The sequence below is a fragment of the Condylostylus longicornis genome, unplaced genomic scaffold (assembly GCF_029603195.1).
Source record: "Condylostylus longicornis isolate FDR11 unplaced genomic scaffold, ASM2960319v2 ptg000077l, whole genome shotgun sequence".
Classification (NCBI taxonomy): Eukaryota; Metazoa; Arthropoda; class Insecta; order Diptera; family Dolichopodidae; genus Condylostylus; species Condylostylus longicornis.
In genome coordinates, this window is record NW_026578045.1 from 5,246,950 (window position 1) to 5,391,128 (window position 144,179).

A 144,179-nucleotide genomic window follows, 5' to 3' on the forward strand; every position below is an offset into this window, starting at 1 on the left:
AAACAGAATATCGAATAATACGTTTGAGTGTATATGTAATTTTAAAGGTATGTAAATTCCAATGTACACATATATAAACACATAAATTAAGAATAAATTTTAAGATTTAAAACGATTAAAGAAAATATTTATTTAACTTCTCTTTTATACTTTAATTTAACAGCGAACACGACTTATTCAAGCAGTTTCTCATTTGATACTGACCTGAAAATTAATTTTGCCTGCAAGAAATCTTTAGTTTTTTTTTATTATTCATTGTTTTCATAGATATAGAAATACGCAAACCAACATTAAAAATAACATATAGATATAGACACGCTGGAGTATTTTGTTTGCTTGTTGTGTTTTGTTTGTTAAAAAAAAGAAGAAGAATCACTCACTCAAAGAGATTTCTTAAGAAATAACCGACCTTAACATTTTGCAGAAATATATTACAGATATGTATATTTTTTTTTATTTTTTTATTTTTTTTTTCTTGTAATTTTTACCATTTGTTCTGCATGCTATTCTTTTGTAATTTCTCTATTTCTTTCAATATTATATTTAGCATTAACACCATTACAGATAGAAACATGGTATATAATACTTAAAATTTCTCTCAAAAATATGAGTAAAATTAAGTAGATATTGGACTCTTTTTGAGTTTTTAAATTATCAACAAAATATTTTAGTACATTATTGGAAATTCATTAATGTACTAAAATTGTAAACTAATCTGCAAAATTTCCAGTGTTGGTATATAATAAAATTCAATAGTGATATTTAAATAAAAGTACTTTTTTAATTTTAATTTTTACTAAATTCAAAATATTTAATGCATAAAAAATTGTATAAAAAACAAAGAAGGAATTAATTAAAAATATGAATGTAATCAATTCGGTGTCGAAATATTATTGCTAGAAATTTATTTATTTTTGTTTATTTTTTATTTTTAATAAATGAAAATTTATTAATAAAATAAATGCACTTGTATTGAATTATATAGAATTGCACATATAAAAAAGTTTAAAAAAAAAAATATAATTAATAAAAAAAAAAATTATATCATTTTATAATATTATAAACAAATATGTTTTGTTCAAGATATTGATATATTTATTATATAGATTTACTTCAACAATATTTAATAAAAGGTAATTTATTTAATATAATACATATTATATTTAATTAATTCATAGAATATTATTTCATATGCTTTCAAATTTAATTTCATTCACCTTTTTTTTTTTTTTGACAAATTTTTTCTTTTCGAACAAAAATTTTTTACTGGTAAAGCAACAACATAAAAAGCTCTGTATTCTAATATTTATTCCTATAGTATTATTATTATTATATAATAGTTTTATATTAATAATTTAACAAAATAAATTTATTTCTATAAAATTGTTAATAAAACAGTCATACAATAAAATTTATAATAGAAAACTTATTTATAAAAAAAAAATCCAATATGTAATTAAAATAAACAAAATTTATTGGAAAACATTCTTTTGAAACAGAAAACGAAAAAGATAATAATAAAACAAAGTTTCCTGTGCTTAAATTCCTTAAAAGCACCAATTAATTATGATTAATTTTATATAAAATAATTATATACCAAATTATACAAATATATACCTAATTTTCAATTGGAATATCTTAGTAGATAAAAAAGAAATAACATATTAAAACTATTTTATAGTTTATAATATAGCATTTTACTTAAATTTAAATCTTAAAGTTTTTATGTTTATCAATTCAAAACTTTAATAATTTTTTCATGTTGATCTAATCATGATTATTGCAGAATATAGTTATACAATATATGATTACATATATTTAAGAAAGAAGTTTTACTTTAATATAATTTACTTTTTTTTTTTCAAATATCTCTTAAAAATTATTATTACATTTAAAGAACATAATATATTTTAGCTATTTATTAATTTTATAATAAACTTAATTGTATTTATTTATCTTATTGTTTTCTATGAAAATCTTATTTTTTTAAAAGTAAAATTTATGTTGAAAAATTTTTTCAACTGGATTTAAAATTTGAATCTTTTGAATCAAATAAACGCTGTGTATTAAAATTTGAAGAATCCTTTGAAGTATTGCAGGTTGGAGTCAATGATTTTGTGCTTGTTTTTAAAACAATTCTATCACTATTTCCATCACTTTTTTGAGTTGTATTGCATAATGTTTTTGTGGATTGACTTTTATGTGCAACCGTTGTAGAATCTGCATTACCTATTTCTAATTCAGTATCTTGTTCTAAAAGACTACGCATTGCATGTTCTATTATTAAATCATCTTCATTCGATTCCGATGGAATATCCGTTAACCTCATACATTTGGTTGTGGATGGATGACATGAACCAATTTTCACCACATCTTTTCGAGATATAATTGGTGAAGATGTTGACGTTGCCAATGATGGCAATATACCAAGTTTGTTTTCGTTAGAATTTAAAGAATGTTGCTTTTGTGATAGCAAATGTGATGTAGTAGTCGATGTTATTTGAATTATTTGTTCTGGTGGTTTCTGGACAGGTTGTATTGTTATACTTTGTTTATCACTGTGTTGTCCACTTTCTAAAATAGTTTTAATAGGAGGACAAACTGATTTTTGTGTTATATATGTTGGTTTACGAATTTTTATGTTTTGATGTTGTTCAAGTTGAGTAATACATTTTTCTTTTTTGTTTGTTTCACTACTAATGTTAATAATATCCGTAACACTTTTTTCGGACAAATTTCCCGTAAATTTATTTGGCAGTTGTTGTATTTCTTTTATTTTGTCATTTTCTTTTGGATTTTGATTCATTCCTAAAATATCACCTGAAAATGAAGATTTCTCTATGAATGGCAAAAATGATTTTTGTGCAATTTCGGTAGGTTTAAGTATTTGTGATATAATCGGGTTACGTGTTTCTACTTTAATTTGGCTGTAATCTGGTACTGTAACATTTTTTATTATTACTGGACATTTATTTAGTTCTGATATTTTTGAAATCACGCTAGCTATAGAATTTGAGTCAACAGAAGAAGGTATCGGTTTTATCTCAGGACACTGGACAACCGTAGTGGAAGGTTTTTGTGTTAAGTACGTTGGTTTTCTTATTTCAATAGTGCTTTTTACTAATCTATGATCTTTTTGTAAATTTTCAACTGGTTTTGTTAATAATCCACCTACAATGATTTTATCATTCGTACTATCAACTGCTGTATTTTGGACAGACGACATTTTTTGAGTTATGTAAATTGGTTTTCTTATCAGATCTTTAATATTTTCCATTTCATTTTTAGTGCAACTAATAGAATTCTCTTTTAAAACATTTTGTTCAACTTCAGTTTTATTTCCTCCTGTCAAATCTATAGCAACATTTTTCTGAAGTGAAACATTGATATTCAATTGACTTCCAATATTAGGTGTTGGGAAACAATGTTCTAAATGTTTCACATTGTTGTTTTGATTTAAACAATCTTTTTCAACAACTGGATGAATTTCCGGGAATTTTAGAATATTAGCTAAATTGCCGCTTCCAGTATTTTTAATTTCTTCTTTAGATGTATTTTCATTCAAAGTATTTCCAGCTATGGGTGGATTTGTATTGATTATGGGATTTGTACACTGTATTTGAACTTCAGTTTTCTCAATACTTTTGGGTTCTGAATCTATAGTTGATGCCAAATTATTGTTATCCCGCACAAATTCCAATTCGTTTGCTCTTTGACCAGTAAACTTGGGAATAATGCCTTGCTTTTCAAATAGATTTATGTATTTGTTTACAGTTTGTATAGAAATTTGGAACTTTTTGGCAACATAACCAATACTTTCTCCTTTTGTCCTTATCTCATTGATAGCTGCCATTAAAACTGTATTTTCCTTTGTTCCTGGTTTAGAATAAACAGTTTGCCGGATTTTTCCTTTTCCACCTCTTCCTTCATATTTTTTCTTGACAATGTATTGTCCTGTAGTTGGATCAAAGACAATTCTTTGCTGTTGTTTTAAACTACTTGATATATTTGGAATTATATTTTTCCCTGTAGGATCATTAGTTTTCTTTACATTTATATTTTCGTTATTTTCACTCGTGGTATCAGTATCAGAATCAGAATCAGTCGAATCACTGCTATAACTTTCTGTTGATGAATGTGATGAAGTTGACGAAGAAGACGATGAAGAAGAGGAAGATGAAATGGTGTCTTCTTTTTTCATTGGATTTTCGTTGATGTTTTCAGTAGGATTTTCAGTTTTATTTTCATTATTGTTATCTGTCGTACAAGAAAGCCTATTTTCGTTTTCGACGGAAGTATTTTTTCCAGGATCTGACCCTTCCTGAAATGTAACAGTTTTTTTTTTGTTTTTGATTCTTTCATTATATTTGTCCAAATATCTTTGCAAAGTGTAAAATGATATTTTATAATGTTTCACGGCATTTGAAAAGGATCTAATACCATGTACAACGTCACCTATTGCATCCATTAAAATAACATTTTCTTTAGTTCCGGGTATATTATATTTAGATTTTCGGTTAACCATTAAATCTCCACAAACGTCCATAACCGCCTGTCGTCTCCTTTTAAGATCTTCTGTATTCATCATTTTAACTTTACGTTTAGGTTTATGAATTTTGAACTCCTCATAAAGTTGAGATTTAAGTGAAGGTTCATCCGCTGAGTGACTGATATTTTCTGATATGTTAACATCTAAAGTTTTACTTGCGGAAGATGTAGAGTCAACAATGGGCGTTGGTTCCACTTTTGCATCATCATTTATTTGCGTTTCTTGTACTTCTTCTTTCTTTTCTAGTTGAGACTCCAAATTGGGAAGTTCATTTAGCAATATTTTTTTCATTCGATGAAATGCGCATATGCCCACATTATATTTTTCACATAATTGCAATTGCGTGCCTTTCCCCATTCTATATTCCATTACAGCTTTTCTAACTGTTTCTTCTGAACATTTAGGTAACCTACCTCTTTTTCCTTTATGAGGTTGTTCACTTATGTTCACAATACTAGTTGTTTGAGAAGAAATTGCAATTGGAGGAGTTCCTTGTTCTTGCAGTATTTGCTTTTCTACTTCAATTTTTGGGATGTTAAAACTACGTTGAGTTTCCTGAATTGCCGAAATGTTATCCGAATCTCGCTTTTGTGGCCCTTTTTTTCTTACTAAACCTAATTTAAACAATTTTCTGTAAAAATGGATTTTCCGAATTTGATATCTGTCACAATAAAATCTTTGCGGAAGTTTACGACCTTTTTTTCTATCTCTGACATAATTTCGAATTGCTCTTACCATGTTTTTATCTTTTTCATTACGAAGAACGGTCAAATCAATTTTTGGTAATACCTTATTGGTATCGGTGGCAATTGCACCAATGTCAGGCTCTACATTGGCTTTTTCAGCTTCTTTATCATTTCCTCCGTTCTCCTGCTTTTCTAAATTTGCTAAATCTGTGTTAAAATTTTCTACTTTCATCAGGTTAGTTTTATTGGAATCAACAGGAACTACATTCAATTCTTTGAGGGCATTGATTCGTTTGTATATTACGGTTTTAGATATATGATATTTATTCGCCATATCGGCAACGCTTTTGTTCTTTTTATAAACTTGAATTGCTGCCTTATAAACTTTCTTTTGCAAAATTTTTCGCTCTGTACTAATCTTGCGAAAACTGACAATACCATCAATTAGCTTTTTTCTAATCTTGGATGCGTGTTGATTTACGCTAAGTCCGGTTTTTAATTTGTATTTTTTTCGTTTATAAAAACATTCTCTTCTCCTAGTGTGCCAAGCTAATTCAACCTTGGTAGAAAAAATTTTATTGCACCTTTTACAAGTAAAACGTTTTTTACTTTCTATTTTAGATTCTGGAACACTTAAACTTTCTGGAATTTGATTTGCTTTCAGTTCCGTAATTGTGTGAAGTACAGGCTCTTTATTTAAATGCGCATCTAATTGGTAATCTGATTTATTCAATAAATTCTCTTCATTTAAATTTTGTAAATCAGGCTGGATTTTTATGTAATCTTTCTTAAGAATACATATTTGATTTCGCACATGAAAGGTTAGAAAACCTTCATTAGCAAATACTTTATTGCAAAGATTACATTTATTAACAGCATTTGCGCCATCCTTTATTGGATGCTTTTGAGCCCTCAATGTAGACATGCAACTGCTAGATTTAAAACAAGCTTTCGTTCTAGTATGACCAGCTAGAAGGCCTTTTGTTTCAAATTTCTTTAAACATATTTGACACTGAAATTTAGTGGTCTCACTTTCTACTTTTTTGCGAGTAGATCTTCTATTCGAATTTTCTTCACTTTCAACCCCATTTTCATTCTCGTTCTCATTAATTTCAGTTTCATTATTAATTTCTACAACATCTTTTTCTACCAAAGGTGGATGATAATATTTCATATGTCTTAGCAAAAATCCTTTAACAACGAAAACTTTGAAACAGACTTCACATTGGTACTGCTCCTTTTTGATCTCCTCTGCTGTTTCACAATGTAGCTCTTCATTTTGGGTTTCCTTTTCTAATTTTGTTTCTTGAATTCCTTCTAATTTTTCGGTCTTGTGAACTACTACACTTTTATTTTCGGTTTCTTTCGACTCATCTACCCTATATTCACACAAAAAGTCACTTGGTACTTCACAAACTCTTCTACGCTTATGCCATGATAACGCGATTTTAGTATCAAAAGCCTTAAAACAAAGTTCGCATTTACATTTTGGAGGAATCTTCTGCACAACATCACAAGTTTCAGTTGGCAGATTCATTGTTGCAGGTTTTTTGTCTTCTTTCAAATCTGATAACGCAGTAGTTATAGCTTTAGGAACACAATTTGCTTTTTTACAGTGTATAGATAAATCACATGAATTCAAAAAAACTTCACCACAACTCTCGCATTTTAGTTTTGTTTCAACAATCGTTACATTTTCTTCTTTTACTGAGATTTGTACTTCGCTTGGCACTGTCGCAATTTTAGCTTCGTTTTTCGTGAATTCGCACGTGTTTTCTAATATGTGTTGCCTAAGCGTAGATTTTGTTATAAAAGACTTCATACAGCGCTCACAATCGTATGAAACTTTAGATTCCTCAGCCAAGGGGTTTTCACAATTATTTCTACGTTTGTGCCAAATTAGTGCGTGCTTAACTGGGAATGCTTTGGAGCATATTTTACACTTATATGGCAATTTTTCGGTGTGAAAATTTATATGCTTTTGAAGAACTTTTCTTGTCTGAAAGCAGCGATTACAAAATTTGCATTTAAAAGTGTCCAAATGTAATAAGTAATGTTTATTGAACCCCAGTCGCCTTCCAAAAAATTTCCGACAACCCTCATGGGGACATTTAAAGGGTGGTCCATTTACAACTGGTATTTTTTTGTCCTTAATTAATGTACGTATTGTAATTTTTTTAGATTTTTTTACAGGAGCTGAACTTATTGCTGATGAGGAAAGGGACTCCTTTCCAGATAGTGTGCTAACATCCATATTATTTTTCTTTTCTTTTTTCTTTTTGGTGTGAACAGTTATTGAATGTCGTATCAAACTACTTTTAAATCTAAAAGTACGAGGACAAACATCACATTTAAATGGCTTATTGTCAACAGTATGAGTTCTCATATGTGTAGCTAAGTAATGATAATCAAAAATTTCGGCGCATATTTTGCATTTTTCCTTTTTGGTCCAATTTCCCTCTACTTCTTCTGAGTTTGTAATTTGTTCCGACAAAGGTGTAACCGATTCCTCCGACTTTACAGACAGTAACAATGGCACTTTGCTGCAAGGATTTTCGCTTGTACTTTCCGATTCTTTATGGTCAATATTGACGTGTATCTTAAGTAAGTCAGCGGAATCGAGTTTCTTTTTGCAAATATTACATTCAAATACTAGTATATTTTCTGTTTTTGTCTCTTCTTTTTCTTTTCCATCAATGTCTTTCAATAACTTGGGGGGATGTGATAGCTTTATTCTGGAATCATGATGAATCTTTTTGTGGTAATGAATGTAATATTTATTGAAACTCTTTGCGCATAAGTTGCATTCAACTAACTTCTGTTTGCGATGTTTCTTCTCATGTAATAAAGCCTGATATTTTACTTTATAACGTAAATTACAATATTTACATTTGTATAAATCAAAAATACTGATTTGTTTACTTTTGAGATGTACTCTTAAATGTTCTTCGAGATTATGTTTTTTAGTGTACACTTCATTACAGAATTTACATTTAAATAGTTTTAGACGTTTGAAGCTTTCTGTCTTTTCTTCAGACGTAATAGAGTCAAATTTAGCTAGAGTTTGTAAAAGCAATTTCGATTTAAACAATGATGTTTTCGTTGCTGCTTCAATTGCAGTGTTAAGGTTTGCCTCGCTTGTTGGATCTTTCCTCAGATCCTGCACAGTATTTTTGGTGGCTTTACTATAATCATGTATTTTCATGATATGTGATTTCAAGTAAAATGGACTGGTTGTCTTATAATCACAAATATTGCATTCAAATTTTTCTCCAGTATGTTTTCGTACATGGTGTAACCAGTTAGCTTTCCCTAAAAAATTAGTTAAGTAAAAAATCAATAAATTAGTTAAGTTAATAAATATCTTAATTCAATACTTACTTCTAAAAAGTCTTTTACAATATGTGCATTTAAAACACGATTTTAATTCCTTATTTTCAAAATTTACTTTTGAAATTTCAGCACAAGGTTGAACGAGTTCCGTTTCGTTACTTTTTTTTGTTATTTCGTTTTCTACTTGTGCTGTACGCAACCGATTTTCATAATTTTGCCAAAATTCAGAAGCTTGATTGCTTTCCTCAAATTTTTTTGGACAATTTCTCTGATGTGACCACATAGTACCAATAGAATTGAACTTCTGTTCACAATATTTACAAGTGAAATTTCCAGTTCCAGTATGTGCTTTTTCATGCAATATTCGATATTCAACAGTTTTGAAAATTTTAGGGCAAAACCTACAATTTTTTTTATTTATCACTGAAGTTTCCATTTCTTCCTCCGGTAAAATAAAATCGTCACATTTTGTGGAATTCAAATCTGACACTGAGAGTTTTGGCCATGTTAAAATTTTAATTTCGTTATCATTTAGCTGATATTCTGTATCTGGATGAATTTGTTTCATATGATTATCATAAGCGGCTCTAAAACAGTATCTTTCTTCACAAACACGACATTTAACCGAACAGTTTGGCTTATGCTTTCGCTCGTGTAATAGTAGGTGATTTAGTTTCAAAAAACTTTTACCACAATATTGGCATTTCAGTCTTTTTCGTGTTCTACACTTGATTTCTGTGTGCTCTACTGTTTCAGTTGGTTTTTCAGTTATTTTGCCAGACTCAGAATTTGAATTGCTTGGAATAACTTCATTGATTTCTGAAAAATTAACTTCATTTTTTTCCTTTACAATTTCAGCAGACATTTTAATGATTTTTTCATTTTGATCCTTTTCATTTTCATTTAAAAGTGGTTCGGAAACTTTACTGGTACGGAATTTTTGTCTATTTCTTGGATGTTTCCTCATATGTTTTTTATAAAAATCTAGCCTTCTAAAAAGTTTATTGCACATTTCACATTGATAACAGTTTTCTGACTGTTTTATATTGTTTTCGTTTTCTTGTATTTTTTCAGGATGATACTTTTGTAAGTGAAAATTAATATACTTCATCTTTTGAAATTTTACTGGGCAATAAGGACAATGTCCAGGTAATTGATCAGACCCACCGCTAGAGTTTGCATCTTCATTACTTTCATTATTAGCTATCTCAGCAATAGTTGCTGATGCTTTTATAATTGAAACTTTCTGCGTATCATGAGTAATTGCAGATCCTGTATATTTATTGGAAGATGAATAAGTGCCCTTAGTTTTGGATATTATAAGTGGCGTTGTTGCTTTCGAAGCAAATCTAGGTGTTGTTTTGTCTTGATTTGTAGCTGACAACAATGATGGAGTAAGTGATAAAGGATCTGTGTCCTGCTTTAAACTTGAAAATGATTTAACACGAATATTTTCAGGAGCATTTTTTATTCTACCGAACTCTCTATTTTCACGAGAAAAATTTTCAGATCTGCCAAGATTAGAATTCTGATTATTACTTGGTGTCGAACAGACAGCTAGTGAAAATGTTGCAACCGAAACTACGTTGTTTAAAGGATTTGAATTCGATTTTTTTTCACATTGTGTTTGTTTGTATAAATTTGGTTGCCTATCGCTCGTATGACATATTTGAAAATGGGCTCTTAAGTCACGGTTTGACTGAAAGGCTTTAAAACATATGCGACATTTTGCTGGCTCCAAATCATTTTTGATATTTTCTGTAAAATAAATAAAAAATATTTATTTAATTCACACTAAATTATTTTCTATATGAAAAATAATTATCTAATAGTATTTTGTGTAAAAAAACTTATCTTTATATTTATATACAAAGTATATCTTTGCAAAAATATATTGATAAAAAGTTTAAATGAATACAGTTTTTGCCATAATGCACCTACGTACATGATACAAAAGCTAGTAGATGAATTATGTACCTACCTAGTTAAACTTTAAGATATTATTATTATTGGACCAAAGGAACAATACGCAATGTATTTCATATACAAGATAAAAATTTAAGTAAAATTAGATATTAGAATATTATACAAAATTTTTATCTGCAAAACGCAAACCGCATATTCTCGCATGTGAGGCAGCTATGCTTAATTTCGATATATACATATGTATATAGGTAGATGTTTATCTATAGAAATAGAAATAATAAATAATTATAGCAACTTACACGTATAGAATACACTACTACTAACTTGAAATTTAATTGTGTTCAATTTAATATTTGTAAAAAAGCCTTTTTATATTTTGCCAAATTTTATAATCTAAAATCAAAGATAAATTTTTAAATATTAGCAGGGTCTATAAATTTTCATCATCTTTATTAAATTTTGTTAAAGTATTATGTATTTATCAGTTCTATCATAAATTTATTATAACGCATATTATGTATAATTTTATTTAGGGAGAAAAAATTATTAAATTATTTATTTTTAACAAATACATAATTATTTAGTTTAGGTTTTTGAACAAATTAGTAAATAAAATTATATATAGTAGGTATACATAATATGTACATATTAGAAAGTATATTATGTTCCCTAGCTTCAGATTTTTGTATTTGCGAGTATTATGTAGTTATGTCAGAAAAACTGGAGCAATAATTTCATTCAAATCTATATATTAAAATTCTTTGTATTAAATGATATTGATGAAAGTTAAAAAATTTAATAATGTTAAGATAAAAATTGAAAAATATAGGATAAATTATTAATTTAAAAATAAATAAGTTTTTAGGTACATTATATCTTACTATTATACATATTAAATTTAATTTTCAATGTAGTATATTAATATACATTTAATACAAACTGCATTTGTATTAGTGCACATTTATACAATATTCTATTCAAATCGAAAAATAAATTGGTTCGTTAATATATAGATAGATAGATATGTAAGCACCTATCCAATTCCAGATACATTGTTCAAATTTTCATTTATTAAATTTATTTTCTTTAGGATTTAATAGCGACTAGATTATGGCATAATTAGAAAATGGTAGATTGGACTCACCTACATTATTTGCAGATATGTATGTATACAAAATACAATATAAAATTTAATTCTTGCTTGTAAATTGAAATAAGAAGAAAAAATAAACAATAAATACTATTATAAATGTATTATTTTTTTTTCACATGCATAAATGCATGTATCAAATTTATAAATTATGTTTAGAAATTTAATAAATGCATGTTTAGAAATCCTAACTACATATTTAAAATAAAATTAGGTAATAATATCCATTATAGTTATATTAATTATGTAGTTTAGTTAACCAAGTTTGAGAGGAATTTACGAATTTGGGTGGGTATTATTGCCGAATATGCCGAACTGGATTTAAAAAATAATAAATAAATCAATGATTTTTATATATAAATTGGTTAAAATTGTTTAAACTACTTAATTGAGGAAAATTTAAACACTATACATATTAAGTATTAAATCTTATTCAAACATTAATATTTTAAATATAATTTTCTTGTATAGGGCGAGTAAGTTACCTACATATTAGTAATATAGTAAGTTACCTACGTATAGATGTAAATAAATAAACTTAAATCACTTAAAATAAATATTCATATTTAATTTATAGGTAGATACCTACTTATTTTTTCATAAAAATAATTGCTTTTTTTTTTTTTATAATTATTCAAAATAAAAACTTACCAATATTATCTGGTTTAAAGTCTATTGATTCATGAAAAATACGATTTGATCTTGTATTATCAATATCTAGAAAATTTCTTGAATTAAATGATACCGTAGGTGATGATATATTTGGGATATCATTTATATTAGATTGTTGAAAAGTATTTCTATTAATTGATTTAATATCTTTTCCTCTATTAAATTGCAGTAGTTGATTATTATTATTATTGTTATTGTTAATATTATTAATATTATTATTATTATTCAAAAAGGATAATTGAGTTCCATGATTTCCATATAAAATATGACGTGAAAATAAATTAAAATTTATAAAATTTGCATTGCACAAACTACAATAAAAGGAGAATTCCTTATTTATATTACTTATATATATTTCACCGCATTTTGAGTGATAACCATCATCGTATGTGGTGGTATCTTCAATTTTTTCTTCCTCAAAATCGATATCAGGAATTTCTTGTTTTATTTCAATATTTAAATTAAAATCACTATTATTAAAATTATTTTGATTATTTTGATTTGTTGTTGTTGGTGGTATAAAACACATTGCTTTATTCTGAAATCGATCCATTTTTAATAAAAAATTGTTTTTCTTCTTGCTGTTCAATTTGCTTTCTTTTTACAAAAAAAAAAAAAAAAAAACAGAAAAAACAAAAAAGGGCAAACAAACACAGAAAATCTATTTTATTCTCATTATGATAGTTTTTTTTTTTTAATAAATTACATTTAATCACATAACATTTTCAACACAATTTGTGGATTAATTGTATAATAACATGAAAAATATTAATTTTTTATGCATTTTTTCAAAAAAATAAACGTGTAATTTTTTAAAAGAAAAAAAATATTTGATTATATTATTTTTTTGATGTGATGCACTCTCTTCGTTCAAAATGTATATTGAAAAATTTGAGAGATGTATTTGTTGACTTTTAATTATGTGTCAAACAAAAAGACAGATAAAATAATTCATAAATAGTACAGTAGTGGTGAAAAAAATTTTTGTAAAAAATATTATAGGAAATAAATATCTACGAATTTTATAAAATAATATTATTAATTTTGAAATACATGATTTATTTTAACAAATTTTAAATAAATACTTAAATTTTTTTAAAAAAATTCTTTATTTTTACGAAAATTTTTAATGTTTAACTATTTTGAATTAAATTTACATTTCAAAATCAAATTAAATAAACTTTTTCTATTTCAACTATAGATGGCTAATTGACAGATTTTATGAAAACAAAAATATATTATAACCTTTAAAGTGTAGTAACGTGAAATGAATATTTAGATACTATTTCACTTAATGTTTACAATTTGAAATTAGAATTTATTTTTTTATTTTTTAATGGCTTTTCTCAAAAAAAAATTTGAAGAGCTTCCAGAAGATGCTGTCATAATATCTCAAGAGCAAGCATATAATTATCAACTTAAACTTATACATAATTGGGACAAACTATCAGAAGTGTATGATATTTAAAATTTTTAATACAAATATATATTTTACAAGAATTCTGAAATAATAGATATATAATTTATTAGATGGGCTTTAAGATTCGGACCAGGTGTTCTAGGAGCTATTGGAGGCTTATCAGGTTGTTACACAATTAATATAATTTCATTACTTATAAATTTTAAAATATATTTTGCAGGAATCTACATTAATAAGCACTTTAGAACTAAACTAAAACTAGGAAATTATGGAAAATTTTCAACTTACTTGCCTATTGTTATTTTACCTGCATTATTTTCAACAATCAATCATAAAGTTTCTATACAAAAATCTATTATTTTACAAAGTGAAATGTGTCCCGTTTGTATTCAAATGCGTGCGGCTGGTTTTCAAGTCGGGTTAGGTACTATTTATCCAGCAGTTATAGCACCATTTGCAACATTAATGTTTGCGACAAGACATTACACATACAGATTACCTTCAATAACAGAACAACCAAAAGAAGTTTTTAAATTAATTGCAAAATTTTCTAAACCATTGAGTGGTTTTATAGCTGGTTCTGCTATAGTTAGCATGCTAGTTGCAATGTATATAACTTATTTGGAAATGAAGCAATATTATTCACTTCAAGAAAAATTAGAAAAATTATCAGAAAAATATGATCAAGATACTTTAATTACACAACAACGTGTGCAAAATATATAGAGCAAAATCCGATTTCTTTTTCAAATAGGACAAGAAAATCGTACCAGTTGTTAACAAAACGAGAACTGAAATAAAAGAGTAATACAAAGGCTCGTAACTTGAAAAGCGATTAATTATGTAGCAATCATAGAAAATAAAAAATATAGGTACCTACCTAACTAAAAAGTGTTGTTTTTTAAATATCTTCAAAAATATTAAAGTCATTCATTATATTGATATATTTTATCAAGTATGATCTCAAAGTTCTTTATTTTAGGTTTTAAAAATGTTCATAGATACAAAGTATGTATTATAACAATTTTCTTAATTTACTTCTATTACAAAATAAAATATCATAAGTAATAAGAAATTATTCCAATACTATAATTTAATGTAATCATATAACAATAATGTTATAAATTGTTTTTGAGACAATTTCATTGAGCTAGACTGAAGAAAAAATAAAAGTATGAATCTAAAATAGCTATTGTGGACTTCGAAATATTGATTCTCAAATTTATTAATTCTTTTTTTGATTTTAAAGATTTCAAACAAAAGAAAAAATTAAAAGATTCAAGCCGTTTTCGCACGAATGGCGGCACGCTTGCTTGTAACAGCTTGAAAACCAGATTTTATACTTGCTACTGAACATCTAGATCCGCAAGATTCACACTGTAAGAAGAATAAACGTGTATCTTTTTGAAGAATAGTTTCGGGAGAACGACATGTGTGGCAGGTAACATATTCTTTGATATATCTTCGTAAAACATTTTCAATTTGCTTCGGTTGAAAACGACCTTTAATTATTAACTGTTGGTTACCATCCATTGAACCGCTAGTACCCAATTCAGCCAGTAAAAAATCTAATAAATGCTTAGGCTGACGATGCAAGGTTTTGCAAATATCTGTAAAATTTGCAAATGAGGTCTTTTTTGTACCAACACGCAATACCTGTGGAGGCCGCATAACAAATTTTGGTTTTCGACCACCTGCCATGTCCGGATTTTTATCCAATATAATTTCAAAAACACGATTTAATAATTCCTCATATGTATAATCCCGATCAGATCCCGCCCATGTTGAACTATTTTCGTCAACTAAAAAGACAATATTGAATATTTTAGGACATTGAAATAATTTGCTTTTATGCTTTAATTATATTTAATTTGAAAAATGTTTACCAAATTCGCAAACATTTAAATCCGTATCGGTTAGGCATGTAATGACAAATTTAATTTATTCACACATATGCTTATTTTTAATTATTTTTTAAGGTGCATTAATTTAAAACAAGAAATAAGATTTTATTTAGTATTACTTACCATTTTCTTTTTCATCGGATTTCTCATCTTCTTGCTTCTCTGAGACCAGCTCATCTAGATCCTTCTTTTTCTTTTTCTTCTTTTTTGTTTTTGAAAAGTCCATATCTAGATCAACATCCTCCTCAAGATTAACATCATCGACAGCACCTTCGTTTACACCATCATTTGCATTCGTATCATTTGTCGGTAAAGCATTATCCAAATCGTCTAAATTAAAAGTCTTCTTTTTTTTCTTTTTCTTTTTACCAAAGTTTTCTAAATCTAAATTATCGTCAAGCTCATTTCCACCAAAACCACCCGTTTCCAATGATTCTTCGTTTGTGTTAGCATTTTCGGCAACATTTGTGTTAGAGCTGTCTTCTAAACCTAAAGCAGCATCTAAATCGAAGGCGGTCTTCTTTTTTTTCTTTTTTTTCACCAAAGTTGGATCAAATATCTAAAAATATTTTTTTAAATAATAATAGAGACAAGTTTTTTTATTAAGAGCACATTTTAACCTAAAAATTTTTTGATATTTATGTGGCAAAATTATATATAAAAATATCAAATTAGATAGTAAAATGTTGAAAATTACTTACTGCATCTTCTTCAGCCATATTATAAATTTATTTTTTATTAATTTTTTTTACCGAATTTCACCAAATAATCGAATTTTAGATATTGCATCAGATTTTCTAGAAATTGAAACTTGTAGTCTTGTACTCGTTTTCATAGAGAGGACATTGACGTTGGCTAAGTTTGACATATAGGATTTGACGTTTGGGTTGAGCGGGGTTATTAAAAAATTGACAAATTATATATATATATATATATATTAGATCTGTCAGATATAAGAAAGTTTTTAAAAACTTTATAAAACTTAAAAAATCTTTATAAAGTTTTTTATTGCAAAGGGTCTGACATGATACTTTTTAACAAATAATGATTACGTTTTTCTTTTCTCAATGTTTAATTTTTTTCAAGTTTTGTAAAGTAAAATTTAGTTTCAAAAAAAACCTTTGAAATCTTGCAGTTGATGTTCTTGGTTATGTCAAAAGAATTTATTTTTCAAAGAAAAATTTTTCATCAACAATAATTTCTTTTTCAAAACTTTCAAAGTTTCACACTTGTAATCCAAAAGTGAGTGTAAGGGTTTTATACCAAACCGACCCATTACACACATTTGCACAAATTTTGCTAATAATTAATAATACTCAGTGAACAATTCCTTCGTACTTTAAACTTTTGTTATACACTCTCATTGTGAATTTCACTCTGAATCTGCAATGACAACATTATTTTTCGGAGTGTCAAAATCGATATTTTATTACAGCTGTCAAGTGTTAATATTTAAATTTTTCAAATTTCATAGCAGATATTCAAAAAAATAATACACATTTCAAAACAGACATTTCAATAAACGTATAATATCAAAAAAAAGTTTAATTAAAATGAATTCGTTTTCGTTCAAGAAAATTTTAATATAATATATGTAAATAAAATTAATTCTACTAAATACTTGTATTTCCCTCTTTTGCATTAAAAAATATTGCAAATAAATAACCGAATTAACCGGCTGCAATTTAAATAAACTGATTTGTCGCCGCAAGGAAAACTGCATTTGTGTTCAGCCTTGATAAATTTACTTCAAAATACATTTTCCTTTAATTTTTCGTGGATACAAAAAATCCTTAATTTTTTTAATTTATAATTTTTTCACAAATTATATCAATTCAAAAAGTACCAACCAAAAACTTTATAAGAAATTTTAAAAATACAATTTGCAAAAGATATCCCTATTTTTTCAGTTTGTAATTTTTTGACAATTGGTTTAATTATTAATAATAAAATAAAGTTTTATTTCATAAATAAAAATTCTGAAAATATGCAAAATATGGTCTCATTTTGTTCATCTAGTTTTTTGAGATAAAAAAAATATAAAATTTGGTGTGCAGGCGGAAGTGAAAACACATATGTTCAGAAATGAGTACAGTTCTGTTAATAGTTTTTGTTTTATTAAAAAAAAACTTACATAGATACATCAAAATCGATAGTGGAAATCGGCACATTGTTCGGATGTAATAGTATTTTTTGACAATGAGTGGAAATCCACTTAAATAGTCCAAATTCGACTCATGGGAATGCAATGACAGTAATTTGACGTTTAAATTTTAAGAAACTCAGTGTTAGCATAAGAATGTCATAAATCAGGGATCAGTTGATAATATTTTATGTGATGGCTGAGAAAAAAAATTTGTAAAGAGGTTTAGTTTAATAATAGACAATACAAATTTTTATTAAGTAAATGTTAAAAATAAATATAAAATAATAAAAATTAGTAATTGATATGAAGTTTTTGAGTCTAGTTAATAGAAAGTATTTTAAAAGAAACTTTAGTTGGATTCTTTTATAGTAAATGCTGCACGAATAAATACATCGAAAAAATGTATAATCATCAGCTGGATTTTTAAGAAGGAAAATATAAATAAAATTCTAATTTTCTTATTATTTTCTTTAAAAATAATTTTCTAACGGCATAAATTATTGCATCCATTCCGTTTAAAGCAGAATAATTTGTCAAATACTAAGAATAGAAGATTTTTAGAAGAAGGAAATTTTTTCAATGTAAAAAAATGTATCTATAGCATATATTACACATTCAAGGTATGATAACTGCTGTTGCCTTCCTTCCGTAAATAAAAAGAGAAAGTTAAAGACTTCATATTTCATATCAAATCAAATTTAATTGCCTGCATTTTTAAAATATAAATTACCTGAACTCAATTAAAAATAATTTTGAAATAGCTTGGCTAATTACATAAATAGAAATAAATTGATTTTTACCAAACTAAAATTAACAACAAACGGTCGATAGAGGAACAAACAAGAAAAAAGCAAAATGTCCGGTTATCAACATCATAATGGATATCACCACCGTAATAATCATGATGAAGGTCAACAATCAGTTACTAATTATTCGCATATGAATGGACATAGTTCAAGAATGTTAAATGGATATCATAAATTAAATGATCAAATAGCTATACCTGAAATGTGCTTCTTTTGTTTTGAAGTATTGTATTGTGAACTAAATAATATTGATGGTCCAGCTGATCCTCAATTTACTAACGATCCACAGTAAGTTAGAAAAAATTTTAATTTTTTAAATTAAAATTTTATTTTTTAGTTTTAAATACCTATTTATATATTTTGGAAAAATGATGTATTTGTTTTTTATAGCCCACTATTTGTTACATGGAAAATAGGCCGTGATAAAAGGTTACGTGGTTGTATAGGAACTTTTAGTGCAATGCAACTTCACGCAGGTATATTTCAAATACTGCTAAATTTTCCAACAAATTTTATTTTGAATAAATAATTTTATTTTACAGGCTTGAGAGAATATGCTTTATCAAGCGCTTTAAAGGATTCTCGTTTTTCTCCAATAACACGTAATGAATTTCCAAGACTGACAGTATCTGTTTCCATCCTACAGGTTCAAATTATAAATATTTATATTTAAAAAAAAAAAACAAAAATAAAATAATTAAAAAAAACCTTTTTTTTATAAAATTTAAAACAATTTTTTGTTTTTAAATTAGGGTTTCGAAGAAGCACGTGGTTACTTAGATTGGACATTAGGTGTTCATGGAATACGAATAGAATTTATTAATGAGCGAGGATGTAAACGGACTGCTACTTATTTGCCACAGGTTGCAACCGAACAAGGTATATCATAATACATAATATATTTGAAATAAATACATAATTGTATGAAAATTTGTTAACATATATTATTTATTCTGTATTGTCTACGCTTTACAGGTTGGGACCAAATTCAAACAATTGATTCTTTACTTAGAAAAGGTGGCTATCGTTCAACAATTACACCTGAATTACGTAAATCAATTAAGTTGACTCGTTATACTTCCCAAGAAATTCATGTAAGTGTTTCTTTATTTTTTACAAATTTTTATGTTAAAAACCATAAATTTTCAAAGAGTGAATTTATGAAAATTTTTTTTAAATAATATTCACTATTATATATTATTTAAACTTTTTTTTTTTGGTAAAAATTTTTAACTTCGAATTAACTTTTTAGATGAATTTTAATGAATACCGTGAAATATTGGAACGTAGAGCTCAGTATAACAATAGTTAGAATGCAATGCTAACAGCTTCGAAAATTTTTATTGGGTTGAATTTTCCTTTCCCTTTTAAATAACTCTATTTAAGTAATTTTACAATAACATCCATTTGAAAAATTAATTTGTTAAAAAATTTCTTTTTGCAGAAAACAAAAAAAAAAAATTAGGCTAACGTGTAACAAGTTATGAATTAAAAAATTAATAAATAATTAAAAAAAATTTATCTTAATTTAGAATAAATTTAAACAAATATTAAATTCTAATTTTTACGTTTTCATTTCATTAATTTTTAATAATATTTAATAAATGAGTAAATCAAAACATTTTTTTTTTTTAAATGAATAGTTTTAGTATTATATTTTTTTTTTGTTGGTTTTGTGTTTTTTGCAATAAAATTTATTAGATATTTGGAGAAACTTTAATTAAAAGGTTATCATAGGTATAATATATAAAAAAAAGGATTTCTTGTCATTTTTTATTTGGTGCAAAAAATTATATTATTATTATATAAGAATCACTATTTCTGACCGTTTTGATTTAATGCTATAAATATAGAGTATAAAACATTAAAGAAATCTAAAATTCATCTAATTGAATAATTTGTAAACAATAATTATAATTGCTTAATTCACAATAAATTTTGTATAAAGTTGTTATGTACATATTGCAGTATGCTACTACATAAAGAAAATTACATAGTCTAAGATAATCTATTTTTGAAAATAAAAACAAGTTTTCTTTCTAAATCTAAAAAAAAGGAAAAATACAAAAAATACAAATACTTATTTTAATTAAATTAAGGGATTAATGAAAAATTAATACATATTATCAAGAAAAAAAAAATAAAAAATTTGTATCGGTATATGATAAATTCATATTACATCATTGTTTTTTGGGGTGCGAATTTAGATATATTTTAATGTTTAAATTTTATCAAATGTAAAAAAATTGAATTAAATATTGATTTAGGAATTCATGCTCAAAAGAATAATAAACAAAAACTTTTTTATCTATCAAAAATCTATTTTCAAATACATACATACATATTATTTTATTGTTATTTTATGAGCTTAGAATTATGCAGGAACAATAGCAAAATAAAACAAAACTGTAGGAAATTAATTAAGATTTTAATATAGAAAAACAATAATTATTGTAAAATAATATTTTAAACTACAAAATCATAATATAATAGAACATTCTAATTTTTAACATAATTTTCATTCAATAAAGATTTTCCGCTCATAAAATAACTATGTATTGTATAGTTATTCATGTTTGAAATATAAACACGATTTTGTAAAATAAAATCTAATTTATATTTTGTACATATAAAATAACATATTACAACATGAAATATTATTTTATATATTAAAAATTTGATTTGTTCATATTTAAAAAAAAAAAAACAAAGTAATGTGTGTATATTTATATAATAATAGAAAGAACCCATATACATATAAAATAAAGACAAAAATAATTTCTGTAGTTGGTATTCAATCTCATTAAATTAATTTAAATACGTTTTTAGATGAAAATATGAATATCTTGGGTAAATTATATATTATTAGAAATAAATTTAAACTAAAACAAAAATAAATACTTTAAATATGTATTATATTTTCCATTATTATAAAAAAATTATAATAAAAATTATTAAAAAATGTAAACTACTAAATAGAAATTTAAAAAAGGAAAAAAAAATCCCTATTGTGTGTTCATCTTGTTGCATTATTATAATTATTTTAAACTTAAAGAAAAAAATTATATTAAAAAAAAATATTTAAAGTTCATTAAAAAGTTTTATTTTTCATTTTGGTTTTATGATTATATTAACTTTAAATTAAAATAAAACGTTTTCAAATTAAATGTTATTTAAGTAAATATTATAGTTAGAATTATCTCGAAACAACTAATAATTTTAAAATTTTTAATTCAAATATATTTTGTTTTTCATGCAATAGGTAAAATCGTTTTTTTTTTTTTTGTTGTAATGTAAACTTCCGAAACATTGTTCAATTATAAATTGGTTAAATTCATTTAAAACGAAATACATAAATGTATATTTTTCTTAATTTGATTACAAAAATAAGAAACTAAAGTCGTTAAAGGTAACAAGTAATAAATGAATTTGAATTATTTTAGTTCTTTGCATAGTTTTTAAGATGAAAAAATTATGAATTGTAGTTATAACAAAAAAAAAAAAAATAACATAAAAGGGTTTGCCAAATTTAAAAAAAGAATTAACAAAAACTAAAAAAAAGAACAAATATACATAAATATTGTACTCGTATTATACAAAATGAATTATTATACTTCAAAAATTTTCGATATTACTTTGACAAACTCTGAAAATTGTTTTATTTGAATAAATAAATTGAATGAAGTGAAACTTTTTTCTTGTATGATTATTTCCTTTTATTAAATAATAATTAAAATTCTAAATATAATTTTAAATAAAAATATTTAATTAATGATTGAATCGATAGAGCTACCGTCTAATTTAAAATTTCTACTATATCGATTATAAAATCTTATCAAGTGTTCCTTATAAAGAATTTCTTTATCCCTACATTGATGGTGATCTAAATCAATTTGTTTGGCATGTATCCAAACTTCATTATAGATTTTATATGGGATTCCAACTACACAAATTCTAGAACCAGCCTTATAGTGTGTCTCCGGAATATTAATGTTTTCTTCAGTCTTTTTTAATAAATTATTTAAACTTTGATTAATTTCATCGCTATATTTATGATTTTTTCGTGTTTTCCTCATATTTATTTCGAACTCTTCCCTCAGACATGAAACTTTTTCTTTAATTTTTTTATTGGCAGCAATAGCATGCTTAATATTGATTTCTCCGGTACCATCATCCAATGTATATTTCAGCTTTGTTGATTTAAAATCACAACCCTTAAATAAAACACATTTTTATTCCAAAGAATCGAATTAAAAAAAAAAAAAACCTTGGGTGTGCAAATCCCATATAACATAACAGCTCCAAATTGTATACCGTAAGCGTAAAGATTTTTCCCAAAATTATTTTCATCAAGTTTCAAATTCACAACATCTTTTACAAGCAGTGGAATAACATTTTGATAATTTTTATCAAATTTTAATCTAGGCTTTAGTAATGCATTTCCTGCCACATTAGAGGAAGCAGATATTTTAGGTAATATGTCGCGGTATATGGTGTGAGTAACTATATTTTCTTCAATATCCTCATCATCTCGAATTATATTACCATCCGCTTCCATTTGTTTCGGCTATATTTAATTCGATGGATTTTGTGATGCTGAAAATTTGTTTTGTTTTTACATGTGACATGACATTACATTGCAAAAAAAAAAAATCGAGAGGAAAAAGTAAAAACAATTTTTTTTAACTTCATAATCATTACCTCTTCCCGCCAAACAAATGTGACAAGCTGATTAGTGTTGGGTTTTCATTTTTTTTTTCAGTAGTAGTTTGAATTATGCATAGTAAAATGTGTTTACCATAAACTATAAAAAAAAATGGATTTGTGTTTTATTTTTAGTAAGCAAGTATATCAAAATTTATTAAACATGATGTTAATCTATATTAAAGTTGTTAATTAATTTGTACTAGTATAAAAAAAAAATTTATTAAAACTTAAAATTCATTTCGTTTCGTTGTCGACTCTTCTTTTTAGTTTTTTAGGTTTGAAATTTCTTTACTCTTTTTATAGCCCTTTTTTATTTTCTGTTATCTTGGTATAACCCAGCATTTACACGTACAAGTTACTTGCAAGAAAGTTGCAATACATACAAAAATTTTACTAACACATTGAAATATTTCTACTTGCTTGTTTACTTGCAGTTCAACTTGCAAGAAAATTTTGCTGCCAGTAATTTGAGCAAGTAATTCGACATATTGAGAAATTCACAAAAAAAAATTTGTTGCTTTGATTTTTTTTTTTTTTTTTAATTTAAAATTTTTGAATTTTGTTTTGAAAAAATTAAACTTAGCAAACTTAGCTAGTTGTTTTCTTCTCAAAGACATTTTCAAAAATTAACTTGCTAAACGCCTACGTCATAATAGCAAGTAATTTGACATTTCGAAAAACTAATTGACAATTAATATTATACAAACTTGCATGCAAGTAACTTGTATGTGTAAATGCTGGGTAACCAATAAAAGCTGTCAAAGTTTAAAAGAATTGCTGTCAGCCGTGGCTGCTATTCTATTGACTTTTGACGTCAGTTTTTGATGAGCGTCGTATTTTCCTTCGAAGTCAAATCAAAATGACATTTGGCATCTACAATTTTCATTCTTTGTGTCACACTGTCACAGTCACTTGATCATTTTCACTTTTGCGTTTTACAAGTATAAGATATAATGGCCGCGAATTGAAAAAGTAAAATAATTTTTTTTTCAAGTTATATATTATTTAAATTATTATATTAAAAAAAATTAATGAATATACTAATATATAAAACAATAAATTGGAATATTTTCTTAATCTAGAAAATAGTGGATAAATTTTTGAATTGTTTTAAGCTTTGAAAGGTAAGTTGCTGAGAAGTTCGTACTACATACATAGTAGGCATTTTTAATTTTTGTAATGGCGACTGAATGCAAAAGATTTTTCGGTGGGAAAATTTTTGTTTTCATCATTTTTCGTTTTGAAGTGAAATTAGCTACATTATTTGTCTTAAGAATATTTTTATAAATAATTAAGAATATTTTGGTTCATGAAATTTTAAAGGAAAGTTATGTAATTTGAAAGTTTTTTTTTTCCACAACGCAATTGGTTCCCACCTTAAAATTTTATAAGTATGTACAAATGTAGGTACATATAGAGTTAGTGTACCAACATGCATTATTTCATACATCTCTATATATAAATGTATATACATATATCTATAACATAAAAATATATTCTATTATAATACATACATACATATATGATATAAATACTATTCCATTAGCAATTACAAAATATTGATTTATTATTATGAGCATAAATTACAATTATTTCAATTTTGTGTAAAAATGTATTTTATGCATTAAGATTACATTAAATTGCAGTTGATAAATCAAATGTAAGGACAATATGGATGTATGCAAACAATCATTTAAGAAAACTATAGTATATGTACCTAAATGTGTATGCTACTTTAAATGTATGTGTTATACATACCAGTGATGGGGATTCCTCCATATAAGTGCGAATACGTTCCGTCGTCCCAAAAGGTATTGAATTTATTGAACAGAATTTTTGCTAAGATATTTGTATGCACAATTTCTTGTAATTTTATGCCCACAACAATCCTTTGTTAAAAGGGAATGTAGTTGCACTGGAAATTTTATTCAACTTAGAACAATGAAATACTTACCTGGTGAAGTTTGTTAAACAAGTTTATTGATACAAAAAAAAAAAGATAAAAATTGCGTTGATGTTATTAATATAACATAAAATATTATTTTTGTGTCTGTTCCGAAAAAGAATCGGCACTATATCATTATAAAAGAATTTGGGGTTTTCATATGAAAAAGTCATATTCAGTCTAAGAAAACTTGTTTTATTTAAGAATATCCAATTTGTGTCCTGTAAAAATACGAAATCCAACAATAGTTTTACTTTGAAATACTTGGTTATTCTAGATTAAATAATATGTAATTCACTTTTATGCCAAATTTTAAAAATTGGAATTCAAATGTAACTCAAGAATTTTTCTTAATTTACTTAACATATAACATATACGTATGTAAATAAATTAAAACATGTTCTTTAAGTAATGTCTTAAGTATCTGTTTAAAGGATAAACATAAATATTAAAGATTTCTTAAAAAAAGTGTTACTTTCTACTGGATCCTCCTGAGTATATTGTACAGATATGAATGTTCGCGAAATCTGCTTTCAGCTACTCTGTTAAGCCTAGTTTATTTGGGAGTGTTTTACTCTAGCATTTTATTAAAAGTTAAAATTGTTTTATTTCTGTTCCTGTCTGAGGTTTATTAAACAAAATTGCCTCAGAACGCTTGTTCCGTTTTTGATTTTCAATATTTTATCATGTTAAAGGTTTTTTTCTCAAATGTAAATTTTTAGGATTTTTTCAAAGGCTTTTTAATGCTTTTTCGAACGCTAATATGCCAAAAATGCACTTGACATGACTTTAAGAATTCAATACAAAATTGAAATCCTGAAAAATACCAATATCCTACTGATTCCTACTTGTATAATGAGTTTGTGAGTAAACATTTTAAAATTGATTAAGAAATTAAAGTAATTTTTTTAAGTTACAAAATGTTTATATGAGTTTGGGGAAAATAATGATTTTCTTTTGATGACATTTTGTCAAAATTTTCATATTTAGGCAGAACTCATATGAAACAATATGAGTTTTCCTTCATATTTAAATTATGGATATGAAGTTTTTTTCAAAGTAAATATCTATTTACTAATATTGTATAATTAAATTATCATTTAATTGTAAGTTTTATTTTCATATGTTGGGTATATATTTTAAATTTATAAATTTAACGTTCCATCACGTTTTTAAATATACCTGTGTTTATTCTATTCAATAACAAGTTCATAAATAATTTCATATATCTAAATTGAGTGATATTATATAGTTCAGCTTGTAAAAATTGGTTGCTGGATTGCGAAGTCATATGTATTACTTTTTTTTTTGGGTGTCATCTATATAAGTATTATAGATTAAAAATGTGTAGTGCTTTTAAAATGAGTTGGTAATATAATTTCCTGAAAATGCAAAATGATATTTAATATGAAATCTTTTGAAAAAATAAACGACATAGGATTGGATTAACTTGATATTTGAAAGGTAGTTCATGAAAAAAGAAGGCAACTAATTAAAAAATATAGAGGGACAACGGCATAATTGAAATAACGTAAAATACATATATAATTCGTGTTACAAAAAGTATATTATACTGAGAACCCTACAAGAAATTCAATAATGCCTTCGAAAATTCTAACTGATGATCCCGTAAAAACATATTAGAACTAAACTACTTAATACTTTCAACAATTTTCTAGTAACCTATGTATCCTTTTTTATGGAAATATTAAAAAATAATTGTCATATTTTGGAAAAAGAAAAAGAAAATTTATAATATCCGAAAATAAATGAGCACCCATGCATTTACATAATATAATATCTACCGAATTCTTATAATTGCTTATTATGATGTTTGTGTTTAAAAAGATGTTACAGTTCATTAATTAGGAAAAATAATGAACCATAGTTTTTCGACAGCCTCAACTCATCGGAACAAAATGTACTAGAAATTATTTGTTTTTGATAATATTGAAAAATTTTTGGACAATTTTAAATAAAAATTTTAAAGTTAAAATTAAGTTTAATTTAATTAAACTATAAAACAAAAACAAATTAACTGAAAATCCAATGAAGCTTAAATTCCTCAGCCGACTTTAGAACAGCTTTTTTTTTAGTAGTATGACGTGCTTTGCCTTGATTTGGGTGAACGTATAAGCGTTTATAAAATTATATAGAAAAAACTATTCGTTCATAAATTTTCCAAATACCACTTAAATGTAAATTGAGAATTTATTATTAGGTATTAATAGTTTTTAATATTTATTACTAAAATTGTGTATGCAATTCTATTAATATTTAAATTAATATTTGTTATTTATTTTTATGTCAAAAATTTTTTCAAAGAAAGAGGATAATTTTCTAAAAAATATAACAGTGATATTTCTTTTATTTACTAAAGATAAAAAGAAATTCATTTTTGAATTTATGGATTTTAATAAATTAAATAATTATAAATAATATTAATGAAGGATAGTCAGAGAATGCGGAATCTGAATATAGGTAAGTATTAATTCAAAAGGTTTCTTTTTCTTTTTATTATTATTTTCTATATTTCGAATTTTATTTTGTACAATTAAAAAAAAACTTTATTTTTAAGTTAATTTTATTTTCAATTTAAGATTAATAATAAAAACAATAGTGAACAAATTCAAAAATAATTATATAATAAAAGTTATTCTAGTACAACTTATACTACTAAAAGTGCAATCACCAAAGGTCTAATATTTAACTTACATTTAAAAAAAAAACTGAATACTAATTTTAAATAAAAGCACAGCTGAATCGTAAATAAGATTTTTTTATTCAAAATTATTTTTCTGTGTAAGAAAATTATGTAAATGTAATATTAACTTTCATTATAACATAAATTTAAATTTTTATTATTTTATATTAATTATTATATTTTTTTTATTTAATTTTTTAGTTCTATGATATGTAGTAATGCAAGTTTTTGACAATTTGATTATAAGGAGGAAAAATTAATGAGTGAAATCAAAAATTCAACGTAACTTAAATATTGCGATAGCAAAAATATAATAAGAATTCATAATCACTATTAAAAATTTATGTGGAAGTTTTTGATGTTACTGTTACTGTCTATTGAAATTTTATTTGCAGTTCAAATGAATTAAAAACAGTTGCTATCGAATAGTGTTCTTTATTTTAACAAATATGTTTGATAATAATGATGCAAGTCCACAAGTTCATTTCCGAATTGCAAGTCCACAAGTTTACGAACATCTAGATTTTTTGTTGAATCCTCATGTGTAAATGAGACTTTTAAGAAAATTGAATTTAAAAATTTTTTGGACAGACAAAATTAGTATTAAAGATGGAATCTAGAACATTCAGCATGAAAACTTTTCAATTATTCTTGAGCTTAATATTTTTGTAATATATGGATTGTATATGCATAGAAAACTCATAATTGGAATTTTTATTTGAAAGTTGATTAAAAATGCAACCTAATTTTATGTTCACTATTTCGTTTCAGTTTATTACGCAATAATAATTTAGTTTAATTAAAGTTTTGAATGAAGAAGCATTTTAAGTAACACAATAAATTAATAGAAATTGCAGTTTATTTTGTTGCTCAATGAAATTTTGATTTCACTCATTACTACTATTAGATGTATCACTTTCGAAGTTCAGTTTAAATTAAGAATCTTGTCAAAGCTTACGCAAGTAAATAAATTTTAAGATTTTGAATAAATTTAGCAAAAGTTATACATTTATTACAAAAAAAACTTGTGAAATTTTTAATCTACTGTTGTTTAAGTGTTTAGTTCTTAAAATCAAATTTAAACGTAGCATTTTGGAAAATCTGAAAATAGTTTCGAGTTTATTACGAAAAAAAATACTCTTAAAATTCTTTTATTTTTTTTTTTTTGGTGGTGGTTGAATGGAATTAACAATATTTTGGAAATAAATCAGAACAATGATAAAATTTATTTGATTTGTTGGAAAATTGTACCATATAGAAAGCGACTGTTTACAATAATTCAGAAAAATTTTATAGAAAATGATAAAAGCCAATTAATTTTGAAATTTTGAATGCTATCATAAAGCATATTTTAGTTTTTTTATTTTATTTGTATCTCAACAATACAAATTTGTATAAATACTTTAATAATTTGTATATATTTGTAAAATACTTATCTAATGATCATTTATATTCTAAGTAACAGATACACAATATAGTTCATATTTTGCTATTGAGCTAAATGGTTTTAATTTGCAATGGAGTTTAATGTATGAAGATCATTCGGTGTTTGGACGTTGAGATTAGTGCGTTAATTTTTTTTAAGAAACCTGCAATTTAAAATTAAACTGAAAGTTAAATATTGATTTCCATTTAACTTTTTTAATGTTAACATTTTAATAATTTACTGTAACTCATTAAATTTACTAAATTTCAATTAAACATTATAAAATAAATTGAAAGATTTTTATAATTTTATACAAAATTCCCTCTACATATTTACTTACCTCTAATATCTTAAACCTCTAGATCTACCTTTTTGCTTAGGTACAAAATTTTCATTATTTGATCTTTTTGGTAAATTCGTATATGGTATAGCATATTTAATTTTATTTGATGTGGGAACAAATGAAGTATAACCTCCTGATCCAGGATTATTGTAGTTATTAGTATTTGTAATTGAAAAACCATTATTTGGATCTGTTGTATTACTTGGTGGTATAAATTGTTTATTATTGTAATTCTGCTGCACTATTAAATTATTATTATTTAGAATACTATCTGCTAAATTTGGAAAAGTAACTGCTGAAGTATCTTGGTTAATTGGCTGTTGATTAACTGGTTGTTGGTTGATTGGCTGTTGATTTGCTGGTTGTTGATATAAAGGATTATTTCCTTGTATACCGAACTGATTATTTCCTGGTTGTTGATTATTATTTACGAAGCCGTAATTGGGCACATTACCGTGAGGGTTATAACCTTTATATAATGGATTATATCCTTGATTATAACCATGATTATACCCAGGATTGTATCCTTGGTTATAATTTGGATTATAGCCTTGATTGACGCCAGGAATTCCTGGTATTAAATTTATTGGTTGTTGTTGATTTGGTAGGACACCAAATGGTATGTTTGCTGGGAATAAAGTAGTTGCATTTGTTGGTGGAGGAGCGGCTGTAGTTGGATCTGGATTATTAATTGGTATTTCAACAGGTTGATTAACAGGTATATTAACTGGTTGAGTTCCCAAAAAGTTATTAAAATTAAATGCTGGCCTTCCTATATTTATATTGTTATTTATGTTATTACTATTATTATTACTATCACTACTACTATTAAAGTTATTAGTTTTTTTTAAACTTGGAGCAATGTACGGAGGTTTGCTTGTTGTTGTTGGCAATGGTACATCATAAGTTCGTCCAGATGGGGTTGTAACCTTAACCACACTTCCAGAATTGTCACCATTGTTAATTGTAATACCTGAAAATATTACTATTGATATTATATTATCTTGTATTATAAAATTTTCCTGTTAATTTATTATTAAAGTCTTAAAACTGATCATTAAAACATTTGTTAATGTTAAAAATTGCTATGATGAAAAATGAATAAACTACTTAGATAATATAATAGAACTTAAATGATATTCTCATTTTTAAATAAAAAAAAAATGAATTTCTAACCTGTTAAAATTGGATAACCATCTTTTGAATATGCTGGATAAGCTCTATCACATGGTTGAACAATAATTTTTGCCGATTTTTTTAAACCATCCTTTAAATTTAATTTTTTATCACCTTGAAAGAAATACTGCCTTACACTATGCTGTGGTGTTGAGTACTGCGTTAAATATTTTGTAATTTCGGGTAATCCTTGTATTTCAACTTTTCGTTTTAAGACTGTTATATTATTTTGTCCAGAAAATTGTGGTAAAGATTGAGATCTTAGTTGTAAGTTAGCAGTTTCAGTATTTATTAGTTCAACATCTCCCGGAATTTTTTCAATTACTTCTTTTTTATCAGATTCAGCTACAGCTTCACCATTAGACTCCGCGTTGTCGGTTTTTTCATCAGATTTCATTTTCATTTCAGGACTTTTCTCTTTAATTACTTTCTTCTCCTCCATTGGTTTTTCTTTATCTGATGCTTCGTTTGTTTTTTTATGTTTTTTGTAACCAATAAGTTCATCAATATCTGGTATTTCTGGGATTTTACCATATTCGTCAAAATTATCTCGTATAATGGAACCCCAATTTTCATCTTTATGTTGTTTTGGATCAACTTTAATTTGCTTGTCTTTTTTACCAACGATATTCTTTATTACTGTTATTGTCTTTATATGAGTACCTTCTTTAGAGCCAATATCAGCCGCGGAATAACTGATACTAAGATCACGTTTTGCTTGTTTCGGATCTGATGTATCTGATATATTAGCATTTTGTACTGAACTTAAACTATGCGTTACTTCTACCAAACAGAAGAAGGTGAATGTTAACTAAAAGATAAAAATTCAAATGGTTAATAAAATTTTTTAAGGTAAGTTTTTAATTAAATAAAAAAAAAGTTATTTTTTTAATGAAATTGACCAAAATATCATCAATATTCTGTTCATGTAAATCTCGTCTGAATCGAGTTGAAAGATATGTAATCCTTTTATGAAACAATTTATGAAGTGTTAAATTAAGCAGACGATTTTAATAAAAATAAATTCAAATTTTGATCCAACTATCCAATAAGTCTTACTACATCGGGAGCACAAAAGCATATCGAATTTGATTTTTGTAATCGAAATTGATATTTAACAGTAATATATGACCTGGTCCAAGCGCATTTAAAACAGACTTAAGTGACCGCATTTGGTTTAGATTTATCAGTTTAGTCATGCCGATCTAGTAAACGGTCTTAAATAATTTTAAAACAAATTAGCGCGTCCTTGAGTTGTGCACTACGTCATACCAAAAACCATATAAGCTATAAGGTTATAATGTAAAATTAGAAATACATTATAAATAGAGGATTTTTGTATTCAAATTCTGATCAAATCATAAAAAAATACATTCAATAATCTATTTATACCCTATATGCAATACAATATAAATGAATATAAAAATATTGGCTTCAGAATATCTGATTTAAAAACATACGCCATGAGAATTTCAATGCAGAAAATTTAGTATAAATGACGCAGCTTTTATTTGCATCTTGCTAGAACAAAAATGTTCCCTATGTTCAATTTGCAATTAGTAATTCTATATTTAGTAGCAACTTTGTACACTTCTAGTATTCTTGTATGAATTCTGGCAACTTTGAACACTTTAAATTGTAACTAAAAACTACATAAAAACCTTATACATACATCATTGAAATTCCTTAGATCTTGCTTGCGACTAAAAATTTGGTTCTGTCCTAAAATCACAAGAAATAAATATGGTGTCACAAACGTAAAATACTCTTGACTTGGAAATTACAGTAATTCCGGTATTAATACATAATTCAGCAAATGAATTATAATAGTTGAGTTTTGTGACAAGACGGTTTTATTGTATGTAATTTTAAAGTTAGGAATTTTCGTCAATCAATAATAATGCAAATTAAATTACTGTATGTCCTATGTCCTATTTACAAAAATTTTACAATATATGACCGTACTGCAGGAAAATGTGTAGATGGTATAAATGCTTACTGTGTGGATTAAATTTTGTCAAAGTACAGGTATACAAAAGGACTCGTAAAATTCATTTTCAAGCTTGCCTATAACATATAGAAAACTTTCTGTCATTCAGATTGCAGTATAATTTTACTTCATTACATTTTAAACTATGATTTAGCTATAAAAAATTGAAGGTTGAATTTAATAACAACATAAAATAAAATATTCTCTGACTTGTGGCAGTACGGCACAAAAACACAATACAGTTTGTGAGTTGTAATTTTTGAATTAAATATTAACACCCTATAACCATGATTTTTAAATCACGGAGGGAGGTGTAGATTGAAGGATCTTTGACTTAATAAATTGTTTATTATTTTTAAGTTTTTAGCTATGAATACGAAAATTTAAGTATAAATACTTAAACTAATGATGTTAAACAAAAATGCAAATTTTCATTGAACTGGAGCCTTTCTCACGTTTCGAGCATATAATGTATCCCACTTTTTTCAGAAATATAAGTTAGTACATATAGGCTAAATTTAATTATTTTGCTTTGGAAATTGACATGATTCTTTTTTTAAACGAAGTGAATTTTTTCCCTTCTGTAAAATCTTTTGATCATAAATATTTGGGGTATTTCTTATGAAAGTTCCTACTAGTTTTAGTTGCTGCTGTATTGTGTACTGATACCGTATTGCTGTGCAAAATTAATTTTGAATATCTGCTAATATTAAAAGGATTATAAATTATAATGATAGTATTGGACTCGTTTTATAAAGGCTGAATTGAAAAATATTGTCGTAACTCTTAACTTTTTCATAACACGCGAAATTATAAGAAGTTATAAGAAGTTCTGATAATAGATAATTTGGGTGTGTACAAAAAATTCAGATCTAACGTTAACTTATTAAGCAATAATGTTTTAATTACTGAATAAGTCAATTTTATGTTAGCTTTTTGGTAGTGGCCCCTTTGTAAATAAAATTTTAGTTTTAATGTAACAAAAAAAATTGGTTATTTTTGTAAAAAATTTAAATGTCAGTCTTGAATGCATATTAGTTGCTTAAAAGCTAGTATAGTACCACAGAAACAAGAATTATTGCTATGATTTCGTTTATTCCATTGTCAACGTAATTATATTTGTACAATATTAAATTACGTATATAAATACTGTACTGAAATCAATTTGAAACCAATGTATGTATGTATTACATATTTCCTAAATGGTATTTTTGTTAATCATTTCAACGAGCGGGTGTTTGTGTTACTCTTAATGTTAGCAGAAAAGGGTTAAATATTAAAATTTAATACGCATTAAAATTATTATAAATCATATTATAATAACTGTTTTCATGTTAATATTTTTAATAATCACAATTTTAATAATAATATTAAAGTAAAAATATTCAACAAAATTTATATGGTAGTGTGATACAAAAAGAGGCACTTTTCATGTTTTAACTTTAATGTTTTTTGATTTTAATTTTTAATGTCCTTTGAATATAAATTTCACAAGAATTTTTTTTGAGGATTTTCGATAATTCAGATATGCACTGAAAGTTATATTGTAAATTAAATCTTAAACGTTTTTTCATACACTTAAGAATCTGCAGGAACTGAACTGAAATATTTACTATTTGTAAAATTTGGAACACAATTCGAGTAATTCTTCAATTTCCAACATTTTTCTATTATGCTCCTGTTTTAATTTATAATATGTTTGCAGTAGCTATAAAAGAACTCTTTTAGAATCATAAGAACAAGTGTCGTTTTCGAACATTGCAGTATATTTGCAGATATCGCATAACGTATTTTCTATTAAAATCTGTAAATTATCGAAAATTCCCTTTTCTATTCTTAAAAATTAAAATTTCACTGTACAATCGAAAAAATATTTTTAAATAAACTTTTCTTCCTTAAAAAAGGCTTTTTTAATTTTTATCAAATTTTTCATGTTTCAATGGTAGGAGAGAATCTTTTGGATCATATTTTAATGTACATATATTTCATATTAAAATTGTTAAATTTAAATTTACAGAAAATTTATAATGTAAGTATATAAAAAACTAAGTAGTTGTTTTAAAAAACTAAATTGTTTTTTAATTAATTAAAATTATGTTTGCCACTAAAAAAATTTTTTTTTATTTTTATTTTTTTATTCAAAATATTTAATTTTTTTTTTCCATAATTTTATTAGAAATATTGTTGTTCCTTGTTTTCATTCTGACTTAGAATTAAAAAACAAAATATTTTTTTATTTCAAATATTATAAATTTTTGATTTAAGTTTTATTTTTTTATTTTTATAGTTAAAAAAAATACAAAACTTACACCGATTTTAACGATTTTCATTGTAATGCGAACATTAAGCGTGTAACGACGATATTTATCCAAGTATTATTTTACCGCGGAAACTGTAATAATTGTTAAAGCATCTTTATTTTATACTTTTTCTTTCATTTGGAATTTTTTCAAAGAAACACAAAAAAAAAGGCAAGATTCCCACTAATATTATTATAATTTTATAATAGTTAAAGAAAATTTATTTTATTTTTTTTTTTGCTTTTTCCAATTGAGATATTATTATAAATATTTAATGGATAGAGATGTCGGACATAAGAAAAATAGACATTATTACAAGTAGTAGTGTACTACTAAAAAAGGAAACAAATGATAAATTTCCTAATGATTTTTAGTTTTTTTTTTTTTTAATTTTTTTTTTCTGTTTTTGTCCCCTTACACAAATAATGGGTACTTTTATGCTTTCCCATGGATAGTTTATAACTCTTGTAAATTGTATAAATAATATTAATATTAACACTGACTTACAATCTTTATTTTTATTGCAACAAATTCACCAATTGACTTTTCAACGAAAATACATTTACTACTGGAGTAAGTACGGCGTTTCAGAAATAAAATGTTATACATTTTAAGCAATATAATTTGTCTTTCTTTCTGTTTCTTAGGCTGTTGATCTGTTTGGCTGTTTGTCTATCACCGGCTCATTTGAAAATTTGCATAAACATGTTATTGATACAACTCGTATACATTATTCAATATACGAGTTCTAATTGCTGAATTATGTAGAATAGATTCTTAGAACAATACCTTAACTGGGGATATTTCACATATTTTACTTTTATTATTTTTAGTGCATGATTCTGATGACCTTAAATAGCAGTAATACGATATTAATGCACAATTCAGTAATTATGTGAAATTAATATTGATTCTACTTGAACTTCTTAAAGCAGACTTAATAGAAAATTCTTCTATAAAATCTTGAAAGCTCTCAAAAAAATAAAGTAAATTGTATTGACAAAATTACAATTTTCATTTCAAATATGAAATTATATGAAAACATGAAAAAATTTCTCTTAGGAACCATGCAGTAACTATCGCTTCTGCATAGCTTGCAAGGACTAACGTAATTGCAGACGAAATTTAAAAATTTTGTTATACTTAGCGTGCACACATCTTTAATAATATTTTCGAATCGACTTACTTGCTATTTAAAATAACAAGATTTTTTTTTTGTTAATTTAAAAATAAATTTTGTGAAATATGTGAATTATTAAAAATGTTGATATATGCACGTATGTTTACGCTTGTAAGTATTAAAGCATGTAAAAAAAAAAAGAAAACAAAAAAAAGTACGTTTTTAATAAGGAAATTTTAGCACATGCTTCAAGATAAGATTGTGAATTATAAAAAATTATTTATGTTTTTTTTTAACTGCTTCAGCCAGAACGCATATTAAATAATTCAGATAATTAATAAATTGTTCAGGAGAAATTAAAATAAATTTTTTGCAAATAGGATTATTATGCGCGAGTAATTTTTAACAAACGTATATGGTATAGCTCCAGTACTACTACTTTTTACTACAATTAAGATTAACACTGAAAAGACATGGATTCCATTTATTGACATTGCGTTTAATTGACAATTGCATAGAATGTTTGTGAATTGCTAACACAATATTAAAATGACACTTTTTACATTTACTGCTTATCTTGTATTAATTTTATTTTTAATTTTTATAAATTTAGGCTACTGGCGCATTTGCTGTGACATAGTGAAAATTAAGCAGCATACATTTTTTTACACATGATAACAATGTACATATATTTTATTTGAATTGTGAACTTTGCAGATTTTTGTGCTTCTAAAATGTTGAGCTCTAGACTTTTAACTACATATTTCGGTATATCTGAACAGTTTAATAGAGAAACCTTCTTAATTGCTGTCAAACAAATAATTAATAAAAAATTGGACGGAATTAATTGCAAATAGTTAATAATTGCATAAAAAATAATTACAACTAAACGAATATTTTCATAGAAAAATGTCTCTGAAAGGGTTAAAATTAAAAATTTTTTTACCCGTTTATATAAATTTTGTTTAAAATTTATATTGTTAAAGAAAACTTACTACAGGTTTAATGAAATTAAAAAAATTAAAAAAAGAAAATAGCAATTTTGCTTTAAAAAGAACAGCTTTGACTTTTATCTGCATATAAAATTGTTAGTAATTGTACAATGACATTATGATGGTATGACATTCTCAAAGTTCATATGGTGAATCGAATTTTTGAGATGCTTGTTTGCAATGGAATTTTAAAATGTAAAATATGTAAATTTGAAGCGCATAGTTTGCAGATCATAACAATAAATTGCAATTAAAAAACAATTTTTTTTTTCAAAGAAAAAGTTTAGTGGAATTAATGCAGCGTTTATGATATACAGAACTTTTTAAAACTACAGTTTAAAACTTTGAATAAAATTTGTTTTTGGGACTGTAAGTGAAATGACTCAGAGCGATGTTCATACCTAATTTTTATACAATAAAATTAACTCTTGAATTTTAGCTTATTTATAAAAATTAAAATGACTTTAGTGAGTTTTAAATGACTTAAAGTGAGGCAATGCTATTAAAAATCTTAGCGACTAGATAATTTTATATGAGAAATTACTAAAAATACTATTATGACATCAAACTATGACAAAAAAAATTAATTGTTTCATCTTATTTTCAAAAAAAGGTTGTTTTTGTGGAACACAACAAACTTGCTGGCACAAAAAACAATGAGCAACTCCTTAAATAACTTATTTATCATATGTTTTAGATTTACTGGCTTCTGTTTGTTCGGTTACTAATTGTGTATGTAATGATATTGCACGCTAAACAAGAATTACTTTTCAATTCTCAGGGACAACTGATAAGATGGTGGGAAATATGAGATGGTGAATCCCTGGTAATCTAACAATACGTAATTTTCATTTCGATCAAAATCAATCCGAACAACAATGTACTAATCTTTAAATCTGCCTTTGAGCACAGGTTGCTAAAAGTTTTTAAAATTTTGCAGTGTGGAACTTTAAGTATGTTTGGTAACTTTCAATCATTTTTTCTATTAGAATTTTTAAAGCCCTATTATCTGAATTTGGTTGCATGCTCTAGAATTATGTACTTTATTTTTTCATATGGCATTCATAATTAGCAAAAAAAAGAGAAAAATAGGCAATATGGTCCTGTCTAAATTATGGAAATAGGAAAATATAAACTGTTATTTAATGCTACTAATAATCAATAGGTTGAAGCCATAATATGAGTGTTGTTGTTTTTACCTTACGATTCTTCGGGAACATCTTGCTTGTAAAACAAGTAATTTTTTCCTGAACTAAAAAAAAAATTTAAATTGATTTGAGAGGAAATAGCTTTGTTATTTTCAGCATTATTTTCAAAACAGTTGGAAATTACACTTTTTGGAAGAAAATATTAAAGTTGCATGATTAAACTTTTTCCTTATTTTAATACAATTCAATTTTTTTTTTTATTTTATTTTTGTAAATTCTAAAGAAACTATTATTGATTTTTTCATTTTATTTTTTTTTTTTTAATGAATAAATCTTTTATAGGAAGTAAATGATGCTTTTAATTCAAAACAAAAACAAAAAAGACAAACATTTTTGTAAAAGAGTTAATGACTTCGGATTAAATAATTTTCCAACTGTTTTCAAGTTTTTATATGTATGTGTATACGTATACGCTTAATTAATGGTTAAAGATGGTTAAATTGATCAACATAGAATCAATTATTTTAAATCTCAATGTTTATTATATTCGAGTATAATATAAAATTAAAATTAATATTGCAATGGCCTTAAAGTAAAATTTAAACTTGCTCGTATTGTGTGTTTATTATACAGCTGATTTATCTCCTACACAACAACAGCATCATAAATTCGTCTATAAGAAAAATATAACCAATTATTTTCTGCAAGTATTTTAAATTAAATTTAAGTCAATAGTACACCTGTATTTTATTTAAATAAAAAATGATATGAAATTTTTTTTTATAAAAGTTAGAAATTAAATGTATAACAGTATAGTAGATCATAAGATATTTTTTCATGTTAGAAATTTTATTTATCATATAAATAAAAGTTATGTTAAATCATTTAAATTTTTAATGAACAACGTTGCATGCAATCTAATATAATTTGCATATTGAAATTTGAAACAAAATTAATGGCTTATAAAAAATGCAAGTTAAAGCAGACAAAATTTATTCCTTAAATATAAAAAAAAACTATTGCGTAAAATCTGTAAATTGTTCAAAATTTCTGTGTAATTTAATGTTATGGAATGTAATTAATAAAAAATTTGATTAGACCAGCTCATACCCGATCGCAAATAGTTATATTCCGAGTAAAAAATATTGGCGAAAATGTTGCATAAAAATTATGGAAATGTCTTTTAAACAGTTCTTTAAAATTCAAAGATGCTAGTTAGATTTTAGTTAACGTATTTAGAATAGTGGAAATTTGGTTCTTCGAACTTTGTGCCGTTCGAATTCCCTGGAATGTTCTGTAGTTAGTTCCGATAGTAAATAAAACCCAGACATAAATATAACAACCCACAAAGAAAGTACGTCAATTGTTTTCTAAGATATAAGATAAAAATGGTCTTCTTCTTGTCCATTTCCCAGCAGCTGCAATACGTTGTGTTGAAGGGCGACCCCATTCTAGCCGCATGCTGCTCCAAGGGCCATTGCCCTGTGTAGATTAACGTAAGGCAAGCAATGTCCCTCCGAGACTGTCCGAGAAGCTCATCCGACTTTCTTAAGTCGAATTTTGGCCACATTTTTCTTGTTGTCCCGCATGCGCAGGCGTTCCACCTACTATCAGAACACGAGAAATAATGGTTATATATATTCTTTTTCAATGTGTTGATGGGAACAAAAATTCATTCCGCACGATCTTGGTCTTGGTCACTCTTGCGGCATTACTAGTCAAAATAGGGAGACCTCACAAGATTTCGCATGCTTTCAATATGGTACGAACTTCTGCCTGAAAGGCACTCGATTCGCCAGGAAGCCAATACGATTCAGACACCCTGTGTTTTATGGAGAAAACTCCAGCATCGACCCCATTCTAAATTTGGAGCCGTCTAAAAATAAAGCTACCTTTAAAACCCCTCAAAAGACTGCTTCCTTACACTAATCACGAGAGGGAAGTTCGACACAAAAATTCTTGTTGAAGCTCAATATTGGGATACAATGGTCCGTGATCACATTAGCCGTTCCAACAAGAAGCGTACTCAAGACATTTACGCTTCAGTATCATGGAGAAATGCATTTCCGCCAAGAAGTTGATGTGTGAAATTTTTTGCCATTACATCGCCTGCCTTATTGTATGAAAAACACGGTTGGCAAAAAATTAACAAATAGTTTGAATTAACAATGCATGTCTCCACAATTGTAGTACTGTATATTATAATATGCAATTCCGCAATTACATTTTTTATGCTGAACTGAGTATTTTTAATCTTAATTTTTATATATATTTACACGAATATCTTAATTTTAATCACTTCTTTGGCGTCACCTTACTTTGAGCGGTTGTGTCGTCTCTTTAACGTGAATTCCTGGTATAATTCATCAACTAGTATTTTCTTTAGCTGAATTGCATAATAAATTGATATTACGGTAACTCTGAGGTCAAGGAATTTATTTTACTCTGCAGGTAAATATTAATTATAGTTTGCTTAACATGCTAATTGTTAGTAATAAATTGGATATGTTTACTAACTGAGAAAGGTTAAAAATTTATTTAATTGTGACGCCACTTCAAATAACCAAGACTTTTTATTAATTAATTACAACGTTTGTCTTAGTAAATATTTATTTTAATAAACATCTGCTCAAAATCAAAAAACTGTATTTTTAACTACATATTTTGCATTTACATTTAAAAAAAAATTGAACTTATCCACTTGGTCCGTAAAAATAAAATTTATATTACACTAATCTTCCTTATGACATACCTACATACTTATGTTTTGGAACGGAAAACTTACTCAACAATTAAAAATTGCGTATAACAGAAAAATATTGACAAAACAGAAAATTATTAGCGAAATATTACAGAAAATGCGAATGAAAAGGTAACATGTATAACATCCGTTATGCATAGATAAGATCATCGCAGTATATCGTCATTAGAAATGCTAAGTTGCATGAAATTTAGAATTCAAAAAAAAGACTGCATTATGCATTTGAATATTTTCAGTTGAATATTTAATTATGTCTATATAAATTTTAAGTTTCCGATAAGAGTTTTAGACGCACTTTTATTTTCACTTTAATATACATATTTATTACTTAAAAGCATTTTGGAGACGTTAATATGGGATGTAAGATGTCATTATCTGTCAATAAGGAAATCTTTGATTGTATTTTCCATCTGATTTAATATTTGCATTGATTATTGTATGAATTTTTGTTTTCCTTTTGTATTCGAATGAAAAAGAAAAAAGAAAGAGGTTAAAATATGAAAACAAGTTTAATTTTACTCTCCCGAGTTGTAAGAAAATCATTTCGGACTTTTTTTTTTTTAGAAAATATGCTTTCAAATTTTATTAAAAGCGAAAAAAATAATTCAAATACAATTAAAAAGAGGGGGGCGGCAGGAACAGGTTTTTACGTGTAAATCAAACATCAACTTTATTAATTCAGCATTACTTACAATTTTCATATTTAATTCAGATATTTATTTTAATTCAGATTAGGACTGCATAATTTAAGTTGGCAAATTAGTATATAAATAATCGAATACCTTAGTGATAAATGCAATTTCTTCCTTGTAAGACTACAAGCTACCATGCACCTATAAGAATTATTTGTCACTTTTCAATATAGCAGCTGTATCCCGTATTTTACATCCAATTCAGCACGAATTATTGAGTTCAGCTAACAAGTTGTAATTGCTGAATTGCGAAAAATATTATGCAATATTTAATGACATAGTAAATTTATTAGCCACTAATCGAGAATATTACACAATTTCGTTATTTACTTTTTATTTTTTGCAATTTCCTTTGTATAAGGACTTAATATATGCTTATATTATGGCATTTATTTGTTTTTATTTTAAAATTATAGTATTAAATTAAATTATATATTCATACAAACGTATAACATTAACATACATGTATGTATATAATACAGATAATTTTATTAATTGGTAAAATTCACATGCCTACGTTATGTTACAATGTTTGTACATGTGTAGGTTAAAATTAAGTGAAATGTGAAACAAAAAAGTGTTTACTTACTTTGATCTTAAAAAAAATTTAAAATTTTTCGTCTTCAACGAAAAGAATAATACTAATTTGTTTTGACAATTCTATTTAACTTATAACCTGAATGTATAATTATTTTATCAAAGTTGAATAAAATAAATGATATGCTTATGTTAATTAAATTTCGAAAATTGATTTGACGCGATAATTTTAATCTTTAGGTTTCAGGTTTTAAATTCGCATAATATCTACATACATGTACATATGTACAATATAAATAAAATCACAGTTTAGAATGAAATTCTTAGATTTAAATAGCGTAGAACGAGGCGAAAATTTGTTATATTAAAATTTTTATTATTATTAATTTGGAATGTTTGTACTGCATAAGCGACTGTATGAAAAGAGATCAAAACAAACAAAATTTTTTTTTCTGACTTTCTTTTATGAATAAAGATTCTTATAATATGTACATAATATATATAAGAAAGTAAATAAATATAGTATAAATTCTTAAATAACATGTATAAACTTTCATTTATAATACAAGTTACATTCAATAAAATACAAGAGAATAGTTGTGGTTAGGAAAAATATTTAAAAGTGCATCACAAAACAGAAATATGTTAAACAGTTCGAGTCGTAGAGAGGAGAAAAATTCGTCTTATAAGAGAGTATATAAGATAAAGAAACTTGACTGTATACATTTAAAAATCATAATTATCAAATAAAATGTCAATGAAAATTCCGTTATAATATTAGAGATATTCGTAAACGCAATATGTATTGCCGAACAATAATTACCAAATGCAATACTGCAAAAACATAACGTAATATGTCATATATTTAATTTTTTAATTATTATTTTATATAATCTAAACAGTTCATATGATTTTACAGCGCTAATCGCTATATTGCGGCGAAAATTTAGCAATGTTTATGAACACACATACATACATAGTGTAAGTATGAAAAATTTTATTTCCCCGTAATATTAATAAGTTCTCCTAATTGTTATATTACTGTAGCTAATTCAATTAGTTAAAAACTTCAAAATTTATAATGAACTTTTTTCCTTCCTATATAGATTTTAACAATTTTCCATTTTAAATTTAACAATTTTTCCTTATTGAATTCAAATTTATATTATAAATTATAATTTTATTGTATTATATCTTTTCTTTACAATAATAATTAATTCTTGTACATATGTATATAAAATTTTAAAATTGGCCCAAATGCTCAAACTGGTTTTTGTTTTAGTCAAAATGAAGTATGTATAATGATTTCAAGACATTAAAAATCATTTTGATTTGAAAAGCGGAATTTTAAATATTAAAAATCTTCCACAAATATCTATAAAAGATGAATAGATGCGTAAGCAACGAATATCATCGTATACATATAAAATTTTAATTATTTTAACTACAAACAATTACATAATTTTAAAATTAAAAAAAGACCGATGACATTTTTATATTAGGAAATAAAAAATTAAACTTGTTTCAATTTAATTAAACAATTTAAAAAATGCGATAAGTGTTATACTAGATTTAGAGTTAACAAAATGTTTCTCGTGTTTTTCTTTTTAATTTATATATTTATACAGTCTCATTTATATATGAAAGAGTTTATTGTTTTACACATCATTTATGTAAATGCACAATTCAGCAATTATAACACATTAGCTGAATTGAGTGTTAATATATTTTTGAATTAGTTGAATTGAGTTTAATGTAGTTACTTCAGTTTCGAAATCAGTAATAATTACATTTTAATTTTTATATTTCATTAAAAGAGAATGTTGTTCTAACAGTTCAGATTTCATTTGAAATGAATACGAAATTCGAATACAATATATTGTCAAAAAAAATTTTAAATTTCTATTTACACGTGTTAATTTTATGGTGATGAAAATTATTTCTCTCTATAATCAATATTTACGTATGTGTTGTCATTTATGCTCTTTTAAAGAAAAAAAGCTATTAAAAATTAAGAATGGATTCTGGTTTTTTCTTATTTATTCTTTACAAGATGCAAAGAAATGTTTATCAATTCAAAATTTTTACAAGCAGTCAAAGAAAATTATCAAATTTTTTTACAAAATAATTAACTAATTAAACAATTTAGTTTTTGATTTTTTTATATTATTGTACATTTACAATGGTATTTATTTAACAAATGTTATTTAATCATTTACAACGTGTAAACAAGATTTTAAGTATAATAATTAAAATTATATAGGAATAAACGGTAATAATTATTATATTATATGTGAATAAATTACTATTATCTATTTTGAATTTTGAAATAAAATATTTTGAAATAAAAATATTATTTCCTCCTCTTTTTTTTTATTTTTTTCTGTTTTTAATAATAAAAATAAGTAATTAAAATTGGAGAGTGTTTCACTATACAATGGGTATTTAAAAGACAACACTATAATGTACTCGTTGTGATTTTCAAATAGGTTTTTGAGTAACTAAAAAAAGTAATAAGAAGTAAGGCAGCAAAATATTTAAGACTTTTTAAATTTATGTGGGTTATAAAGTGTTGAAAAAAGTAAGAGACATTGCTTTTAAAATAACTTGATATTAAAAGTTTTGAGATTTGTACTAAAAATGAACTCTTGTACTAAAAATTAATTCAGAAATTTTGAATCGTTTTAGAGAAAACTAGAGTATAAATAATTGCAAATGTACGATATTCAAAGAATATGCATGCATACGATATCTGATGTTGAACATATTTTGTATATTTTAATCACTACATATATACTCAATTATGACAATGTAACAGCAACAATGTTCTGTAGTATATTAAAGAAAAATGTTGTTGAGCACTCTCGCGATAGTCTTTCATCCGAATTAAATTATTAAAATTATTTCTGGAAAGAAGATGGTAAGTATGAGAAAGCAAAATTGAGTAAATATACAGTCTATTTTATTACAACCCTTGCGATAAATCAAAATAATAAATTTCGAATTTATTCGAGTTGCTCTGATATTTTTCGTAATTATCTATAATAGCTAAGCTAAGTACATACATATATATGATATATCAAACATTAAAAAATTTCTTCAAAAATAAATTCGAAGGATTTCGGAAGGATTTGTATGCTCTCAATCACTATACCGAAAATCAAATATATAAAATAAATTTACTTTGAATCATTTTGAATTAAAAAGCAAAAATTATTTTAAAATTTTAGATTTTGTGACAATACTCAATTAGACAGTTTTATATATGAAAAAAAATATTTCATTTTTTTTTAATTTTCTTTACAGGAAATTTTTAATCTTTTCATTGTACATACATACATATTTCGTATTAAACGATATATGTACAAATATGTCTTAAACTGTACTTCTTTGGACCTAAGAATTAGAAAAAAGGAACAGGTTATTCAAAAAATAAATATTTGTCTACAAGATCAACAAATTTTTCCAATAAAATTAAAGTAATAAAAAAAGGTAAAAATTTTTGTAGGAAACAAAAGAAAATTTAAAAATCACAAAATATATGAAGAAAAAGAACCCACAAAAATCAATAAAGAATTTAAAAGAAAAAATAAAACCAATCTTCAAATACATACATACATACATACATATGTATTATGTAATTAGTGTAAAAAAACTCTATTTTAAAAAGAATTTGAAAACAAAAACTTAAGAGTGAAAATATATATACATACTACATACATAAATAATTTTAATTGAAATTTAAATTGAATTGAAATTTAAAATAAAAGAAAGAAATCAAAATGAGTGTTATTATTCGATTACAAAATCTACCATGGTCTGCAAATGCTTTGGATATTCGAGCTTTCTTTCGTGGACTATCAATACCCGATGGTGGAGTTCATATTGTTGGCGGTGAAATGGGAGATGCATTTATTGCCTTCAGGTAGTTTTTAAATCTATTTCTTATTACTTGTTTTTTTTTTCTACACAAAAAAAAAATTAAACAACAAAATGATGTGTGTGTTGGTAATCACATCCATTAACATACATATATGTATTTATTGAAAATGACAAATTTTATATTTAAATCAACCAATATATTAATTAGTAATTACGAAATTTTTATAATATATAAGAGCCTAAGCCAATAAATTTTTATAATGTTCCTCAAATTAATAATCGTACAAATTTCATAGGTAAGTTCTAAATTATCATAAGATTCTTCTTGTCTTCGGGGTTTGATAAATGAAAATTTGGATGTAGAAAAATCAATTCTTTATAAAATAATCTATATAAAACCAATTCTAATCCAGACAATTCCTGACAATCGAATACAGGCCTTTATAAAGCTTTTAATAAATGAATAAAAAAGATCTGCTTTGTTTTATAGAAATTTGACAACTATTCTTAAAAGTTTTCAATTAGATCGAACCGCAATTGAAAAGCAGATTAAAGATCTCACTCTTGCCTCTAAATTTTTGTACAAATGCCCTGAATTTTGTTTTGACAATGTATTTTTAAAAAAGATCAAAAATCTCACCCTTGTGTCTAAATTTTTTGTACAAATGTCCTGAATTTTGTTTTGACAATGTAATTTAGGTTAAGTTACGATAAGACGGTCAGATAGGGCCGCTGTGATATTGCTCAGCCTCCATAATCACGTGAGGCGAGTTAAGTTTTTCAAAAACTTTTTTAAAATTCCTAGAAATACGAATCAAAAAATCTTAGTTCCTTTTTCTGTAATTTTCTGTGTTTTTGAAAATTCAGTTCTTAAAGTTAGAACCGAAAAGCTTTAAAAGTTTCATGTACTATTTTAATGAATAGTTTTTAAAGGTGATCAGTTCAAACTATACAAACTTAATTTTCAAAAACAGAGTTTGATAACATTTTATCTATTATATAAAAATCCAAAAGTAATGGACATATATAAAAAGAACCTTGTTTAAATGTACAATGACATTAATGATTTTTGAACAAACTGAGAAATTTGAGAGCTGCACTTTCTCTGAAGAGATATTAAGAGATGAACAATAACCTCACAATATTTGATGTGAATAATATTAATATGTGAATATTAAAATGTGAATAATATCACAATATTATTCACATTTTAATATTTTATGTATACAAAATTATACGAATTATACAATATTGAGTACGAATTTTGCCGACTAACTATATATGTATGTACATACATTTGAGAAAAGAGAATGACTATAATTTCTCATCTAGTCATCTCATACTTTTCAATTGTTAAAAAGAAGAAAGCAAATTTTTTTTTGAAAAAAACACATGTCTTAAATTATCTTTTTATTGTATAAGTGGACTTCATTTATAAAATTAATTAATTTTTTAATTCATATGTTATATTATAACATTGTTATCTAAAATTATTGTAAAATGAAAGAAAAAAATATCTAGGAAAAGTTGCCGGAAATTCAAATAATATTTGCTTTTTTTTTTGCTCATTTTACACAACAAACAAAAAATTAAATTCAAAAGACAACACGTTATATAAAATAACAAGGAAATAAAGAACTAGTTTATTTCAAAATACCGGTGAAACAATTATTACCTAAAATGTGCTATGGTGTTCCCAAAAAAAAAAAAGTAAATAAATAATTTAATTAGCTCGCTATTAGATTTTTGTGTATATACAATAAATTTATTCAACTTCAAATTTGACTTACATACTTATTTATATCAAAGCCTTACAATGGTTAAGTCTTACTTTTATTTCGTTTTCACAATATTATAAAAAGAGTAAATATATTTGAACAATACCAAAGAATTCATAATTTATTTGCGCTTGAATAAAATTTTACCCGTTGCTATTAACTATTTGAAAACCGTGCATTTGACTTTTTTTTTTTAAATTCTGAATTTAAAATAAATTTAGATCAAACCCATTGGTTTATAAAATAGCACATTTCCCTTAAACGATTGAAAATTCTTTATTTTTATAAGCTACTCCTGTCGTTGATTAATAATATACCGTTGGGGGTTATATCATTAATCAATGCCTTCCATTTAGATGATTTACATTAATATACAAAAATCATAATTATTGCATACTTTTCGGATGACAATTAAAAGATACATTATAATGGTCGTATTCAACGTTATAAATTAGATGAGTTAATATTAAAATTTTAAATATGTTATTAAACTTTTTGATGGGAAAACAAAAAAAACCGAAAAAAATTAACAATTTATTAATATCAACAAACTGTTAAAATTACCAACTGACTTAAAAGAAAGCGATGGGTTAAAAAAAAAAAAACAATCAGATATAGGATGATAGTAAATTAGAACTAAAATCCATTTATTGTAACGTCGACGTATGTTATTTACAGTAGAAGAAGTAAGTCATCTTCTTATTGAGCTTGCAAAATTTGAAAAATATTTCTGGTGCCGATATACAATATGTTGTCAAAAATTCGCATTTTCAGGATTTTGAGGGATATATAACATATATAGGAGTGGAGGAGGTAGGTAAAAATTTTTTTCTAGAAATATTCGAACAAACCCAAAGTGTATAAGATTTCCACCTTTTATATTAAAAACGAAAAGAGGTTTTGTAAGCAAATGCACTCCCGGAGAAACAAACTCAAACTAATTAACACATATTTTTCCATATTTACAAAAAAGAGAGTACTTAAATAACCAAATAAAATGACACATAAAATGACAGATCTTCTCGAACATAAAATTAAATCTACCAATAAATCACAAATTTTCTAAAAATTATCAAAAATCCACAAAAAATTAAACAAAATTAAATTTGATTCTAAGAGCCTGATCGTCTAAGGCTCTGATCAATCCTAAAGTTAGTAGCTATCACTTACTTGTATAATTAATGCATAAAAAATTTATTAACTTTGTTTTTTAAAGTGAGACGTTTAGTCGATAATTTATAAAAAAATGCAAAAATTCAATTGAAAAAATCTTATTGGAAAAGTGAAACGTCCATTAGAAAATACTGAGAATTCTGATTTTAAAGTGAATAAAAAGGGAGTAAAAAAGCGAGATACACGATCAGGCTGTAAAAGTTTGCTATGTAGGCTTACATGTTAAAGCTGCTTGTATTTGTATGAAATAGTCCTGCCATAATATTAAATAATTTCAAACCAAAATAAAATTTTTTAACTTTTGGAAAATGATGAACAAAAAATTTAAATGTTTTACAAACATTACATATAGTATACTAAAGAGCAAAACCACTATCTTAACTGCAAATCAAAATTGACCTTATCTTTAACCAGAAAATTCTTTTTTTTTATTTTTAACACTATTAAACATATGCCTGTGTAACTTTTACAACACAACTTGTCGGACTAAACTGCATGGGGGTTTTCGTTTATTCAGCTCTAGAATAGTTCTAACTTGTAGTAGGTTCGAAAATTCACGCTAGATACACTGAAAATATAGATCGTTCGGAAATTACTGGCTGCAATAAAGTGCATTCGGAAATTCAAACTGCAATAAAGAAAAAATGCTAGAAATGTATAGCGCAGACCTCTAGTATAAATTTTGTCGCTGACTCATGATTTTTTTTTTTAAATTTAAAATTCAAAAAAAATTTTAAATTTCAAAATATCATATTCAGATATTGAAAGGTTATTGAAGTAAGTTTTCTTTAAATTCTCAAATCTTGTTAAAATTTCCTTATTTTAGGGGTGAATTCGAAGGCGAAAAGTATTGGGATACACTTTCATAAATAATGTCATTTCTGATATTTTCGAACGACAGATTATTTCAGAAGTTTCAGAATTTGTAGATTTTATAAACAAAAAAAACTTAGCTCAAGTTTCTGCATACTGTTTAACGCTGCAATTTAGAAATTTTAGTACTAATGTAGAACTTTCAGCGCAGCGTGCATAAAAAAGAAAACCCCTCTGTTTTACAAAGAGCTGAAACGTTGATGAACTATACTAATTAAAAAAACAAGTAAAAACGTTTCAGTTGGTATAAACCGAATGAATTATACCCTGCACCTTTCGTTGTTGTATAGCAGTTACTCGAACCATTCTATAGAAACTTCACGGATATATCTGACCTATAATTGGACACACAACTGCCAAGTTTCATGAATCTGACTTTATTATTTCTCCAAATATTCAAAATAAGCTTTTGGACTTGTATGGAAGCAACTCGAACCTGTCAAGCAATTCAACCAGAACTTCAGAAATATATCTGACCTATAACTGGACACACAACTGTCAAGTTTCATGAATCTGACTTTATTATTTCTCCAAATATTTAAAATAAGCTTTTGGACTTGTATGGGAGCGATTCGAACCTGTCAAGCAATTCAACCAGAACTTCAGAAATATGTCTGACCTATAACTGGACACTCAACTGCCAAGTTTCATGAATTTGACTTTATTATTTTGCCGAATATAAAAAATTTGCTTTTGGAGTTGTATGGCAGCCACCCGAACCGGTGCAGCTATCCCATTAAAATTTTTTAAGTATATGTAGAATATAATTGGACACATGTATACAAAATTTTATATTGATCCCTTTATTAGTTTTTGAAATATTTAAAATAAACTCTTTGAGTTGTATGGGAGCTACCTGAACCCGATGTCCGAATTAGTCCAATTACAATAGGGTTCGTCCTTGGCACAAAAGAAACAACTTGTGAAAGTTTGGTTTCAATTGCATTTTGAGTTATCGTGCGATCGGACGGACGGACGGACGTCTAAATCGACGCAGAATTTGACGCTGAGCAAGAATATATATATATGTCCATACCGGAGACGACTCCTTCAAGTAGTTACAAACTCCATACCAAAGTTAATATACCCTTCACGAAGTGCAGGGTATAACAAGGATCTACTTTAAATAAAAGCATACTTAAGTAAAAAAGGTTGGTGCGATATAGAGCCCAGAAAATTTTATCGCATGCTTTATAATACACAGAATACCTAATTCAACAAATATTGTCACTAAATCTAATATTTTAGAGAAACGGACAAACCAATTTTTTAAAAATTCATACAAATATAAAAAAAATTATATTTATCATAAAACGCTCTATTTTACATGTGCATATGTACGCTCCATATTTGTACAGGCAAAAGTAAAACAAAAGCATAAAATAACAAAACAAATTGCAATTTTTAATGCACTTTCACAACACTTTTACAATAATAAAGACGTCACGAATTTGGTTGTAAAATTTGCATAAATTTATTTGAAATTTGAGTGTTTGAAAATCATTTGAAAAATATTAAATGTACACATACATACATATTTATGTAAGACTATAAAGATAAGAATGAAATTATTTATGGTACTTCCATATGAAATTTAAGGAAACTTAAAATAGGATTTGAATTGAATAAATTTATATTACCCGTGAGACATTGTAATTGAACATATTAATTGTGATGAAAGTTGAGTATGCAGGTGCATTCATATCTACATACATAGATGCTATATATAGTCTAGATGAATAGTTGTTAATAATATTGTAAAAACAACTTGTATTGCATTCTTCTCAGGAAATGAAATCAAAAATGGTAATCATATTAATTGAATGAAACGTTGAAATCTTTCATAAAAAAAAAGTTATAGTTAAATACTGTCAGTCATCACGTCTCACTCAAAAAGTAGTTCAATAGTTTGTCCATCGTTTTTTTTTTCTTCTTTTTCTTTTCATTTTCTTTTGTCATCAATATTTAATATTATAAGAGTTCCAGTTTTTAATCTTTTTTTTTATTATTTCAATTAAATTATAAATAACTATATATTTTTCTTTGATTAAATCAAAATTCGTACATAGTGAACACCATAGTTAGATGTACAGTTACATATATCTATGGTGAATATCAAATTAACTGTGATAAGTACCATTGCTCTAGGAATTACTTACAAAATATTACATAATGAAAAGCAAGTGTTAACAAACGAAATAATGAAGAACAAATAGAAAATTTTAACGATAGCCACAAGAATGCGTCACTCATTATGTATTTGCTCACTGTTGACAGAAATACAGGCCTGGACTCTAAAAAAGCTGATAAATTTACATGTATTCTTATGGAAACTATGAAGTGTCCTTTTAAACATCATAAATTTCCCACAATATCATTTTTTTTTTCAAATTTTTAATTAGAAAAATTAAAATTTAATCTTTATCTACTTTATTAGTGATTTTTTTGTAATGTCAAGGATTTGCTGCATAGATATTTAAGTTCTTGTAGAATTGAATTTGCTCTTACTTTAACACTTCAAATCTACTACCACTAAATATGTCTATTTCTACCACGGTTCAGTTTAAATGACCTGTCTTTAAAATGTTCAATGGATATCATGCACTGTGTTTAGCAAAAAAAAAAACAGGTGTCAGCACATAACCGACCGCAATGTATATTGTCTAGACTAGAAAAAGTATTGTAGAAGATTATGAAAATGCGTTTTAAAAACTTCTTTACAAATTTAAGAACACTAATAAGCTTTTAGTTAACATACCTAGAAAAATGTGTATTTGGCTCTTAGTGGAGTTTCATTTTGTGCCGTTCGAATTATACGAAAAGTATAGTATGGTAATATAGAAAAGTATAGTCGTCAGTAATTACTGGTTCTCAAATATAAAATTTCAAGAAATTCCATTAATTCGCTCCGTAGATATTGTAAAAAATGTAAAATCGGACCCAGATCAGTTTCCAAATCCTGACCTTTCAAAAAAAAATTATAGATCCATTGTTTTAACAATCAATCAATGAAATCAGTTGAATATTTTCTTCAAAAATGTAAATCCAAAATGTAAAACAGGCCCGTTAAAAGGTCTAATTCCCGATACCTGATGAATCCCAAAAGTTGACCAGTCCGTGCTATTGTCAATATAAAATTGCATATAAAATTTTGTCAAAATCGGTTTAGACGAACTTGAGATACACGCCTGAACAGCACAGACCGACAATTCGCTACATAGTTTATTTACGCTTCCCTACCATGGAGAAAAGCGTTCAAATAAAAAAGGAAAACATAAATCGAAATAGACTCAAAAAGTTGCTTTTGGGGTTGCTAAGAGTTTTCGATCTCATTTGTATTTATTTGTGGGCAGGGATGAGAGAGGTTTTTTCTTAGGATTTGTGTTCTTTGGAGAAGTCCAGGAAAAATTATTTTTTGAATAATCGGGTAGAATAATGTTTTTTTTGAGTAGGTATGTATTTACTTGTAAAAATACACAGTATGAGAATATTAATGAATTAAAGAAGGTATAATGACTTAATTTTTACAAAGAATTTTGCCCTTCTCTTCTTGGTAAGTTAAAAATTCATATTAAATGTCCATGGTTCTTATAATCTTTCCTAATTCAATTTTATCACTTGAATCAGTTCAAAGCAAGATGTATGTATCTGTTTAAGGCTCTAGTCGTACTATACCATGTACAACACATTTTCAAAAATTTCCGTTTGTACTTCCCAAGCGAACCGTATAATAAGTAGGATGCAAAAATATGCATTGATTATATTGATTTGCTTTCCTATTCTATTGATATACGTACAATGTATTGATTGCAACACAGAAAAGTAAGTAAAATATTTTCTGGTGTATTTAATACCTGAAAAAAAGATCAGAGCTTCTTTCACGAATAACACCGATTATAATAAAAATAGAAGAAAACAAATTGGTAAGTGTATAATAATTTTTGAGAATGACGCAGTCAACTGGCTGCGATAACTTTTATTTTCTCTCTTTCTTTCAATATTTCATATATGGTACGCAGCATCAGTTGCTGCAAAAAATTTTAGGCGGCGATAAGTGAATTTTTATTGACAGTCGCACTTATTCAACACTTTGAATATTTACATAACATAATGAATAGTTATATGAATAGTTATACCGCATGTTCTGTGTACCAGATGTGAATCAAGTATATAATGAGTACTCTATAAAATATATACGTATGTATATAAGATGCACCTGATTTGAATAATTGATTACTAAAGTTAGGTTTAAGCAGATTATAATAAAAAAGGAAAAATACTGTAACTGCATTATGTATGAAATATTTATTTAGGTGCATATACATATGCATGCTTTTGTGCCGCAGACCCCCTTAATTGGTTACACAACATATTCTATAAAATTAAAACTCAGAACCCTTCCATCTTCAAACAAGCAATACCATATCTGTATCTTAATCACCTTTCTATTAATGTCTTAACAGAAATCACTGTAAATGCATGTATCTCAGTAATTACATGTGTGGGTCGTGTTATAAACCTTTTTCCAACCTTTCGTTTTTGCTCTATGCTTGACCTTAACTGCATGTACATATCCCATATATTCATATGTTTGTTGGTATGCAAATGGTAAGTAAATAACAATTTCAAATCACATGCGCACGAACCAAATGCGATCTCGTTTCAATTTGGAAAAGGAAAATCTTTATAGTTTTTTAATTAAATTTTTCATCTTTCTACTTAATATTTCAATTCCTATTTGGTATTTTCTTCATTTCAATTTTGGTGGTTATAAAGTTATAAATAATCTCTGAAATAAAAATTTCGTAGTTACATTGGTTGAAAAGTTAACAAATAATTAAAAATTTGAAAAATTATTTTGTCTTTTTTTTTTAATTCAAATATATAGCACTGATGAAGATGCCCGTCAAGCGATGTCCTTAGATAAAGGGAAAATAAATGAGGTTCAAGTTCGTTTATTGTTATCATCAAGAGCTGAAATGCAAAAAGTTATTGAACAAGCTAGACAAAATTCTTTAGCTATGCAAATGCAACGTTCTTCAAATACCGCCGTTTTAAATAAAGCAAAATTATTAACAGAAACTGTACAAAATAAATCACAAGAAGCAAAAATTCCTCAACCACCAATAATAACTTCGAACACTTTGACAAACATTTTATCAAATCAATCTAAACAACAATATCCTGGTATTTTGAATAATGAAAATTCATCTGAATCTTATAAGTCTGTGAATGATAAAGTGATTGAATCTCGAGATCCTAGAAATATACCAGAATCTCAAAGTATAGAACGGAGTGATCCTAGATTAAGAAATCGTAACCGTGACCGTTATACGTCTCACTCACGTTCTTCATCTCGTGATAGAGATCGTCGTCGATCTAGTTCTAGAGAACGTTCAAGTCGAAAACGGGGATATGACAGATCACGGAACAGATCAAGGGAAAGATCTCGCGAAAGATCTAGAGATAGAAGTCGTGATCGTGATAGAAGGTCTAATAGAGAAAAATATAGACGTAGCAGATCAAGAAGTCGAGATGGGAGCACAGATCGGTTTGGACGTCGTAAGCAGAATTCACGTGAAAAAGATTTAGTGGCAAAAATTAAAGAAACCAAAGAAATAGATTCAAAGGAAGTAAATAAAAGAGATAAAGATAATATCAGTTCAAAAAATAAAAATGATGCAAAAAATGCCAAAAGTATTGAAGAGGAAGTAGCAATGATATTAGACGAAGATGAAGATGAGGAAAATGAGGTAGAACAACCACCCATTCCTCCGCCAAATAGTCATAAACTGAGTACTCCGTTTGGATTAACTAATCAATTTTTTCCAAACTTGTTGCAAGGTTATACTACAATCAGTCAAAATATGGATCAATTACAACAGCAACAAAAACAAAATAGTTCTATTACTTCTTTACCTCAAACACCATTTCTTAACAACAATAACGTCGATAATGCTAAACAACAAACAAATTTTCAAAATACTTTTGGGTATCAAACTCAATTACAAACCCCTATAAATACCATGGCGCAAAAACCATTAGGATCAATCCTAAGTAATTCGAATGCAGATTCAAATAATATAAAAAGTTCAAACGAAGCATTTGATGAAAATAAATTCAAAGAAATGATGATGGCTAATGAAAATAAACTTTTGCAAATGGGTCCCTATGGAAATTTACTTAATATGCCAAATATGCCAGGAGTTACAACATTTCCTTATCAGAACTTGATGAATCCGGTAGTAACCACTCCAAATAATTTAAATTACAGGCAGCCTGCAATGCCGTTTCAAAATCCTTACACTATGATGGCAAATTTATCTAACCAAATAGGGGGTATAGATAACTTTGCGACAAACCCTTTGTTACAACCATCTTTGCAAATGGATAATCAAGATAAAGCCTTAACAAAAACGCCTACAAATGTGCAAAATACACCCAGTTTTCCTGGTGTTTTAACAAGTAATATTAGTAAAAATTTGGAAAATCTTAATAAATTTAATGCTGTAGCCAATCAAGTGAAAGCAAAAATTGATGCGCAGGGTAATTTAAACGCTTCAAGACAGAATGAGTCTTTTCGTGATCCTAGACAGGAAAAAAGGAGTAGATGGGATCCTACCACATCAGACTCTAATAAAAATAATCAGAATAAAAATTCTAATTACATGGATTTAAAAAATAATCAAGAAGGAAATATTAATAATAATGTTAACCCATTTAGCAACGTGAACTTTGATAACAAGTCAAATTCTGATCGCAGAAACGATAATCAACTTGATAGAACTTACAAACAACCAGAAATTATGTCTCCCAAAAATGATGAACCAATATTTGGAATGCATTACGGAACAAATACATTTAAATCCAATAATAATGAAAGAAATGCACGAGGTAGATTTGAAGACAAAAATAAAGATAAAAAAGTTGAAAATGAGGTTCGTGGTAAATGTGTAAAAATTAGTAACCTTGATGCTGGTTCAGCTCAATACAGTCAGATAAGACGGTTTTTTAATGGATTATATGTTGCAAATAATGGTATTAAGATGATTAATAATGAAGATGGTAACAGAACTGGTGTTGCTTACGTTCGCTTTGTAAGAACTGAAAGTAAACCAAAAGCTTTAATGAGAAATCAGTGCTATTTAAAAGATAGAAAATTAAAAGTAGAAAGTGTAACTGATGAGGAATTCGATAATCAGGTTGATTCATATAAGCCATCCAAAAGATCAGATGATTACAGAAATAGAGATGATCGACATCAAAATTATAAAGATAAAGATGAAGATGATTTTGATAAAAGGGGTGGAAAATATAAAGAATATGATTCCGGTAATGAAGAATCAGATGAAGATGATGATGTCAAAATTTCTAAGGATAAAACAGATAAAGATAGTGAAGCAATTCTTAAAATTCTTGACTTGCCGTTGTTAACAACTGAGTTAGATATAATGAAAATGTTTTCATCTTATACAATACTTGATATATTGTTAGATAAAGATCCCAAAAATCGTCGTCAAATGTATTGCTTGGTAAAATTTCATCGAAGTTCAGAAGCTAAGTCTGCTTACGAAAATAAATCACTACATTTATTAGGTCACAGAAATGTTATAGTAAAATGGTCATCAGAGGCACAATTTTCAAAATTAAAAGCAAGTTTGGATGGTTCTGATGATAATCAAAATACAAATTCAGAAAATGTAAATACAAATGACAACGATAGTAAAAATGAGAAAACTGAAAATACTGACCAAAATCTAGAAACAAATTCAATACATTCCGAAAATGTAGAAGATGAAAGTACAGATAAAAGTGAGAATGCTCCTAAATTTGGATCATTTTTAGAAAAATATGATACAAACAGTAATCATTCTAACACAGCGAACATACCAAGTCTTTTAAGCTTAAATCCAATAGAAATTCCAGTGGTTGATGAAACGCCGATAGAATCGAGACGTCGTCAAAATCCAATGCAATATAATAATGAACAAAATATTCGATCACTTGATTTTAAACGTTTCGTTTACCTGCGTAATTGTGTTTATAAATTGAAACAATTAGATTACGCAAACTTTTTCCGTACAATAAATTTAGAACCAGTTAGAATTGAAATAATATATTCAAACGGCCGACCAAATGGTGATTGTGTCATTGAATTCGATAGCCAATTAGATGCTGAAAGAGCCTTAACAAAAAATAATCAGCAGTTTTGTGGTAGAAGCTGCAGAATCGAAATAATTAATGCAAATCAAGCTGCTGATAAAATAGGAGATGATAGTATAAGAATGAATCCCAACGCATTATTACCACCAAGTACGAATTTATTTGGTAGTTCCAATTTGTTTAGCGAAAATAATAATAATCCGTTTAATCGAAACTCTAATGATTTTGGTTTTAACAACAGAATGAATTCTGATATGAGAAATAACCGAAGTAGTGGAATGGGATCATTTGAGCGTAATGGTCGATATGATAGAGATCGTCAAGATGGAAATCGCGACGATAATAATAGAAATAGGCATTTTGGCGATCAAGATCGAAGATCAAAATTTGATAATAACGGTAGACGCTCCAGATATGATAACAATAATCGAAAAGGTGGAGGAAACGACCGAACAAATCAAGATAATTTTAGCGAAAATTCAAAAGACAAAGATTTCGATGACAACCATTTTGGAAATAAAAATGACGAAGACGAACGTAATAATTCAGTGGAAAACAGACCTGTGAATAATATGAACATTATTTCAAATTCATCAGTTGATCAATTTGGAAAACCAGACTGTGTTTTAGCTTTATCAAACGTTCCATATAAGGCGGATACCAACCAGATATTAGAGCTTTTTTCTGATTTTGATGTTTCTCCACAAAGTGTTATCCGGCGTTACAATGATAGTGGACAACCGACAGGAGATGCAAGAATCGCATTTGTTTCACCTGAAGAAGCTAAGCGTGCATTGAATGAAGTAAGAAATCAAAAGATATTCAATAGAGTTATTCATTTAAATTTATTAAGTAAGAGCTTTTAAAGAATTATTATATGAATTATGAATTTTAATAAGTTAGTTATAAATTATTATATTACTGCATTAGTTTAGGTTACTAAATAAAAATAGTAATTAGCGATAGTTCTTGTAAAATATTATGGGATTTCTTGCAAGAATCTTATATGTTGTATAAATTGATTGAAAATGTATTTATAGTTAATATCATATTATAGCTTTTAGATATTACTTTTTTTCTTAAAATAAATAATTCAAAGAAATTTCTATCACAGATTTTTTTTATTTGGAAAGTAAGTAAGTCATAACATTTTTTATAAAAAATTTTGTAAAGGAACAATACTTGATTTACTAATTTTATCACGACACAAGGGACATTCGTCTTTTTCATCTAACCATTCCAATATACAATCCCAACAGAAAATATGGCCACACGGTGTTAAGCTTGTATTTTTCCTTGTTTCCAAACAAAGAGTGCATTTTGGTATTTGTGAAGTATGACTATCAAAAGACTTTTGTAATAAATGCGATGTACTTTTGGTAAAGTGGTCTTGTAGATTTTTGTCATTCTTTTCTTTGAAAACAGAATACAATTTTAAAAGAATTGATACGGCCAATTGTAAAAGTGTTAACGTTCCAAGAAATTTATATCCGTATAATGAATATTCTGGTTTTAACCAATTTCTAATGTGCACATATCTTATTCCAGTAATACGTTTGGAAATGTGATATTTTGTGCTAGATGTAAAGTAGTAAAATATCCCCTTGTGAAAAGCTTTTATGTATGGAATTGAACCTATCATAAATTGAATAGTGGTCCTTATTTTTATCTTTGCTTCTGGTAAAATTTCTTTATTTTCTATAACACTTTTCTCTAAATCATTTAGCAGTTTTATGTAGAGTTGTTCTCCACCAAATTCTAAGATTGTAGCAGTTAATCTAAGCTAAAATATTAACAAAAAGTTATTAAAGTATTTTCGTCATTTTGATATGTATGCAATTGAACTTTACCAATTTTGAAGGAATCGATATTTGTTTATTATCTATTTGGAATATCCCAGTGTATTCTTCTCCTAAAGTTTGCAGATTTTGCAAAGATGCAAATCCATGGTAGACAATTTGAGACAGCAGATTGATCATGTGATTATATCGAATCCAATTTCTCGGTCCCGTCAGCTGTAGAAGTTCAGACATATCTGCACTAAGTTCATTTGTGTACGTTAAATCCTTTTGAACACATCTTATTATTTCTGCTTTTAGGGTTCGGTTGTATTGCATTTTTGGATGATTATTTTTATATGGATGTAACTAGTATATAGTTTTAAAAAAGAACACTTATATTATTGATTACTGTGGTTTTATAAAAAGAACAAGATTATATCATATGAATAGAAATAAAACAAAACAAATATTTGAAAGGCAAATGTTTCCCGATGAAAAATCAACATTACCGTTTCATGACTAAAAAATGCAGTGTGTAGTTTTTATTAATACTTAATTGTGTTCTAATGGTGAATGTTGCATCAATGGTTAACATCGGATTATTTAAACATCGCAATACACAGCGTCATAAAATGTAATAAGTTTAATAAAATGTAAATGCTGTATGTTTAATTACAATAAGGTAAAAAATTTATATGTACATGAAGTTTTGACATTCCTTTTCAATAATAAACTGTCAAAACATGTTTTGCAATTGAAGTAAAATCAGTTTTAGCTACGGTACAATGTAAGAATAGTTGTCCTTGTATTTGACGCAAAAGCGCTGTAATCGTTTTTTTTTTTGATGGATAAAATGTATTGGGAGAAACAAGCACGCTGTCTAATTTTAAAATTCTCAAACCCACTCCACGTGCTACATAGGTTCACGTTTAAAGTTTGTTAATTACCATATTGAAGTCAAAATATTTTAATTTGCCTTTTTCCAAAGGAATTCATTAAATAAAAAAGAATAATTTGTACTCGAATCAATAAAGGTAGGTATTAATATTAATAATTTTTAGCCAGTACACTAAATTATATATTAAAGCTTATTGATTTTGATCTTAAATATTTTGCTTTAGATGTCCGAATCAGATTCAGCATGTGAAGAGCAGGAAGTTCAATTGAACTCTGAAGCAGAAGGAAATGATTCAGATAGCGGAGATTCGGATATTGATTTAGGAATATCGGATTCGGATGAGGAAGACAATGAAGCTGATTCTGATGATGAAAACAACAATGAAGCTGATTCTGATGATGAAAACAACAATGAAGCTGATTCTGATGATGAAAACAATAATGAAGCTGATTCTGATGATGAAAACAACAATGAAGCTGATTCTGATGATGAAAACAACAATGAAGCTGATTCTGATGATGAAAACAACAATGAAGCTGATTCTGATGATGAAAACAAGAATGACGATGACGTGCAAATGAAAAACACAGAAAAGAAAAATGAAATAAACGATAGCGGAAAAAAATCTGTTCAACCCAACAAAAAAGAGAATGGAGTACAAAATAATTACAATTTAGCAGCAGAAGGCAAGGCTAATTTTTATGAAGGGAAAAGACTAATTATGGAAAAATTTGCAAAGTTGCATGGAAAGCAATTATTTTTACGTTTTGGTAAAAACTTGCCCAAAACCCCAAAGGAAACAGAAGAGTATGTTAAAAAGTTCAATGAAAGAATTATTAGGGTAACAAGACCCAGACAAAAAAGTGTTAGATATTGTTTAGCGATATTTCATAATGAAAAGGAGAGAGCTAAGGCAATGGAAGAATTAAAAAATGTGGAAATTGATGGTGTTAAATTAATAGTAAAATTCCCAAAAACAGATGATAAAGAATATTTAGAAAAAATATCAAATTACCAAGCAAGAAAACGAGCAAAATTTATGGAAATAAGAAAGGCTAAATTATTAGCTAAGCAAAGTCAGAAAAAATTAACATCAACGATAATTGTTTCAAATATACCATCAACAGCCACTGCAACTGACGTTAAAGCTTTGTTCCCTGACGCAGTTGAATTAAGGTTTACGGTTGCAAAGGTAAGAAATACTATATCTATATTAGTTGGTCAAAATTAATATAAAAAAATTTTCAAATTCTTTTCGAGAAATTTAATTCCTTAAGGTTTTAAGAGCTCTTTTTTTTTGTTAATTTTAGGGAATTGAAAATACATCTCAGGCTATTGTAACGTTACCGTCTAGTGAAGATGCAACCCAAGCTAAGCGAAAAAAACATACAATAGGGGATAATAAGCTGAAAATAATGTTTGCAAATGATTCAAAGAACAATGATTCAAAAAATAATGATTTAAAGAGTAATAAAAAATCAAATAAAAATTTAAATAAAAAGAAGCCAGAACAGAAACAAAAAAAAGTGGGGCCTGTTATTACTAATAAAAATCAAAAAAATTTACAGAAAAATGAAATTAAAGAAAAGAAAAATAAAAATGAAGAAAAAACTAAAAATGAAGAAAAAACTAAAAATGCAAAAAAAACTAAAAATGAAGAAAAAACTAAAAATGCAAAAAAAACTAAAAATGAAGGAAAAACTAAAAATGAAGAAAAACCTAAAAATGAAAAAGTAAATAAAAATTTAGGGAATTTAAAAAAAAAACAAGACAAGGATAACAAAAATCAAATAAAAAACCAAAATAATGCTGTTGAAAACAAAAATAAAGCATCTAAAAACAAAAATAAAGTGGTTGAAAACAAAAAGAAAACTTTGGGCAATAAAAATAAAGGAGTGGATAACAAAAGTAAAACAATACAAAAGAAGGGTAAAGTAATGAAAAACAAAAAAGGTCCAGCAGCGGGACTAAAACAAAATAAAAAGGCGAAATCGAATTAAAAACTAATATCAAATTTTCAAATATTTTTTTTAAATAGTATTTGAAATTTTAAACTATTGTAAGTAGGTAGGTACCTACTTACCTATTCACCCACTTATATTTCAATTTCTAAAAAAAAAGGACAATTATTAGATTGTATTTTAAAAATTTTTATCTTTTTAGTATAATAAGAAAAGTATTTAAATGTATGTACTTTAAATACAATAATAAAATGCAAATCTATTATCTAGGTACATAAACATAAAAAACATAAAAAATATGTTGCCAATATCTTAATAAATTGATTTAATATACAAAAAATATATATACATAGGTATATAGTTTTTACTTACGAAGAACTTTATTTTAAAACTCGAAACTATAGCTTTTTTCGTAACCACTAAAGCAGAAATTAGCATTGGACTTATGAAATATGTACATCAGCAAAAATTTAAATTTAAAATTTCTTAGTTATATTTAATGTACATATTTTGTTTAATACATTATAATATTAATAATCACATTTGAAATAATTGGGTATTATTCATAAATTTTTATTGTTTCCAGAATTCAAATCAATTTCGAAATTTTATATTAAAAATCTTAATACTTGTGGTAAGTATCCCATTACCCCAATTAGCATTTCTAAGAGATATTAAATATTATTCAAATATTTTTTGATATGTATTTGATAAATTAAATTATACAAATCTTATTTAAATATATATTAATAAAGATAATAATCGATAAATTAGATACATAGGTAATTCTAAATATGTAAAACGTTTTAAAACTGTATAAATTTAGGGCAACTAATACATTTAATCATGTGTTCCTGATACAAGAATTTCCGAAACTAATAAAATAAAAATTTAAATTTTTTTTTTTTAATTTTTTTTTTTATTTCATACTTAAAAATATATATATTCAATTCAAAATTGATTTCTTTACACAATTTAATATAAAATTTTTTATATTATATACATATATATATTTTGTTTTTTTATTAAATTGAATTTTTAGTAAGAATCAATTTTAAAATATTGTAATTACACCATACATTTATATAAAAAAAAAAAAAAAATTACAATAATAATTAGTTCTTGGAAGCTAGATATTTTTTTCATTTCATTTCTGTAAAATATAAATTACATATATATATATATATATAGTTAAGATATATTAATATAAATAGCGAATATTTCTCTTTTAAAGATTGCTACAAAGTTTCGGTGGAATAGTTTTTTTTTTCTCTATTTCTAAATACAATAGTTTTGTGTCGTCTTCAACTCATATTTCAAATCTAAATTTAAAGCAATAATAGTAAAAAATTGAATGAAAATGTTTCAAACAACATCATGTACTACATATTACAATCATATAACAATTTAATAAAAAAAGTTAAAAAAAAATATGATTTTAATATTTTGGCACTAAAAAATTAAATGTTGAAAAATTTGTGCAAAAAGACTTTAATAGGCTTTAATAATTCAAGCTGCATACTTTCTCATTAGTCAACTTACTATTATTTCCAAATTTATGAGTTATTAGTTATTTTATTTAAATTTTATTTTTAAAATCTAAATGCAAATTATCTCGTATATTTTTTAATATTTATGAATAATATATAAAAAATGATTTTTCATTAATTACATTTACTTTCAAAAAATATTCTATTGTATAAAATGATAAACTATTTCTTGTAGCTTAATGAATTTACTAATGAATATCTTATCGAAATTCTTAAATATTTAATTATTTATATAAAATATAAATATATGTTTAAAAATGAAAACTTGTTTCGATAATTATTATCATTTAATTTTAATCTCTATGATCAAATTAAATCGAAAATTAAATGAAAAGACTAAAATTCTTTAGTCATTTTTTATTATTTAATTTCGATTTATGGTTTGAGATAAGATTTGATAATAATTTTTTATTTTAGATATGCTTATTATATATGATGGTTACATTTAGAAAAATTGATTTCATTAAATGCATTAAAGAGAAGATACAATAATGTAATTTTTAATTATTAATTTGAAAATTTGAATTCCTATGAAATGAATAAGAATATTTATAGCGGCGAAATCAAATAATTGTAGAATCAATATTATTATTACGTCTGTAAATTGGTATCACCTTCAAATTATAATTATGTTGGGTCTTACGAATACCACAGCACCATTAGAAATGATTTATTACTTATTTTCTATAGCTATATGATATTTTGTTCTCTGAATCATTAAAATAGGAATTTCATCTTATAGTTTTTGTTTTTGATTTCGATGTTAACAATATGTTGTTTGAGAAAAATAGTATTTGCTAAAAAAATTCTTTGTAAAAATTTATTTGTTTTTTTTTTTCCAAATTATTTAATTAGTTTATTGTATACTACTTGTTGTATTTATTATTTATGTAAAACAAAATTGCATATTTCAAATTTTACATAGAAATTAGAAAATAATTGTGCATTTTTTTTTGTGGCAGAAATTTCGACAATCTTATATACTTTAGTTTTTTTTCAAATTTCTTATACATATTCAACAATAATAGTAATTTTAATATTAATTACGAACTTTAAATGGAAATTAATTAAATGTAATAGTTATTTCTATTTGAATCTCGAAAAGTATTAATAAAAATGTTCAGTATTGCATTGCAATTCAGTAAACTTTTAAAAATATTAAATACAAGAACAAAATATTTTAATAATATTAGGTATTTGCATACTTTTATAATCACATAGTTTTAAAAAAAAAGTTTTGAGTATTTGTAAAAATATTTAAAATCTTTCAAAAAAACAAAAAAAACAAAATATGTTACAATAATTATAATGTGAATAATAGTAAAAAGAAAACTTAAGCTGTTTAACAAGAATGCTAAATTAAATCTATTGGAAAAGCAATATTATGTGTTTATTGTCGTAATTAATAAAAATTTTTGATTTCATTAGCGTATTAGAAAACAATAATATGATTTAAAATAAGAAATATATCTATATTTTAAATAATATTATTGTTTTCAATAAAACATTTAATTATTAATGAAATATGTATAAAAAAAAAAATTAATTTATAATTATTAACACATATATGCTTAAACAACTAAGAGAAAAACTACAAAATTTCTATATGCGTATTTTTAATACAAACTAAATTCTAAATAAAATTTCGTTTTATTTTTATGTATGCAGCTTGAATTTAAATTTTTAAAAAATATTTTTATAATTCAAATAATAAAGAGTTGTATACAATGAATTCGTACAATAAACTAATTTATATAATATAGTCCAAACAAAAAGAAAAAAAAAGCAAAATTATTATTCAATAAATATTTAAAAAGTCAAAATTAAAATAAAATTCAATTTACTAAAAAAAAAAAGTTCATTAAAATTAAGAAACTTAAATTTTAAATAATATACGCGTGTATCTATAATCAATATATTCAATATTGTGTCGCTGTTGAACGGTATGATGTGAATATTTATCAAAAATATATAATTTTAATATCGAATCAGTTTTTTTTTTTTTTTTGTTCATTTCTTGATTTTGTGTCTAGTCAGTTTTTATTTGATTTAATCTTTCTTATGGTTATTCATTCCATATTTTGATGCTTTACGTATTTCCGACATACCTATTGATTTCCTCATTATAACATAAACTAAAATTACAAAAAAAAAAAAAAAAATTAATTAAAATAATTTTATAAAAATAAGAGTTGTAGGAAAAGTTCTTTGCACACTTGCATTCTTTTAACATCTTTATTTCCATTTCTACTACTTTTACAAAATCCCTCTGATTCTTTAAGTTTATGTTAAAAGAAAATTTATGATTTATAAATAAAAGTGTATATTAACTGAATAGAATAGGAAATAATGATTTCTATTGGAATGTAAGCGCACAGAAAAACTTAAATCTTAACAAAAAAAAAAATATTTAAAATACTTACGTATTAATATTAATATAGATACTATTGTTAAACTAAACCAATTTCCATATATTAACGATGTAAACATAAATTTAATTAATGGTAATACAGTAACTAATAACCATCCAACAACATTTAATAATGGATAAATACGACGTTTCTGAACAAATGATTTTGTTTCTTTGAAACCAGAAGTTTTAAAATAATCACCAGTTGTATGAAAACTATCTTGAATTTTATCTTTTTCAACAAATAAATTTTGTAACCAAGCAGCTGCTTCATTTTCATCACTTGGTACATCTTTCATTGGTATACGTCTAACAAACATATATGCATCAACACTATTACCAAATAATAAACTTCTTATTGTTGGTGGAACCTAATTCAATAAATAAAAAAAATTAAATATAAATTAAATATAAATTTTTAATTTTTAATTACTAACCGGATCATCTTTTTTTACAGATAAATTAATATCATAAATTGCATGACAATATTTTTTTAATGTTGGTAAACTAGCTGTAAATCCTTTTGTTCTTGGTATTAAATGATGTTTTAAAACTGTCATACCTCTTTCTTTAGCAAATTGTACAGATGCTTCATGTTTTGATTCTGTAAAACGTGTACCTTCTGCATTCAATAATAACCAAACTGGATCTGGATAACTAAATGCTTCTTTTAATTGTGTTGCAATAATTTCTTTATCTTTTTCAAAGGAACGTTCTAAAAATACAAATTCAGCAAAATACCAACACCATCCAATTATTGGTATATATCTAATAACTTTTTTTGCAAATCTATTTAAAAACAAAAAAAAAAAAAATTAAAATGAAAATATGTCTAGTATTTTATAAAAAAAAAAAAAATAATAAACATACGCTTTACAATTTCCTAATACAAAACGTTTTTCACAAAATATCCATCCTAAAAGCCAATCAATTTCATATGTATGATTCATCATTAATAAAACATTTTCATCTTTTGTAAATATATCTCCATCACAATAAACTGTTAGCTTTGTATTGGACCACCAGTCTGCTAAAAACACAAGTTCTAAAAATTTAAAAATAAAATAAAAATTTAATTAATTTTTATTTCTTATTTATAAAAATATAACATGTACATATGTACATATGTATATAATATTTACACACAACATATAGTATAATAATTTACATTTAAAATTAAAATTACAATTGATTATTTTTGTATGAAAAACAAAAAAAATTATTAAATATAAAATAAGGATGACATTTTTTAAATTTAAAATTTATTATTGTATATGAGTTTTTTTAACTTTTAATATGTCAATTGCCATTAATATTTTAATTTAAATATTTAAAAAAATATATTCAACAGGTTGATGCTCTCTTGTAACACTGTTCTGCCACTGACAATTATTTATAATGCTAGTAACAATTATTGCTTATTTATAATGCTACTAGTTTAATACCAGGGTTGTACTTAAACAACTAAATCAAAGCTACTTGGAAAAGAAATAATAATATTTTTTTAGAATTTATAATGGCAATTAACACATTAAGAGTAAAAAGTTGTAATACCTCTTTTTTTTGTTATATAAGAAATGTTAAGGTATAAATGATAAAAAAAAATTTACAATAAAAAATTCATACTTCAGCTGTTTTTTTTTTTTTTCTTTACAGTGGTATAATTCCATTTTTACACATTTTGAAACATTTTGAAATTAAAACTGAACTTACACCACTTCCAAAAAAAAAACAGCAGTCCATTTTGTTAATACGAGCAATTTGATTATACCGCCCGATTACTACAAAATTTAACAACACAAAAAATTTATTCTTTTTGTTGCATAATTACAATATCCAACCGCAGAATTAGAATTAGTCATAAATAGAAGTGATCATTTAAATTTGATTATGTTGTCAAACCTTTTGGTTTTTCATGTTTTCTGAACTTGTTTATAACCGCCTGATCGTGTATCTCGCTTTTTTTACTCACTTTTTACTTACTTTCAAATCAAAATTCTCAGTATTTTCTAATACTGAGAATTAATTAATTAATTAGAGAGAGAATTAATTAATTAATTAGAGAGAGAATTTAATAATTAATTACTGAGAATTATTTAATTAGAATTAATTAATTATAGATTTAATTAACATTTAATTTTCAATTAGATTTTTTGAATTTTTTCACAAATTATCCATTGAATGTTTCACTTTTAAAAACAAAGTGAATAAATTTTGTATGCATTTTAGAAAAAAAAAAAAAAAAACGAGATACGCAATACCAAATAATTCTTCTCACCCGAATATTACATTATACAACTAATTGTATATGATAGTCACTTATTTTTTTTTTCTCACTTTCCGAATAAAATAGCGAGATAGGCGATCAGGCCATAAATCAAAATTTAAATTTTATTAATTTTAAAGTGTTATTTTAAAAATGACCAAAATTTTGAGTTGTTACAATTTTGAATCGATCGAGCAATATTTACAAATTTCTATATATGCATAAAATGATTGTATTTAGTTTATTATAATTTATGTAATATTTTATTAATATTATTTTGTAATATAGTTAAATTTTATGTTAAAATGTTATATAAATTATTTTGGATTGCAAATTTTTTTATTATCTAATAAAAATATTGTATATTAATTGTCTTTCTATGATTTTTAATAAAAAAATAAATTATAAATTTGTAATTTTGAAAATTTTAAAATTACTTAATTTTAATTTGCGCACATTTAATAATATTTTTAAATAATTTTATATAAAAATATTTTTATACTCAAAATATGTATATGACACTTTAATATTAATTGTAAATGAATTGATTAAAATAATGGCGCTGATGGCGCTTACTTCTTACTGAAAAAAAATTGTAATTCGATTGAAATTGAAGAATCGATATTGAAAAATTATTAAGAATCGATATTGATTTTTTTTTTAGATTTAATTAAACTTTTAATATTGTTAGATAATAAGAATAATTTAATTAAATTAAAGTTATTAATTAAATTAGAATATTAGTCTTAGAATTAAAATTAAAAAATGGTAATTTTATTATTTTATATTTAATAAATCTTATGTATGAATTTTTTTTTTTTTTTTAAATTAAATTGATGTTGACAATAGAAATATTGTCTACAATTGTTATAACCATAGAGTAATTAAATAAATTAGATTATAATTGTTTAATAATAATTTTAAGAAAATAATAATCAACATTTAAAATACGTACAACAAAGAAAGCTTTTGTTTTTCTTTTTTTTTACAACACTCATTTTATATATTTAAATACATATTTAAATTATAATTAAAAAAAAAAAAAATTTAAGAATATAATGTAAGAATATTTTTTTGTTTTTTTTTTTATACTTACGGCAATATAATGAATAACATAGATAATAATTCAATTTTCTATATAATTTTACATTGAATGGTCTAAGGCAAACAAATAAGCAAAATTGTAGTAAGTTAATTAATAATCCTGACACAAAAAATGAAATTCCTATTGATAAATGTATCAGTCTTGATTTTTTGAGCGTTGACATTAGATTATTACATGTTGTGCAGCTCATTTTTAATTATAATTTTTCTTCTTTTTAATTTTCAATATATTTTTTTTTTTATATATTAAAAAATTTTACATATAAATATATGTAAAATAAATAAAAAAAAAAAAAATCGTGTATTTTTGTTCTATGGCTGAAATATTAAATATACATTAGGTATATAAAATATATATGTTGGTTGGTATATATAAAGTATTATATAAATCTGTAAAAAAACAAAAAAAAAAAAATTAAAAAATTAAAAAAATAAATTAAAAATATAATAATATTATGTAAGCATATAAAAATTTTATATTCAAAATTGCAGTAATATAGAGGGCGAAAATTCAGCAATTTCTTAATTTATGAGCTGAATTATTTATTAATATTAATAATCGAATTACTGTAATTTTGAAGTCAGTGTTATTTAAATATAGAAAAAATTTTAGGTTATATAAATATTTTTATTGTTTTTAAAAATTTAATTTACTTCTTTTTTAAAATAATAAAAAATATTTAATTTTAATTTTCCGCAATAATTAAATTAAAATTAAATTCAATGCGATGGTCAATGCGATTTCTATAAAATTTATTTGTTCATTAAAAATTTCACTTCAATTACTTATTTAAAATTATTATTTTGTTATGAAAGACTTTAATAAATAAAATAATAGAATTTTATTTAATCAATTTAATTCTATCTAATAAAATTTAAAGATAAGATAATTATTAAATTATAAAAATATTATATATGTATTTAAGATTGTAAAATGACTATCAAAGAGATTATCAAAATACAAACGAAGATTATTGATAAAAATGCAATTCGAACTTTGAAAACTGAATTTATAATGATCAAAATAATAATTTAAAATGTTAATTAATATCCAGTTAGTGATTAATTACGTCAAAATGAATTTAAAATAATTGTTCATTTCTATTAACAATTCAAATAAAAAAAAAACAAATAAAGTTCTTAAATGAAGACTTATAAAGGAAGTAAAATAATAAATAAAAAAATTTTTGGACTTTGGTATTTTTTTTTTTTTTAGATTAAAAGACTTTCATTTCATAATCTATAAAAGTAATAAAATAAAAAAACAAATTTCAATTAAGAGCTCATATCAATTATTTGCAAATATTGTGTTTAGATTGTTGATTATATTATTTACATATGTATACTTATGTACATACTTTTAAATTTATTTTTTAAAAAATAAAGCTTCTTTCATTTGAAAAACTCGCAAAAATATATTAGGGGGCTTGAGCTTAAACTTAAAAATCTTGTATTATTTAGTACTCATGTACTTAGATAATTCTTTTTATAATTATTGTACTTGTATTTAATATTTTATTTGCAAAAACTTTATTTATTAAACATAAGTTAATCCCAAATTATCTTTAATTTGAAATTATCTAAAAATATTATTAAAAATTTTTTCATATTTGAATGTAATAGTTTAATATTATCAATTTTGTTTGTGACAATTGGAATTTATTAATATTACATTACTTAACATCGATTAATAGTAAAATAAAAATTTACAAGAAATTCAAATTAAAAATGAAATATTATATAAATATTCTGTATTAAATTAAATCAGTTAAAAATATTATTATTACCTAATTCTAATTTTATAATTAATACCCCTTATACCATTGATAATATTGGGAATCGTTTAGCAAATATATACATATAAACATATTAAATTCAATAGATCTGATTTCAGAATTAAAATTAAAATCTTAATAGAATTGAATTCTAGATTTTTGAAAATTCAATATTCTCGACTGTTATAGTGATAAGATTAAGATAGAATTGCTCTGTGCTGTAATTCAAAAAGTTTGATAATTTCTTTTTCCTTAATTATTATGGTCTACATAATCTTGTTAGCATCTTGTATATCAATAACAATAAAATTTGTAGACTATGATCCTCTATTTCTTGCAATTAGTTTTTTTAATTTTACTCTTTTATTTTTTGATTTACAAAATTTTGACGAATAATTATTAAAACTCATCCGATTGAATAGTTATTTTATAACAAATCAATATTTATTAAAAAAATTAAGACCGGAAAATTTGACTAAAATGAAAAATTTTAATTTTTAACAATTGTTTTAAATATTGAACAATTTGGTAACCCTAATAATAATTTAATAATTCGTGAACGATAAAAAATAATCTTAAATACCAATAAATTTTTATTATTTTAAAATTAATACTAGCTTATTAGCTTGTTTAATAAGGAATAAACAGACATGTTTTTATTACTCAAGTATGTACAAATATGCATTCGCGTTAATAATTGGTTTTAAAAATAAAAAACATAAGTACATTTAATAATCAAAATAAAAAAATTTAGTTAAATACGAAAAAAGGGTTTTAATAAAAGTTTAATTAGAATTTTTCGACTGTATGATTATATTTTTATAATCTGGTAGTATTAAATGTTAAGTGGCAGTAGATTAATAGACATACTAAGAAAACTTTAACCATGAATGTTATTATACAATAAAAAAGCTTATTTAGTAATAATTTAGAAATACATGAGAGTTAATTTAGTTTTTTAAATATATAATTTTTAATTACCATAAAATTTTAAAGTGATTTAAAACAAAAAAGACAATGTTTTTTAAGATTTTTAACTATATTTCACTTTATTAAAACTTAAAATATCTGTGTTGTTTTTTTTTTTTTTAGTTTTTATTTAGTTAATTTATTTATATTTATTTTATTATTTTACTTACATTTGTAATTACATTTTAAATATTTTAATGAAACACAGAATTTCAGTTTGTATAGTTTTTTTTTTTTTATGGATTTTCTTTACATATTCTTCTTTTATTTAATTAAAGAATTTTATTTTAATAAAAACGAAAATAAAATCGAGAAAATAGTTAAAAAATAAAACAAATAAGTAAGTAATACCAAAAACTTAATTTTTCTTTTTTATGGAAAGTATTTTTAAAATTTTATTTAAGAGAAAACTAAATTTATTTTAATTAAATAAATCAATAAATACTCTTTAAGATTTGGGATGTGATGTGCTAAAAAAATGTGTTAAAATTTATTTATTTCAAATTATACTTATGTATCATAAATATATTTAATGTATTTATTTATTTATTATTACAATATTAAATTTTCGTTTTGAGAAAGATGTTTTTTTTTTTTTTTCGGCAGCATTAATTTATTATTCTTGATTTCAGTTATATTATAATTAATAAATTATAGTATATTTAATATGCTAATAAAATGAAAATATTTCGCATCATTTTTATTTTTCATTTATAATATTTTTAAAAATTAAAAAGGTCGAAATTTAATGACATTCGCATTCTAATTGAAAAGAAACTACTGTAAATTGAAAATGTTAAGTTTTTTTGGAAAATGACACTAAATCGTCGAAATTTAATTTTCTTTTTACTAAATCTAATTCTTTTATTTTTTTAATATTATTATTTTGCGCAGTATATTGTTTTTGTGCAATTTAAAAGTAGTAAATTGTATTTTGAATTCTAAAATTAATTTAAATTAAATTTTATTGTCTTATAAGCTTCATAAGATAGCTTAAATCACTAGGTAACTTTTATATTTTTCAATATGAATAATTTTATTTTAATTTTAACAAAATAAAAATTTCTTGAATGCAAAATTATTTTAATCAATTTGTTTTTTTTTTTTAAATTATGAGTAATTATAATTTGAAAATATGTATTTGAAATGAAGATTATTTTTGCTACATATTTTTTAAAATAAAAAAATTTTAGTAGAAGGAAAATGTTATTTTAATTGAATATATGCAATAATTTGAAAATATTAAATTTTATTAAGTATATTTTTATAATTGAAAACTATTTACAAAACTCTACAACAAAAAAAAACTCAAACATTTTAATTAACATAAATGAATTAAATTAATTTTAATATTTTTAAAATATAATTTGAAATCTAAATAAATAAATAAATAAATTTAGATTGAAAAATAATATGAGTAGGATGAGATATGAGCTGCAGATAACAAGATTACAGTTATCATTGTGAAGTCATTCACTTGATATTTAAAAGTATGTATGTTATTGTTTTTTTAATGAAATTTATTGTTATATTTTAAATGGATAATTTAGATTTTTGTTTTTGTACATAATAATATTAGGAGAGCATATCTAAATTAATATTTTCAAATATTTTTAAATTATAAATAATTTTATTTTAATATTATTTAATTATTTTAAAAAAATTTTTAAAAGGAGTTTAAGCTTGCATAGAATGTCTCTTGTTACTCGTATTATTTATTTACATACTATATAAAATATGTATAATAATTAAGTTTTAATATTGAATATTTGTAATGTATTGAATTTATTGTATTGAATTGTAATTCAATATAATATAATATGCATATGCATATTTAATATTTAATAAAATACTATATTTATGATACGAAATATTAGATAGTTAATTTTTTTTTATTTCTTGTTTTTCATAAATTAAATTAGATGTAGATTAAGAAGATAACTATATAAATAGCTATATGAAAAAAAAAAAATCAGAAAGAGGATAGAATATTTAAAATATTAATTCAGTTTTCTCTTAAATGCTAAAAGTACTTTAAAGCCTTTTATTATATATATATATATATATATATATATATATATATACCATATGTATTTATACATATGAGTATACATATATACATACAGATATATTAATATAATTTTAAAATCTATATATACTTAATTTTAATACATTTTGTTTTATAATTTTTTTTCTCAATTTCGCTTATTTTAATTTTCACATATTTATTTAAATTTTTTAATTCTTATCATTTATTACATATTGAACTTCAAAAAAAAAAAAAAAAAAAAATTGTTTTTTTTTTTTTGTTTTAATTTTCAAAATTTTTTAATAAAGAAATAAAAACATTGTTATTTACATTATTAACTATAATATTTTTAAATTTTTTATATATATTTATTTATTTATTTATTTATTATATTTATATAATATTATTTTCACTCTTAAATTAATATATGTAATTTTAAATTTATACTTATATAATTTTGTTTTATTTTGTTTTTTAATATTTTTATGTCAAAACTTAAAATTTAAAACATAATTTTTTTTTGATTTAGAATTTTTAAAAAAATTAATTATTTTTTTTTTCCATATATTATAATAAATATATATATACATGAATTTCATATATGTATTTATTTTTATATTTTTCACATTATAAATTGCATGACTTAAATATAATAATAATATGATAATAATAAAAAATAAAAGGAGGGTCAAATTTAATACAATAAATTTATAAAAAAAAAAATCTTTGAACTTAAAAACTAATAAAATAATATGCTTATAAATTAATTGTATATTTATATATATATATATATATATGGGTTTATATAATAATATGTGTTGTATGTTATGTATATATTTTAATATGCCAAGTAAATAAAGTTAAATTAAGAATATTATAATAATATATAAAAGATAATATAATATACTATATGATTGCAAAAATTTTAAAACAATTAATAAAAAAATAAAAAAAAAATGTATGTATCTGATTTTTATTTTCTCTCTCAAATTTATCAATATAATATAATTAATATATGCTTTAATAAAATACAAAACAAACAAAAATTTAAAAATTATATAATATAAATTCTTAAGTTGATTGTTTTTTAACTTTTTTTTTTTGTTTTTATTTAATATATATATATATTTTTTTTAATAATAATGTAAATATTTATAATATTTTTATTAATTTTTCTTTTCGATTCCAATTAACTATTAATTTATTAAAGAATTATTGTATACTTATATTTTATTCCATATTAATTTTTTTTTTATTTAAAATTTAAAATTATAATATAAAATATATTCAATACATTAATAATAATATTCATAAATGATTAATATAAATATATATATATATATTTATTTTATATATATACTTTTATGAACAAATAAAATTATATGTTCATATAAAGAAATATGCAATAAAAATATATAGATATAAATATATTAATTTAAAATTTTTATAATAATAATAATTAAAATTAATAAAAAATAAAAAAGAAAAAAAAAAAAAAAAATGATTTAATGAATTTTTGAATTATTTAATAAATTTCTTTTCTTTTTCTCTCTTATTTCTTTTAATTTTTTTTTTTTTTGCTTCATTTTTTTTTTTAAATTTTTTTATTTTGTGAACGCCAAAAATACAGCCCATAATATTTCATTTGCATTCGGTTTTGTTGATTCCGTTTCAAAATCTAAATCCAATAATTCTCTTACACGTTTCATAGCAACTTCATAATCATCATCATTTAATGGTGCAAATGCATTTTCTAATACATCACTTGTATGTGCTAAAAATATTAATGCTAACATTCTTTTATCCATACGTTGTGGATCATTAATCCATTTTGTTAATACAGCATCTTGAATTTTTTTAACTAAACGACATTTTGTAACATTATCACTTAATGGATGTGTTGTCATATCAAATAATAAAAAATTTTGTTTTTCTGTTGTTAATACACCTTTTTCAACTAAATTTTTTGCAAGTCTTTCACGTACATTTTTCAATTGATAACGTAATTTTAATGGATTCCATGTTTCACCACTTAAATATTCAATCCAACTTTGAACTGTTTCTGGTGGTTCAGTTTCTTTGATATGTTTTAATGCTTCATCCAATAATACATCACCAGTTAATGTTTCACTTTTAATAATTACTTTACGTGAACATAAACCACGTCTTCTCATACCAGCACTTTCTAAACCAATACGTCCTCTAATACCTAATTCAATTAATATGCAACCACGTAAACCACTTGATAAACAATCATTCCAAAATGATGTATAACCTTCTTTATCTTTTAAACCTAATAATAAAACTTCTTCCATTAATGTTAATCTAGTTTCTTTTGAATCATAATCTTCAATATTATCATCATCGTATTGTTCATTACTGTTTGGTGAATTTAAATTATCTTTTGTTGAATTTGAATCCGAATATTTATCATTTGATTGATTTGATGTTTTAACTCTTCGTATAAGACCATCCGTTCGATCCATTTTTGTTTTTTCCAATTGTATATAATTTCAATTTATTTATGTGTATAATATTTTTTTCGTCTTCTTGATTTAATATATTGTCGTTTAATTAAAAAACAAAAAAAAAAAAAACTTTTTTTTTATAATTTTAATTATTTTGTATTTTTAAGTTTTTTTTTTTTTTTTCTTTGTTTTTGCAATTTTTCATTCAAAGCTGTTATATAGAAGATAAAAATTTTTTTTTTGATTTTAATAACATAGAAAAAAAATTATTTTAACAATTTAAAAATAAAGTACTTTTAGCGTTTAAGAGAATTTCGTTCGCTGTACGTTTTACATTTTGAATGATAATGAATTTTTTAAATTAATTTTAATATTTAAATGACAATTCTTGGACAGTTGCATGCATTTTAAATAAATTCTGATTTTTGTTTTTAATTAATTAATTAAATTTATGCTTAAACATTTTAAAATTAAATTTTGTTTAAATCATCTGTTTTGATTATTTTAGCCTATCTCTTTCTTGTTCGCATCATCTAAAAGACCTTTTAGCACACCTTTCATTCATAATTATTAAAATAAAAATACTAAGATATTTAAATTTTTATTACAATTATTTTGAGATTTTTTTTTTGTTAACACCTAATGGATTAAAATTATAAAATTTTTTATTTATATGTAGAAAATCAAATTAAAAATCACATTTAAAGTTGAAATTATGGAAAAAGAAATAAAATAAGAAAAAAACAGGAAAAAAAACAGAAATACAAACTCAAACAAAATTACAAAATTTCTCGTAAAACAGAAAGGAAAAAAAAATAGCAAAAAAAAAATTAAGTAATGATAAAAAACTCAAAAACTACAGAAAAAAAAATAATATTAAAAGTAAAAGCAAAAAAATAAAGAAAAAACAAAACAAAATGAAAACAAATCGATTTCAAAATGACGTTTTGATTATTGGTAGATAGCGTAGAACGCAACGATTACCGCAACGCACTGTCTTTTTTTTTTATTTTGTTCCTAAATTTCTAAAAATTTTCACAATTGGAAATTTTGAAATTTCGTTTTAAGAATTATATTTTTAAATTAATGATAATTTGATAAGTCGAGATTCCTAATTCGAGATCATATACATAAAACATTGTTCATATGACATATTTATAATTAGATTTGATTAAAATTTAACAAAATTGTCGAATATTCGTGCAAATGTCATTACATTTTAATCGAACAGAGTTCATAAACAAGATTTTCGATTTTCGTAAATTTGTCGTCAAATAAAATGTACACACGCAATAAATTTTGAAAGTTATGAAAATATTATATAAAATTTCTTGAGGAATTGTATGGAAAAATTCAATATAATAATATTTGTTATATACTTAGTATATAAGTTTAAAACTAATTAAATGTCAAATTTAGTTATGTATCTAAAATTTCATAATTGAAAAACATGATTGAATAATTAGAAATTGAAAAGAATTAAAGGAAATTTGTGTATTTTATAAATTTTTTTCATTCATTATTTTATTATATCTATATATATATATATGTGTGTGTGTGTGTGTACATTTTAAAGAAGAAAATATAGTTTATTTATTTCTCAAATAAGTTTCTACATAATTTTACAAAGAAAAACAAAACATGATATTAATTAAAAAAAAATAAATAGTGTGTCTAAAAGCGATAAAAAATTTTTGCTTTTATACTGTAAAAATAAATAAATTTAATTTTAATATTTCTATAAATTTTTCTTTAATGACTTTTCACTTAATTTTACTTTTAAAAAAAAACTTTGAAAATTTTTAAATTATCTAAGGATATTGATATTAATTTTAAAAATAGAAAGAGCTAATAAGTTTAAATGCCTTCTCGAAATGTGTTTTTCTTTTCAGAACACTTTGACGTTTTGTAAATTAATGCTCAGAAAATATTTACGTACTATAAGAGAAAATTTACTCAAGTGTAGTAAATATTTAATATTAGAAACTAAGAATATGTGTCAGAAGTAAAAACTAAGTTGTAAGGGTGTCAGAAGTACAAACTAAACTATAACGGGGGGCAATCACCTATTGGTTAAACTTTATAATTACTTTGCAATCAATTTTAATTGAGAGAATTGTTTTAGTCAGGGATTAAAAATAGTCAGGGTTGTCTGGCAAATAACTTGGTGGCAATTTGACTTGCTAACATAATGAATTTCAAAAATTGTAATACTTTTATTATTACTCGTATTTCTTAATTAAACTGAAAAACAAAGAAAAAAATACAAATTATTAAAACTGTTGTAAAATTAATTTGTACAGTATTAATTTATATTAAAATCTCAATTGACAGTATATAGTGTAATAATAATACTTCATATCAACATGCGTAACACACATTAGAAAATAAATGCTATGATTATTGCATGAAGAAATAAATTTTTGTACTTAAATTTATTATGAATAATTTACGGACATAAAAAATAATAATAAAATCAATTTAACGCTTATCAAAAGATTTTTATCAGATTCGAGAAATTTGATCTGATATATGTATGTATATTTATTATTATTAATTTGAAAAATAAATTTTATTATATGAATCATTCATTTGCATTAAATGTGAAGGTGTAATATGTTTATGATACTTTTATGAAGGTAAGTATACATACATATGTGCATTGTACGTCATACTCATACTTTTATTTTTTTTTTACAGACAAAGGAACTCTTTATTTATAAAATCATATTTCAAATTCTTATAAACAGTATGACATGCAAATGGTAACAATACTGTATTACAACTATGCAATTAAAAATATTAAATATTTATTAAATGGTATATATAATATTTATGAAAGCTGAATTTTCTAATATTATCGTGACACTTGTATATTCTGCGCTATATTCTGTGAGAGTTTGTGTTTTTAAAAATCTCTATATTAACACGATGGGATATGGCATGGCAATTATGCTATTAAATAACACAATTGAACAAATCTAATATAATTTAGGTGGGAATTTTAATATTTTTTTATTAAAATTATATTAATTAATTTCCTTGTTATTGAATTTAATTTTTAAATTTTAATTAAAATATTATTTATAATTATAGAATGAAAGTTATACGAAATATAAAAATATAATATTGAATTTCTTCAATAAAACAACAAAAATCAAATTAATTTTAATTCAAATTAACATTTTTGCCAATAAAATTTTAATTACTAAATATAAATAAATTTAAATACAGAGACATATGAATATGTTCAAATACGAAAAATAAGTAATTATATAAAATAAATCGATTATTGTTTAAATTCAAAATATGTAATTATGGATCGATATGAACAATATATTTAAAAGTCGATTGTATATAAAAATAGATTAACATGGTTGATTATTGAGTACAATATTACATATGCCATTATTACAAAGGTTATCGACTATCGTCTAATACGCTCTAATAAATTATTATACTTTAAAAACATGTTCTGCATATACATATAATATGTATTATATATGTACCGCTAATTTTGACCCTAAATTTATTTTTAAAACCTTTATACAAGCTACAACGTAAATAATTTATAATAAGCCTATATATGTAAATTTCAACAAAACTTTATTAATTTTATTTTATATTATAGAACTTAATTAGAATGGAACAAGAAAAAAATTTTAACATTTTATATACACACATATGCACAATCCACGTATATGTATGTATATTTAAAATAAATTATATTTTTCTAATATTTTTCCAACAACTTTAAATACTTGTTTATTAAAATGTTTATTAAAAAAGTATTGTGTAAAATGTTGATATTTCGTATTCAACTCCTGGGCATTAGAATAATCGAACAAGACTATTTAAAAAAAAAAAATAATTATATACCATATCAGAATTGATTGAAAAAAAAAAAAAAAAAAATATTATAGTAGGTGTGTAATTGACCTTGAATTACATTCGATTGCATATGTGTTTGTGTACAATGAACAATTCATAAAATTAATACAAAATTACACATTATAATATAGCAGGTAAATACAAAATGTTTATTGTACTTATTGTCAGGGTGGCCATTCAAGAAAAAAATTTTTATCTTAGAAAAATTATCTACTTTGTTAATTTAAAGTTTTTATATCATCTACAATTAAATACAATAATACATTTTTATTTTTTTTTTCCAATTCGCTGCACCTTAACTTATAAAACAACAATTTGCAGTTAAATCATACGACTTATAAGAATGGGCGTATTTACTAGTCTCTGAAATACAAAATATTTATTTGCCAATACTATGAAATTAACTGAATTGAAAAAGATTGAAGGCACAAAAAAAAATTCAATTTTAAAAGAAATATAATAAAACGGCAACACTGTTTCTTATTGTACCAAACTAAATAATAGAATAATTCGATTTAAATGGTATGTACTCCTAATTATTAATGGAAATATTTTTATATTTAAAAAAAAATTGATTTAGAAATTGATATTAAATAGAAAATTTCAAACTAAATTTTGAAGATATTTTAAAAACCATATGATTTAACATTATTTTATTAAATTATTAAGTATAAATAAATTTCACACGTCTTATGACTTATTATAATATTGAGTGAATATGCTGATGAATCACAGAACAGAATAATATAAAATATATAAAAATATTGCGTCTAATATCAATATATATGTATGATAATTCTTAAGAGAGTATAAAAATGAATATATATTATTTGTTAAAAATATAATTTTACATATATAATCATACAATTACAATTATGCAAGAAATACAGTCACGTAATACAGCAGCCAAGTCCAGTAACACCCTACTTTATAAACTATTATTTTATAATTTTAAAAATAATATTTACAAGCTCAAAAATCGGCTTCAAAAAATGTGTACATTGTATGTATACAAAATTTATCATTACAAATTCATTTATAATGTAAGTGCATAAAAGATAATTGATCACCTGTGAACCTAGTCCTCTCACGGGTGAAATTTATACACTTACAATAAAGAACAAAAGTATACTTAGATATAGTTTCTTAATATAAATTAGTATGTATAATAAAATATTATATTTAAAAAACTATGACGGGATATGCGCATACACACATAAATGTACATACATATATCACATGGAATGAATAATTTAATATATGTATAACAAAAAAAAGTCGTAATTTTAAAATTGCAATCTTTTGCAAAAAAAAAAAAAAGTACATTTTAAAAATTTTTAAATGACTCAGAAAAAAAAAAACAAAAACGAAAATTTCCTTAACAACTTTATTGATTTAATAAGTAGGGAAATTTTTCAGTAAGTATCTGAAAAAGTAGAAATTAAAAATTCACTTTTCTGCCTGTGAATAAACTATATTAATTTCTTAATTACGACTATACTAAAAATGTACATGTGAGGGCATAAGAAGCTCATCGCAAATAGGTTCGAAACATAATTTGTCTAATTTTAATTATAGGAAAAATTTGAATATCAACTAAGTAATAAATTGTGTTGGGCAATAAGAGTATTGATTATTCACCTTCGACTGTTTTACAAATATAAATACAATAATTATATGTGGTATATACCTACATACATACATTCAATTTCTATATTTCCTTAAAATTTAAATATCCTTCTTGTATTGTAATTGTTTGTTATTTGACCACAGAATTAATTATTGTGATTTTTTTAATTTTTTTTTTTATTTTTAGCACAAATTAAATTTATATATGTATGTGTGTATGCATATACCAAAAATTTTTTTAAAAATTTTATTTGACTAAATATTTAGAATAAAAATTTCACCTTTTCATATAGAAATTTTAACACTTTTTGTTTATAAATATTTTTTTTTTTTATATTTGCAAATATTTCGGCACTATTTAGACAATTACTGCTATTGTAAAATTACTATTGATTGAAATTTTATAAGTATTTATTTAGTACATATGTAATAATATTTTTGTATTCAGTGGGTATGTACACAAAAATTTATTAAACTAGGTTAAAATTTAAATTTAAAGGCAACAGAAAAAATTTTTCCTTATTTTTTCAATTTTTTATTAAAATTTTTAATTAAATCAACTATTTATTTTCAACACAACAAACTTTTATAACATGTAACTACGTGTATGTAATTGAAATTGCGTTTAATTTAATTATCACATACAATGGATAAGGTTTCCACACACTACAGTACAGAATATTATTAATTTATCCGCATATGATTTGTGCCGCACGCGATCCAGAAAATTTACTGAGAAAAAATCATAATGCACTTTATTACACTTTTAATATAAATTTTTTTTTTTTGAATGGCTAAACAAAAACATGAAATAATCCTGAATTTTTTTTTAAATATTTTGCCTTTAATAAAGGTAATAAGGTCGTTTTTAATTATTTTATAATTTATAAACCAAAATAAATTCTCTTAATAACTTTTAGGCATGACAATTTTTTTTTTAAAATATTAAAAATTAAAATTTTTTTTTCATATTCGTTCAATCTTACGTAAGTTTAAAGCTCGACTGATATAAAAATTTGATCGGAACTAGTAACAAACCCAATATAATAAAAATATATTTTATAAAAATTAAAAAAAAAAAAAAGAAAAAAAATCAAATAAATAAAAATTTTCATACAAAACAAATCAGAAGAAATAAAAGTAAAAAAAAAAAAAATAAAATTTCTCATTCGTTTTTGTTGTATATTTTCTTTCGTAACGATCGTCGTTTTACACAATTTCAATATTATAAAATAAATAATATGCTATTATATATACAGTAGGGACCTAAAATCCATGGTAATAAATTCTTTAATATTTTAATAATAAAACAAAATTATTGAGACTCTTAAACAGTTATAAACGAAATTTCGAATTTATGCAAATACAAATAAAAAGTAGACAGAACAAGTTTTGTGATTAAATGAGATTAACTGTGATTAAATGTGATATTTGAAAATTGAGTTCTAACTTAGATCTTAACATAAAGCATGTTCGATTAACTAAAATTACATAATCTTAAAAAGTAGCATGCTCAATAAATTTTTAATACAAAAATTGAAGTACAACATGCCTAAAATTTCTAAAATATTTTTAAAGTTCAGACTCAGATTAAATTGAAAATTTTGTATTATATATGTAAGTAGTGCCGAAATTTGAGAAGTAAATAGAGAATAAATTTAAGATTACAATATGATTATGTAAACTATCAAAAACCAAGCGTAACGGCTCGTATAACAAAATTATATAATGAAATATGTTTCTAAAGCTGTCTTTAGAAACATTTTGATTTTCTAATTTTTTTTTCTGTTCAATACATGCCATCGAGAGTATTTTCAAAATTTTTACTTCTCTACCACTGTATATATTAAATTATTTAGATTATTTTTTGAGGCTCCGGTTGCATATACCTTTTTTTTCGCTACATACAAATGTATGTCTCTATTTCGTTACTTAGTAATCGTTTATACCAGAAAAGATGCCGGTCTAAAGTTCACATATCATATGTAAATGAAAAAAAAATGTATATGTATATTTTATATTCAGACATGATATATTTTTTTGCATCATATATTTGTAGGTACATAAAATAAATATTTATTTACATACGAGTACATATGATAAAAGGTAAAGCTTAGTATACACTAGATAGCGATATACCTTGAACTGTTATATAGCGTGAATAAGTTCTACATAATTAAAAAAAAAAACGTGACTTTTCTTTATTTAAAACGACTATATACCTGCATAATAATACAAATATGGCGAATTTAAAAAAAAAAATTAATATCTTTCTGTGCTATTATTTTTGAATAAACAGATGATTTCATTGTGTTAATATAGAACAAAAGTTTAGGTCATTAAGAATTTTTATTTATTGTAGTAATTTCAAAAATTTCACATATTTTGAAAAAGCTTTTATATAACATAATTTTTGTACTAAATATTGTATATTAATTAAAAAAAATATACCATAGACAGAAGAATGTTACTAAGAAACGATTTTTAAAACTGGTTTTAAATTGTTACACCAGATAAATTTTAAAAATTGGCTCCATTTAAATAATATTGACGTGACGTTGTTCTGCCTAGGTGTAAATTTTATGATAGTAGTATGAAAAAGAAAAGTTGCCATCTTTTGGCTGCTTGCTGAATTAAAATTTTACCTGTGATTATAATATCAGTTTAAAAATAAAGTACAAATTCAGAATATTGCGTGTCGCAAATTTAAGAGAAAAGAAGAAAATTCCAAATTACATTTTAGAGAAAATATTTTTGGAATTTATCAAATTTATATTTATTTTAAATAAAGTTGTGTACGTAAATGAACATACTCACAAACCACGTAAAACTAATAAAAATTTTTTGGTCGAATTAAATCGAAACTTAAAAAGAATAACGAATGATATTAAACCATGAGTGTTTTAAGTAGTGACATAAATTATTTTACGAAGAGCAATGAGGATTTAAATTTTAAGCAGAAACAATATTGGAGTAATGATATATACAGTAATATGTGTAAAAGTAGCAGCACTGTTAAAACTATAAAACCAATAAATTTTAAGATTTTTTTAGAATTTTTAAGAAATTTACAAGTCTTGCTAAATATTAAAAATGAAAATCATACTCTGGTAGATGTTAATCATATTCAGTTGTATATACGGGCATCATTTTTACAAGTGAATAAATCTTATAGCTTATTTACCTATTCTGGAGAATCGAAAAAAAATCAAAAACTTTCACATAAAATTTAAAAAAATAACCTTGAAAAATTATAATATAAATTGTATGTAAATCTGCTTATGCGCCTTAAAATATAATTAGACGCGAATACAAGAATGAAGAGCTAAAAATTGATTTCAAGTAACTGAAAATTTGAAACCATATATACAAAATTATATTAGGCATACTATGTAGGTACTTGATCTAAAAAGCCTTGATCTTAATTATTTATTATATTTAAAACTAAACTTAAAACCAGTAAATTGTGTAAAGCTATCTTAAATACCGTAACTGGATGGATGTACATTAATACATACATACATATTAATACACAAATCCAGTAAACATGTTCCTACTTTATCATTTCTTTAAAATTTTTTTTTTTGGTGTTGTATGATCACCATTATTCGTATTGAGTGCTTGTGTCCTTAACTTAAAAAACAAAAGTGTATTAACATCTTATTTATGTATTACTGTTAAAAAGAATTATGTTTGATTTAATTTGCAATAAGTAATCAAAAACAAAAAAAAAGAAGAAGAAAATGAATTAAATTAAAAGAGAGAGAAATCAATGACTATATGCACACATATCCACATACATGTATTTTTTATCATTTTGTATACATATGTCTATTAATAAAATTATTTGTTAACAAACTGTCCACATAAATGTATGTATATATGAGTATTTGGGCATTCTACATGGTGTCAATAATAATATTTGAATGTATTCAGTATGAAGAACGCATAATGTGCAGTGGGTTGTTAAATGCACATGTAAGTAATTTTTGCACATACACACATTGAATATATTGTATATAAAAAAAGTAAAAAAAGAAGGAAAACAAAATACACTTTTCAAATATAGAAATCTATCGGTATATTGTTAAAATTTTCTAATAGTTTCTTTGGTCTATATATACAATTTTATAACAGAAATTCATGATTGCATTGCACATTATTGAGAACATATTCAATATTACTCAATTAAAAATATAAAGAAAAAATTTATCGAAAATTTCCTGTTTTTACTTTCTCTCTTCTATTGTTCTACACCGTTGTTTTTATACATATATTGTTTTAATTTTTTTGCCCCCTAAAATCAATTTAATCAATTAAAAGTGTCTGTTTTTAATATTCAATAAAATTTTAAAATAGAGTTTTGAAATCAGAATTTTTCTTTACATATTCTTAATATTTTATTAATAACGTATTTTATTAAAGTGAATTTTTTCATACACTTACATTTTATGTGTCAAACTGACGTTACTTGTAACAAATTTATGTCAAATTCTTAAAGAATTCTTATTATTATGATTAGTATGACTTACAAACAAAAATATCAAATTAAATATTAAATTTAAGAAAAAGCCAATTGTATTTTTTATATGACAAATTTAAATAGAATTAGTTTGCATGATATACTATGGTAATACTTTTATGCACCAACATACATTTATGACTACATTTACTCAAGAATATTCACATGAAATTTAATATTTAATCGGTTAATTTTGCATGCACACATTACTTTTCTTTTTTAATCTTTTCTATCTTTAAGGTTTATAGTATAACCTTAAGATAGAAAAAAATAGGTAATCGTAAAACAACACTATTTCAAATAAAATATAATATTATGTGTATACTAGCACTTTTATATTGCATGTTTCATTTTTTATATGCATACACACATAAATATATTGTGCATGGAGCTTTTCTTTTGTTCTTTATTACATTTTAACGCTTAGATATTAAATTTCTTATTTGAATTCTTATAAAGAGAAATGTGAAGGAAATGAATAGGAAAAAAAATTCCAAAATGTAAACAAGAACAATGAAGTAATAATAAAGTAAACTGTCAACATTATTTTGTGACAAGTTAAATGTCATAAATTATAAAATTTTAATTATTGTGTTGAAAGAACATTAGGTAGATATGTAAAGGGAATAAATAATAACTGAGCTTCAATTAGTGATGTGTAAAAATATTATTTACAAAATTGAACTGTTGAATAAGGTGGAAAAGTTCCGGTGACTTCATATCAATGTTCATTGGAATTTTCAATGATCTAAAATTAATGAATTTATCTCTTTCTAATTGTAAAATATAATTTTAAGCAAGCTCTAATATAATTTTTTAGAAAAAGGTGAGTGTAACAAGATATTTTATAAAAACTGAAAAAAAAAACAAAGTTCATTCAAACTGGCAAATATCCAAATTTAAGAAGAGTTGCTGTACTGTGTTTTTTGATTAAGTCAATCAATTGCTTAATAAAATTTATTTAATTGTGAATTAAGAAACATCTTAAATTGAAAAATGGAAGATTAAATTAAGCAAGTGGAGAACAGGTTCTCATTAAATCATTAATCAATTTTTAAAAATATTTCAAAATTTTTATAAATATTATACAAGATCAATCAACTAAATTAGTCTTTCCGATTTTATCATCTTAGCCTTGTTATTCAATTATAATTAAATAATTATTCACAATTACTATAATCAATAATTACATAATTATTCACAATTTTATCTTTTTTATTTTCAATTTAATTCTTTTTTATAATTAGTCTGTTGACATAATTGAGTGGGTGCCGATATTTTTAAATTCTAATTAAACATTATTATTTTTAAGGAACATTATAATATACTAATTTTTCTATTTTTAAATAAAATAAAATAAAATAATAATTATCGTCTAAAATAATAATAAATGCAGTCGTCGTCTTCTACTCGTATTGTAGGGAAGCTAATTTTTATTTTATTTATTTTCTCTTTTCTTTGGCATTTTGCCAAAAGTGGTCTCTTCTCTTTTTAAAAATATAATACTTATCTATATATGTATGTATGTAGGTACTTACATTTTTATATAATAGCGAATTTTTTAAATAAGAATGTTTTAATATGTAGGTCATTCATAAAAGGGGTGGATTTTAAATTACATATTCTTTGTAATTATAAATGATTTCCTATTAAGGATTAGGCGATTATATATTATAAAAATTATATAAGATATGAAATAGAATTTTAAAATAAAATTAGAATATTGATTATTAATTGTAAATTGTTGAGTTTTTATGCAAATTATTTTGTAAAATAATGAAAATTTAATATTTGTTGATGAATGAATATTCTGGAAAGAATTAGTTCTAAATTAAAGTCTCACGAAATCTGTCCAGTAGAGGCTTACATGCAGTGGTTTCGAGAATTGCAATGTAAAATTATAATTCTTAAATTGTAAGTATAAGTGTTTAATTATTCTTAAATGGGGACCTTTATTATGTTCTAAATATTTCTAAAACAATCAGGTTTCGTTTACTTAAAATTATGTTTTTAATATTATTTCAACAAAATTTTGACTAAACCAAATTTTTCTCTTATATATATCGTACGTTTATTACACGTTCGACTAATTCAAATAATTGTTTCAAAATAGATTATAACCCTATTATTTATTTTTTACTTTAGGTATAAATTATTATTAATCGGAATAATCAAAAAAAATGATCCCCATTGCTACCTACATATGTATATACATACTTATGTATTTACAATAATTCAGTTTTGTTCGATCTACAAATACCTACAAACAGAGCCTACATATAATTTTATAATATTAATATAGAAAATTTATTCATAGACAATAAATGAAAAAAACAAAATACTCCTAACATCTTTAATATTATTAGTTTACGGAAAGTTGAAAAACTAGTTTCTAATATGATCAAATCAAGTTTAAAATATACGAGAATAACTATATGATTTGAGTATGTTTACATTTTTATTTTACATTTATAAAGCATATATGTAGGTATGTGTATATATTTATGTGTATTTGAATGTAACGTTGTAAAACTAACAACTAATAAATGACTAACAACTTTTACAAAATATAAACAAAATATCCAGGAATTAATTGAGAACAATTTGTTTTTTTTTTTTAAATATAATAAATAATTTTAGTTATTACAAAGTAGATTTTCATTTCAAGATGACAAAATTCATTGTGATTTGAAAGCTAAGATTTCATAATACCTCAACTTTCATTTATAAATTTATCACCTATACTCTACATACATACCTATAATATTCCATTGTAATTATGTATTGTGCAATTGAGTAAAATATTTTATTCAAATAAATAATTTTTCTATCCGATTTAAGGTTTGAAACTCTAAATAAATTTAATTTCAAATTTGAAATCTTAAGTGAGTTAAGTCACTAAAATAAAATGAATTTAACAATACAAATTATTATATTTAAATGAATGGAAAAAATAAGCTTAAAAAAAGTACTTTTTAATCATCTGCTGAATTGTAAACTTGTGCCTTAATACACCCAAGTTTACGAACTCTTACGTATTGTTCAAAATTTAATAATTCTACTTGGCATTTAAAAATTTTATTTAATATAAATGACGACCATTACTATCAAAAATAATGCAGTAATACAGAAATAACGAGAATTAACGTCAACTGATCGAAACCGGTTTAGAGAAATAAAACAGCTGACCGGTCTTTTAAAAAAGCTGAATTTGATTTCTAGAACCGACCAAAATTTATATTTTTCAACTCTCATATTAGAACAGAACTCAGAGTTAAAAAATTTTGCAAATATTTAGAAAAAAAAAATTAATAAAATTTCATCATGAAAACTAAGCTTTTTACGAATTTCCCAATAAACTTTTTTTTTTTTGTTTTGTAATAATATTATTAAATAATTTTTTAATCTTCACACTTCTATGAGCTTTACATGATATACATTTTTACATACGTATATGTCTGAGTTTGACAACACTATAATTTTGCGGCGTAATTTAAATATTATAAAAAAATTTTTGTTTTGCTTTATCTTCACTTATTTGCAATTTAAATTCATTATTAATTTTTTAAGCGTACGTTTTTCTATATTCGTTTTCTATATAAAAGTAATTATTTCCATTAAAGATAGTAAAACTTAAAAAAAATTTTATATCTTCTTTACGAGATAAATAGAATAGTAAAGAAACAAAAGGTTCAAAAAGGTTGATAAAACGTTTATTGCTTTAAAACTGATTAGTAATAAAATTATATAAAAAAAAGTCATATAATTATAATTTTTTTCGCTATCTCAGGTTTAGCTTGGCGGCATTCATTGCAATAAAAAATCAAATGAAAATATGTGACCAGATTTCTTTTATTAACTGGTATATACCTACTAAAATTTAAAACTAAAATATCTGGAGTAATCTGGAATATACTTAAGGATTACAGAAGTTCTTTTGGCTAAGCAATAAATTTTCATTCCGGTAAATTATATTCAGCCGAAATTACCAAACACATTGTTTAAATGAAACAATATAAACAACATCCTTTGAACTAATTAGGTTCTTTTGAAAAAGTAGCATGCAAACACATTTCTAATTGTAAAATCCGAATCAAATCTCCATCTTGTTTGCGATAATTAAACTATTACAGTTAGTGAATTAAAATTTAAAGTAATGAAGAGCATTTGAAGCTTGTAATTTCAGAAATATCCTAATTACAGTTGCACTTTTCGAAAAATCTCCTATTGTAGTCCTACATTTTTATAAAGGCCTGTTTTATAGATTAAGCAATTCTTATTCAACATGCATACTTCAATTCAAATATTCAAATACTAAATTAGAAATGTGTGTTCATAAAAACTTATTATTAAAAAAGAAAATATTCATTTATCAAATAATCATATAATTATTACCCGTGTGTAACACCAACCTTTTAACCCACATTTTAAAATTTTACTAATTTTTAATAAGTAAATTAAATTCTTTATATTTTAGGTGGTTAAAAGGTTATTGTTCGTTTTCATTATCACTTATGTAATTATAAAATTTTTTATCCATAAATAAGTATAAGTGTATATAAAATTTATTAAATTTTACATGTCACGTAAAATTTTTCTTATGTTTAATTGATTGTGTTTTGAATTTTAATTGTTAATCTTAATATTTATTTAGTACAGTGCTATTCAAAATTTATTCAATTTTCACTATAATAGTGATTCCTTTCACCCACATAATTAGTATTATCTACTTTAATAATAAGTACTTTATTAAAAACAATTACCCAATATTTGGAATTTAATTTGCAAAATTTTAAAATATGTACGAATAAGAAATTGAATTAGAACTTTTTATAACTATGCTAACGTAATCAACAATTTCTTTTTAAAAATTAGAAATTGAATTCAATTTTTTTCCTACATCTACACTAAATATTTCTCAGCTTATATTTCAATACCAAAATTAAAGACACTTCTTCAACAAACGAATCTAATAGAACCAATGAATTTTCAAAAAGTTCTGCTTGAATGAATATTGTAATTAATATTAATTTTATATAAGTATAATATGTATAAAATGAAAAAAATATAAAAATAATATCGAATAATTAAGGAAAATAAAAAATAAATAAAAAGAATTAAAGTTAATTAACAGTAAAAATAATTAAGTCAAGGTCCAAGTTTTCAGTTCTTGAATGTCATGTGCGCATAACATAACTATATCAAAAAAAAAAAATTATTTATAATTACATGAAAAATGCAACAAAATGAAAAAAAAGATAAAATGAATTGAAAACAAAATATAGATTAAATTATTTAAAATTTACTTGCAATGCAATCAATAATTGAATTGTATTAAAAAATGAATTCTAACAAATACAAATTGAACAAAAACTTGGATATCTAATTTGCGCAGTCCACGAATTTCACGATTTTGACTTTATAGTTTATTTTCAATTGTTATATTCAATTGCAATAGGTCACGTACTGTATAACGTCGTAAGGCGAGTATATTGACCTGGTATCCTACGATAAGCCAATATATTCCCCGGTTACCAATTAGTCCACTAAGCACGGATCAAATAACTTCATTGGATTGGGAGATACAATCAATTGTTATAACAAAAATTATTTTTTTTTGTAATTTAGTAAAAACTGTCTTTGACGGTAATTTAATTCTAATGTGGATCACACTAACACTCTAACGTTGAATAATATCTATGTATAATTACACTTATAAAAATATATTCGAAAACTTAATCCAGATCTATTAAAAATTCAAATTAATTAATATCTAGAATGATTCTAAAATTAATATATAGAAAATTTAGCGTATGCTCATCATATGTAGGTACCATACATATAAAAATCAATCCTCAGTACAAGATTTCGTTAATTTGTTACAAAACCAAAAAAAATTTTGTACATGACATCTGGTCACTTTAAATATTTTTTTTTTAAATTGATTATCAATCAAAAAATTTATTAGCTAATTGTAAAACTAGAAAACGTCTTGTTTTAATAACGCTTTTTACTTTGAATAAAGAAAAAAATTAAAAAAAAAAAGTTGATCTCAGTATTTTGAACTTTTCGTATTTTACATGTGTATTAAATAGCAAAATAGAAACATTCGACAAATTCATAATAAAAATAAAATAGAAAAAACGGAAAAAAAAAAATAAATAGAGAATGAGACCTAAGAAAATTAATTAAGATGGAAAAATTCAGAATTTGAAGTTTCTGTTTAATAATACCTAAACAATTTAAAAAAAAAAAAAAATAAATTGGACTTCTATCATATGATAAAATTATTATCTTTTCAGAATTGTACCTAAGAAATTAATGAAACGTACTTTTAATTAAATTTTATATTTTTAATAAAATTTTACTCGTGATAAAACTCTTAATGTTTCTATGTTTTGATATTTTTTTCACTTATAATTTTGCATCTGTTCAAAGCGAATTCATAAATACAATTTTAACAAACGATAAATTAATATTGGTACCCATTCTACTACCTTATTACCAACTTAGCTATATCTATTCTTTGAATATTTGTTTAATATTTAAAGTAAATTTAAATGTTATCATCATCAAAATTGAAAAATTTTATTTGTTATCATCATTTATGTACATATAATATTGTTCAATATTCAAATGGAATATAATATATAGATACGTACAATTAATGTAAATATGAAAATAGAAGTAGAAAAAAATATTTTTTTATCTTACGATTTTTTATAATAATATGTTTATTGCCACGAAGATATATTAATAATAAATAATACAATATACTTAATTATTATTCTTGAAAGAGTTTTTTTAAGGTAAATTCGATAGTCAAGATTTCTATACAACAAAATAATATAGTATCTAGTATCTACGTTTCTTACATATGCGTACATATATGAATGATGATATCATAATATTGAATTCTTTCTGTTTTTTTATTCTCTATTTTTTTATGTATAAAAAAAAAGGAAACGTTTTTTAATATAACATATGTAAATATATATACATACATATAATATGGTATACGATAAAAATGAACTTTTTAGTTATTACAATAAAATTCTCTAATAATTAGAGACTGAAATTTTTTTCTGATATCACAATACAAAGTAAAAAAAAGTAATAATCATAAATAATTTTTCCTCATATGCAAAATACATATATGTATGTACTAATATAATGTATATTTTATAATATTATAATATTATTGTGTGTACCCTACTTAAATTTAGGGGAAGCTTTCAGAATATTTATCGCTATTAGATATGTAGTTGGGTAGTAGTTAGGTATACCTAATCTTTCTATATTATGTTGTAGATTTACACACATAGTTCCTATATTCTAATAGATTCTTTTATTTTTCTTTTTTTTTTTTCTAATCAAATTGCTCACATTTATAGGAAATAGGTACAATATCTAAAAAAGAAAAGCAAAAATAAGAAAATTATAAAGAAATATAATTAATAATAAAAGAAAAATATAATATTTATAATTGATATATAATTTAAGATAATAAATTTATAAAATTATTTACGATCGAGTTGAAGAAATAAAGAAGACTCCCCTTCTATGTAGATATATTTTCTTTCCACAATAAAATATTATTATTTACCTTGATAATAGGAATTTTTTTTATTTTCTTACATTTTATGTACGTATGTAGGTATTGTTTGTATATTTTAAATTTTTAATTAAGCTTTTATCTGTAAAAAAATTTATAGTTACCTACATGTGTAAAGTAGGGTACGGGACGACGTGTTAAAATATTGAAATAAAAGATTTTTAAATACTATGTAGGTTCTATTTTTTTTTTTCTGTATAAAAACTACTCTATACTATTCGCTTAGCTACATAAAAAAATGAGTTTTATCACAAAAATTATTTTTTTCAAATGTTTTCTTTTCTTCTTTTTTCATTATTTTTTTAATTTCATTTTTTATATGTTTAGATATTTTATAAAATTACATCACTACTCTTTCCTTTCTGTCAATTAAAAATTCTTTTTATGTGTACCTAGCCACAACCTACATTTTACAATTTTTATTTTGTATGTTAAGAAAAATAAACTTTTTTTGTAACTCTCAGAATTCTTTTACTACCATATTTCTTATTTTTCCTTAAAAAAATATTTTAAAAACAAAACAGATTGGCTATAAACAAATTTACTTAAAAATGGAAATAAAATTATTTCATTTTTTTTTTCTTTTTATAACAAAATTCAAATTCAAATCCAAATATGTATTAAAAAAAAAATTTCTTTAAACAAATTTTTATTTCATTGTTTTTTTTTTTCTTTCCTCATCTTGTCTCTAGTATTATTGTAAAAAAAAAAATTGAGAAAAAAAAATGAATATGGAACATACAGCGCAAAAATTTCTTAACGCTAATTATATTTTATATTAAATTTTTAAAGATTTTATTAGAAAAAAAAAAAACTAATATTTTAATATTTTTAAAAAACTTACATTTTAAATTCTCTTAAAACAATTTACAATATTTTTTTTTTTTTTTTATGGAAAATATTTATTTATAATCCACGTTGAAAAATTAATTGAAAATATTTTATATTTTGTAAAAAAACAAAAAGAAAATTTTGATGTATGACGAATTAATGACAAAGAACGCTGATGTGTCATCGAATGACATTTATGAAATGTCATTTTGCTTTTAATACATAATTATGTATACAGAAATTTATTTATTGGGTAGGTTCAGAAATTTCTAGATTCATTTTTTTTTTTTTACATGGAAAATATTTTGAAATAAAACAAAATAGGTTTATGTCTTAGCTAAAAATATGATTTTAAATAATATAAGGAATAAATTCACATACAAAGAATTATTCTATCTTCTTAAGAAAGAATTGAATTTTAATTAATTTATTATTTATTTAATAAATAATAAGTTTTGTTTCATGAGCATAATATTTTTTTTTTCTCAGAAATTTAATTTTTAAGAACTTGTAATTATATACAACACACAGTAAATTTATAATCAAGTTGTTTTTTTTTTAAACTAGCCTTGAGGTTTTAATTTTATTTAAATAAATAGACATCTGACATGAATCCCATTATTGAATGAAAGATTTACAAGATTTTTAGATGTGCTTTTTGTAAAAATTATGATTCATTATTAAATTATGTATCATTATTATAATAATAATTGATTGAGAACGGATGTAATGTATGTATGTGCTATGTCATAGCATCATCATAAATCAACGGAATGAAAAGTTAAGTGATTGTCAAGAATTAAAAATTAACTGAAGTTTTTTTTAAATATTGGGTTCGCTTGTGAAATATTAAACAAAAAGTTTCTCCCAAAGGAAACAAAAAGTATTTTTTCTTACTTTAAAGTTATTTGTGAAATTTAGATTTTTTTTTGAGAGATTTACAATCAGATTTATTTATGCAATCAAAAATTTAAAAAGTTTAAATGCAAAAAGTAATTTTTGTTAATAATGTTCATATAAAAAATTGCCAATTTTGAATATCGCATGTGTGTAAGACTAATTAAATAATACAAACTAATTTTGCTTAGAAAACAAAACTCTGGTGTTCAAACTCCGACCCTGGTTTTTAAAACAAACAAAAACAAATGTTTTCTTTTATAGGTGGTATTCGCAAACACATGGTGGAAAACTTCCTCTTTTAAATGCAAACAGCAGTTTAGAATTATGCACCTTTTCTTTTTTGGAAACATTTTAATTCTCTTTGCCATCTTGTTTTGTTTTATACTTTACTTTATTTTTAGAATTGTTCATTCACTAGGCTTTTTATTGAATAAAGTTACAAAAATTTTGTTTTTTTGCTCTTTACTTGCTTACAAGCATCATTGACATTGAATTGTCAACTTCAATTTGACAATGCTTGGGCTTGAGAAAGAGACTTACGTTAAGTAAGTCTTGGATTTTTTGTTTTTTTTTTTGTTTAAGAGATATTTCAAAGATCTTGGATTTTTTTACAGAGTGAAAGAAACAAAGATGCTCCTTTCTTTAGTATTTCCAATTCGTTGCATGAAATGAATGCAATTTAATTCCCATTCCTGATCATTATATATTTTCGAACACATGTTTCGTTATTAAACACAACGATTTAGTTAAAATACAATATTTCTCTTGATTATCAGACAATTCAAATTACAATTTCATTTCGAGGCTTGGCCATATATAAAAATTTAAAAATAATTAAGATTGCGAGTTTTGCTTATACTAGCAGAATATAAAATAAGTAGACGTATATTTTTATTTAAAATATAAAAATAATTGGTTTCTCATTCAATAATTACGTTAAGTATAAAATCTGCAAATAACACAAATTTGTTGAAAAGCAAAATTGAGACACACAAAAAAAAACATAGTAACTTTTCTTAATCTGTTTCCATACTTTCACCGTCTTCATCTTCATCAGTTTCAGTTTCACTGTCACTACCAGTTTCAGAACCACTACTATCTTTATCATAATCATCATCCATCCAATCATGTTGGGTGTTTGTTATTATAGTTTTCCATTCATCCAATTTATGCAGATCCAATGAATATAAATCGTTATAAGTGAATTGTTTATTGTAATCATCTTCATAAATCCCACCATAAACATAAAGATTTCCCTTTATAACACATAAGCCAGCATTCATTCGATGTGATGGTTCAAATTTTGATATCGTACCTTCTTTATGTGTATGTATTTCGGATGACGATGAACTAGGTCCAGCCACAGTTATTGTAAAAATACCATCAGTAGTTGTTTGAGTTTTTGTTTCTTCTTTACTTTCGTCCATTTCACAGTCGGCAACTCCAGTTTTTTTTCCTTTAGATTTTTCTTTTTTATGTATATCCAGCAAGCGCCATGTATTATTTGAAATGTCTAAACAATAAAGCTCATTACCAAATTGACCTCTCAAATTTTCTTCATCTTCTTCTATATCCATTACACCACCAAAACAATAAACTTTTCCGTTAGCAGCTTGAGCAAAGCCAACACTACTACGTGGTAAAGGTTTAAATCCACCAGGTTTTACTGTTGTCCATTTGAATTTTTCATTTGGTTGCGATTCTAAAAACAAGTTATATTTAAAAATGTGCCTAATTATGCATATATATTGTGTATTACTGTCCGGAGTTAAAGCAAACATATCCGTGTGAGTGGTCCCCCTGTCGATTTCTTTTTTAACTTGAGACTTACTGTAACCACCCCATATAAGAATCTTACCATCAGGTGATGCTGATATACAGCAACCAGATCTTGGAGGAGGTAAAATAGTACCCGTAATATCAATTTTTAACCAAGTATATGATTCCAAAGAAAACATATGAACATCATTAAAATATTTATATGCTTGATTATTATCATGAAAACCACCAAATACAATTAATTTCTTTTTTGTAACAGTCATTCGATGTCCACTACGTGGTGATGGTCCATTTGGTGCAGATATTTTTTCCCATCTTTTATTTGCCAATTGAAAAACCCACAGATCTTTGTAATGATAAAATTGCATTTGTGAAGGACTCGCATGTTCTCCTCCAAATAACTAGAAAATAAAGGTATCTATAGATTAAGCACACGTACATTTTTTAAAAATTTACGAAATTTTTTGTTTTTTATTTACCCACAATTGTCCACCTTCTTTAGCTACACTACACATCTGGTGACCACTTCTTGGTGCTGGACCAGATGGTGATTTCACTAATCTCCACTCATTTTTACTGATATTATAAAAGTACAAATCATTATAAATACAAATTTTTTGTCCATTAAAAAATTCTCCCCCAAAAAGGATTATTTCATCTTTTTCCGGATGAGCTGTTAATGTAAAATTTGATCGTGGACTTGGACATTCACATATTGTTTCTGTAACTTCTTTTAAACGTGCTTCTTCACTTTCTAAATTTGCAACGATTTCTTCAATAGCAGCCTATAAAAGTTTGAGAATTTTCTTTTTTTTTTTTCTCACAAGTGCTTAAATTTTTACCTCGCCAATTTTTAAAAGCAGCTTCTTTTGTTTTGCAGCAAGTTTCTTATCTGTTTTCATTGCTGTTTTTTCAGCTCCTTTACCTTTTTTCTTATTTTTATCTTTTTTACCCATTTTATATATTAAATTTTATATATAAAAAAATTTACAATATTTATAGTGTTTAATATATCAATTGCCTAGCCGCTTGCTTCAATTTCGAAGGAAAAGAAGATTGCTATTAAAGTTTATAAGGTAAGGTAGTTTTATTTACAAGTAGCACATGTACTTGACAATTAAATTTTCAAAATTAAATTGTCAAATTTAGGTGCTGTCGGTTGCATTAAAAAAAAAATTTTAAATCTTATTCAGCAGTCTAAAAATATATCAAAATATTTTCACTCAAATTTTGAGTTTCTTTTTTATTTTCAAAAATTTTCACCAAATTCACAATGAAAAGTCGAAAATTGAGCATTTTCATATAAAAATTGAGCAATAAAAAAGGAGGCTTTTTTGTTTATAATTAATTAAGTTTTAATTTTTGTAAAATATAAATTTAGGAAATGTAAAATCAAAGTTGATAAACAAGTGGAAACTATTTGAGATTGTTCAATTGCAATTAGCTACATAAAAAGGGGATAGCGTTTTTCAAATTAAATAGGATTTGGAAGACATGTTTGTTTCAATAACAAATTAAACAGTTATTCGAAAGGATGATTTTGTTTAAAAAATGAAGAAAATTTCAAGAAAAAATCATATTCCAATTGAAAAATTAAAATACATTCAATGTACATATGTATGCAAATTTCCATTACAAATTGATAAATCATAGCTCATCAGCAGATTTATATGAAAAATTATATGAAATTTACAAATTCACAGGTGGGTATGTAGTTTCATATATATTTATGTAGAACTAAGTATGTAACTTATTCAACTCTTGATTTTAGGTAAGGTATAAACGGTTCAGAAATGGTCTAACAGTTTTAAGTTTTTACATTTTACATTTATGCAAATTTACACTTAGTTTTGTTTTGAATATGAAATAATTACTAAATCTAAAGGACAATTAATATTTTGGACTAGAGGATTTATAATTAAGTGTAATGAGACAATTTTCCAGAATTGGAAAGTTTCATATTTTAAAGGTATTTTGATGTTTAATATGTAATCATTATTATTTATTTGGTTTTTTTAATGGGCTTTATAACCCCTTTAGATTTTATCAGGCTCTTTTATCTGTAATTAAAGATTAAAATTATTTACATATTTTTAATCAACTTTTATTAAATTTTTTTTAATTTCGTTTATAATTTTAATATTATAATCATTTTTTTTTGAAAATTAATTAGAGAAGTATTTTACTTAAATAATTCAATTTAATTCTGCTACAAAATTTTAAAAACATTTTAATTTAACTTTTATATTTAATTAATTTATATTAAGAGAGAGTATTTTTATTATATTACGAAGTAATTTATTTCGGGGACCTTAATCAACATATTTTTTTTTTAAAATTAATAAGAATCAAATAAAAAAATTAAATGTACATAATTAAAAAAAATGTCATAGTACTTTTTAAATTTAAATGTCTAATTCATCAAAAATGAATTGCTTTAAAATAAAATACCTTAAATGTAGGCGTGCATCCTAATATTTAAGTGAAATTCTATGTTCTTTTTTAATAATTTTATGAGATTATTATAAAATGAGTAAATAATTATTTCTTTTTGAATATAAATTATAGAGTTTTCCCAATACATTTTAAATATGTGTCAATATTGACAATATTTTTTAAAAATTTTAAATACATACTAATTGTTATATAAATATAAAGAATAAATTTTAATCCCATATCGTTAAAAAAAATATATGTAAATGTATAAATGTGTAAGTTGAAAAATATAATATTAAAATTTCGCTTTTGACCAACTTGAATCGAAACCAGCTGCTGAATCAGAATCATCAGAATCTTGAAAAATAATTTTTTGATCATGACTTAAAAATTTTTTATCAGTTGTTAATTGATTTGGTGTACTTGGCATACTATTAAAACCATCTTGTGATCTTTTTGTCTTACTATTTCGTTTTGAATTTTTTGATGGTGGTGGCATATTTTTATCATATGGTTTCGGTATATTATCAACAGATCCCCATGTTTTATGTATTTTATCATTATTATTATTATTATTGCTTAAATGTACTGGTATGCTCGCTCTCATCTGATGTGCTCGAGGATTCTGAGATGGTGGTGGCATCATACCTACAAATTTAAATTAAAACAAAATTTTTAACATTAATTTTTTTTATAAAACCAATAATATAAAAAAAATATTACCACTTTGCAGTTGGTTTTGGTGATGGTAATGGTGATGATTGTTGTTTTGATTCGTATTTCCATTGCTCCCTCCCACTCCCAGAAAATTGCTGAATGCTTCTGTCGTCTTTTTCACTCGGACATTCAAAGAGCCAATCCGAAGGAATCCCGAGTCTTTTTCTTCAAATTTCATTTAATGTTAAAAGAAAAAAAAAGAAGAAAATAAAATTAATTTCATTTATTTAAAATTAAAAATTTATCACACTTACCTATATTCTTTTTCTTTGCTTTGATTTCTAAATATTTAAAAGTTATATTAACAAAAAAAGAAGGAAAAATAAAATGAATTTTTATTAATAATAATTATTTTTTAATATATTTTTTCAAAGCATTTATTCAGAATAAAAAAAAACATGTAAAAAAATGTAAAAATAAATATTAATATTGAATTATATAAAAAATAAAAAACGTCACATTGAAATGAATGAAAAAATTTTCGTATTTAAATTAAAAAATGTGTTCACATTTAAAATTACAAAAACTTTTAATGTACATTTTTTTTAAGTAAAATAAAAATTTATAATACAACATTTATTAAATAATGGTTCTATTTGTATCATTTTAGCGAATCCATTATATGAGATGAAATGGTGAAAGTTTTTACAGTTTTTACAAAATTGAAGATGATCGAAAATGATAAGGAAGTATAACATTAACTAAAAAATGATACTTAAGCTGACCTATTAAATATATTTACAAAAAATATATAAAAATGGAAGGAATGATCCACAATTATTTCATAATTTCTAAAGCTACGTTATAATAAAAATATAATTGAATATATAATTGAATATCACATCATAAATCTATGCATTGATTTCTTATTGCAATTTATGATTTATGATTGCATTCTATGATTAAATTTAAGTAACGTATTAGGTGAAAAGGGGATTTAGGATATAATGGTACTGAGTTTGATATTAATAGTTTCTAGTAGTCAAGATTATAGTAAGAATAAATGATCTAACTTTGATTTTTGTTTTGCTCATATTACCTGAATAAATCTAAACATTTTAGTATTTACTACTTAGTTTTCATGAAAGGTACGATTAATTAAATAAAACATTTTACTTCTAACATATATCTAACAATAAATAATGATTTAAATTTTAAAATTACTCTAAATTTTACTAATTATGTAAATGTAGTATTGCAAAATTTTTTTAAATGTATTAACAAGTTTTTTATTAAATTAAAACTTTAATCTACATCACTAATTTTAAAAATGAAAAAGAGAATATTGTAATCATTTTTCTTATACTACATAATTATTACATAAATTTGACAACTTTATAATTATAATACCAAAAAAAAAAAATTACTTAATAAATTATAAAAATATCTAGGTATATTTAAGTATTTTGAAAAATATCCAATACCGGAAACATTTTAGAATAAAGATGGTTCTACAAATATTTATTTTATAAAATTAATTCATATGATAATTATTAATTAAATTATAAATTTTGCTTGAATTATTAATTAAAATATTCAAATATTTTTAGGAACGCAAAACACATAAAGTCATCATTGGATTGGAATCGTACTCATTATTGGATACAAATTCTGAAGTAAAAACTTTAATGCATAAATTAATGATCATTCTAGGAACATGATAATGTAACATAAATAGAATTTAATTAATATGTAATATATTACGTTAATGCAAATCCAAGGATCTGTTACATTAACCATATTTTAATAAATAATTAATTTAAAACTTTATAAAAATTAAAACTTTATGACATTAATTTTAAATTGCATATTATTCTAGAATATTTATTTTATTTGTTATCATATGAAATAATTTTAATTTAATTTGTAGCATTAAAAAACACAATTAATTAATTAAGCACATAAATATTAAAATTTATTAAATTGAAATTTAAGAAACTTACCGATATACTTACATAAAAACATAAAAGAAAAAAAGGAATTTTGATACAGTGGAATTCCTTTAACTCGAACAACTCTATATATCTTAGAAAAAAGTTTAAATACAGTCAACGCAATTAAATATGAATATATAACTCTATACTTGAAAGCGTTAATTAAATTCAGTTTGATTTAAAGAGTGTTCGAGTACAGGAAGTTTCAATTTTATATTTAAAAAAGAAAAAAATTATAATATGCTATACTATCAGGAATGTGTAGTTATAGTACTAATTTACCTATATATATATATTAATTTCGGTTTAATAATTTTATATAGAAATCAAAGCTCGTAAATTTTCATTAAATTAAAAAAAAATGTAGTAGAAATTCTTTCATTATATTATATGTAAATTTCGAAATATTGACCATTAAAAGTAAAATTTTGAAAAAAACTAGAGATTTTATCATAGAATAAATAACAATATATGAAAGAACACAATTCAAATATAAAAAAGGTCGATTTAGATATTTAAAAAAAAAGGTTTGTCTTTAATGAGATAAATAATTTTTTACACGTATAAAGTATGTTTTATATTTACTATATTGCATTTAATAAATTTGTTCATTACAGTTCCGCAATATTTTCAATAATAAACTAAATTTTTGATGAGATTGTAATGATTGTAAAAGCTGCATGACTAATAATTATAAGAACAATTATTTGTTTTTTAATATTAATGTAATATAGAAAAGTAATTTATTATAAAAGAAAATAATTAGTGTATAGGCTCTTCTGAAAACGCAGTATATGAACACAATTCCTAAAATCAAAAAAACTAAATAAAACTAAAATAACTTTTTTGGATTGATTGATAAGAAGTACAAAAAAGATCGCAATTTTCATCTTTTTTGATAATTAAGCTATTGCAGTTAGAAATTTCTGAAATCGCAATTTTAGTTCCTTTTAGAAAAGCTGCTATTGCAGTTCTGCATTTTTAAAAGCACTGCTTTACTGTTTAATCAGTTCTTATTAGGCATATACACTGCAATCTATTTAGTACTAAGTTAGAACTGGCTTTTCAGAAGAACCTTTTTATTAATTAAGCGCAGCGTATTGTGTGTGTATTCGAAATTTTTTGTAAATTTTGTTTGTATATAATTTGAAACAAAAAGAGCGAAAATTAAATTTTTAATAGAATCAAATTTTTCCTTTTTTTTTACAATAACATGCAAAATATTTTGAATTTTGAATTAAATCAATCACATATATATACACACAAAAAAAAAAAAGATATGTAATAAACAAGATTAAAAGCAGCAAAAATTAAATTTAATTAATAAAATTATGCTTTATAAAGTGCATATATTTTTTTTTTTGCTTTTTATGCTCATAATATAGACTCTTGTTTTCACACTTGTGATAAAAACTTGCCTTAGTGATAAAAATCCTTTACTTTTAACCTTCAAACGCATTGCTTCTATTTCTAATTTTATTATTATAATTTTTTAAATTAATTTTTTTAATTTATAGTAATTTTATAACCAATCACCATCATAGGAGAAATTAGGACAATTAATTTAATTTTTAATTATTTTATTTTGGAGTTTTATATATGTGGAAATAGAAAATGCGCAGCATTTTGTCATAGAATAAGAAAAAAGAGAATTTAAGTTTTTATTTTTTAATTTAAATTAAATTAAATATTTAATATTTATAAAATTTTTAATAAAAAAAAATGCATATACATATTTAAAATATAATAGAAATTATAATACTTTTTAAGATTTGAAAAAAATTGTATATAATAAATTTAAAATATATAAAAAAAAAACATAAGAAATAACATGCAATAAAATATAAGTAGAATACATAAAAGAAATAATTGATAATTATTAAAGAAGTCGCTATATTTTATAATTATAGGAGTCGTTTAAATCTGGTAGAAATAAGAGAATTTTTCATTTGTTTATGTCTAACTTGTAAATAAAAAGTAATTATAATTGGAATATTTTATTAAGACTATTTTGTTAAAAAAAATTTTTATAATTATATTGTGAATAGAATAAATATATAATATAATATTTTAACCCATTAATTTCACGCTATTGTGGTGGTATGCACTTAATAACACAATATTAACCCAATATGAAATTGTTCGCTGCGCCTTTAAGCTTAGTGTTATAATAGATACACTGGAATAAATGGGTTAAATAAATTCCCGGAATGATACTAGATGAATTAGATTAATTATATGAAAAGAATTGCACATTCGAATCTCTTAATAATTAGTGTAGGAATGTATAAAAAACTTTTTCTGAGAATTTTCAATTTCTCGGTAAAAATAGGTAGTTATTGGTTGATGAGTTTATTGTGAGATGATGAGGTTAGTGTTCTAATAAACCTTATTTTAGATTTATATAAATTTATATATAAGGTCTAATTCATTAGATAGGATAATTGACAAGTATATAATTTTAAAACAGAAAAATAAAATAGTACTAATTCAGTTTTTCATCTTTTTTTTTAAGACTATAGAATTATCTGAATTGTTTTTTTCCGCTATGCAATATAGATCAATAACAAAGATTTTTGGCAAAATAATTTGATTATAGAAATATTTCTTGTAAGTGAATAATTGTATAATGTATTTGTTCACATATTCACTGGGATGAGTTCATTTAAAAAGCGACTCCTTTTCATCTATATTTTGATTTTAAAGCGACTTTTAAATATTCATTTCTAAAAATTTTTGATCTTAAAATAAATTGTATAATATAAAAGTAACGTAACAAATATATTTTGGTTAGTAAATAAAATCAAGCTAATGAAAATTAGTTATATTAAGAAAAATGTAACAAAAATATTTATATAATAACAATAAGCATTAAATTATAAATTTATAATTTAAAATCCAATATTCCAAAAAAAAAAAAATTTATAAAATTTGTGTAAAGTATAAAAAAACAGGAATAGAAATTTTTAAAATAATTTTTTCAATTTTTAAAAGATTTCTTAGACGAAACCATTTTCTTTAATGTTGATGATTTTTCTTTTAATGATGGTAATGTTGTTAAATTATTATTATCTGATGTTGCTGCTGCTGTTGTCATTAAAGTTGTAGCTGGTATAAGTCTTTCATCGACTTCATCAAAACCAACATCATTATTATGTTGATTATCTTGAATATTATGACTCATACGTTTATTTATATTATAATTTTTATATTGTTCACGCATTAATAATGGTGAATTTTTTTTATTTTTACCAACCATTAATGATTTAGCCCTTTGTAATGGACTATTATTACTATATGTATTAAATGTTGTTGATCTTTGAGGTTGTGAACGTTTTTTATGTATTACTGTACCCATATTATATTTATGTGGATTTATAGATTGTTGTTGTTGTAATAAAATATCAAAATACTCACTGCTATATGTTGATGCTGATACAGTTGTACGTTGACGACGATAATCTAATGGTTTATTACCACTCCAATCAGTTATATCACGATTTGCTTCTATATATTATTTGAAAAAAAAAAAAATATAAGAAAAAAAAATTATATGTATTTATATTTAATTTTTTAATATAATTTATTTTGCTGTTTGAATTGAATACATGCTAAAAATTTTGAATAGTTTGATAATTTGGAATAAGAAAATTTTTAATAAAAATAATAACACTTAATATAAATAGCAGATTCTGGCAGTAAGAATTTAAATACTTGAAAAACACATAATTTGGAGCCTATACAAATTTAGGATGAAAACTCAAAAGCCTTCAATGTAACAATAAGAATTCAAAATATTCTTTATTTTTGTGAAATTTTTATATATGTATGTATTTAGGACTTAGGATAAAATAACAAAACAATGATATTTTCAAGAATAAAGCCATAAATATAACAAACTAATTTTATAAATTTTCGAAAAAAAATTTTGAACAAAAAAGATTGATGGTTGTCATTCCTCTTCAATATAACAATAATTTAGACAAAAAAACTTCAATTTATTTTCCGAATTAATTATATTTTTTATGATCCGAACTCAAATTGTATTTTATTCAAGCATAAAATCTTTTCGACAATAATAAATAAATTCAAAATAAAATTCAATAAAAATTTAAATTGAATTCATTTTCTTCTTTTTAATTTTATTAGTAGCATGGTTATAAATTTGGAGTAGCGAAAATTCATTTTGACCAGTTGTCAATTTAAATTTCTATTTCATTGAATCAAAAATTGAAGTATGAAAAAAATTTATAATAGTCATATGAGTGATAACAGAGATGACAGTATCTTCTTCAAGTCTTAAGTTGGCTGGCTTATTTTTGGTTGATATTAGTATTGGTTTATATTTTAAATAAGTGTTGGACCCATTTATTTTGGCATGATATTGAATTACAAACACTTAACATACACACATAATGTTACACATATATGTATATATATAATGTATGAATACTATTATTTCTGATCAATGATTTTTGATACCTTGATGCACATTTGATTGACAGGTGATAAGGTTCAATTTGGAATAGTATGTATAAAACAAAAACAAATAAAAGATCCGACAAATCGGTATTATCTTTTAATTTTTATGTTTGTTTTTTAGTTATTTATGTATTACTTATTGTCTATCTGTACACATATATGTATGTATAATGACTTTTACATCAACATGTCTTTTATAAATAATGAATAAAAAACTATGTATTATTTAAGTATATCAAGTGAAACAATGTAAAAATAAAGAACAAATTACTACGTAAACAGAATTGGAGTTCTAAATGACTTGAAATGCAAATAAAATCAGTTAAGCCAAATATAAGGACCGCAATTGATATAGTTTAGAACAATATCCTGGAACAAAATTTAAAGTAAGTTTTTCATAATTTTAGTATTATTAATTTGAATTGTTAGATATTTTTATTGTCATTAATGTCATACTTAAATTGAAGTCACTTCTACTTTAATCTGGTATTGCGGCCTATACATGTACATATGAATATTTGAGTATAAAAACTTCGGGTAATTATTTCCGATATTTTACATTCCGATACAATGTAGTTTAGGCGGTAAAATGTACATACTTAAATATATATATTTAAAATTACAAAATTTTCAGATAAATTACAAATATTTAATAAAATTAATAAAAAAATAAATAAAAATTGTTTATTTTAATTAATGTTTTCTTCAATAAACAATATTCACATAAATTTTTGTATATGTATATTTATTATAAATTTGTTGACTGTTTTAAATTTTTTTTTATTTATTTTTTAATATAAAAATGAAAATAAATCATATATTTATTCAATCAGTGTGAATAAATTAGAGTATAAAATAAATAACATTTTAGCTATACCACAAAAAAAAATGTTCCTATATATTATAATGAGTACTCATTATAATATGTATGTACATACATGTGTATACAGAAATAATATTGAATTTGCTAGTATTTAAATACCAACACAGACAAGAATATTAAGAAACTTAAATTGTTTCGGTAATCCTTTTAAGGGGCTAATTATACATATATATAACCTTCCTATATAATCATGCAAATTAACAAACCCTAATTACATCTAGGATATTATGAAAGCGTCTTTGAGAGGTGCAAATATGCACATTTATTCCGGTAGATGACTTTATGTATACTTTTTTTATTACGTAATAAATGAACGTTTTACATTAATATTGTTTTTTATTAAAAATACCTACTAAATTGAAAATCAATTTTGTTATACCAAACAAAGATGGCTTATGTATTATGTAAGTTGTTTATTTTATGAATTTATAAAATTATATAAAATATAGGCACAATTCTTTTTAGTAGCTTATTGTATTACTATATACATATTTGTTTTCTCTTATCCATTTAAGGTGTCCTTTTCAACAAGGAAAAAAATTATATTTTTTTTTTATCTTTTTTTTGTCTCGTTCTCCCTTTCTTTATTTTGAGAATCGGCATTTATCAAAATATATTTATTGTCCCATTTTTATTTTTATAGTTTTTTTTTATTTTTCAAAGATTTTGTTTGGGGCTTTTGGATTTTTTTTCTCTCATATTTATTTATTTATTGTTATTGTACCAAATCAATTTATTATCTGTTTTTAAATATTATACAAGTATATGTAATATATTTGTATTATTGATAACTTTAATATCATGATTTAATATATAAGTTTAAAAAAAAAAAAAAAATTATTATTATTTTTATACATGGTTATTAAGTGATTGAATTGCTTGTATAATATTATATAAGTATGAGATAAAATTGAATTGAATTGATGTAATAAATCAATAATAAATAAGTTTATTTAGAAATAAATTTATATAACAGAAAACAAATAAATATTTTTCTACATTTACAATAGGATTTTTGCAAATTATTATATATGGGGCTTCAGAATAATATTATAAAGTATAAGAAGGAGAAATAATATGATATTTAGATACATTATTAAAGTATATGTATTTTAAGAACTTATATCTATTTAATTTTGAAATAAAATTTTTAATTATAGCATAAAATATTGAAAATTTAGTAAAAAGAGATTTTAAGATTCAGCGGTTATTTTTATTTCGGAATTCTAGTAGCTAATATTTTGATGTTAATTAATATACATACATATTTACAATTGTAAATGCAACCGGAATTATATTAAGTACAATGCTAATTCCAATGCCCGGAATATTATTAAATTAACATGTTACCATAATATTTTTAATATTCACACTACTTTTCATTTACATTCTATAGTTAATTTTTTATTAAGCAGATAAATTTTTGAGTATAATTTTTGTTGAGTGAAAAATTTTTAGAGTGAAATTTTAAATGAGTTTCTTTTTGTATTATCAATTATGTTTAAAATGAGTACAATTTTCATATATGATAATTGACAAGAAATAGATATATGGCCCATTAGCTCAGTTGGCTAGAGCGTCGTGCTAATAACGCGAAGGTCGTGAGTTCGATCCTCCCATGGGCCAAACTAATTTTTTTTTTCCTACTTCTTTTAATATTTTATTTTACTTAAGATACTAACTAGTTTTTATAGTATAATATTATTCATTAAAATTCTTAAAATAAGAATTACTTTAATTGACGCTTGTTTATTTTGAGTACCTACTTATATGAAAAGAAATATTACTTACTATAAACATTACAGAGCAGTTCAAAAATATTATCTCTTCCAAATTGCATTGCCAAATGTAATGGTGTATAACCCTAAAAAAAAAAACAAAAAAATTTAGGATTAATATTAAATACTTAATGAATAAATGTCAATTTTCTTTAAAGTTCACTTTGTATAAAATTATTTACTCTTCCTTCATAATACGAGTATGTAGTAAGAAAATTGTTTTATTAATTTTTATTTAAACACCTTTACACATAAATGCTCTTTAATTTAATAATACTTTTTTAATTATTTTAAATATTCAATTTTCAAAAAAAAATGCTTTAAGATAAAGAGTTATTTGTATAGTATGTAAATTCATTAAAACTCATAAATAATTATTATAGGCAACCCTGGTGTTTTATACAAATTTTTTAATTGATAAGTGATGTTTGATTATAAATTCCATAAATTTGTCATCTTTTAAAAATTTTATAAAAAAATGTCAAGTATTAAATAAAATTTGCAATTTTCTTTTACATATTTCAATTTTTAGTTTCAATATCTTAGAAAATTTATTTTCTTTATGAGTGTACAAGAAGAAATTTATAATAATATTTTATTGACATGCAGACGAAATTTGAATGTCATGTGTCTTATAAATAAATTTGACATATTAAATAAATTTAGAGAAATATAATGGCAATTTATGTATGAATGTGTGCAAGTGTATTCAAAATAAAGAGTTTGCTATTTGCCAAGTAAAATTTAAAAAAAATGCGAATTTTATATTTATATTATAAAATTTATATTATACGTCATTCTTATGACCATTACGTTCAAGTAATATATTTATTATATATATACATGTATAAATATTTTATTATATAACAAAATATGTAAATTCATTTTATGATTTTAATTGAATTTTCCAATATTATTTAAATTTAATGTCAATCTTTAAAATAAAAGAAATACATATTAAAATATAAGTAATGAGAAAATCGAAGAATTATGATTAACAAATCATATTGATACATGAAATATACAAAAATGTATAATGAAAATAAGTTATGTATGTTTGACAAAAGTAGTAAAATAAAAGATAAATTTTTTAAAATAATTAAGGAGCATTTAATTATGCTCAACAAACACAAAAAATTTTAAATATCATTCATTTTTTAACAAAAAGTTTTAGTGTCGTCCTAAGTACATATAATTATAAAATATTTCAAAATTAATCGATTGATCAATTAAGAATCGATTAAAGACTTCAAATTTTGACTTTGAGTTTAATGAGTACTAAAATTACTCTGATTCAGTGTTCAGTCGTTGTTAATAAAGTTCACTGTGTGAATAATAATAAAACCAACTGCGGAAAATTATAAATATTATTGTGCTTATACTACTCAATAAAATTGATGAAATATTCATTTAACCCATACATTAATTGTGAATTCTAAATTATTGTAAAGCTCAGAATAAAGTCTAATATTTTCATTTACTTTTTGACATTATTAATAGCATGTAATTTCATTATTATCGCATAGTTGTGTTTTTTTCTTCAATATATTGGCGACTATCCCAATGCAGACAAAATCAATTACAAAAAGACAAAAATGGAGAGAATAAAGATTTTTTCTTTCCAAATAACACATTGGTAAAAAATTTTAAGTATTCAAAAGTTATGAGTGTTTTTTTTTTTTGTTTAAATTAAATTAAAGTCATTAATTTTATTCAAAAATAAAACAATTTTAATTATACATGTATACATATATGAGTTTTCGATAGTTTATTGATTCATAAATATTTTAACTTTTTAAAAAATTCTTTAAATTTTTTAATGATTTTTCTTTTGTATAAGATTATTCCATATAATCTGTCAAAATATTTTTATATGAATTTGTAATCGATATTAAAAATACAATCGATCAAAATTAATGGTTTATAAAGTAGCACATTTCGTATCTTTTGAACTAATTTCAATAATTTGAACATATTTACATAAATTTAATGGCATAGAAAAGATACAATTGGCTTTACATTAAAATTTTGTTAAATTTGGGAGGAAACTCAGATAAAATGAAGTATTTGTTAATATTTATGCAATATGCTAAAATTTCAACCATCTCTGAGTTGCTGTTTGCAAAACAAGTGACTTGTTGTTATAAACAATAGAATACTTTCTGCATTCGTGGAATTTTAAAATTCCTTATCAATTGAGCACAATAAGCTATCTGGCAAGGCTATATGAATTTTCGGGTAAGTAAATAAGTTAAGAAATTTATTGTAGAGAAAAAACATTTTCTAATATTTCCACTTTACTTGAAGAATTTTAGTTTTTTATTTTAAAATTACAAACGAAACGAGGGACGGACAGGATTAAATCAATCACAGTTTTTTTGAAAACAAAAAAAAAAAATTACTTCTGTTCTTTTTTCACTTTTTTCTAATAATTAATAACCGCGATAGATTTGAAAATAAATATTTTCCAAAATTAAAATGAATTTGAATTGAATAATAAGATAAAAATGTAGAAAAGAGTTAAAAATTTTTTAAGTATATAAAAATAACTTGAAGTAACAAATAATAATTCCTATTATTCTTTTAAAAATTTCCCTTTTTTTTCTCTTTTCAATTTATTTATTTATTAATTCTTAAAATATTTATCATTTTTTTTCTACCAAATCTCCATACGTTTTTTCAAAGGAACGAATTAACAAAAAAAAAACCTATCTTCTTCTTTTCAATTTTTTTTGAAAAAAAAAAAAGCTAGCGCCTCTTGATCTTAATCTTAATTCATATTTCTCATAATAATATGATGAGCTTCACAAAAAGCCTTTACAAAGGAATTAAAAATGTATAAACAGCATTTTATAATAAAAAAATAATTTCCTATCGTATACAAATTCACAATTTCCATCTTCAAAGGCATTTTATTTATAGTAGCCTCTCTTTAGAGAGTTATTATATACAGTATTAAGGGGATATTATTATTCTTTTGAAGAACATTTTATTTATTGCTATTATTAATTTTTAAAAAAAGAAACAATTTTTTTTTTTTGTTTGATATGTTGAAGAACACACAAAAAAATCAAGAGGCAAATAAAAGAAATTTCCAGTCTTTTAAGATCAAAATTATTTCGGAAATTCATTCAAAGCATTCGTTTAACTAAAAAAAAAAGTTTAATAATTTTCAAACTAGGATAATATGAAACAAATTGAAAGATATTATAGAAAATTTTAAGTGACCACAAAATTACAAGTGATACAAAAGAGTCACTTGGTGATACACACAAAAAAAAACATGTAGCAGGCAAGAAGAGTAAGTTTCATACTCTTATAAAAATCTATTAGTTGTCAAATTAATATCCCCATTATTCTGTCAAATTAGTAACTGTCTAATTTTCTCCTTTCTTGCTCTGCTTGCAAATATATAGGCTTGCTATTTAAAGGAATGTATTCTAATAAATTGATGAGTTTTTAGAGAAATCAGCAACTGATCAGGCATTACTGTAATATGTAAAATTAAAGTAACATAATATTAATGTCACAAATAGGATTAAGTTGACAATTTGTCAACAAATTGACAATTGTCTTTTCCTAGTTGACATTCATAATGACGAAAAAATGGAATATTCTTTATTAATTGACAAATTTCTGTCATTACAGTAGATATACACAAATATCAAGTTTTTCAAATATTTCCGATTCTCAAATTTTCCCATCCCTGTTTTATAATATTTATTATGTATAAAATATTATAGTATATCAGATCAACCACAGCTTAGTACAGTTTTGAGTATAGTAAATCCAAATAAATGAAAAATAAAATAAAATAAAAACAAAATCAAACAAAAAGCAAAATAAAAAAAAATTCATTGGAAAACCAGTAGCGATCACAAATGACATTTGAAAAATTATATCTCATAATTTAGGCGAGCATTTTAAAAAATTTCTTAAAAATGAAATGAAAAAAAAAAAGAAATGATTAAAGAAGAAAAAAAAACACTAATATTTCCTTATTCTTTTGCCGGGATCAAATCTTCAAGGTAAAAAATAATTTTTTTTTTTGTAGTTATAAGAAATTTTATTTAAAGGCAAAAAGTATATACGATATAGATATATTACTCGTAGATTTACCTCAGCGAGAAACTTCATCCAATTTTTAATAGTTTGCGCGCTACCGTAAACGCATACTTAAACCTATGTGCATGCACTTATTAATGTTGATACCTAAGATTTTCATCTTTTGACAACAAGTTAACAAGAAAAAAAAAATTATATCAAATATAGAATGTGAAATGAATTCTATATCCAGTAGCCACAAAGTAGCCATTAAAAATTAAATGTTTTTCATACGTAAATACGGTCTTATAAAAAAAAATTGTATATACTTCAGTGATTATATTTAGTGATATATCTCGTATATTTGTGTTATATATGACGATTATGAGCTTACGAACAGAATTTATCATAATTTTTTCTTTGTAAAATAAAAAAAAAAATATAAAAGTAAAAGTTCATAGTCGTTTCCACTTGAACCCTTTTTTTTCTTCTGTTTCGGCCATAATATTGATGTGTTCTTTAGGATCTTATAATGATTTTAGATTTCTTCAGAAAATAACCCCTAAAATTTAATTATTATGTGTATATACAGTGGAGGTTTTCTTTAATTTTTTGTAATTAGAAATATAAATTTCGAATTTATGAATGAATTTTTATTGGTCCTGAAGTAGTTTTATTAAAAGAAATTAATTGGATCAAAATTAAATTTTATAATTAAAGAAATTTAAATATTTTTCTTTAAGAAAATATCAGTTTACTTTAAGAGGCAATAAGTTATAAAGCATTGTAGAGATTTTCATTTCTGTCAATTGTCATGCATCTTTCTTGTTATATTGTAGAATTAGGCAACTTTAAAATTTAGAATTGTAAACCCTAGTTAAACTTCAAATATTGTTTTGAGTTTTGATCGATTTGTTGAATTGTTTGTAATTGCGGCTTTATTTGACGTTTATATCTAGAATTCATGAACAACGTTAAATGTCTATTCGGCTCTCAAACTTGAAATAATAAACTGAGAAATGTTTTTGTTCAAATCGAATAAGATTTGAACGGCTCACATTTTCTTAAAAAAAAATACTACTAATATTATTGGTTTTACTGTTTGTGTTGTTGATACAAAATTCAGCAGATTCTACTGTAAAAAACAAAAAATTATACAAAAAAATTTGGTGTATTACGATAGTGTCCCTTTTTTTTGTGTTTTGTTCTAAATTTCAAAAAGATTTCATCTTTATGATTTGAAGAATAGCTTCTCTTCAAAAAAAAACAAAAATCCCTGCACATTGAATAATGATCCAAAATATCATTAATAAGAGAGAGAAAAAAAATTTCGAAGCAAAAAAAAGTCATTTTTTAAGTTAATTTTTTTTTTTCAATTTTTTTTCTTCCTTTTCACAGATTAAGTTTTTTTTATTATAATAAAAAATCTTAACCTTTTTCCGTTTTAGACTTTGGCTTTGTTGTATAACTATTGTACCCCTTTTTTATGTAATATTTATTATTAATTTGACAGGTTTTGGTTAAATCGGTTTTGAAGCCGATTCTTATACTTTGTTAATATGCCTTAAAATTTTAACCACATTGGTGATCTTCCTGGTTTAATTTTGACAATTACAGTGTAAACGTTATTTGTAAATCCTGTGACGATCGGAAAATTTTGAAAATTTTCGATTTTAGTTCGGCAGAAACTGTGTATCTCGCAAAAGCTGTCTGAAACGTAGAAAACCACTGTTGTTCCCCGCTACCGCAGGTTTTACTGTTTTAGTATTTATACAAAATGTTTCATTTTTTTGATAAATCATAGATGTCAGCATTAGTGTTCCATATATAATTTTTGACACTATTTTGCATAAAAATATTAATTTATTTGTATTAAGAATAAAAATACTGGAGAGTATCAGTACAAATCACAAAGGTAAATCGCACGATAATGAAAATTATCATAACTTTTATAACGAGAGAATAATAATGATGATAATTATATATTCAAGTATATGCTCATATATAGCTTCTGGAAATTTATCAGATTTAAATCTCATCGTCAACATTGTTATAAGAAAAAATATATAATAGGAATTAAGTGTATACATAAAATGAATGACTTCCTAAAATGACAGAAAGAAGAATGTAATAAGATTGTTAAAAGAGTGCTGGACAAAAAAATTATTTTTCATCTTCTTCTTTTTTAAAATGTTTTGTTTAACAAATCTGTGAATTTATCTAAAATCTGTGAATAAAAATGTTTGAATTATAAAAAGTTAATCATGTCAATTATAAGGTGACTATATTATATTTTTTGAGATGTTGTATGCAAGTTTGAATTTCGGTTTATTTTAGTTATTTTATATAATATTGATATTTTAGTGGGGGTGAATGGTGATTTAATTTAAACCCTTTAACACGCGACACAATTTCTTGGGCGATATTGCCTTATCTTAATTAATGCTTCAAATCAAAATTTTTATAGTAATTAAAATCGAGTAATAATTAAAAAGCTTGAATATATTTTAAATCAAATAAAAAAGTGGTAAAATTCTCATTATGCTGAAGCAAAGCGTTAAATTTACGTTAAATAGGTTAAATGAACAATTACTGGTATAACAGTAATTGTGATCATACTATTAGGTAAACATTGCTAAATTAGTTTTTGCAAAACTTTGCTAGAAAATGTCATTAATTGTTATATATTTATATGTGTCAATTATGCCAGATAAGTTTTGTTTCGTTCAAGCAACACTTTTATCAAAAATAATACGATTCAAAATGTTTTGGGTTTTTCAGTATGAAATTGAAGTTTTCATTTAAATTTTAAGAAAAAACTCTTATACATTTAAAAGAAAAAAAAAAATGATTTTTTTTTGTATGACGGGATTTTGACCATTTTATGCTAATCGCATTATAATCAAGGATATCAAAAGAAAAAACGAAAAAAATTAATTTATTTTAATCTAAACAAATCGTTTGAAGTGATTAGAAGTTAAGATATATAAAGAAAGCAATTTATTTGTCAAAAATTTGTTCAAGAGATGCCGTTTTTTGCATTTGAAATAAAAAAATATTTTAATTTTTAACTCATTATTTCTAAACAAAGTTGTGGGGATAATACATGACATATGTATTATAACAAAGTACTTCATGCATATTTCCTATTCCTATTTTCATTAATACATTCTGTCGAGTACTGGAAATGGAAATTTTATTGCCAAATTCCCCTATACATATGCGTTTCAATTAATTCATCAGAGAATTAATTTCATTATTTATAAAAGTACGATGAAATTAACGTTACCTTCAACATATAACTGTTTGTATAACAGTTTTATATTAAAACTGTTATACAGTACCGTAAAATTTTTGATTACGCTTTTGCTAAATCCTTTAAATAGATAGGTGAAAATATAGAGTCGAAAATATTTTCCGCGAATTACAATAAAAATTCAATTATGTTTCCATTCATAAATTCTGTTCTTTTCTCACTTGATTCATAATTTCAAAATTTCATGTTTGCAATCTATGTATAATTAATCTGGAACAAATTATGGAACAAATCAAAAATTTTATTGTATTTTTAATAACCACGAAAACTTTTGATTAATTAGACCATTTGTATAATTTTGACTTCGAAAAAAAAATTTCTTAATTAAAAATCCTCAAGAATGAATAACTTAATTTTGTACATGTTCATGTATAAGATAATTATAACAGATATAGACATAGGTGTTAAAATGCTATACATAATATACTTAGAGTATAACAAATTCGAATTCATTATTTTATAATATATAACAAATATTTTTGAATTTCTTGATATAAAAAATTATTTTAATACTCGTATAACATCTTGTAACACGATCCAAGTACAGAATGCTTCCTCTCAAACAATTTTTGTTATACAAACAGAACTTTATATACTCACTTGAAGTTTATTTGAAATTCACAATTTTCAATTTTTTTTGAAAAAGCTAGATCCCTTATGATCATTTAAATTGTTGTAACAATATAGTTAAACTTATTTTCTAAAATATCATGGAGGATTTATGTATTGGTACACTCGGTAAATTTTTCATATCATTTTAGATAATCAAATACAACACAAAATTATGTAATTTTTTTATGTACCTTAATGTATTTGTCTTACAATAAATTAAATTTCATTATGCCAGTAGTATATAGAAACTTCATTGCATTTCAATTAAATTCAAGTGAGTTGTTCTATATAACTCATACCTAAAATGTTATCTACAATTATTATTGGCAATCATATATTTTAAAATATATGCTAAAAATATGCAATACAAAAATTACATGACTTTTAACAAATTTATTGCATTAAACCGGAACAAAAATTTTATGGTTTCATTGTTTTTGATAAACTTGAAAATGTTTTTATAATTAAATCTAAATTAAGGAATCATAATTTTTTAATTAAAATTAATTAAAAAAATATTGTTCTCATACAGTCATAACACGTTGTATACAAAATACTGTAACACGCCTTATGAGAGCTACATAAAGAATTTTAGTTTCTTATGATAGATCTATGAGAATGATTGCATTATTGTTATCATGGAATTTGTAATAAATTAAGTATAATTTAAATTTGATTAAGAATTAAAATTTCTGTGCATATGAACCCAATATTTTTCAAGTAGCTATGATTGCATTTTTTCTTACACTATCTTGTTGAATATAAAGTGCATGAATGTTGAAAATCAAAATAATGAAAATAATTTAAAAAATTTATTTAAAATGTACATATAAAGAAAAGATTAATACACTCAAATTAATCATTTTCCAGAATAATTTTTTAAATTAAAATTTAATTAAGTTTATCTAACCTATAATATTGAACTTAAAGGTGAAATATATGCATGTTATGTATACCATTGTATACAGGCACAAATGGTTTATGTTATGTAAATGTTTACATTATTTGTATTTTACAGTCACAGTTAATATGAACATGGCATTGTTATTTTATTTGGAATTACTTTGATTGAATTAAATATAGTAATCCGTTGCTTCATTGAGCTTTTGGGACCGAAAATTTACGATTTTAAGCCAAATAATTAAAAGGGAGCTTCACAACTAATTTTTTAAAATCAATATGCTTATTATACTAGTTTCATTTAAAACTCAATCTTGTTGTTTCTAAAGAGACACTACAATAGAAGAAAGCGTATCAAAAATTTGGTTATCATATATGTATTCATGTATATTTGAAAAATAATTTTTGTTACAACACAAACTATATATAAATTAATAAATAAATAAAACAAAAAATATAATAAAATAAAGTAGCTATGTGTATATTAAAATTCAATAATAAAATTATGTTACTGATATCCTTTATTAAATATTAAAATATTACATGTTATACACATATGCAATATATTACAACAGGCAATCCCATATTGCGCGATTACGAAAATTTATTATTTTTTTTTCTTTTTTACAAAAATTTAGAAAAATTTTATTTTAAATTTATAAAAATTGTTATTATAAATTTTGAAAAATGTTTAAAATGTAAGTAATTTTTTCTAAGCAATGGGTTTCGATTGTTTATTTGTATTCCATAGATTACAAGCAACTGTATGATCGCATACAATTAAGCAATCAAACAAATTGTAATTTTTTACAAACTGATTGCAATTTTTAGTTAACGCAATCGATTTGGATTGATGCAATATTTTAGTTGCTTACATATACGCTCAATGATTTTACAATCAAGCAGTAATTGCGAAACTGAATATGTCTGCCTGAGCCTTAAGAATCAAACCAGAATCAAACCAAATTTTATTTGACAGGGTCAAATCAAAAATAAATTATTAATGTAATATTATAGGTAGTTGTTTATATTCCGTTTACAAACGATATTCATTGGTTTTGTTTGGTCGGAATTGAATGGGGTCTTCTATATATTGTTTCCATCAAAAATAGAATCCGTGAACGTTTAAAGATTTGTAAAATTTTCTTTTGATCAAACAAAATTAATTAATAATGTTTGATGTACAAACGTTGCCATAGGAAAACTGAATTGCCACAAGTTTAATAAACAAATATTTCTAAATAATTAATTGCTATACGTCAAAAACAAGTTTTATTAGATTTTAACTACAAGTTAAGCTTTAAAATATTGAGTATATTAGGGGCATTAATATAATCACCGAGAATAATATTTTAATGGTAACACTATCTATATGTTAAAATTCTCTTCTTATTTTGATAGTTTTTAACAGTTTTGTGTTTTGGAACACAGGTTTTAAATTCCTGTTATGCTATATCCTAAGATAGAACAGTCCAACTCCAAAATTTTTTTTTTCTAAAATTGTAAAATTTACACATGAACAATTTTTTTAATAATATAGAAAATATTTGAAAAATATTGAATTTTTTGTTTTATGTTTTTTTTTTTAAATTATAAAAATAAAAAATGCAAAAAAAAAGATGAAAGGAAAGGGTTTTCCTATATCATTTTTGACAAGTAGCACACAATATGTGATGATAGAATCAAATAAATGTTGTCACGGTTTTTTATTGAAATTTAGAAATAATTCAATTTAACATATTGGAAAAATTTACAATAAAAATTCAATTGAAATGATATCGCGACACGTAATTGCGACATTTGGTTTGCTTCGCCAAAAAGTACAAAAAAAACATTAATTTTTTTTTATTGTCGGATTTAAAGTTCACTGGATAAATTTTTTTTTTTTTGAATTACAATAATATTTAGAATTTAGCTTTAAAAATTAATTTTTATCTTAAAAATTTGCAAAATATTGCGAATATTTGCCACAGCGATCGCTGATGTTTTGACAGAAATGAACTGTTTTAAATTTAAAAGAAGACAGGTTAAAAAAAAACTATATTGTGAGATGGTTGCTAGAGCAGAGCCCTATTGTAATGTGAATAATTCGGATTTCTATTATAAAATAGTGTCTTAATCAGAACAAACTGAACAGGTGTGGAATGAATTGAATGACAGCGTATTTAAAACGAATCGCATAGAATATTAAATAAACTGTAAATAATTAATGAATTTGTTTAAAAATTTTAGAACTCAAGCTTCTTATGTAATTAGTAAACACTTTTAAATAAATGTTTCAATTACTTGAAAGAATTCGATGTGTTATCTTCGTCTAGTATAAATGGAGTGCCATAAGCTATCAATGCCATTAAATGGATTTTAATTGAGAATTTCAATAATTTTCAAATAGTGCCTTAATTTAATTTTTTTTACTATTTTTATATACGTACATGAACTAAATTTATGTATTTCTAACTTTACAATATCCCACATGTCTAACTTAAATAAAGCTATTTAACTATTTAATGATTGTCGTTATTAAAAAATTGTATAACAATTAAAGTTTAGATTTATAAATATGAGCTCATCTATAACTATACTGAAAAGACACTAAAGACGGAAAGAAGAACAATTGGTACAAGAGATGACAGGAAAAAAAAAAAAAAGAAAAATGGAAAGGAATATTTGAGAGTTTTTTAAAATTCAGAATAAAAAACTAAGAATAGCAAAGTATTTGTGCATTTATTTAAATATATCCATGTTTACACGTCTCATTTCACTTATACATACATATATGCATATTTAGATGTCAATTTAATGCACTTACACTGATTTTAAAGAGAGAAATTTCATTATGTTATAAATTGATAAGAACAATAGGGAATTTCTACTATAATTTCTTTTCATTTTATATTTTGTTCCATTTGCATTTGTTGCGTTTTATTTTTTTCTATTCTTTTTAAGCAAAAATTTTTTTTGCAAATTGTTTTTGGCTTCCTAAAAAATATGAGAGATTTTCTTATTAAGAAATTTTAAGTTTAAGAAATTTTTATAATGTTAAAACAGCATGTGAAATGAACCCTAAAATGTTTCAAAAAAATATAATTTTATTTTATATGTGGTTAACATTTTGACTTTTCATATAAATGTTTATGTTGTTGTTATTATTATTAATATTGTCATTCTTATAACATTTAAATTGAATTAAAATTGAGAAAAATAATGTGTGATGAAATTAAATTCAAGTTCAGAATAAAGATAGAATTTATAAAATATATTCTATATGAAGTGATTTGACAGCTATCTGACAGATATTAATTGACATATTTTGTTTAAAATCCATAAAAATGTCAAAAGAATTTTCGTGTCCTAAAAGCTGGTATCTCTTTAGTTTGGTGATTTTACTAATTCTATGATAGAGAAATATTACTCTCTGAGAAGCAGTTTTCGTTGACTTCAATTTACAGATTTCAAGTAGATTTTAGATAGCAGAATATGGTGATAATGCAACCCGATCTAAAAGATCTATTGTACACCCAACACGAGCGTTCATTGTCCCGCCTAGAGCATTCTCCCGAGAACCATACTTTTAATGAATCCGAGCAATTTTCCCGGGGAGATATCCAACAAGGCACTCCATTCTCTTATGGATCAACGCTGCATATGCCTATTGGGGAGGTTCATCAAGTATCATCTGATTGTATGATGATTTTTATTCTTACCAAATTTTCATTTGCTACTATAACCAAATATTATTGAACAATTTTCATAATTTTCTTAGTGTTACAATAAAAATGTCTTTTCCATGTCCCATAGATAGCAATTATTATTTGAAATACTCAAATTGTTTTGAACATTTTCTATAATTCTATAACAGTATTGCAAGGAATATAAAAACTTGCAATAACAAAAACCACAATTTATCAAAAAAAAAAAAATAACTTGTTACTGTGATGCAGATTTCTTAAACTTTAGAAAAACTATGAGATTGTTAAGTAAAACCCTAAAAAAAAAGATTTTTTCTTCATTATATATGAAAGAAAAAGTTTAACTAAGTAAAATGAAAGAGACCGAAAGAGAGAGAGAGAGAAAAAAATGTTAAAAATATAAAAGAAAATTTTTACTAATATTACAACCCATTGGAGGTACTTAAGACATGAAATCGCTGAGGTAGGTCTCTTTGTATACATGTAATATGCACAGATGCACAGAGGAATATTCAAATATACATAAATTTCGGTATATAGTATACAAGAGTAATTCAATCATATCCATAATCTGACATCAGGGAATGATAATGTTAATGTGCTCTTATATTTTTTGATTTTGTTCCTATTTTCAATGTAAGCGACGACATTTTCAGAAAGAAGTTCATGGATTCATTTTTTTTCTACAATAACATAATAAGGTATGTGAACTAGTAAATAGCGATATCTAGGTCTTTATATCCAGGTACTATATGCATATAAGTGTTTGTGTATGCAAAATTTTCAAAAAAGAATTGTTATTGTTGTTATTTCAATTGGTATTTTTTTTCGCGAGTTTATAACATTTTTCTTTTGTTTCTTCTTGCTTTTAAAAAGAACAAAATTTTTACCTGACAAAATGGCATAAAAGTCATGTTACCTTCCTTGTTATCTGTTTTGTATTGCGATTAAATAAAATTTGCTGTTTATTTTCTTCTTTATCTTTAAATTTTCTATCTTTTATGTTAAACAGAGTGTTTAGACAACAAAAGAAGGTATTGCCGAAGCTGAACAATAGAATGAGGCCAAATTAATCAGATATGTGGATTTCAGATTTTAAGATAGTTTTCTTTGATAGACGGCGTCTATTACTAATTTATTAGGTGACGGACTTGAATTTTTACTCCATGTGCTCTTTTTAAAGCAGACATTTTTAGTTCATGTTTAATAATGTACCAAAATAAAGGTCAGGAAAGCAGCTTGAAATTCTCGTAATAAAAAATAATTAATTAGAGTAAATTCTTGTGAACTGTTTTCGACTTTATCCGCAAAGTAGCAATTTGTACTTAAGTGGGTTTTCAAAATTAAATTTCAAAACTATTTTCATAGTCATATAAGACACAAAGTAACGAGCTAATTAACCAAATTCTTGTTGTTAGTCAGACTTTTTTATTTTGAATTTTTCTTAATAGACTAAAATTTAGTGACAGTTTGATATGGAAGTGTTTCTGGACGTCGTTTAATAAAAAATAAATTATAATGCCATAAAAAATCCATAAACAGCATTTTATTTCTGTAAAACCATTCTATAAAAGTTTCAGAGTTTAGACAGAAAATTTCTGGTTCGGCAATACTATCGACTCTTGGATAGCTTGTATGATATCTTAAGTTTTTACGAGTACATATTGCCATACTTACGAGTATATAATATAAAGCAGAGGAAACTTTCCCTGTCTATGTTAATAAAATGAGAATTTCGGTGTTTTGTTATTTTTTTTTTTGTCTTAAGGATGGGACAAGAATATTATGTCCAGTAGTCGGATATTAAGAATTCTTGTTTTACTGAGGTAACTATATATATAGTTGTTTGTACATATATTTAAATATTTTATTAAAAAAATAATGTAATTACGAGAAATTTCATGATCAAAATTAAAATGAAAAAAAAAAAAAATTGAACTATTTACAATAGTTTTTTAAGATTTTAAATTAGGGCAATGATTTTTCTTTATTATTTTTGTAAACTTGATTTATCTTTTCTGGTTAGTAATTAATTAGACAATTACAATATTTAAAAAAAAAAATAATGAAAATGAATGATTTTAATGCTGAAAAGAAGAACTTGATGCCTCATTCAATTAACCTAAAAATTTCATGTTAACTTAATAATGAAATTGGAATTTAATTCATTTTATAGTTGGATTGAATATAATTGAAAAACATTTGCAGACTTTATTTACAAATAGTTCAAAATTAATTGAAAATTAATTGAAAATTCGCGCAGAATTGAAAAGATGCAACCCGTTTTCATGATTGCTTCACATGGATGTTCCAAAACACACCCACAGAGAGTGCAAGAAGCACAGCAAGATGCCGTTTTTACGCTATACCTCGTGCGATTAGCTACGATTTAAATTCAGTCCGTCCAATCAAAGAGTGTTATCAACTGTTTAATTTGATTCCATAAGAGTTACTTCATATCAGTGAAGCCCGAAAATAGGAGATAACATGCCTCCTTACGTTTGCTAAAAAAAATATGAAAAAGAAGAGGGTCGGAAGCCTGCAGACTCCCCTGGCTAATCAGCTTGAAAGCATAATTTCGTTGTCGGCGTGTCTTGCAACTCAAAGGAGAGAAAAATTTTGCAGAGTCAGGCTAATTTCTGCCTAGTTTCCTCACTATTTCCTATAAAAAATTACCTTCTTTCTTAATTCTCTGAATTTTTCAGGTTTTTTTAAATCGAACACAATTATTTTAAGTTGTTTGACTAATGAACTTAACATATTTTTTTGATAATTTAGATTTATTTTTTCGTAATTAATTTAATTATTTCAAAAAACCGTGTAAAAGTGTAAAACCGGAATCAACAGTTTTCCAGTACACCCCAATGTACATTGTAATTATTGTTTAAATTTGTGTAGTTTATTTTTATACATAAATTTTTTAAAATTGAAATAAAAAAAAAATTTTTTCTATTTTTCAATTTTGTCTCTGTCAATCATTTTATCTTCAAAATTTTAAATTTGATAAGGAAATTTTTTTTTAAAAAATATCCTTTGAAATAGTTACTCCTTTTTTTTATTCTTACAACTACATGTATTTTTTTTATAAATTTATTTTTTATTATTTCAATTGAATTTTACAGATTGTTACAAATAAAAGTTTTGAATTATGTGAACTTGAATAACATTTACAATACAATAAGAATAACAATAACAAAAAGAATTCAGAACGTATAACGAAAATGAAAAATAAAAAATAAAGAAAAAAACAAACGAAGGAATACAACTGTCAAATGAAATATAAAGTGTCAAAGGAACGGCAATATAAATAATAAAAACAAATTTATGTTTGAAATTGTAAAAAATAAAAAACAAAAAATAAAATTAAATTGTTGCACGACAAATTTTACAATTTTAAAATTAATTCATTTTTAAATTCGACATGGACTTTAGGGAAATTAAAATTTTCGTATTTTTACTTATTTCTTCATTTCTTTTTATTTTATGTATGTTTGTATGTATATACGCACATTTGACATATTTGGGTTATGTTTTATGTTACCTTCACTTGTGTGAACTAATTATATTATTTTCGTTGCGGAAATTTTGTTTTTCCATTAATAAGGCACTACCATTACAAAGCTATAATTTCAATTATATGTAATATATTTGACGTATAATATAATATATTTGACGTATGGTAAAACTGACATACAAAATAGTAAATATGATAAGAATGAAGAATATAACAAAAAGTACGGTCTAAGGATCTGTATTAGAGCCAGCATTAACACAAGTATCTTCTGAACGTTAACGTATATAAGACAGTTTGTCCCAAATTGAAATCGATGAAACCCGAAAAACAGATTGAATGTTATGAAAAATATAAATTTGTAAATGAAGGAAAGAAGTGAAGAATCGTAACAAGCATGATAATTTCAAGCAGCCATGGAAATACTAAGATATTAAAGATCTAAAAGTAGTTAAGCTCTTTAATATTTAGTAAGCGGCGGAATAAACTGCCAAAACTGATCAAATTAATGGCAGGAACATCGGCGGTTCTGCTTTTTCAACATAATATCTTTACTTTTGTTATTTAGTTGTCGATAAGAAATATTGTATTGTAGGGACGCTTTAGCAACAATAGTGTGTAAGAAGAACAATAGCAACAATAGGAGAAAAAGATACAGGGTTTTTTGATAATCAAGATCGATTGGATATAGTCAACTGGATATTCTTAAGTCCATCTAAATAAGGAGGAAAAAAAAATAAGAGCTGAGATTGCACTAGGCAGGCTCTGCCACTAAGCAGAGGTCAACTAAACAGTATTTGTGTGAACATTCAAAATTTACTCTATTGTTTGTCAGATCAACTAATTTTTATTGCAATCCAGTAATATTACTTCCCGATTTGTTTTTTTTTTTCGCTTTAAATTTGACTTTTTTTCTTGTTGGCGTGCAAAATTTTTATTTCTTTTTTATTTTCCTTCAATATTTAAGGGGTTACAGTACATAAGTTTTTGATTTTGACTGTCTTTATATACAATTCTACCTTTGTATTTCAAACATACAAACGAAAAAAAAAAGGTTAGTTTTAACACTTATTCGGATTTTTGTTTTTCTTATTTTTATTATTTTTTTCGATTTATTATTTATGTGCTACAAATAAAGTCGTTTTTTTTTTTTGCCTTTAAAGTTTTGACAAAAGGCTTTTAAAATTTTGAAATTTTGTTTTTTATGTCCTTTTTGTGGGGCGTAACAACATTTGGAACTAATTTGTTGACACTTGTACAATAAAAATTAGGGAAGAATAGTACTCAAAAAAAAAAAAAGGGTTGAGAATTTGAAAAAAAAAAAATGATTTTTTTTTTTTTGTAGTTCTTTAGAAATTGTGAATGACAAGTACGAAGAAAAAAAAAGTGACATTTATATTTGAAAAAAAAAAACCAAAAAAAAAAAGTGCAAATCTTTCTCTTCTCTCTTTCTACTCGTATATACCAAAAGGAAATAAATTGAAGCTGCGGAAGTAACATTTTGAATTATTTAAGAAAAATGAAATTAAATTGTACAAGACTATAAAGGTTTTAGTTGGAAAATATGGTTGTACAACTTCCATTTGTTAATTATATTTCCCGGATATATTAAAATTACGTGTGATTTACTTTTAAAGGTGTTAAAATTCAATGAAAAATTTTATGTGAAGGAAGCAATCAAATACAAGACAATATTTGACATTTTGAAATATTTGACGTGGGAAAATTATTGAATTTTTGCGTTTGAAAAATTAATAAATTTTTTATGTTTTTTGAGAGTTTGTTTAACATGTTGCAGCTTTTGGTTTTAATTGAACATTGTTGTATTTTATGTATTATTATCATTATTATTATTGATATATGTAAATGTAATTGTCTTCAGCATAGCGAATTCAGAAAAATTCAATATAGCAATTTAGTATTTATATTGTTTGAATGATTTTTCATCTTATGTTATGTTTAACATGTTTAAAAACGAACTCATATTATCGATCCCCAGGAAATTTTTTATGTGTATGTGTATTCATGAAACGCAGTCTCTAATGTACTTCACTACCTATACATCAACTTATATTAACCTGTATTTTCTACAATCTATTATAGATTGACCCTCGTATCAAAACGCAACTGCAATATGCCATTGTATAGATCCTCATGAGCTCATTAGATTTAAAGTTACAGGGATTCACAATCAATTTTGACTGCTTTTTTTACTTTTTGAAATTTTAAGTTTAACTCCGTTGCAGTGTCAGGTAAACCCATGATTAAATTTGTAAACCTCAACGATTTATGACTTAGCTTCAATTTAATTTATCAGTCATCTTTTTATACCTGTTATGACTTAGGAACCTCTTAAGAAAAATAAACGAACAGAATTGACAGAAATATTATGTTAATTGGTGAAACAATTCAAATATAACGTTTCTGGAAATTCCGAACCCAAAAACTTGTGAAAAAAGACAATTTTATGTAATTTTAAGAAGTAAATGACTGAACCAGAATTGAAAATATTTGAAGATTTCAATAATATATAATATATAAAAGAATATAAAAATTTCACCTATATCTTATCTATCCCCTATATATAACCTGCGATCCATATGTGTGATCATGCGAAAAAATATCAAATTGAAAATAATTAATGAAATCGTAATGATTGAAAATGAAAAAAACCATAAGTATTATCAAATTTCCTTATCATTTAATCATTAATAAATCTTAAAAATATTTAAAATACTTTATAAAATTTCTATTTTAATTTACGATGAATTCCGCGGCTACTTTTATATCGTCCAACAGAAAGTGAATCAGAAAATTTAATTCTTTGAATTTTTTTACTCTTACAGCCGAAATAAAATTGTAAAGGAAAAAAAAATATCCTTTTTGAAATTTTTATTAACCATTTCATAATTTATACACAAAGATTTTTTATATTTTCAACATTAATTTAAGAGAATGTTGCACCTTTCTTATTTATTTTTTAAAAGGATTTTTTAAGATCTTTGATTATATTAAAATGATGAAGAAATTCTATATAATAAAAAAAAACAGAGATTTTTTGAAATCAGATAATAAAAAATATTTGAATCCCTTTGAATCCCTTTTTCGCTTTATTTTGGTTTTTTGATTTTAAATATTTTCTTTTTATGATCTGAGAAGATTATAAATGTAAAATTGCTGCTACTGGATATTTTTAATATATTTTTTTTGTTAAACAAGATCCCCAAAAAATCTAGAATTATTATCTTTGCTTGAAAACTCATTAAAAAAAAAATAAAGAAAGTTGAAATTCATATAAAATTGGGTTAAACCAGTGGTTTGCAAGGTAGCAGTTTTCCTTTTAACAAGTTAAAATACTTTCATTCATATATGCATCAAAATATTTCAAATGATTGCATATATTTAGGATGAGGCAAGAAAAAAAGGAAGAGGCGTTAATACAGTTTTCGAATTAAAAGGTTAATTGCGTGAGTAAAGATAAATAATTAAATACATTTTGACCATACGGCATTTACCGTTAACTTTCTGCATTTAAAGAAATTCGGAAACATTCCGGATATCAGGAGGCAATAGCTTGAGAGGGAATGAAAATGGAAAAAAATTTTCCTCTAACAAAATAAACTATTTACTAACATTTAAAAGCTGCTAAAATTTCTTTAGACTCCTACGATTTATTGTCAAAAAAAAAAAACTATATCAAAAATTTTGAGAAAATGGATTTTAGATAACGGTTAATTTGTTATTTTCCTGCTCAACTAAGTTATACCGAAGTAGAAGAAGCCGGCCAATACTTTTTTGCATTTGTAGAACTTAAAAAATGTTTGCGGTTTCGTTACTATAAATGATCAAAAAATAGCATTTTTAGGGGGTTGGGGAGACAGGTTAAGATTTTCTTCTACATAAATAAGTTTCTAGTTATTTAAATAGAAAATTTCACCTTTCTATCTTTAAGGCTGAAAAAGTTTTGCAAAAAGAAACAGGAGCGAAAGAGGGACGTATAACTGGACGGACAGAGTGAAACTAAGAAGCAACAATTTTTTTTTTTGGAAAAGTACTCAAAATAAATAAAATATGCGCGCGGATCTAAAGAAAAGTGAATTCCTTTCAAATTAACTTTTGATTTATTATAAAAAATTATTTTTTAATATGAGTCATCTGTGCATGTATATGTAAAGTGTACTTACCCCGTTCTGATCCGAATTACATACATATGAATTTCGTTTACAAGTTATAAGTAGTAAGGAATCCATGAAAAATGCCATCAATTTTATTTTTTTAAAGCGGCAAAATTTTTCGGTTATTTTTAATCAGAAAAAGGATCCGACCAAAGTATACAATTTCATTTAAAATGTGTGATTTCCATATGATATAGAAAGAAATGAAAGAAAAAAGTAATAAAATGAAATTAATAAAAATTTCTTAAAATTGAAAGTATAATTAAAAAGAAAAAAATATTTACCGTTCTTGCATTAACATCAGCTTTATATGTGCCCGCTATCAATTTAACAACATCTTCATTACCATGTTTTGCTGCCCAATGTAAACCGGTCTATTAAAAAAATAACAAAATTATAAAATGAGATTTTTTAATTATATCAGAATTTAATTATTTTAAGTGTTTAATAAAATTTTCATAATTTCATTGGACTTTTTTAAATTACTTAAATTTAAAAAAAATCTAATGTGGTCAGCAAATAACCGACTGCAATGCGGATTGTCTAGTTAAGTGAAAGTGTTACAGAATATTATAAAAATGCCTGTTAAATACTTATTTCTAATTTTTAGGACATTAGTAAACTAGCATACCTAGAAAAATGTAAATTTGGATCTTAGTAGAGTTTCGCTTTGTGCTACCCGAATTCCCTGAAATGTTAACCAGTTAGATTTGGTAACAACCAGAATTCAATTATCAAATTTCAAATCTACCCTCAGATCAGTTTCCGAGCCCTGATCTTCCTAAAAAATTTATAGGTTCATTGCTTTAATACGTAGAATTTAAATATTAAATTTCAATAAAATCGGTTGATTATTTCTCTTTATATACGCAAAAATGTATATTTGGCTCGTAGTAGACGTCCAGTTGCCGACACCTGATTAGTTGCTGACATCTCCAAAAGTTACAAGGTTCCGCGTACGGTCGAATGAAGTTTATATATGAAAATTTTGTTGAATATTTTCTTCATAATGATCAAAAATTGTAAAACAGGCCCGCTAGAAAGTGCAATTCCCAAAGCCTGATATATCCCAAAAGTTGATCAATCCGTGTCATGGTCGAAATAAACTTACATATAAAGTTTCATCAAAATCGGTTCATCCGAACTTGAGATACACGCGTGCACACATAGACCGACAGGTTGCTAAAAAATAGTCTATTTACACTTCCCTACTATGGAGAGATGCATTCCCACAGAAAACTTGATATGCAAAATTTGTTGGCATCACCTGTGCACTATTGTTACATTGTTATTATATCATGTTGGTAATTATTGTTACCACCGACATGATTGCTTTCAAACGTTCTCAATGGTAATAGGCTTTTAATATTTTTCGGGAGTCATTGCAGTGAAAATTTTTATATATAAACAAACTTCGAAAATATATCAATTACCCAGGTTTGAAAGAAAGCAAAACCTGTACTGGAAGTTGTTTTCGCAAGGAACAATTAAATATCTTCCAATGTGTTTTTTACATTTGCAGTTAAGGGTTAAATTTTATATTGTAACAATATTACTCTTTATTTCAAATAACAGTTGCGTTTAGAAAAAGCGGCATAATTTGCAATTAGTGGAAAATCTCTATACGTCTATCTCTGCTTCTGATAATAATAATTACGCTTCAATTAGTTATGATAATAGGCGTAAGTACATAATTTTACGTATATATACTCACATGCGGCAAACTCTCTTAATAATGCGTAAACCATAACTAAAAAAAAAATTTTATTGAAAAATTATTTATTCAAAATGCAATAATTATTTCGAATCGGTCGCGTCTCGCATGCAACTGATAACAATCAAAATAAAAACTTACTTTTAATGAATAAATAAATAGTTTTTTTTTTGATTTTTTAATTAATATACGCGCTGCGACTTGAATATTTAAATCTAATTTATAATAATAAAAAAATTATTTTCGATTTTATTCGGCACGAGTTTCTTGTTTATTTTTTAGAAATAAATGTTGAAAAAAAGAAAAATAAAATCGATTCTAAATAACTATATATCGCATCCAACGTTTAAATAAAAGACGTACCGCCACCGCCACAGTCCAACTGTCACAGAATAAACCGAAAAAGAAAACAAAATGCATAACTAACTACTTGAAATGGAGCTCCACGCAATGTAATTATAACGCAAATGCGTTTAATGCAAAGATAAAAACAAAATATATAATGAATATTTGAAGGAAACCGCAAAAAAAGAGTATAACCTGGGGGAAATAGTTATAACAAAATAAAAGGAAAAAATTAAATTAATAAATAAAAATCAAAATATTTAAATAAAAATCGAAAACAGAAATGACGTCTAAATTTTCAATTAAAATTGGTGGAAATTTAAGAAAAATTTTCAAGTGGAATCTGCTTTAACGCATAAACACGCATTTCCCTATTAAATATTTTACGCAGAGTCGGATTTCTTACATTAAGAAGCCCTAGGTTAATATGGTTCGAAATATTTATAATAGATGAAAGTGATGTTTCAGACGCTACCAATTTCGTTTTGTCAGGGTATCTCAATATTTTTAAGTTTCAAATTCTTTGCTAATCTAATAGAAAATTTTCCGGTATTCGGGCTCCTTCCAATCCATTTGAATCTTAGACTACTGTACATCCTATATTTTAAATCCGACACTGATCTTATTCTACACTGGTCACAACAACTGGGCTGTAGGAAAAGAATCTCTTAAATTTTTTTTTTGTTTTTTTCACTTTTATATATAAACATTTTAATTCAAATTTAAAAAATTTTCATGATCTTTAATTTCTTTATATTTTCTAAAATTTTCTCTGTGAACAATTTTTTTTTAAATTAAAGGACTGAGAATTCTAAAAGACATTAATTTTAAAAAACAAATAATAATGAAATTGAATGGATCAGCCAGCACAAGTTTTACATTGGAATCAGTTGAAAAAAATAAACGCGTGGGCGCAATCATACCATTTTAAAGTTTGAAGAGGTACAAAAAAAAAAACTAATAACACAAAAATAGAAAGAATATTTAGTGGTAATTTTTCTTTCATTTAAAATAAAAAAAAAAACGCCTTGCCGAACGTCATCATGTCGTGATATTTTTGACGACAATCAAATAATATTAAGGTATACATGCATTTGAATTACAAAGGTATAAAGGCCGCTTTTTTTAAGGTTTTCATACCTACACCCAAAAGGTTCCCTATATTTTTTAAATTGCTTTAATTTCTTATTATTTATGTTATATGTTTGTATATAAGTAAAAGTTCAAATGTGTAATAGAAATAAAGTAAATGAATGTAATCTTGACCTCTCTCTATGTGTATATTATATTTCTTATGAATTCTTAGTATTTGAAAAATTTGCGGCACATTTTTTATTTGAAAATTTGGCAATATTTTTCTAAATTTTTTTCACAAAATATGCCAACTTTCTCAGGTAATTAATCATGTAGCGTTGGTCTTATACTGGTATATCTAGTCTTATACTGTAGTATGAAATATTTATAATTCAAAAAATAAAATTAAATTCCTTGAATTTCTTCTAATACGCTTATTGTGTTCCTCAATATTTTCAAGACGCCGTAAACGTTAATAGACCGTAATCTCAATCGATCTTGAATTTTAACATTCCTCAATTTAGTAAAATATATTATATTTAGGATAAGTGTTATTCTAATATTGTGATTCTAATTCCTATTTACAATAGCAAGTCTAAATTGTTAGCATTTACGGTATAATTGAATATTAATTTTATTATTGATTTTATCATCGTCTAGATTATAAGATTAGATTTAGAAAAGAAAAAAGAAAATATCATAATGAATTATAATCGTAAATATTAACATTAATAACAATAGAAAAGTCAATAACTTTAACAATAACAACAAAAGGATATAGATAACATATTCTGACATATAAATGCATACGTACACAATGAATATTCATTGAAATCTATGAAAATCATTATTAACAATTCAATATCGTCTTTGGCTTGAGTATTATGATAGAGAACTCTTAATGAGTAAGTGCAACATATCTTATAAGTAAGCATACGTTATGTTAAGTGATAATGATTCATTTATACAGGAACATAAGCGTGAACAATATGTATAAAGTGTAAGCATACATTTTGTATGAAAGAATATTTTGTTAGATAACAGTGTTTATGTATGTACGTGTATAAATCAATATATTTTGTACAATACCAATGAAAAAAAAAAAATAATCTTTAATGTTCATGTTCCACAAATTTATTTCCCCCTTATTTTTTCGATTTCTTTGTTTAATCAAAAATCTCAAAATCTTTAAAATGCCCTCCGATAATTATTTTGGTTTTGATTTTTAAAATCAATATATTTAAAATCAATCGTATTTTGATCACATAATTACTTCCAGTTTCAATAATCGAGAAATACAATAAGCAATAATCAAAACAAATTTATAATCCCTACAATAATGAACATACAATATAAGTTGAGGATCGTTTCCGCCCAACATGATTACCAGATAACAATCTCTATATAAATGATGGTAAAAATGACTAAATTTTTTTTTTGAATTAAATTTTTAGCGTGTGGCAGGCAATTCAATAATCATTTGAATTAGAGTTAGAATAAGTTATATATACACACATTCTGATATATATATAATGTACACATGGTACGTATGTATTTCGATTATTAAGAAATATTGTAAGGAAAATCTAATTTCCTTTCGAAGAATTAAAAAAAAATTTATATGAAGGTTATGTGCCTTAAATGTTAAAATAGATTTTGATGTGTTGACAAACATTGTCATTTAATTAATAATCCCGGATTTTTTTTTGTTAAGACATTCATACATATCATACAGTATGTACACATATTAGATAATTTTTCCTTTAACATTTTCGAAGTAATTAGTATGAGATTTTTTTTCAGATTTCTTTAAAATAATGAGCTCTTCTTTAGCCAAATGAAAATTTGTAATTAGTTAAAAATAATTTTCAAAAACAAGGTCTTGATATTAAGTGAAATTTTAATTGAGTTTTTGGAAATTTAGGTAGAACTTCGTTGGGAATTTAATAGTAAAATTAGTTGAGAACCATATGCTATAAATTTTGAACGTTGGCGTTTCGATTATTGATTCATTCTCACGAAGGTATGTATATGGAAAAGGTGTCCTAACAAATGATAGAAACAGAATAGCGGGATTTGAAGACAACAGTAGGAGGTAAGTAAGGAACCACAATCCCAGTGAATATTGAGACTCAAATAATTCAGAGCCGGAAAATGTAAAAGTATACACAATTTAAAACAACTAGGGTAAACTGTGGAAGAAGGCTAATTATTGGGTGGTTTAGTCAGTACGCGATAGAAGAACAAAGAGTATATGGGAGTAACGCAAATACGCACATTTAATATATAAATTGAAATAGAAGGCGTGGATAATTAAACGATGAAATTTAGTATGCGATCAAATGTGATCGGTTAAGATCGGATAACACCGGTTAAGGTAAATTTTAATATTAAAATAATTAATCAATTAATACCCTCTTTTACTTGTTTGTTGATCATTTATATTCTCTTATTCATCCCATGTCATGAAATAGAACAGTTAAAAAAGTGTCATCAAAACCAAATCAAACCCGATTGCATTAAAATTCATTAAAATTACAGGATTCGAATAGAAAGGATTTTTAATTTTTTATAAATGCACAAGGTTTTTTTTATGGAATTGATTTTGGTAGAAAACCTGTTTTCGGTTTTTGTAATTGACTTGAAATAACCATGGTTGTGGTTAATGTTATACGTAATATTTTGAACTAATCCTTTTCAAAACTCAGTTTCTATGAATATTTTTTTTATGTAACCATGATAAATTTGGTAACAAAAATTTTAAATTGTCATTTAGATTTCTCAGAAAATTATTAATGATTTCTATTCAATTTTTCTGTTATACTGCTTACTGTAATATCCTTTTCATCCATTGTATTCATAATGACCGAATGAGAATATAGATAACATCTTATTGCCTTTTTAAAAGTGAAAATGAGTTGAAAAAGGGAAGACTATGATGATCATCACATACATGGGTTTTTGAATAGTTTTCAGTTGTAGATATGTAAAAAAATGATTAGCAGTGATCACTGATTCTCATATGAAGAATTAGAGATAAAAATTATTATCTTATCTTTTTTTTTGTACCTGTAGAAATTGATAGAATTATCTACGAAATCTACATTTAAAACTAAGGTTTGAAGTGTAAACTGTGTGAGAGTATAATGACTCCATTAATTATACTCTAATGTTGACAGTTTTTAAATGTAATTAAAACTCCCTTATTATTGCATGGAGTGTGCGTGCGCAGACGCTTACAAATTTTAGAGAGAAGGAGAAAATTCACAATAATATTTCATGAATATGTATAATAATTAACGTTGGTTTTTGGATATATGTATGTGTCAACAATATAAATTTCGATGCTTCTGTGAATATCACACTGAAATTGTTCCTTATAAAGGCACTACATAAAATTAAAAGACTTATGTTGTTAAAATATTTCAAATTTATGACGAAAATAATTACTAACAATGTGATCTTATGATATTCATGTGTTTGTCGCAGAACTCACTCACTTTATTTATTATATGACTTTCTTCTTACACGAAAAAAAATTGCTAATTTTTTTGACGTATAAAATGACTAATTTTGACGTTTCAATTTGCTCATTTTATTAATTTAAAATAACTCATTTTTGACATAAAATATGTGATTTACGATAACAGAGAGGGAGTAAACTAAGTGTTTAATAAAATTTATTTTTACAATGCAGAGAATTTTCTATACCTTCCGTAACATATTGTACTAACGCATACTTTGCACGACATCTATCAAAACAAAAGGAAAGTTTTAATTTAATTTCTATACAATTAATATTCGATTTAATATTACAATATTATAGTCACGATATTTTTATTTTTTTTCTTAAAACATAAATATTTATTTTAAATTAAATTGCAAATTACTTGGCAACAAAGTATTAATATTATAATTATTATTGAAATTTAAATTATGCAAAACAAATAATTATTTTAGAAATGCCCAATTAAATCTCTATTAAAACTTATTTTAATCCATGAATTAAATTGAATGCTTGAGTGAAAATAAAAGTGCTTAACATATCTATACTATAAAAAAGTGAAGGAAAACAAAATGCATTTAATTTAATTATTCAAAAAGAAAAAATTATGAATTACTACTCAATTTCACTCTAAATCGACATAGATTGAATGTCAAGGAACGAGAAAGAAAAATTCTCTTAAGAATTTTTTACTTAAATAAAAATTCTTTTGCTTTCTGTAGCTCCGTGCATTTTCTTTGCTCATTTAATTTGACTTGAATTGAGTTGAAAACCGTTTTGCATTTTTTTTTCACTTAAATACCGTAATTTTATTCTAGATTTTATTATAATTTAAGAAAAACGATTATCATAATATTGAAATTAAATCAAGACACAAACATTATTCTGCCGCCCGCATTGCATTGAAAGTACATTAAACTTTGAAATAATTATGAATCTATGCATAATATAAAGAAGATTTTAAACTATATTCTGATAAGGGGCAATCTTATTGTGAATATAATCGGTTAAATAATAATTTATGTGTCAAATATTGGCACATATGTTATTTATATTTATTGCCCATCTGGAGACATATTGGGGTGGCGTAAAGCCGGTTTCGGAATATTTAAAAAACTTGAGTCAGATGTTTGCACTTATAAAGAAAATGTTGTCTGTGAAGAGTCTAAAACTTAGATCAGAGGCTCTAAACTTTAACTCGTCGTTTAAGAACAAGCAATGGCCATCACTTATATGAATTTTTCTTACGGAAGTCCCAAAATCTGTACGTTCTCAACTTTATTATTAAAAATCAAGTACCGGTCGAATTCAGTAGTAGAACTAAGTCTTAATATTAGATTGTCCTTTTTTTCATATTATTACTAATTGTTTTTCAAATATATTATTCTATTCATTGAGAATAATCAGTAGAGCGAATAAAATCAGTTCACGTTATTTTAAATATAATTTTCTTTCTATATTTATATAGATAAGACATTGTATAATGTAAATTCGTTCTCAACTACATAATTTTAAAAAAATATGAATTAAATAGAATATAAATTAAAAATTAATAATTCTTATAGTGTTAATCATTATATTTAAATATGAGGAAATTATTTTGTTTTCTTATATAATTATGATCGTATAGGAGTAAATTAAGTTGTACTTTAATAATATTATTTAAACTCACGCCAATAATGTGATCCATTATATTTTAATATAGAAAATTAAAATTTAAGAAATTATATTTGAATTCACTAAAGCATTAATTTAATAATCCATTTATATTTATTAATTTGTATTATAATTTAAATTAAGCTATAATTTCACAAAATGTAACAAATTATTAACACTTGGAAACTATTGATTTTGTAAACTTATTTCGAGACGATATTGTATTTACGCTCATTTAAACCTTGTATCCACATTAAAAGTTACGATAGTTGTGGCATACTGTATAAGTATAAACGCAACAGATCAAATTTCGGATTATAAAGAGAAAGTATGAGAACGAAAGAGTTAATTTTAAAACAGCGTATTATATTTTTCTGTATTAGTATGTTTATCGCTCATTTAATTTCTGTCGCAGTTTCCGTGACTTCAGTAATGGGCTTATGACGTAAAAATACAGAAAGTGTGTTTCCTAAATGCGTTCTATACGGAGTGGATACGTAAAATAAAAGTAAATTGGATAACGATAAAATCGAACACGCTTTTTTTATACATGTCATATAAATGTTGCCAGAAATAACCAATTAAATAAACTATAATTTTTAAACAAATGTCAGAGCTATGTAATAATATTGTAAAAATTGTATTCCAAAATTTCCAAAAAAAAAAATTGTATTTCAAAAGTTTTAGCAGTTTTTTTTTTTTGCAATATAAAGGTATTGAAAGCTCTGAGGCGGTACTATAATCGTACTAATACCGTACTTAAATTTTTTATAAAGTATTATTGAAGTTACGGTTTCTCTCTCTAACCTTTTATTTAATTTCTCTTTTCTGTTACCACGCACTTGCTGCATAGTTTTATTTTCTTTTTAAATAAAACATTTTTTTTATTATTTTAAATTTCTAGGAAACCGGCAACGGATCCGCGGGAGCTTTAAGAGCTAAAAATTTGTAAGATTTTATATTAAAAATATTTTAAATTTTTTCTTGATAAATCGCTTTATACATGCATATGTTTTTAGTTCATCAATTGCGAAGGATGTTCCAAAAATATTCGGCTCTTAAACTGCTTTTAATAAATTTTCCATAATAAGCTATTGTAACTGAACAGAAGAACCTATTATATGTTTTAAATAGAGCAGTAATCGAGAATATGCATTTATAAATTCTTTCATACGAAAATTACGATATATGTATTGACATAAAATGAAATAAACGTTAGCTCATTAAGAAACAAACAAGTAAGCAAATTGCGATATAAAATTTCAATTTGCAAAGCTATTGTTTGTGATTTCGACAAATTCAATGCGACGTAGAAGTTTTAAACAAAATTATTTTTCAAGTAACCTTCTTATAAAAACACTAAATCTTAATCGAATGAAAAATTTTAACCTTACATCTGCTTTTATCAAAACCATATACAAAAAACAAAAGAGATTTTACAATAGGCTTCCCTTATATAAGATAAAAAAAACCCAAAAAAAAAAGAAAACCCATAATTCAGGAATTTCGCATTTGATTTTTTATTTCTGTTTCTTTTTCACAAAAAATGTCCCCATTTAGTACGATTTACACTGAATTTATTATAAATAAAATATCGTTTTAGTTGACAATGTGGCGGCGACGGCAGCACAGTGACCAAATCTTAAATCTACTTTTTTTTTATCTCAATATTCACAATGGAAATCACCAACTGATCGAAATCATAATGGGAATGACTCGACTAAATAATAATCACAGAAAGATTAGAATGTTACGGTATTCAATTCGAAAACTCAGGATTCTTATATATGCTCTTGTTGTAGTTGATATTTTCATAGTTAACGTCTGTGACTTCCTATATGGTGAAAATTGCCTGCACTTTGTGTATGTAAAATAACATATTGTACTTAAGAATTTTATTTAACTTCAACTCTACTTTAAATAAGAAAGCAAATCTTTAAATAGCGTTCTTTTCTTCTCTTATTTTTTTTATTTGAATATTGAAAAAGCATCGATTAAGGATTTTATTTATAGATAATCAAGAAAGACAATAGAATTACGGTTTAAAAGAATTTATTTTAAATATGCATATTTTGCAAATATGTACGTCTACATAAAAGCACCTCCGAACAGTAAAACCCTAATATATTGAGGATATTCTTGAAACAAGTTAGTATGATAACCCGTGTTTTTTTTAAATGAATTAAACTGTGAACGTTAACCGTTTTCTAACTTTATATTTCGAGAAAACGCGGCCGGAATCACTCTTCTTGGGTTTCGACCGGCTTAATATTTTTTGAGAGGCTATAACTCGAAGCGTTTTAAGAAGCTTGCATTACGATTTAGAAGATCGCTGGTTATAGTAAACAAAATGCCACTGAAAATTTTGTTGCGGAAGTGAAGGAGACTTACGTATAACTTCTGAGGAAGTAGGAAACTCTAGTCCGTGTGAGAAGTGAAACGTTGGGCAATTATACACTAATTGGCATGGAGATTCAGTCCGTCGATCCCCACAAGTTGCTTGAAATTTCGAGAGGGTTTTGTATGGTATGTAACGTAACACCCAGAAAAGAGTACAATGGATCATTAGAGGTTCCGATGCGTTGACACCCCAATAATCAATCCCCTAATCATTTGCAAGGGTTTAAAAAAAAACTGCTCCGACATTGATTATAACTCAACAGCCTTAATTAATATTCACTCATATGAGCGAATCTGTGCAGTATAGTGATATTGGTTGAATTTCAGTGATGACAACGCCTCTTTTGGAGTTTTACTGTAGTTATAATACAAATAAGAAAACTGAACTTAATAAAAATAAGAAGAATAATAAGAAAAAATTTGTTGTCGTAAGAAAAATTAAAAAAAAAATATATCAAAATATTTAAATAAAAAAGATTTTTTAAAATCAGATACAGGTGTTTATTGTGCATTCAATATGTATGTATGTATGTATGTATGTACATATATGTACTTATATACAAATACGTACATATGTTTGTAATCAAATCAAATACTATGCACGTTCTTTTCTAACGATTTTTTTGTTTTTATTCTCTTCTGTTTTTAGAGAATTCCTATGGATTCAATAGAGGAAAGATCCTGCCTAAGGAATGCATAAAATAAAGAGCGTTAATAAATTTTAATCTGAAGTATAAGAATAAGGAATAAAATAAGAAAAGATAAGATAAAGGCCTTCTATCCTCATATTAAACTTTTCATTTTTATTTTTTTTTATTATTATTATATTGTTATATTATAGTGGGAGAAGTTCCTATTGCGCGAGAAAAATTGTCAAGGGAACTGGTATTTAAGGTACTACAAATATTACTATAAGGTATTATAAATATTAATAGAGAAGGTATTATTAATTTTTCATTCTTTTTTTGTAGTGTATTTGTATGCAAGAGAGGACAATCTGAGTGATTCGGTATTATTCGGTATTATTGTAGTGGTAAAATATGCAATTTAAGCATTCTTTAAATAAGTATTTTTCAAGAATAATAAGAAATTTTCCAAGGAAGAATTTTTTTTCTAAAATTACATGGATCCGCTTGGCCGGCTTGCTATCAATTTTAGAATTTGCCATATAATTTGCTCTATTTTTAATATTTTCAATATATAAAATTTGAGTCGACAGATAAGGGTTAGTAAAATTTTTATGTAAAAATAGTAGTCGGAATCAAAGCTGTTCAATCAATTCAATCAATTTCAAAATCAAATTTTGAAATTTTAATAAGAAACTGCAATCGGGGCTAGGCAACCTTAGTTTGGAATCGTTTCTCCACTCTTAAATTTTTCAAAGTCCCATGTAAGTAACAAGTAAAAAGTGAATAAAAAACTTGTAAATTGGAACTGTGTAGGAATTAAAAGTAATTACGAAAACCAATTAAATACTCCGAATTTATCAAGAATGTGAACTATTTGAAAAACAATGAAATGTTGATTTAACACTTTGCATTATACAAAAATAAAGTATTTGATAATGTGAGAGCGGAATTATTAATTCGCCTTTGCCACTTCTATTCTATACCTTAGAGTTGTTGCTTATAGAGGGTATTCCTGTATTCACTATAGGTGTCCTATAAGTTGTTCAAGCTAACGTTCTAGTATAACAATAACTATCAATGTTATTGTTATTTTTCGATGAAATTTATTATAATATTATAAAAAGTAAAATGCTAAGACTTAAGGTTTATTAGGTATATGCTTATATGAGTGTATGCATGTATACTCGAGTGTATCACATAATATGCAAAGGAACCTTAAAAGGAATTATACCGAAAGATAATCAATATTGATAGTATGCACAAACAAATGAAGCATTTTTTTTTATTATTGTTACTCTTCTGGGCTGCTTCCTTCATCTTATCAGTTTAACTTTAAAGTCATTGTCATTTTCAATTTTTTTTTTTTTGGGGATTTTTAAGAGTGAAGAGGGGGAGCAAAGAAGAAAGAAGAACGAAGGTGCTTTCCTATTCTTATAATAATTTGTTTTTGTTTTGGAAAAAATTGGAACTGAAACTGATTTACTGCCAAAGAGCAGTAATGTTTCTCTCTAACTGATGATGATTTTGTTGTAGATTTTGTTTTTTTTTTTTTTTTTGCCTTCCCCGTTGTTCATTGTGAACTTTAGAGTTTGCGACGACAATAGACAAAAATCTGATCTGATTTTTTTCTTGTTTTGAATTTTGTTTTTTTCAGATTGTTCTTAAATTTTCTGAGGTCTACTATATACACTTTTAAGAT

General features: G+C 24.1%; 13 protein-coding genes and 1 non-coding gene across 18 annotated transcripts; 5 read left to right on the forward strand and 9 right to left on the reverse strand.

Annotated features, from left to right (window-relative positions):
• Positions 1 to 1,788: 1,788 nt before the first annotated feature.
• LOC129612783 (uncharacterized) lies at positions 1,789 to 13,097 on the reverse strand. Its single transcript, XM_055526548.1, has 3 exons — positions 12,296 to 13,097; positions 8,617 to 10,326; positions 1,789 to 8,547 (listed from the first exon to the last, which is right to left on the reverse strand). Exons 1-3 carry the CDS (start codon positions 12,867 to 12,869, stop codon positions 2,018 to 2,020), a joined length of 8,814 nt encoding a protein of 2,937 aa, XP_055382523.1. The 5' UTR covers positions 12,870 to 13,097; the 3' UTR covers positions 1,789 to 2,017.
• Positions 13,098 to 13,563: 466 nt separating this feature from the next.
• LOC129612812 (uncharacterized) lies at positions 13,564 to 14,605 on the forward strand. Its single transcript, XM_055526590.1, has 3 exons — positions 13,564 to 13,771; positions 13,847 to 13,899; positions 13,957 to 14,605. The coding sequence occupies exons 1-3, from the start codon at positions 13,653 to 13,655 to the stop codon at positions 14,460 to 14,462; spliced, it is 678 nt and encodes a 225-aa protein (XP_055382565.1). The 5' UTR covers positions 13,564 to 13,652; the 3' UTR covers positions 14,463 to 14,605.
• Positions 14,606 to 14,859: 254 nt separating this feature from the next.
• LOC129612811 (eukaryotic translation initiation factor 2 subunit 2) lies at positions 14,860 to 16,493 on the reverse strand. Of its 2 annotated transcripts, XM_055526587.1 has the most exons (4): positions 16,342 to 16,493; positions 15,763 to 16,199; positions 15,623 to 15,657; positions 14,860 to 15,538 (listed from the first exon to the last, which is right to left on the reverse strand). In XM_055526587.1, exons 1-4 carry the CDS (start codon positions 16,357 to 16,359, stop codon positions 15,015 to 15,017), a joined length of 1,014 nt encoding a protein of 337 aa, XP_055382562.1. In that variant the 5' UTR covers positions 16,360 to 16,493; the 3' UTR covers positions 14,860 to 15,014. The 2 variants fall into 2 exon arrangements, with proteins under 2 accessions (XP_055382562.1, XP_055382563.1); XM_055526588.1 differs by lacking the exon at positions 15,623 to 15,657 and having other exon boundaries at positions 15,764 to 16,199.
• Positions 16,494 to 17,957: 1,464 nt separating this feature from the next.
• LOC129612825 (uncharacterized protein CG5902) lies at positions 17,958 to 19,977 on the forward strand. Its single transcript, XM_055526610.1, has 6 exons — positions 17,958 to 18,880; positions 18,983 to 19,068; positions 19,135 to 19,238; positions 19,345 to 19,471; positions 19,568 to 19,686; positions 19,845 to 19,977. The coding sequence occupies exons 1-6, from the start codon at positions 18,642 to 18,644 to the stop codon at positions 19,902 to 19,904; spliced, it is 735 nt and encodes a 244-aa protein (XP_055382585.1). The 5' UTR covers positions 17,958 to 18,641; the 3' UTR covers positions 19,905 to 19,977.
• A 2,088-nt stretch (positions 19,978 to 22,065) lies between these two features.
• Positions 22,066 to 23,563, reverse strand: LOC129612885 (uncharacterized). Of its 2 annotated transcripts, XM_055526693.1 has the most exons (4): positions 23,460 to 23,515; positions 23,294 to 23,396; positions 22,860 to 23,188; positions 22,066 to 22,806 (listed from the first exon to the last, which is right to left on the reverse strand). In XM_055526693.1, exons 3-4 carry the CDS (start codon positions 23,148 to 23,150, stop codon positions 22,357 to 22,359), a joined length of 741 nt encoding a protein of 246 aa, XP_055382668.1. In that variant the 5' UTR covers positions 23,151 to 23,188; positions 23,294 to 23,396; positions 23,460 to 23,515; the 3' UTR covers positions 22,066 to 22,356. The 2 variants fall into 2 exon arrangements, with proteins under 2 accessions (XP_055382668.1, XP_055382667.1); XM_055526692.1 differs by having other exon boundaries at positions 23,294 to 23,563.
• A 643-nt stretch (positions 23,564 to 24,206) lies between these two features.
• LOC129612893 (putative uncharacterized protein DDB_G0282133) lies at positions 24,207 to 59,389 on the forward strand. The gene is made up of 3 exons (XM_055526709.1): positions 24,207 to 24,423; positions 45,740 to 46,358; positions 55,028 to 59,389. Exons 2-3 carry the CDS (start codon positions 46,216 to 46,218, stop codon positions 59,166 to 59,168), a joined length of 4,284 nt encoding a protein of 1,427 aa, XP_055382684.1. The 5' UTR covers positions 24,207 to 24,423; positions 45,740 to 46,215; the 3' UTR covers positions 59,169 to 59,389.
• On the reverse strand, positions 29,717 to 32,092 carry LOC129612755 (putative uncharacterized protein DDB_G0286901). Its single transcript, XM_055526515.1, has 5 exons — positions 31,956 to 32,092; positions 31,796 to 31,859; positions 30,894 to 31,704; positions 29,986 to 30,702; positions 29,717 to 29,907 (listed from the first exon to the last, which is right to left on the reverse strand). The coding sequence occupies exons 1-5, from the start codon at positions 32,090 to 32,092 to the stop codon at positions 29,717 to 29,719; spliced, it is 1,920 nt and encodes a 639-aa protein (XP_055382490.1).
• Positions 59,390 to 59,432: 43 nt separating the features above from the next.
• Positions 59,433 to 60,544, reverse strand: LOC129612895 (peroxisome biogenesis factor 10). The gene is made up of 2 exons (XM_055526711.1): positions 60,153 to 60,544; positions 59,433 to 60,085 (listed from the first exon to the last, which is right to left on the reverse strand). Exons 1-2 carry the CDS (start codon positions 60,417 to 60,419, stop codon positions 59,456 to 59,458), a joined length of 897 nt encoding a protein of 298 aa, XP_055382686.1. The 5' UTR covers positions 60,420 to 60,544; the 3' UTR covers positions 59,433 to 59,455.
• Positions 60,545 to 60,957: 413 nt separating this feature from the next.
• Positions 60,958 to 63,502, forward strand: LOC129612894 (MATH and LRR domain-containing protein PFE0570w). Its single transcript, XM_055526710.1, has 3 exons — positions 60,958 to 61,117; positions 61,205 to 62,173; positions 62,292 to 63,502. Exons 2-3 carry the CDS (start codon positions 61,205 to 61,207, stop codon positions 62,979 to 62,981), a joined length of 1,659 nt encoding a protein of 552 aa, XP_055382685.1. The 5' UTR covers positions 60,958 to 61,117; the 3' UTR covers positions 62,982 to 63,502.
• Positions 63,503 to 66,443: 2,941 nt separating this feature from the next.
• Positions 66,444 to 83,949, reverse strand: LOC129612794 (1-acyl-sn-glycerol-3-phosphate acyltransferase gamma-like). 2 transcript variants are annotated; one of them, XM_055526569.1, is made up of 6 exons: positions 83,315 to 83,949; positions 70,265 to 70,662; positions 67,773 to 67,947; positions 67,340 to 67,691; positions 66,916 to 67,273; positions 66,444 to 66,627 (listed from the first exon to the last, which is right to left on the reverse strand). In XM_055526569.1, the coding sequence occupies exons 2-6, from the start codon at positions 70,461 to 70,463 to the stop codon at positions 66,542 to 66,544; spliced, it is 1,170 nt and encodes a 389-aa protein (XP_055382544.1). In that variant the 5' UTR covers positions 70,464 to 70,662; positions 83,315 to 83,949; the 3' UTR covers positions 66,444 to 66,541. The 2 variants fall into 2 exon arrangements, with proteins under 2 accessions (XP_055382544.1, XP_055382545.1); XM_055526570.1 differs by lacking the exon at positions 83,315 to 83,949 and adding an exon at positions 70,927 to 71,035.
• LOC129612795 (Golgi phosphoprotein 3 homolog sauron) lies at positions 76,538 to 96,145 on the reverse strand. Of its 2 annotated transcripts, none has more exons than XM_055526571.1 (2): positions 96,015 to 96,145; positions 76,538 to 77,724 (listed from the first exon to the last, which is right to left on the reverse strand). In XM_055526571.1, exon 2 carries the CDS (start codon positions 77,529 to 77,531, stop codon positions 76,650 to 76,652), a length of 882 nt encoding a protein of 293 aa, XP_055382546.1. In that variant the 5' UTR covers positions 77,532 to 77,724; positions 96,015 to 96,145; the 3' UTR covers positions 76,538 to 76,649. The 2 variants fall into 2 exon arrangements, with proteins under 2 accessions (XP_055382546.1, XP_055382547.1); XM_055526572.1 differs by having other exon boundaries at positions 76,538 to 77,591; positions 96,015 to 96,051.
• Positions 96,146 to 97,754: 1,609 nt separating this feature from the next.
• Positions 97,755 to 99,741, reverse strand: LOC129612860 (kelch domain-containing protein 4). Its single transcript, XM_055526650.1, has 4 exons — positions 99,523 to 99,741; positions 99,160 to 99,465; positions 98,661 to 99,081; positions 97,755 to 98,603 (listed from the first exon to the last, which is right to left on the reverse strand). The coding sequence occupies exons 1-4, from the start codon at positions 99,634 to 99,636 to the stop codon at positions 97,918 to 97,920; spliced, it is 1,527 nt and encodes a 508-aa protein (XP_055382625.1). The 5' UTR covers positions 99,637 to 99,741; the 3' UTR covers positions 97,755 to 97,917.
• Positions 99,742 to 100,967: 1,226 nt separating this feature from the next.
• Positions 100,968 to 110,991, reverse strand: LOC129612837 (homeobox protein 9-like). Its single transcript, XM_055526620.1, has 5 exons — positions 110,924 to 110,991; positions 107,185 to 107,274; positions 102,088 to 102,114; positions 101,840 to 101,998; positions 100,968 to 101,764 (listed from the first exon to the last, which is right to left on the reverse strand). The coding sequence occupies exons 1-5, from the start codon at positions 110,970 to 110,972 to the stop codon at positions 101,412 to 101,414; spliced, it is 678 nt and encodes a 225-aa protein (XP_055382595.1). The 5' UTR covers positions 110,973 to 110,991; the 3' UTR covers positions 100,968 to 101,411.
• On the forward strand, positions 110,685 to 110,758 carry Trnai-aau (transfer RNA isoleucine (anticodon AAU)). The gene has a single exon. It is a non-coding gene; the product is annotated as a tRNA-Ile (tRNA).
• Positions 110,992 to 144,179: the final 33,188 nt, after the last annotated feature.

What these genes read in the sequence shown, in the direction of transcription:
- LOC129612893 (XM_055526709.1), top strand. Translation starts at nt 46,216, where the DNA reads ATGAGTGTTATTATTCGATTACAAAATCTACCATGGTCTGCAAATGCT. An exon ending in GATGCATTTATTGCCTTCAG is followed by an intron (nt 46,359 to 55,027) that starts GTAGTTTTTAAA and finishes TCAAATATATAG; the next exon opens with CACTGATGAAGATGCCCGTC.
- LOC129612895 (XM_055526711.1), bottom strand. Translation starts at nt 60,419, where the DNA reads ATGCAATACAACCGAACCCTAAAAGCAGAAATAATAAGATGTGTTCAA. An exon ending in TATCGATTCCTTCAAAATTG is followed by an intron (nt 60,086 to 60,152) that starts GTAAAGTTCAAT and finishes TTAATATTTTAG; the next exon opens with CTTAGATTAACTGCTACAAT.
- LOC129612811 (XM_055526587.1), bottom strand. An exon ending in TCCGATGAAAAAGAAAATGG is followed by an intron (nt 15,658 to 15,762) that starts TAAGTAATACTA and finishes TGTCATTACATG; the next exon opens with CCTAACCGATACGGATTTAA. An exon ending in TTTAAATGTTTGCGAATTTG is followed by an intron (nt 15,539 to 15,622) that starts GTAAACATTTTT and finishes TTGTCTTTTTAG; the next exon opens with TTGACGAAAATAGTTCAACA.
- LOC129612885 (XM_055526692.1), bottom strand. Translation starts at nt 23,150, where the DNA reads ATGGAAGCGGATGGTAATATAATTCGAGATGATGAGGATATTGAAGAA. An exon ending in ATGGGATTTGCACACCCAAG is followed by an intron (nt 22,807 to 22,859) that starts GTTTTTTTTTTT and finishes GTTTTATTTAAG; the next exon opens with GGTTGTGATTTTAAATCAAC.
- LOC129612794 (XM_055526569.1), bottom strand. Translation starts at nt 70,463, where the DNA reads ATGAGCTGCACAACATGTAATAATCTAATGTCAACGCTCAAAAAATCA. An exon ending in GTATTAGGAAATTGTAAAGC is followed by an intron (nt 67,692 to 67,772) that starts GTATGTTTATTA and finishes GTTTTTAAATAG; the next exon opens with ATTTGCAAAAAAAGTTATTA. An exon ending in ATCTATATTAATATTAATAC is followed by an intron (nt 66,628 to 66,915) that starts GTAAGTATTTTA and finishes TTGTAATTTTAG; the next exon opens with TTTATGTTATAATGAGGAAA.
- LOC129612825 (XM_055526610.1), top strand. Translation starts at nt 18,642, where the DNA reads ATGTCCGGTTATCAACATCATAATGGATATCACCACCGTAATAATCAT. An exon ending in CAATTTACTAACGATCCACA is followed by an intron (nt 18,881 to 18,982) that starts GTAAGTTAGAAA and finishes TGTTTTTTATAG; the next exon opens with CCCACTATTTGTTACATGGA. An exon ending in ATACTTCCCAAGAAATTCAT is followed by an intron (nt 19,687 to 19,844) that starts GTAAGTGTTTCT and finishes TTAACTTTTTAG; the next exon opens with ATGAATTTTAATGAATACCG.
- LOC129612837 (XM_055526620.1), bottom strand. Translation starts at nt 110,972, where the DNA reads ATGCAATTTGGAAGAGATAATATTTTTGAACTGCTCTGTAATGTTTAT. An exon ending in ACTGCTCTGTAATGTTTATA is followed by an intron (nt 107,275 to 110,923) that starts GTAAGTAATATT and finishes AATAATATATAG; the next exon opens with AAGCAAATCGTGATATAACT. An exon ending in AGCAAAGAAAAAGAATATAG is followed by an intron (nt 101,999 to 102,087) that starts GTAAGTGTGATA and finishes TGAAATTTGAAG; the next exon opens with AAAAAGACTCGGGATTCCTT.
- LOC129612860 (XM_055526650.1), bottom strand. Translation starts at nt 99,636, where the DNA reads ATGGGTAAAAAAGATAAAAATAAGAAAAAAGGTAAAGGAGCTGAAAAA. An exon ending in AAGAAGGTGGACAATTGTGG is followed by an intron (nt 99,082 to 99,159) that starts GTAAATAAAAAA and finishes TTTATTTTCTAG; the next exon opens with TTATTTGGAGGAGAACATGC. An exon ending in GTTTGCTTTAACTCCGGACA is followed by an intron (nt 98,604 to 98,660) that starts GTAATACACAAT and finishes ACTTGTTTTTAG; the next exon opens with AATCGCAACCAAATGAAAAA.
- LOC129612812 (XM_055526590.1), top strand. Translation starts at nt 13,653, where the DNA reads ATGGCTTTTCTCAAAAAAAAATTTGAAGAGCTTCCAGAAGATGCTGTC. An exon ending in TGGGACAAACTATCAGAAGT is followed by an intron (nt 13,772 to 13,846) that starts GTATGATATTTA and finishes ATAATTTATTAG; the next exon opens with ATGGGCTTTAAGATTCGGAC. An exon ending in AGCTATTGGAGGCTTATCAG is followed by an intron (nt 13,900 to 13,956) that starts GTTGTTACACAA and finishes TATATTTTGCAG; the next exon opens with GAATCTACATTAATAAGCAC.
- LOC129612783 (XM_055526548.1), bottom strand. Translation starts at nt 12,869, where the DNA reads ATGGATCGATTTCAGAATAAAGCAATGTGTTTTATACCACCAACAACA. An exon ending in CTTTAAACCAGATAATATTG is followed by an intron (nt 10,327 to 12,295) that starts GTAAGTTTTTAT and finishes TTTATTTTACAG; the next exon opens with AAAATATCAAAAATGATTTG. An exon ending in TTGTAAAAGACTTTTTAGAA is followed by an intron (nt 8,548 to 8,616) that starts GTAAGTATTGAA and finishes CTAATTTTTTAG; the next exon opens with GGAAAGCTAACTGGTTACAC.
- LOC129612795 (XM_055526571.1), bottom strand. Translation starts at nt 77,531, where the DNA reads ATGGATCGAACGGATGGTCTTATACGAAGAGTTAAAACATCAAATCAA.
- LOC129612894 (XM_055526710.1), top strand. Translation starts at nt 61,205, where the DNA reads ATGTCCGAATCAGATTCAGCATGTGAAGAGCAGGAAGTTCAATTGAAC. An exon ending in TAAGGTTTACGGTTGCAAAG is followed by an intron (nt 62,174 to 62,291) that starts GTAAGAAATACT and finishes TGTTAATTTTAG; the next exon opens with GGAATTGAAAATACATCTCA.
- LOC129612755 (XM_055526515.1), bottom strand. Translation starts at nt 32,092, where the DNA reads ATGACTAAACTGATAAATCTAAACCAAATGCGGTCACTTAAGTCTGTT. An exon ending in TATGCTTTTGTGCTCCCGAT is followed by an intron (nt 31,860 to 31,955) that starts GTAGTAAGACTT and finishes GTTTCATAAAAG; the next exon opens with GATTACATATCTTTCAACTC. An exon ending in AGAATATTGATGATATTTTG is followed by an intron (nt 31,705 to 31,795) that starts GTCAATTTCATT and finishes TTTATCTTTTAG; the next exon opens with TTAACATTCACCTTCTTCTG.